This window comes from Amphiura filiformis, chromosome 11, assembly GCF_039555335.1.
Source record: "Amphiura filiformis chromosome 11, Afil_fr2py, whole genome shotgun sequence".
Classification (NCBI taxonomy): Eukaryota; Metazoa; Echinodermata; class Ophiuroidea; order Amphilepidida; family Amphiuridae; genus Amphiura; species Amphiura filiformis.
Window position 1 is genome coordinate 58,354,815 of NC_092638.1, and position 138,115 is coordinate 58,492,929.

At 37.0% G+C, this 138,115-nt stretch overlaps 5 protein-coding genes across 6 annotated transcripts in view; 3 read left to right on the forward strand and 2 right to left on the reverse strand.

Annotated features, from left to right (window-relative positions):
* Positions 1–431: 431 nt before the first annotated feature.
* Positions 432–15,287, reverse strand: LOC140163809 (autocrine proliferation repressor protein A-like). The gene is made up of 15 exons (XM_072187125.1): positions 15,092–15,287; positions 13,596–13,710; positions 11,595–11,660; positions 10,596–10,644; positions 9,662–9,778; positions 8,188–8,283; positions 7,648–7,737; positions 7,338–7,467; positions 5,788–5,905; positions 4,905–4,992; positions 3,780–3,818; positions 2,451–2,539; positions 1,411–1,507; positions 939–1,004; positions 432–679 (listed from the first exon to the last, which is right to left on the reverse strand). The coding sequence occupies exons 1-15, from the start codon at positions 15,285–15,287 to the stop codon at positions 557–559; spliced, it is 1,479 nt and encodes a 492-aa protein (XP_072043226.1). The 3' UTR covers positions 432–556.
* A 43,663-nt stretch (positions 15,288–58,950) lies between these two features.
* Positions 58,951–85,638, forward strand: LOC140165071 (acyl-coenzyme A synthetase ACSM3, mitochondrial-like). 2 transcript variants are annotated; one of them, XM_072188493.1, is made up of 14 exons: positions 58,951–59,324; positions 61,310–61,410; positions 61,967–62,079; positions 63,053–63,171; positions 67,881–67,942; positions 68,496–68,550; positions 70,334–70,455; positions 72,318–72,474; positions 74,188–74,316; positions 77,269–77,343; positions 81,143–81,325; positions 82,641–82,768; positions 83,681–83,900; positions 85,076–85,638. In XM_072188493.1, exons 1-14 carry the CDS (start codon positions 58,956–58,958, stop codon positions 85,202–85,204), a joined length of 1,962 nt encoding a protein of 653 aa, XP_072044594.1. In that variant the 5' UTR covers positions 58,951–58,955; the 3' UTR covers positions 85,205–85,638. The 2 variants fall into 2 exon arrangements, with proteins under 2 accessions (XP_072044594.1, XP_072044595.1); XM_072188494.1 differs by having other exon boundaries at positions 85,487–85,638.
* Positions 85,639–101,551: 15,913 nt separating this feature from the next.
* Positions 101,552–110,497, forward strand: LOC140165074 (N-sulphoglucosamine sulphohydrolase-like). Its single transcript, XM_072188497.1, has 5 exons — positions 101,552–101,690; positions 103,289–103,555; positions 104,205–104,358; positions 105,065–105,294; positions 108,323–110,497. The coding sequence occupies exons 1-5, from the start codon at positions 101,564–101,566 to the stop codon at positions 109,213–109,215; spliced, it is 1,671 nt and encodes a 556-aa protein (XP_072044598.1). The 5' UTR covers positions 101,552–101,563; the 3' UTR covers positions 109,216–110,497.
* Positions 110,498–110,610: 113 nt separating this feature from the next.
* LOC140165073 (N-sulphoglucosamine sulphohydrolase-like) lies at positions 110,611–121,648 on the forward strand. The gene is made up of 5 exons (XM_072188496.1): positions 110,611–111,028; positions 117,912–118,181; positions 119,393–119,543; positions 120,112–120,341; positions 120,560–121,648. Exons 1-5 carry the CDS (start codon positions 110,902–110,904, stop codon positions 121,450–121,452), a joined length of 1,671 nt encoding a protein of 556 aa, XP_072044597.1. The 5' UTR covers positions 110,611–110,901; the 3' UTR covers positions 121,453–121,648.
* Positions 121,649–125,893: 4,245 nt separating this feature from the next.
* The window catches only part of LOC140165072 (uncharacterized), a 15,323-nt gene continuing 3,101 nt past the window's right edge, over positions 125,894–138,115 (reverse strand). The window contains exons 4-11 of the mRNA XM_072188495.1: positions 137,717–137,916; positions 134,941–135,220; positions 134,231–134,434; positions 133,152–133,348; positions 132,391–132,649; positions 130,519–130,587; positions 129,016–129,165; positions 125,894–128,282 (exon numbers count right to left, since the gene is read on the reverse strand). Of these exons, the coding sequence (XP_072044596.1) occupies positions 128,116–128,282; positions 129,016–129,165; positions 130,519–130,587; positions 132,391–132,649; positions 133,152–133,348; positions 134,231–134,434; positions 134,941–135,220; positions 137,717–137,916 (1,526 nt within the window). The 3' untranslated portion in view covers positions 125,894–128,115. The remainder of the gene's footprint in view (positions 128,283–129,015; positions 129,166–130,518; positions 130,588–132,390; positions 132,650–133,151; positions 133,349–134,230; positions 134,435–134,940; positions 135,221–137,716; positions 137,917–138,115) is intronic.

The window sequence follows — 138,115 nt, forward strand, 5'->3', positions numbered from 1 at the left end:
ATGCAAGTATAAAGCTAATTTTGCAATAGAAGCTACTAGCTTTATAGCGCTGGCGGGCAGTTTATAAGACACCTGCTTTGATGCCCACACAAAATAATTCTTTACCAGGCGTGGACGATGTGCAGCGGTACTCATTACAGGTCAAACGGCTGTTATTTTAATAGTGCAAGTGCTATGACATGCCACAGATGGGTGTACCATGCCACAGATGGGTGTACCGTGCCACAGATGGGCGTACCTTATTGACAATTTGACACTGCATTATAAACAACACGATGGACAAAACACGCCACCAAGTGATAAAAGTTTCATCAATAGTAATGATTAACCCCTCCACTTCGGTGCTGACGACTAGGTCCTTATTTTCTTTAAAAATTCAAACATTTCAGAATTGTACATTTATATGACCATATTTGGAATCGGCATGGAAAATACGTTAAAATGAGTACAAACAAGCCTAGTACTGGTTCAGAGGTTTTTGAGACAGCTCTTGATTTTGAAAAAAAAACCAATATATCAAGACTTGATAGCTTTCAAGCCTATGGCACACAAATCATTAAACGATGATCCCTTTACATTCCTCTCCTTGGCAATCAGGAACACACCATGCCCCATTCGGCGTTATATGCATCTCCGTGGTGAAAATGACAGTAGTGTTGTTAGGAGCTGGGTATGAAGCCTGCAATACATAATTTCATAAAACAATAAAAGAACAATGGTAATACTATCTATAATAGAATATTCATTACTTAAAAGAATATATTTATTAATGATTCCTGCTTCATAATCAAATCAATTCTGTTTGCATTATTTTACACATTAAAAAAACCCGTTTGAGCCAATTTGCTGGATATTTTGTAACGTTTTACCGGAAACACTTTTCAAAGCTTTGCTTTAAAAACAATTGGGTAATTATTTTTGTTGCAATGGTTACGTACCTCAATTAAAAATGCTTGCCATCCACTGTAGGGTCTATGAAATGCAACTTTATATTCACTTGCACTCTAAAAATAATATAGGGGAAAATGTGCATCAACATTCTACTTCATATTCAGTGCAGCTGAAATGGGCAAATTCAATCACAAAATACATTATTAAGAATGTTCATGGATAATAAAGGTATTAAATAGTGTACATTTCGAATGAAGCCAACTAAGTCCAATGTACGACGTCATACAGCATCAACTACTGTTAATGAAGATATACGATATGGCGTGAACACGTGTCTTTTATCCACGCGTGGCCGGCTTCATTCCGGTGCAACGCATGTGTGTTCTCAGAAACAAACAAAAAATAACAGCAATAGCAACACTTGATTTGAGCATTATTTGATGGTATAATTCGTATTGCAATCTCACATGCTATACTCATTTTCTCTTATTTGTTATAAAAGTGATGAGTGACACATACCACTTGAGTGACATCAAATGACCGGTAAAGAGATGGGTTGATAGAAATATCATCTGGGTTGCCAGGCTCTCTAGCTACCATAAGCCTCCAATCACGCCTACAATAAACCAAACACATGTCGCCCTTTATTATCGGTATTATAACAAGAGGACGCAGTACCGTAGCCAGCACTGTAGTTGCAAGGAGCAAAGACAAATTGTCGTCCCCGTTTGTCAATTTTCGTCCCATTTTTAATCATTTTAATGACACTATACTTTTTGGCGTCCCCATTTTCATCCCTAAAATTTATGTGGTGGAGCAACTTGCCCCCCCCTGGCTACGCTATTGAAAGAACGGTTTTTTTAGTAATATGTGACTCGATAGAAGAAAAAACCAGGACGATCATGTTATCTAAACATACTAAGGCACCATATCTAAATTGGTTCGATCTTAGGTTCGATACATAGACAATAATAACTGCACACTATCTGTTTTGAGGGCACTGTGGGCATGGTGGGAAATCGGAGGGGCTTGTTTTGGGCCGAGGTACATTACCGATGCCGAATCCACACCCCAAGGATTTCACGCAATGACCAATTGAGATGGTGCCAAGTTATTGTCATTCTTTACCGCAATTTTACAATTTTTTTAATAAAAATGACACATTTTGACTGTTGAAAATGCATCGCAATGTTTATGCGCATTGACGATATGCACATGTACACAGGCTTACTCGCGAGATCTTCTAAATTCCTCAAAGTTTCCTTTTGTCTCATCCTTTTCTCCCTTCCTCCTTTTTACAAGTTTATTTCCTCTTCTCATCCCTTATTTCCTCTTATTGTGTTTTCCTTGCTCACGCTTCTTCCACCTTCTCTTCTTCTCTCTTGCATTTCTTCTTCCCTCCTCTCCATATTATCTTTTGCTCCGACTGCTATTTGACCAAATAAGGTAGGAAACTTTTCCTAATGTTACAAAAAGTGCTGTGTCATAATTGGCTAGAAACCAATCGCTCGTCATTCAGCATGCTCAGCGATGGAGTATGACATAAGATTTTAAAATACCTTCCACGTATTAAGGACCGTGCCTTCCATGCTTTGATTTCTGTCGGGACTTGATTGGTTTTGAAATCGATGATGGCGTGTGAAGCATTCTGAAAGAAAAAATAAGATGTGTCGTCGTTGAATGTGACCTTTAAATACAAGTGGATGCCAAATTCAGAACATCATATTCATAACCGTGATGTCGTGGTTACCGTGGTTCGTTATTCCGAAGGATCGATATTCTGAACGCTTATTTCGTCGAATTTACGGTAAGGATCATTATTTTGAAGCACCGTTATTCCAAAATTTGGCGTAATGACCCAGTAACAATCCTTTAAAATAACGAGCCTTATTTCAAATTCGTAGTAATAATAGTAAAAAAAAAATAATTTAGATGTCATTTTCGAGTGTTCAAAAGTACACAGTATAAAATTGTTATTGATTTATACATTTGAGGTACAAATATCAATTGTTTTACACCGAAACAATACGAGTATCGAATCAAGTAAATTTTCTTCAAAATATGTCTCAGAAATTCATGATTTTATGGCAAATTATTATTTATTTTATGAATTTGCCGTTGCAGGTGACATACCCAGCAAACACAAAACGTTTTCGACATCATTCGCAAAAGGTTATAAAAGGTTGTCAGAAAACGTTTAATTGTCGGGTTATATAAAGGGTATATTAAGAGTATAAAACGTTTTCATACCTTAAAAAACATGTTTTGATAATCTACTGCTCAGCAAACAAACATGTTTTACAGAAAACGTTTAAATGTCGGGTTATATAAATGGTATAAAAACGTTTTAATAACATTCCAAAGACATTCTTGAAAACTTGATACAAAACGTTCTAAACAGAATGTTATTTTGGGGTTGAAAAAATATTTTGCGAAAAATGTTTGCCCAAAATATTTTCAATAACGTTTTAAAAACGTTTTCATGACTTTTATATAACCCGACATTTAAATGTTATTAAAAGGTTTTGAAAAAAACATTTTAAGAACATTTCTATGTTTGCTGGGTTCAAATATTTCAACATAATGTTATTTAAGTATTGACACAATATTTGGCAAAAATGTTTGCAAAAATAGTTTATAATAACATATTTTGAAAACATTTCAAAATATTGTTGTAAAAATTATGTGTTTTCATACAAAACGTTTTAAAACGTTATCATGACCTTTATATAACCCGACATTTTAATGTTATTAAAACGTTTTTACCTAAACCAAAAGCCGTTTTTGTGTTTGCTGGGTAGACATAACTTTGAGACATAGCTGTTTTTGTTACAAGTAAATCGAGGCAAAAATAAATTCATGTTTCAAATTTTGTTTTACATACTAACCTCATATCGCTTCCAGCTTAGTGTTGGTAATTCCCAATTCTGTAATCAAAGTTAAGAACCAAAATGCGTGTAATTTGCATAAACGAATGTATCGCTACTTAGTATCAGATATTTATCTACGTACGAAATTAGTAGCTCTAAAATGTCGGTATCTAAGAGTTGGCAGACGGCCGTATCCGGGTTGTTAAATTTGTGTTACGCATTATGAATTATTTTGAATTGGAGAACAGAGGACCAGCGCCTTTAGCTCTAGACAGCAGCATATTCATTTTAACGGTGCTCAGTGCTATAAGTAATCAAAAGAGGACAGCATACACTACAGGGTTAGCATGGTTAGCTACCCAGATAAACGAGCATAATGTGTATGCGGTTGTCTGACTCGGCAGCGCATCACCGTTAAAAATTGATATGCTGCCCTCTGGAGCTAACGCGCTGACCCCTTGTTCTCTAATTCAAAATAATAATTCATGCGTAGCATGAATTTAACAAAAATATGATTCCAGATTCGGCCGTCTACCAAACGATTTGTACGAACCATAACACGATTCTACAATTCAACTCGTCGAGTGTTTGAGCTACGACTGCGCTAGACTAAGTCCAGTCTAGCGCCGTGTTGAACTGAAGTTCTCTATTATTCCTAAATTTGACATCAAGGATATATCTATATTATCATATTCAATCCAATAGATTCAATCTACTTTGATTTAAAAGTTACAATTCAATTTTGGATTTTCCCGTGCAACAATCTCATATATTGATTTTCAATCTAAGGAATCTAGAGAATACATTTCATATTCTAGTGGCATGTCCGACTAGCGGCATATCCGACTAGCGGCATGTCAGACTAGCGGCATGTCAGACTAGCGGCATTTCAGACTAGCGGCATGTCAGATTAGCGGCATTTCAGACTAGCGGCATTTCAGACTAGCGGCATGTCGATCGGACTCGCGGCATGTCAGACTAGCGGCATGTCGGACAAGCACAGCATGTCAGAATTGTGGCATGTGAGACTAGCAGCGTGTCGGACTCGCGGCATGCCAGATTAGCGGCATGTCGGACTAGCGGCTAGGTCGGACTAACAGCGTGTCGTACACTCGGACTGACGAGTGAACTACCATTGTGTACCTCTTTTACTGCTACCATGAAAGCAGTAATACTTTTCAATAGTGTCCTGTAGTGTAACGTCATAGAATGTTCGACATTCGGTACAATTCTGAAATAAACGTGCAAAATTTAATCACTCAGTATTCATGTGTTTAAGTCTTGTTTCTATATTATAATATAGGCATAATAATTATGGTTGGACGCAGAATGCTCTTTTCCTCTCTCATTTTGTTATTTTGAGGATGCTAAGCTTTCTCAGGAGGAATACGTGGTTGGGCAGGAAGAACCTACGTACTTGTGGTTACATTGGAGGTTTTGCTTTAAACATCTTCAGGGGCCACTGACACAAGCTTTATAAGCCGTTATACATGATGGCCACAAAGTCCCGCATTTTTAGTTTAGTATAATTTTTGTTTCCATGCCATGTGGTACAAACTTTTAACTTCAATGTAGTCTCAAGTGAAGGCTTGGGCTTTTAGTCCATGCCATGTGTTACATTTCTGTCACTAAAGATTGATATTAACCCTAAAATTCTTTTGGATCTCGTCTTTGTCAAATTTGATTTATTGTTGGGGTTAGCCTTTAGAATCCCAGCTGCACATTGGGCTATTCCACTTGAAATACATACACCCTATGGAAGACATGACATTAATCTCCCCGGAAGGACTGTGAATTTCAAATGGAGTCACTCATTCAGCTAGCCCCAAATCCACACTGCCTGTATGGAAGATTAAAGTCATGTCTTCCATAGGGGGTGTATGGATTTCAATGGGAATAGCCCATTCCTATCCAATCCACAGTCAAGAACTTTCCCTTCCCCTTCCCGTCCACTCACCCTTCCCTTCCCTTCCCTCTCCCCCTCCCTCTTTACCCTCCCCTCCCCTATCCTGGGATATAAACGCACCTCATATACGTAGGTCCTTGCATTTGATCGAAGTAGTAATGAGAATCATCGGGTATGAAGAATTGGTCATTGCTGCCACTAACAACGAACTTAGGCATTGTAAGTCTGTCTCGGTATTCTAAGTGATGGAAAAAGAAATTGTACGGCAATAATAATTTAAGAATTAATTAGCTAACAATACATGCTCAAATCGTCATATCATTGGTACCACCAACACACCCCCAACAGACACTCCAACACACCACCGTCCGAATAAGTGTGTAAACCTGGTACATGAATAATGTGCGTTGCGTTTGTGTTTTTAATTGCGCACTTACACACTCTTAGAAACAAACATTATTGACCAAATGAGGTCTCTCTGCCCTGGTTAGAACTGCATATTAAGGGTATTAAGGCATAACGTGATATCCCTGGCATAGTTCTGCCAACCGGCCTTTGTCCCCGTTTTCAAGGTATCTCCGTGATTGACAAAAAATAAAAATAAACCTGTCCATATACCTACACACCTGACGTACGCGAGCACGCCTATCATCCATGTATTCAAATTTACCTTTTCGGTAAATCACATAAGCCTTTGCGAATACACCTGAGAACTCGTCATTTGACGTCACGCCGACTTGCAATGCGCAGTAACGATGTTCGATAAACGATGTGCGCATCGGCGCAGATCGGCGTGACGTCAAATGACGACATCTCAAGTGTACTCGCAAAGCTTATGGGATTTACCGAAAAGGTCAATTCTCCGTGTAAACGTTGACGTATCATGGTCTTCAATAGCTTTTTACGTGCTTATAATGCCACGTGGCGGCTCCAACCAATATAGGTTGGGTGTGTCTCCATTCTTGTCAAATGTATCATGGCCAACGTCCACGGTTGCACAGGCCAATACCAACGCACACTACTCGTTACAAGTTTCACTACTTATTGCACTTGCCATAAAGTACTAGTAACCTTCCTGGTTTTGTGTTCTTATAATGAATACCATGATATGCAAAATCGCTCATATTATTGAAAGCTGTCAAATTAAATCAATGACATTTTAGTAAATAAAATGTGTTACAGGTGTATTTTCAGAGTAGCTATTCCGAAACCCAATAACAGCTTTATAAACCCTAACCGTAAGCTTAACATACCTATAATCTGAGCCATAATCCTAACTTACCTATAATCCTACCTATAATCTGTGCCCTAATCCTAACTTCCCTATAATCCTACCTATAATCTGTACCCTAATCCTAACTTACCTATAATCCTACCTATAATCTGTGCCCTAATCCTAACTTACCTATAATCCTACCTATAATCTGTGCCCTAATCCTATACCTATAATCCTACCTATAATCTATGCCCTAATCCTAACTTACCTTACTTTAGCCATAAACCTAAATAATCCGAACTGACCGTAACCCCCGGCCGTAATCGTATCCCTAGCACTAACCGTAACCCTAATGCTAACCCTAAACCAAACCCTAACCTTAATCCTAACGCTAATTCTAACCTAAAATACCATAAAGCCTAACCATGTTCGGACTAATAGCAGTAAAACATACCAAATGGATCGATAATAGCGGCCAAAAGTTGAGTATTGTCATCATCCAAATTATCTGTTATATCTTCTTCGTAATAATCATTGAATGCCAGTGTCCATCCTCCGAGAGAACGATAGTGATGGTGTAAATTCTGAAAGTAATAATCTAAACATAGTAAACTCAAAAAATATTGAATGGACTTGAGGGAGATACAAGAATACATTGCACGATATAGACAATACTGCACGAGTCGAAGACGAGTGCAATATTTTTTCAGTCATCTTTATTTCACGCTTTTGGTTTCATGCATTAAAATATCAATACAAATTACCTCGACCATATTGAGTAGATCAAAGACTATAGGTGCCATAGCCATAACCCTCTTATCAACAACGCCAGTAAGCCATGTCACCTGACCACGCTGTAAAAAGGAAAGTCATATGAAAAGGTTTGATTACAACAACGATTCTCTTATAAATGCATCTACGCACAGTTTCCACCTCCATACACCCGAGCACACAGATATTTCTAAGCACAGTGAGTCTAGCCTCTACGCAGTCTGTCTTTATACTACACGGTTGAGTGCATAGCATCATAAGAGCTGTACGTGTGAGATCTAGTGGAAAATAGGCCTCTGTGATTGTTTTTTTTGTCAAAACCTCAACTGTTCCCTTCATCCAATCAGAATTTGTTTATATCGAAAGAAACCTAGCACTTCCCCCTAAAAACACTTTTGTTTTCATAAGGTCAACAGATAACGCAATTCATGACGTTTGCCGATCGAGCTGCCATTTTGTGATTCTTACGAATGGACGTCTTCCAAATTGGTATAGGCAGTTAGGGCAAAATACCATGGGCCTGATATAATTACCTTTGATCCTCCGGCAGGTACAAATTTGGTCAAATTCACTGCTGGGTTTATTTTATGCGACCAATCTTTCATTGTATCAAACCCTCTAATTGCAGCCTGTAACAAGTAAAAAATGATAACTGTAATTGTATTTTGTTAAATATTATTAATTTATAATAATAATGATAATAATAATAACAACAACAACAACAACAACAACAACAACAACAACAACAACAACAACAAAACAACAACAACAACAACAACAACAACAACAACATAATAACCACAAAATAGGTAGGGATAATAAACGTACGAACAGGAACACAATTATACGTAAAGGATAAAAGACGTAAGTACAGCAGATGTTAAGGGATAATAAACGTACGAACAGGAACACGATTATACGTAATGGGGTGAGAGACGGAAGTACAGCAAACGTAAATGGATATAAACTTACGAACAGGGACACATACGTAATGGGATAAGACTAAGAGACGCAAGTACAGCAGAGGTATAGGGATAATAAACGTACGAACAGGAACACAATTATACGTAAAGGATAAAAGACGTAAGTACAGCAGATGTTAAGGGATAATAAACGTACGAACAGGAACACGATTATACGTAATGGGGTGAGAGACGGAAGTACAGCAAACGTAAATGGATATAAACTTACGAACAGGGACACATACGTAATGGGATAAGACTAAGAGACGCAAGTACAGCAGAGGTATAGGGATAATAAACGTACGAACAGGAACACAATTATACGTAAAGGATAAGAGACGTATTAAGTGTGCGACAGACGTAAATGGATAATAAACCTACGAACAGGAAGACAATATTATACGTAATGGGGATTAGAACCCGGGGGGGGGGGCACTTCAATATGAAATGAATATAGGTGTAGGGCTGGCACTTTCGCAGTAAGGGGCATTCGGTGAGAGCAAAATGTAAAACATATGGGTGAGAGCATGAATTTTGGCATTCGGTGAGAGCAAAATGTATGGGGTCATTGGGTGAGAACATGACCTTTTGTGCAAATGGAACCTTTAGGTGAGAGCCGCAACAGCGCCACAGAATCCTCGAACATCGAATTTCTAGTTCTAAATGGCTTTAAATGTCTTTGTTTTTTCAAAATAACTAACAAAATTAGTGATATATTCAATTTGCTGTTCAAATTGAGAAATAAGGGTGTTTGGGTGACAGATCAAATGGAAAAATAAGGGGTGACAGAGCATGTGTTCGTAAAACAATATGGGGTCTTTGGGTGACAGCGATGCTGAAAAAGAGGGTCTTAACAGCCCTACATACGCGTCACCTCCAAAGTGGGAGCCCCACCCCCGGGGATTAGAAACGTTAGTACACAAATCGTAAATAGATAACAAACGTAAGAAACTACGATATCAATCCATTTCTAGGACACACAAATACAGCAAAAAGATGTCTAAAAATGATAGAGTAACTCAACAGACACTTTTATAACACTTACCTTGGTCATCGGTAGTTGCAGTAGGTACTCTGGACTGTTAGGATCATCCACGATGAAATGATTCCAGGTATATGCGATAGCTGCATCCTCGCTCCTTGATTTATTCTTAGGGTCTTCCTAAATTCAAAAATTATAACGATTCAAGCGTAATTGTTTCAAATGTGGAAATACGCTTTATAGCTTTAAATCCTGTTTGTATGTTTATGTACAATGGTCGCTTTGGGTGTCTTTAATAAAAGAGCGTATCTTTGGATCTGGTGCGAGTTTCAACTTATAAGCTCGACTCGTTCTAAATTTGACTGGAGAACATAACTATACATTTGGTAAACTTCAACGTTTAATACGGATTGAAACCCTTGCTGCCAACGATTGTCACAGGAACAATTAGCTGAAATGCAATACATTGTTTAACTGTTTAAACATATTCATATCAAAGACCATCAGGCATGTCAGGGGGTCATCTAGTGTCATTTAGTCAAATGTCTTTTAACATAATCACGAACCTTTAATGATCACATGACATTAATGGGCATTCTGGGGTTGGCGCGAAACACCGACTGATGTTATATTCGTGCTTTTTGAAGCATAAGATCTCTAGTTTTAACATTTTGTGCTAAGCCAACGAAAAAAAAACTTGTTCTACGGGCGGACGGACCTTTCAAGTAGGGTCGCTTGGTTGGTTTGTTTGTTGGTTTTTTCAAAAATCACTAAAAAATCTGTAAATATTTTACACTTTTACACTTTGGGGAAATAAATGTCAACAGAACATTTTGTTACTGATATCATAAATTGGGTCGCCATTCATTTGTTGTTTCGTAGAACATGGTTTTCTTTTTTCGTAGAACAGGGGTTTTCTTTTTCGTAGAACAGGGTTTTCTTTTTTCGTAGAACAAGGTTTCTTTTTTCGTAACCCCAGTTGAAAAATAATTCATACCGTAAAAACGATGGGTTGGTTCGGAATCTGCCTCAACGTGCTTCCCACACTATGTATCAAAAAAAAAAGAATCATGATTAGTGATAGCGAATGAAAATTAACGGTGTCATGACTAATCCTAAGATTTCTAGGAATTGTTTTGACTTGTCAAAACCATTATCCTTACGGCTGTATTAATGATCTGCGTGCTGGTCACATTGCATGCGCGTATCGTGGCCGCTCCTACCCCGGGGGGCCAAAGAAAATGTAAATTTTGTCGCCCCTTGCAGCAACAGCCCGAAAATGTTTTTTCCAGCCAGAATGGCTCTCGAGAATCGCTGGCGCTGGAGCAAAAAACAATTTCACAAAATTTTTAAATTAACACCGCTTCGAGCTGTGGCCCTGTTGGCGACCAAAAGGGTATAGTTACATTGGTTTCCATAATATTCCGCCCTTTTAATTAATCATCCTTTTTGCCGCCCATTCTGCCCCAACCTTTTTTCTTTAATAATTCTTCTTGCCGCCCCTTCATCTTCCGCCGCCCCTTTCATTTTTGCTGCCCACTGCTTTTACCCCGGGGGCTCGCGCCCACAAAACCCACCTCAAAAAACGCGCATGCATAGGCTTCAACATAGAAAAAAGTTCAACAGTTGAGATATTTTCTCAAAATATTTTGATCTTGTCGTCTGCATATTTCACATCTGGATGAAGAGGGCTAAACTGTTAAAATGTAAACGAAGCAGCTATTTCTAGTTTGATCAGCTCGTAATCGGCGGGCGAGGGCCTTATAACAATCCGGATTAATATCAATATATTCTCTTTCGAGAAGTGTCTTTTGACAACTTGTCAGAAGTATCAAGAATTATTAATTTAAGTCTTATACTTTGCATACTTGATTTAACACGCAAATATAGACAAAACAAGTCACCTATATTCTTATTGTGGGTCTATTTTTCGGCGTAGTGGTAAACTCCTTACGTTTCCCGCCGATTACAACCTGATCAGATATATAGTACGTACCATCCGACTCCTGCAGCAGCTATAGAGGATAACAAAATTTCTGCATCTTGCAGTGGATCCGGAGGACTTCAACATCAATGTCAAACGAAATAGAAGAAAACATATTTCACATTATAAAAGAAAATAACAACATTTACGATCAATATTAGTGGACCTATTTGAATATATGCATTAACAAATTACAATAAGCCATAATAAACCATAGTTTGCCTTATTTATTAGGCGAAGCAGACCGACCTTGTTCGATACAATCGATTTGATAACAATATAATTGAGCTGTGCTTCCTATCTCTTTAGGTATACTAGTCTCAGAAGCTGAGACTACTAGTCTCAGACTACAGGTGTAGGTCTTTCTGATTAGGGTTTGTATTATTTACACATCATCGAACCCCGGGAACGAACTCGCATTAATTTTGGGGCAAACTGGAATATTTTTGATTAGGTTAGATACGTAATCTCTACTGCAAAATTACACTGGGTAATTTCCGTTGAAATCCATAAACCGTACCCACCCTTAATCTCCCATACAGGCACCAAAGACAAAGACCTTAACCAGTGTGCCACGCTATTCCCCTTTAACTATTTCAAATGGAGTTAGTCATTCAGGTATAAGGAGTGCATGGATATCAAATGATATAGCCCATTATACCAAACCAATAACCCGGGGTCCCCGGCGACACCGCCCCCGGGGGGGGGGGGGCACTTCCATAACGGATATGCATCATGTGCCTCGGGAAAGACCCCCTATTTCAAACCGGCTTGTACCCAATGACCCCCTTTTTTGTGTTATTATCCTACCTAATACCGAATGACCCCCTTTGAAAAAAAATCAGGTACTCAATGACCCCCCTTTTTCTGTTTTCAGCTACCCAATGACTCACTTTTTATTCCCAAAGTTGGGTGGTATTTGTGTTCTCCTCGAGAAATAATGTGGATTTATCAAATTCAATCATCCAGTTGTTTCCAATTGTTAATTGATTCAAGTTCCCAAGGTGGCCAAGTTTCTTTTTTCGCAGTCTTGGCGCACTTATGATGTGTAGTCACCAGCAAACACAAAAACGTTTTAAAAACGTTTTAAATAAGTTATATTTTGGCTTTTGGTTTAGGTAAAAACGTTTTAATAACATTAAAATGTCGGGTTATATAAAGGTCATGATAACGTTATAAAACGTTTTGAATGAAAACACACTACAACAATATTTTTTAAATGTTTTCAAAAAATGTTATTTTAAACTATTTTTGCTAACATTGTTGCCAAATATTTTGTCAATACTTAAATAACATTATGTTAAAATATTTGAACCCAGCAAACACAGAAATGTTCTTAAAATGTTTTTTCAAAACCTTTTAAAAACATTTAAATGTCGGGTTATATAAAGGTCATGAAAACGTTTTTAAAACGTTATTGCAAATATTTTGGGCAAACAGTTTTCGCAAAATATTTTTTCAATTCCCCAAAATAACATTCTGTTTAGAATGTTTTGTATCAAGTTTTCAAGAATGTTTTTGGAATGTTATTAAAACGTTTTATACCCTTTATATAACCCGACATTTAAACGTTTTCTGTAAAACATTTTTGTTTGCTGAGCAGTAGATTATCAAAAATGTTTTGTAAGGTTATAAAACGTTTTATACTCTTAATATACCCTTTATATAACCCGACATTTAAACGTTTTCTGACAACCTTTTATAACCTTTTGCGAATGATGTCGAAAACGTTTTGTGTTTGCTGGGCAATGACACCTTTTTGGCAATCCTGTACCCAATGACCCCAATTTTACAGTTTGTTAACCCAATGACCCCCTTTATTTAAAGTTTCATACCGAATGACCCCATTTTATTCAGGTTGTGTACTGAATGACCCCATATTTTTGTAATTGTACATTTGACCTGAAAGTCCCCTACTTTTAACATGGCCGAGGCACATCCCTGCCATTTCAGATAGGGAGTGCCTCCCCCGGGCATCGCCCTTATGAACTTTCACCCCATGTGTTCTCTTACCTATCAGTATTCTTTCCCCCAGTCATGTACATGAAGCCCAGATCAGGATAGCGAATTTCGTCCGGGATTGTTACAGATAAATAATGCCACCATACCGAACGATCTACCAAAGTTGCTGGAAAAAAATGAACGTTAAAGAAAGAAAATATTGTCTTGTGATTTTGTTGATGATAACTCGATTAATCTACAGACCTACTCCTACTCGTTTTTTTGAACGCGATTCACCACTCTCTTCCACCGAGACTGTTTGATTTTGTTACAAATATTCTTTCCAAATTATTTTCAAACATGTACGGTGACCTTTGTACATGTGTTTTGGCGTAAAACTACTAGGCTTTGCCTCGTTGTTTTACTTAATATAACGATGTCGCCCGTGTTATATGAGACGATAGATGCACGACAGCGGCTAAAAACAATACCTTTATTCTCTAATTTACACACACAATGACATTATGTTGCTGGGTTGTATTCGTATTACGCGGGCTTTGGATGTCGACATTTTCCCATTATGCACTGCGTATTTTGATCTCTCCCACAGCAAACGCTGAAGGCGCATTCGTATTGTAAATCGACCGAATTGCGACCGATTCAGTCAAAAGGTACAACTTGGTTAACCTACTCTACTTGTTCGACACGTTAATCCGGTCTTTGTCGATGATTGACTCAAGAGCTGATTATATTGTCGACACGTTAATCCGGTCTTTGTCGATGATTGACTCAAGAGCTGATTATATCGTCGACACGTTAATCCGGTCTTTGTCGATGATTGACTCAAGAGCTGATTATATTGTCGACACGGTAATCCGGTCTTTGTCGATGATTGACTCAAGAGCTGATTATATCGTCGACACGTTAATCCGGTCTTTGTCGATGATTGACTCAAGAGCTGATTATATTGTCGACACGGTAATCCGGTCTTTGTCGATGATTGACTCAAGAGCTGATTATATTGTCGACACGGTAATCCGGTCTTTGTCGATGATTGACTCAAGAGCTGATTATATCGTCGACACGTTAATCCGGTCTTTGTCGATGATTGACTCAAGAGCTGATTATATTGTCGACACGGTAATCCGGTCTTTGTCGATGATTGACTCAAGAGCTGATTATATTGTCGACACGTTATTCTGGTCTTTGTCGATGATTGACTCAACTATTTTTGAATGTTTATTGCCCCACACTCAAGAATGCTGCACTGATCACCAGTCATGCCTGTGTGTAATCAGATATTGAATATAGTACCGCTCTTTTCAAAGAAACTGATCGTACAGGTGCGAGTGAAACATACAAGGACTCTGCATAATGTAACATTTATATAGAATTACGATTCAGGTCGTTATGCATATTCCTTGATAATATATGATGCGATGCAGAAGTACCGCGTACGTCTAGTGCAGGGCAATACATTCAAAATTGTTTTGACCCATCGTTATGTTAATTTATCCTATTACATCACTACTTCTACAGCGACTTATAATAATAAAATGTAGGCTTACAATCCAACCATGTCTGAGATGTCATATTCAATAGATAGACCGTGTACACCCCGTCCACACGTCTGGTATAGTCTTCCAACACAGTATAATCATAGCTTGGATCAGCTTTATTGATGTAGTCATCTAAAGGAGTAGCACTGAAGACTCCGATGAGACTAGCCAAGATAGCACAACACAAAACTTTATCCGTCTGCATTTTGAGAATGTTTATGGTGTGCTAAAATAGCTAAAAGTTGAAAGAAATCAGCTAAGACTCGACCTTTCCAGCTCTTTCCCATATGTGTGAAACGGCCAGAGTGTTCGGTTTAGTTGAACCGTTGGACTTTTATTTTGTCTTATCTCGTTGTATTTTGGTCTTGATCTCGCGATTCAGCTTTTTATAGTACTATCCAAAGGTCTTCGTACTTTTTCCAATCTCTAAGGGGGTGGTGAGCAGTTTTAGGCTTAAAGCTGTATTTATACTCCATCGCTGAGCGGCGAATGATTGGTATTTAACCAATGAGGTAGCGCACTTTTCCCAGCGCAGCAAAAAAGCTCGCTACCTCATTGGGCAGAAACCAATCGCTCGTCGCTCAACACTTTGATCCCAAATAGCCTCATTTAAGGTGGCACCGTTCATTTACCTATATTTGACGATCGCATCTCAAAAATTGACCTCAAGTCACGCAGTAGGCATAACCTTTTCTACCCAATGCAATTTAAGACGTTCTATGAATGTAAACATAGGGGTTACAGAATGTCCTGATCATAGATGTGTCTGCATAAAGCGGTGATATATCGGGTTGAAGGGTCAGAAAATAGAGAATAGTGAATGTGTTCACCAGTGTGCATGTGCATGGATGGTATGGAGTGCGTCGAATAAATATATGGAAAATCATACGTCATTAAAAGAGACAACGCCATGACTAAAGATCATGTTTCATAATTTTGCATTGACAAGTACTTGGAATGCTAGTAAATTTGTTTTTTAATAGATGCGCTATCTAATCTTGTACATTATGACACCACATTGAATCCAATGTGACCTCAAGAAGTAAAGTTACAAGCAATTGAATAGACGAAGGTCCCGTTTTAAAAGTGACAAACTGGCCTTACAAGCCGCAAAATGATTCCAACAAGCGCAACAATGAGAGTTATGAGACAACACAGTTTCTTCAATGAAGCTTTATTTAAAGCAGTTTTTATTTCAGTTTTTACTTCTTTGAACTTTTCATAACTTTCATTTTATTCGTCAGCTCTTTTGTTTCAGTTTTCTTTTGTTTCTTTTGTTTTAAGTTAAAGACCCGCACAATTTAGCCACTTACCACTCTCAAACCAGATGTCTAGTCCGTGGAGTTTTGTATAGGCCAGTTTGTCACTTTTAAAACTGGACCTTCGTCTAATCAAATGCTTGTAACTTTGCTTCTTGAAGTAACATGGGATTCAATGGGGATTCAACCGGATTAGCTGTTCATCTATATATTGAAATTGTGATTATTTTTCCAAGTGTAAGGATACTTTTTGGCGCAATATAATATACGGTATGTTAATTTGATTTACATGACTTCTTCATTCATTTTATATATTATATAATCTAATAGCACACATTCGATACGACACGTGAAAATATTTTCCTGATGTTACTTTGCAGTGAAGTTCAAGAGACTTTGCACCGATACTATAATTAGGCTCTATATTTGCAAACACTGAACCGTGTTTGTTTGCTTGTCCTTTTTAATCAAACCTATGACAGAACAGATTGAAGGTCACACCCGCTCGCCCATAAACCGCATATCTGTGCAAATTTGGTTTTGTGCCGCTATATAGGCTAGTCAAATTTTTAAAAAATAAGCGCTTAACTCACCACTAATTGCAACCGAACTCATTTAATCACCATTTATTTCAGAAAAGCATATTTAATAACACATCAAAAGTCACCGAAAATCCAAGTTGTACAAAATGGCCGCTTATGCAGGGGGTGAAAGTTGGCAAACATCCACAGTGATGTAGCTGTAAGGGATTGTTCTCCTTCTCGAGTTGTCGGTGCCTAAAGACCACGTGACTTCTCTCTAGTCCGAAGGGTCGCTAGTCCGAAGGTTCTCTAGTCCGAATATAGAATAAGGGTTAGGTTTAGGGTTTAGGGTTAGGGTCATGGTTATGGGTAGGGTTAGGGATAGGCTCAAGCTTAGGGTTAGGGTTAGGGTTTAGGGTTTAGGGTTAGAATTAGGGTTAGCGAGCCTTATTCTATGTTCGGACTGGCGAACCTTTTTCAGAATTCGGACAAGGGAATGGTAAATTACGTGTTCGGACTAGCGAACCTTCGGACTAAGGAGCCTTCGGACTAGGGAACCTTCGGACTAGAGAGTTGTCACCAAAGACCATGGAACAAACGTTTAACAAAATATTCTCAACAGTCACTGTTTCTCAAAATATCAAAATATATCACCAATACTGAGCTTGTTTGTACTCATTTTAATGCATTTGTCATACTGATTCCAAATATGGTTAAGGAAAGGCACAATTCTGAAATGCGTGAATTTTTAAACATTGTTAACGAAAATTTGGCACTTGTCGTCTGCGCAGTCGACACCCGCGTATGGAGACACGTACTGAATAGTATTATAAAATAAAGAGATTTCTATGCAGCTCTATTTACTTGCGAAGATGAATACGTGTTAATGGATATCTACTGGTACCAAATTCAAAGGCTTTTCTTTTTTCTTTCCTGCCGTAACTATGGTAAAATGATTGATGGAAGCACTAAAGAGAAGCTCACTTGTCTACAATGGACAGTCTTCAGTGAAGGGTTGCTTGTTTTCTGTAGACAAGGGGCAGCCTTCAGTGAACGGCTCTTTTCAGAGCCACCAAAACCTTTAAAATTAGCAGATAGGCGAGATCTGCTTGTTCTCTGTTGAAAAGGGGCAGTCTTCAGAGGACGGCTCTTTTTAAAGCCATCAGTAGGCAAGGGGCGGCCTGCATTCTTAGGAACTTTGTCCTGAAGAAGTCAGAGCTACTCCTGACGAAAGCTTGACAGTTCTAAACCTGTACGACGGCGAACCCGCTAAACACGCTTATTATAACTTTTATTACCAGTGTGTGGTTATTTTTTTGAGAAAACTGCAAAATTAGTCACAAAATTTAGTACCACCTTAATGCAAAATATATCGTCAATTGTCGCCGCGCTATGGATGTTTTGTCAATTATCTCCCTCTCTCCTCTCTCTATAACTGCACATCATCCCTTTTCTGACCTTGTTCATATTATTATACATAAATTGACTTCAATATTTCGCTAGAGTCAATATAATGGATACAGGCTGCAGTAAAGTCCTATTTTCTCGATATAAACTACAAAATTGAACAAAACAAAAATCCACATCCAAATCCACATCCATCTCAGTGAAATAAATGTTGCTAGGATACCACCAAGAGAGGTTTTGCTTTATGACTTCAATAGCTATACATTCTATTCGCTTAAATTGCGAGTAAAATTAGGTTTCATTTAAGGGATCTGGAATGAGCGTTTTGAGCGTTTCGACAGTATTTTTTGTGGGGCATGAGAGGACATTAGACATATCGAATTGCATTCTGAATACGAAGAATGCCTTTCTGATATCAACTAATTTTCATTTTTGAAATTCACGATATAATACAAATTTTATGACAAATTATTAAAATTTGATATTTTTCACATTTTTGATATATAACAGTCCTCGAAGTAAATTTTATAAATCTAATGATATATTCTTAAAGTGTATGTAGCTGGGAGGAAAAGCCGACGATCAATTGAAAATTTTGACCTTTCATATTGAAGATATGGATTTTTTTCCCAAAAAGACCTAATTTTTTTTGGTGTTTTGGGGGAAAAATTCATATCTTCAATACGAAAGGTCAAAATGTTCTATTGATCGTCGCCTTTTCATCCCACCTACATACACTTTAAGTATAAATCATCAGATTTATAAAATTTACTTCGAGTACTGTTAAATATCAAAAATAGGTATCATTTTTAATCATTTGCCATAAAATGTGTATTACATTGCGAATTTCAAAAATCAAAATTATTTGATATCAGAAGGACATTCTTCGTATTCAGAATGCAATTCGATATGTCTGATGTGCTCTAATGTCCCACAATAAATACTGTCCAAACGTTTATACTCCAGCCCTTAGTAGGGAAAAAACTAAATTATTTCTTGTAGGTGGCCTGAAAACCCAAATGCGACATATTTAAAAAAAATCAGGATCCCAGCAAACACAAACCGTTTGACTGTCAAAAATGTCGGGATATATAAAGGTTATAAAACGCTTCAATAACATTCAAAAACATTTTAGAAAACTTACTGCAAAACATTCTGACATAAAGTTATTTAAGTGCTGAGAAAATATTTTACAATAACATCTTGACAACAAAATGTTGTATTCTTTTTTCATATAAAATGTATCAGAAAAAAATCTTTAACAACAATTTGTCATCAACTTCTACTTGAAAATATCTTTTTTTTTTAATTTCTCAACAACAAAAAATGTCCAGAAACTGGACAAGTGCTAACCTTAAGTTACTTAGTGCTCGTGATTAATAGTAATTCGTTTTGAATTTGGCAAAGTGACGAATCGAATATTCAGCAAATTGAGTTAATATATGCTTCTGACAATATTTTACGTGACTTTCATTTCCACCAAAAATATTTTTTCCGACATAGATATAGAAATTTGAACTTGGACGAATCGCACCAAACTGCGATTAATGAATTTAGCAAAGAGAGGAATCATAATACTGAATTAGCTGTACAAAATAGGTAGATCCTGGTGTTACAGCTGGAAACAAAACGTATATGAAAAAACATTGAACAAAATGTGTCATAATTTTTGCTTCAAATTGTCATTTTTCTGGATTTCTAATAAAAAATGCGGCAATATTGCTCCCAAAAACAAAATGTGTGGCGAAGGAAACAAACTATTGTGCTCGATATAAACTACAAACAAGGTGTGTTATTATCTGAGAGTTTAAGGGGGTACTACACCCCTCGATAAATGTGTGTATATTTTTGCATTTTTCTCAAAGAACTAATAACACAGTGGTAACAGAAGTTATGTATATTATAGGGGCAAGGAATCCAATTACTACACTGGAATTTCAGTGACCCAAAACAAGCGGTAATAAGGTACAGCTAGGATGTACCTCATTTTCTCTCATAGATACTGAACCACTTGTCTTGAGTCACTGAAATTTAAGCGTAGTAATTGGGTTCCTTGCCCCAATAATATACATAATTTTTTTTATACCAGTGTGTTATCATTTTTTGAGAAAAATGCAAAAATAATCACAAATTTACCACAGGGGTGTAGTACCCCCTTAATGGTATGCACGTCAGCTTTCCACAAGGAAGAAAAAAATCCATCATTGACCAGGATTTGAAAGTGTATTGTTATTAAATCATATTGTTATTAAATCATAAATTGTATGATTTAAATAGACTTATGACTTATGTATGGTATTTGGTTCAACATTACGGAGTTGCCATGGCAATAGATTGTTAGTAACTCTCTTGCTCCTAAAGAAGTGGGTTTTTTTTCAAGGGAAGTATGTTGCTTTGCAGCAATGACAAATATTTTTTCAATTTAATCACGATTCCCGTGTACCGAAAGAAAATGTAATAAAGTATCGGATATTTTGAAAAGGCGATATCGACCCCTTCTTCATTTAGTTTGGCTTTATTTCCATGTTTGAAATTCTGGAGCCAGATGAGATGGGCCCTACTTGTAAATTGGCAATCATCTGTGCTGAAAAATGCTTCAAAATAATCCAGCTTTCCATATTTTAGGGGTACTACACCCTCGATAAATTTGTGTCTATTTTTGCATTTTTCTCAAAAACTAATAAAACAGTGGTAACAAAAGTTATGTATATTATAGGGGCAAGGAATTCAGTTACTACACTGGAATGTCAGTGACCCAAAACAAGCGGTTTGTTATTTATAATAAGAAATAAGGTACCGCTAGGATGTACCTCGTTTCCTATCATATATACTGAACCGCTTGTCTTGAGTCACTGAAATTTCAGTGTAGTAATTGGATTCCTTGCCCCAATATTGTACATAACTTTTGTTACCAGTGTTTTATTATTTTTTTTTAAAATTGCAAAAATAGTCACAAATTTACCACAGGGGTGTAGTACCCCCTTAAGCTAGGAAATAAAGTTATTATTAATATAAGGCGTTTTGGATGGCAGGAGTCATGTTTTTTCTTCAGTTTTAACTTAAAAAATGCAGTGGATTTCTTAATATTGATACATTAATCTTATAGGAAATGAGACATGGACACCGATAATCGCATTTTTATTTCCATAGGTGTTGTGACCAATCAAAACGTAAGTTTTGGGCGCACAACTTCCTCTCCCACCCCACCCCCGAAAAAGTATACTCATATGGCGGAAATGATTACCTTATATCAAGTCTTGGGAGCTTAAAACACATCGAAAACTCCAAATTGCAGTCATAAAATATATAATATTATAAATCACCAAAGCGAATGGTAACGTAGGTACGGTATGTGGAAAAGAACTGTATAAACAATAACAAATTTGTTATGCCCAAAGATTTGCCTTGGGCATGTCGCTTTTTTAATATCAGCAAAAATATCAAATTTTGGAAAACGTCCCAAAATTTAAAACAAACATGAACCTTCCAAAATAGATACATATTCGCATTCGGCGGCCCAGTCCCTACCTGCCGCTGTGATTTGGGGTAACTCGTTGCTTCCCCTCTCCAGATACCTGTACTTTAAGTTTGCCCATACCCCCGGCCTTAAGTAGAAAGGTTACAATTTCGTGAATGTCTTGTTTTGCCTTTAATATTAGCAGGTTATATTAGCCCATCTATAACACTAACAAAGGTGCCAACATCTGAAACTTGATGATTTTTACGATCCTCCGGATGAAAAAAATAATCACTGAAAAGGTTTAAACAATTAATGCTAGGAGGCTCCCACCTAATCCCCATAAGTCAATGTGAAACATATACATAATGTGCATTATATAATACGGAATATATACGTTGTTATTTTGCAAATATTAAATTGTAAATGATTCAATAAATGACAGCTTTGATGAATTTAAAGTAAATGTAATGCATTATACCAGCATTTCAACAAATTTGTTGCCATGACAACAACAGTTCTTTTACGGTTGGTATAAATAATTTATCTATGACATGGCAACCATCATATTAGAGTTCCATAATATGTCAGAATTAGATACAATATAATATATCAAACCATAAAATGTAAGCCTAAAGTATATCCAGAATTGTGTAAGCTTTTGGACAATATTTGCGTATCAAAAACAACAGCCATGGACAAAAAGTAATTTTGGATCGTTTCTTTCAAGCCTATATTTCAGCATTGATGCAAGCTGCTTAGACTTTGTTACAAAATACTGATCATATTTATTAGTGCAAATAGTCATCCACATCCCTTTAAAGAGGTTCTATCTCTGACATAGCACCCGGGCTTTTCCTTAAATCCGTCTCTATTGAGGAAATACAATACAATACAATAGAATACAATACAATATACAATACAATACAATACAAAGAGCATTTGCGCCATTTCTAAAAGGCTCAGAGCGCTTACAAAATAAAAACCTTAATATTACCACTTAAAACTACATTTGAAGGTGCATCTTAAAAATATAAATATACAATATCAAAATATTTTAAAGACAGCACCCTTTTCATGGCATCTCGATAATCTTTATTTCTCCATGCATAGATAAACGGGTTCCAAGTTGAATTAGACACGATTAAAACGTCAGCGAGTAAGTGTAATTCTGCGGGGAATGTTTGGTAACTATTAATTTTAGTAGAGCAAACGGCGTTGAACAAAAACAAAACAGCCCAAAAATGAAAAACAGGTCTTTCGTTAGTTTCAAATCGGTCTTCCTCCGCTCGGCTTGTCGGTTCTCATTGGCAGCATGTTGGGCCACACGACGATTCGAATTCCGCACTGTTATGTAGGCTATATTTTATAAGGTAGCAGATGCAAATTATGTTGAAAGGGAATCCGAGTACAAAAAGGAATAAATAAATTTCGTAATAGAAACTTGACAACAAGCTGATATCGAATCAACAGAATCCTTTTTCGGGGTTGTAGCCATAACCTCCCCAACCAACGAACGGAGGGAGAAGATCAGCACTTCCCCAAAACCAACTGGATGCAATCATCAGTGGAATATAGCGTCTGTTGAAGACATTTCTGAAGATGATTATGAAGATTATCATTCATCCAGGTATAAATAACTATGAAATTATTATAATCTGATCTACTGGACTTACGTTTTCGTGAGTGGCAATATTTCACATCATATCTCGGATGCATCATCAGGCCAACTGTCATGTTAAAGCGGCAAAAGTTCGTTGACCTGTGAAGAGGATGTTACGTCACAGGTCGAAGATGAGCCAAACCTCTAATGGATCTTCTTTATCGCTGAACAATAGGTCCCTGCCACGTTGTGTCGTAGCCCGCCTCCCTTAGCCTTCCCTTATTAAGTGAAGGCTCCTCCCGTTTAACATAAATCGCTTCCTTGACTCCTCTCTCAAACCATCTGCTTTCGCGATCTAATATCTTGACGTCCTTGTTGTCAAATGAATGATTAGTGCTGTCTAAGTGCGTGCAAACCGCAGAGTCTCCGCAGCCGTCTCTTACTGTAGATGGTTGAACCGTGTACAATCAGAAGATAGCAATTAAACGAAATCCATGCTAGTAAAACAATAGAAACACCACACAAACTGGCAATCAATGCTCCAGTCCCAAAACACACTTTGGCATAATCGAGCTCAACCTGTCGGCATCCATTGTGTATTGCCCCAGAGGATGATTTAAGCACTTCCCAGCAAGTCTTGCGGTTAGCACAGCTGTGTGAGTGAACATGACACCACTGTCCGCCCACTGCATACACACGTGCATGGTTAAATTTGAATTTGGACAGATATATTTACAATAAAAACCCCTTCAAAAAGTTGGTCGATTTCACATTTTATGTTATCTACAGAAGGTGTGAATTATCCTTCATGCATACATCACTTTAGATCTGAAATCGACCAAGTAATAATGACACACGGGCAATTCTAAAACAACATCTTTTGCACAGAGTTCAATGGGATTTGAGAAGTAAAGTGGCAGTTGAAACTCTAGTGATAACACTTTTACAGTGCATGATGGGGCTTCCTTAAATCATCCTCTGGTATTGCCCAGGTAAACACTGGACCGAATTTTTCGCTTTCGGTTGGACCATCCAGAAGACACACGAGTTGATGACCCAGCAAACACAAAACGTTTTTGACATCATCTACAAAAGGTTAGAAAAGGTTGCCAGAAAGCGTTTAAATATCGGGTTATACAAAGGGCATATAAAAGGGTATTAAACGTTTTCATAACATTCAAAAACATTTTTTTGATTACCTAGGGCAAATATTCTAATATAATGCTATTTAAGTGTTGACAAAATATTTGGCAAAAAATGTTTGCAAAAATATTTTACAAGAACTTTTTGAAAACATTTTGAAAACATTGTTGTACTGTTTTTTCAAATAAAACGTTTTAAAACGTTTTCATGACCTTTGTTTAACCCGACATTTAATGTTATTAAAACGTTTTTATCTAAAACAAAACCCAAAATATAACCTGTTTAAAACATTTTGAAAACGTTTTTGTGTTTGCCGGGGAGTTTTACGAGGAGGTATCCATACAAGCACAGTTGTGGATTTTGCATTTGAATATAGCGCCACGCCAATCAATATACACTACGGGCATTGAAAGTGAAGCCGTGTGCAGCTACATTAATGGTTGGTTTTATTCAAATAAGTTTAACTCTGGTTTGGTGCAAGCAAATATAACATTTTTTTTAAAATTTAGTCGTCCGTAATCTGCTTTTTTACGTTTTTATTTACAGTGGATTCCTTCTAGATTTCGTACAAATGCGCCACAATCATGAGTTGACTTCATTTGGATTCTACCTGTACATAATGTGCATTAGGGAACAACCCAAAAGTTCGATGAAGCCCTATAAACGAAAGTCCTTTCGTTAGAAGGCTAACCCCCTCCCCCTCCCCTCTAACGTAAGTGTCAAATATCGAAAATTCCAACCCGTAGGCCTATATATAATTCATTGGCACGGGGCCGTCGCTAATATGGTCGATGGGGTTGTGGAGGGGTTTGACATTGCTAGGATATTGATCACGTTTAAGAAACAATAATTCTATTTTATTTTGAAATATTTTTCTTCATAAAATATTAGGAGTTGCTGGATTTTCAAATGAAAAAAGAATCAAAGTGCAGTACAGCTGCTTTAAAAAAAAACTTAGTCCTACAAGTTGCAGGTTGCGAGTACTGCACTCTATATTTATTTGAAATCATTTTGAAGCAACCACTGTAAAATGTCAATATCGTACTTCAGAAAATACTAAAATTTTACAATATTAAATCCTTAAAAAAAGATCAACTTTGACCGATGTTTTAACTACTTCTTTACAAACGTAATCCGACTTTTTGACCCCCTCCCACCCTAACGAAAGGACTTTCGTTTATAGGGCTTCATCGAACTTTTGGGTTGTTCCCTTATATAGTTATACAGAATATAAATTGTTATTTTGAAAATAGTAAATTGTAAATGGTCTAATAAATTGTAAAAGACAGTTTTAATGAATTTATAGTAAAGGTAATGCATTATACTAGAATTCTAACAACATGGTTGCCATAGCAACAGCAGTTCTTTTATGTGTTGACGCTTTTGGCATAAATACTATAATTTGACAAATCCATGGTATGGCAACAATTACATTAGAGTTCCATGATATATATCAGAATTAGATCAAATATAATATATCAAACCATAAAATGCAAAACTAAAATGTATCCAGAATTTTATAATCAGAACAATATTTGCACATCAAAAATAGCAGCCATGGACAATGGTTGGTTCAGTTTCTTTCAATCCTATATCAGTATTGATGCAAGCTGCTGGAATTTTTAGTAACCATGGTAAGAACACTAAATTATATGTTAGTACAAATAGTCTTAGTCTCCACCTCCACCCACCTTGAGGAGGATCCATCTCTGCCGTAGCCACCGGGCTGGTTTGCATGCTCAGAGCCATTTCCATTAAATCCATCTCTATTGCGGCATTAAGTTGCAAAATACTTTTAAAGACAACACCCTTTTCATGGCGTCTCGATAATCTTTATTTCTCCACGCATAAATGAACGGGTTCCAAGTTGAATTAGACACGATCAAAACGTCAGCGAGTAAGTGTAATTCTGCGGGGAATGTTTGGTAACTATAGTCTATTAATTTCAGCAGAGCAAACGGCGTTGAACAAAAACAAAACAGCCCAAAAATGAAAAACAGGTCTTTCGTTAGTTTCAAATCGGTCTTCCTCCGCTCGGCTTGTCGGTTCTCATTGGCAGCATGCTGAGCCACACGACGATTAGAATTCCGTACTGTTATATATATTTTAAGGTAGCAGATGCAAATTATATTAAAAGGGAGTCCGAGTGCAAAAAATGATAAATAAATTGCGTAATAGAAACTTGACAACAAGCTGAGATCAAAACCACAAAATCCTTTTTCGGGGTTGTATCCATACCCTCCCCAACCAAGGAACGGGGGAAGAATAATAGCGCTTCCCCAAAACCAACTGGATAAAATCATCAGTGGAATATAGCGTCTGTTGAAGACATTTCTGTAGATGGCTGAACCGTGTACAATCAGAAGATAGCGGTTAAACGAAATCCATGCTAGTGAAACAATAGAAACGCCACACAAACTAGCGATCAATGCTCCAATCCCAAAACATAGTTTGGCATAATCAAGCGCAACCTGTCGACACTCGTATGCCCAGATAAACACGGGACCAAATATGACGCTCACTAATGTATCAGCAATACTCAAGTTGAAGATAAAATAATTTGTGTACGTTTGTAGTTTTCTGGTAGTTACGATACAAGTAACCACGAGTCCATTGCCAAACACACCTACAACTGAAGTGAATCCAAAACAAATCATAAAAAAGAAAAGAGTTGGTGAAGAAATTGGTAAATCAGTATTACTGTTGACACTGCTACAATTTGAAATCATTTTTAACTTTCCCGCACGAATGCTGAAAAATTCAAGTACAAATACACGGTCGTGTTAGCTTGAGTAGAACTGAACTGTATAACGATGGCATTGTAGAACCTCAAATGGAGCTTGCCCAACAATGATGATCATGATGATTTTGTACATTCAAACATGTAGCTGAATCAACGTGTAGCATGTTGAGGTAACTCGACCTGTATTTTAAAGCTTTTTGAATTATTGATATTACATGTGCGACTGTACATGAATGAATGGATTGAGAGGCTAAGAGGCTGCTCAATCGCTGGAAAAACTACAATTGAACAATAAGCTCAATATAATTTCACCAATCCTACAAACCTAGGCATGATTAGGCACAAAAAAAAATGACCGCCCGCACCTGATTTTCAGGTCGCTCATGCATTTTGCTCCTTTTTAATGAAAATGATATTTTGATTAGATTTTATTTCATTTTTACAGAAAAACAACAAGTTAACTGTTGTACTAACCTTACAAGAGCCATAACCCATCCCCAACACTAACCTAACTGCCCATACTTTTCAAACCGTTTCCCGAATTTACTGCGATCCACTGATGACGATAGCTCCCATCTGACAGCATTAACTGCTATCTACTGAAGACAGCTAACATCTAACTCCATTAATATTGTTATCTAATGAAGATAGCTAACATCTGACAGCATTAATGTTGCTATCTACTGAAGATAGCTCACATCTGACAGCATTAATGTTGCTATCTTCTGAAGAAAGCTAACATCTGACAGCATTAATGTTGTTATCTACTGAAGATAGCTCAAATCTGACAACATTAATGTTGCTATCTTTTGAAGATATCTCACATCTCACAGCATCAATGTTGCTATCTACTAAAGATAGCTCACATCTGACAGCATTAATGTTGCTATCGTCTGAAGATGGCTAACATTTTGACAGCATTAATGTTGCTATCTACTGAAGATAGCTCACATCTGACAGCATTAATGTTGCTATATACTGAAGATTGCTCACATCTGACAGCATTAATGTTGCTATCTACTAAAGATAGCTAACATCTGACAGCATTAATGTTGCTATCTACTGAAGATAGCTCCCATCTGACAGCATTAATGTTGCTATCTTCTGAATATAGCTCACATCTGACAGCATTAATGTTGCTATCTTCTGAATATAGCTCACATCTGCAAGCATTAATGTTGCTATCTACTGAAGATAGCTAACATCTGACAGCATTAATGTTGCTATCTACTGAAGATAGCTAACATCTGACAGCATTAATGTTGTTATTAATGTCATTAATGTTGTACAGGGTGTATACAGTTTGAAAAATGCCGCTAGATTAAAAAGTATGAGGTCTTTGGTCAAAATTCTCTAGTTGATAACTTAATCAACATCTGGACGGTCCTCCTACAGCTGAAAAATCACTGGCGTGTGACCATTAATAAGGATTTGTGGCTACTTTTGTGAGCCGAGTACAAAAAGCTTTTGCGCGAAGTCAATTGGGTTTAAATGCCCGGTGCTTGTTATTGTTGTGCAGCCAAGAGAAACATGCAGGTGTACAGATCGTTTGTCCTCATTGTTAGGGTTCCAATCCTGTGCATGTGTGAGTTACATAACACGTGAATTTGGGTAAATCTTGGTAAGTATCTCCTTACATATGCTAGGTTTTACTTGACAAGGAGAATAGCAACATTAAAATGGATACTCCACATTACACGCCAGAGCAAAGGGCCTTCCTTGTTGCAGTGTACCATCGCACCCAGAGTCCAGCAGAACTGCTTCGGAGATTCCGTCAGCAGTACCCAAATGCACGTCCCCCTTCACGTGGCGCTATTTACAAAAATGTTGCGAAGTATCAGGTAACTGGAACGAGTCGTAATCTGAACAGAGAACATTGTGGTCGCTCCCGAACTGGAAGATCTGGTGCTAATATCCTAGCAGTCTGTAACACTCTGCAGGCGGGGTAAGCAGGAGGTCAAATTAGCTGCCGTCCAAATGGACTTATCATGCTGCAGTTACTGTCCGTTTTCCTATACACAATACACAGTGCTCTCACCATTGACGCGTGACCTCTACAAATGATGTATGTTGGAAGAATGGGCACTTGCCTAGTTAACATCACTGTGTGAAAAATAACCAGCCAATATTTAACTTATTCTCCAAACTTCTAGCAAATATATTTCTCTAACATGACCTAAAATTACAGCTAGCTTTTTAGTCGCACTTTTGTAAAATATGAGTGAGGGCAAGGCATTGCTAGCCAACTCCCCGTGTTAATTGAATGGAGATTTGACGGAAAATATTGGTATCGGACCGCTCACTTCTGAAGGATGCCACAAAAAAACGGTACAAGCTACATTTAAACTATTCTCTGGCAATCATTATGATGAGTTTCTTATCTTATAGCACACACATCTGACAGCATTACTATCTTCTGAAGATAGCTAACATCTGACAGCATTAATGTTGATATCTTCTGAAGATAGGTAACATTTGACAGCATTAATGTTGCTATCTAGATCTACTGAAGATAGCTAACATCTGACAGCATTAATATTGCTGTCTACTGAAGATAGCTAACATCTGACAGTATTAATGTTGATATCTTCTGAAGATAGGTAACATTTGACAGCATTAATGTTGCTATCTTCTGAAGAAAGCTAACATCTGACAGTATTAATGTTGCTATCTTCTGAAGAAAGCTAACATCTGACAGCATTAATGTTGCTATCTTCTGAAGATAGCTCACATCTGACAGCATTGCTATCTACTGAAGAAAGCTAACATCTGACAGCATTAATGTTGTTATCTTCTGAAGAAAGCTAACATCTGACAGCATTGCTATCTACTGAAGATAGCTAACATTTGACAGCATTAATGTGGCTATCTACTGAAGATAGGTAACATTTGACAGCATTAATGTTGTTATCTTCTGAAGATAGCTCACATCTGACAGCATTAATGTTGATATCTTCTGAAGATAGGTAACATTTGACAGCATTAATGTTGCTATCTAGATCTACTGAAGATAGCTAACATCTGACAGCATTAATATTACTGTCTACTGAAGATAGCTAACATATTTTGACAGCATTAATGTTGCTATCTACTGAAGATAGCTCACATCTGACAGCATTAATATTGCTATCTACTGAAGATAGCTAACATCTGACAGCATTAATGTTGCTATCTTCTGAAGAAAGCTAACATCTGACAGTATTAATGTTGCTATCTTCTGAAGAAAGCTAACATCTGACAGCATTAATGTTGTTATCTTCTGAAGATAGCTCACATCTGACACCATTGCTATCTACTGAAGAAAGCTATCATCTGACAGCATTAATTTTGTTATCTTCTGAAGAAAGCTAACATCTGACAGCATTGCTATCTACTGAAGATAGCTAACATTTGACAGCATTAATGTGGCTATCTACTGAAGATAGGTAACATTTGACAGCATTAATGTTGTTATCTTCTGAAGATAGCTCACATCTGACAGCATTAATGTTGGTATCTTCTGAAGATAGGTAACATTTGACAGCATTAATGTTGCTATCTAGATCTACTGAAGATAGCTAACATCTGACAGCATCAATATTGCTGTCTACTGAAGATAGCTAACATCTGACAGTTTTAATGTTGCTATCTTAATAGCTAACATCTGACAGCATTAATGTTGCTATCTACTGAAGATAGCTAACATCTGACAGCATTAATGTTGCTATCTTCTGAAGATAGCTCACATCTGACAGCATTAATGTTGCTATCTACTGAAGATAGCTAACATATTTTGACAGCATTAATGTTGCTATCTACTGAAGATAGCTCACATCTGACAGCATTAATATTGCTATCTACTGAAGATAGCTAACATCTGACAGCATTAATGTTGCTATCTTCTGAAGATAGCTGACATATTTTGACAGCATTAATGTTGCTATCTACTGAAGATAGCTCACATCTGACAGCATTAATATTGCTATCTACTGAAGATAGCTAACATCTGACAGCATTAATGTTGCTATCTTCTGAAGATAGCTGACATATTTTGACAGCATTAATGTTGCTATCTTAATAGCTAACATCTGACAGCATTAATGTTGCTATCTACTGAAGATAGCTAACATCTGACAGCATTAATGTTGCTATCTACTGAAGATAGCTCACATCTGACAGCATTAATATTGCTATCTACTGAAGATAGCTAACATCTGACAGCATTAATGTTGTTATCTTCTGAAGATAGCTCACATCTGACAGCATTAATATTGCTATCTACTGAATATAGGTTAGACGTTCAGAAATAGTCGCACTTTTGTAAAATATGAGTGAGGGCAAGGCATAGCTAGCCAACTCCCCGTGTTAATTGAATGGAGATTTGACGGAAAATATTGGTATCGGACCGCTCACTTCTGAAGGATGCCACAAAAAAACGGTACAAGCTACATTTAAACTATTCTCTGGCAATCATTATGATGAGTTTCTTATCTTATAGCACACACATCTGACAGCATTACTATCTTCTGAAGATAGCTAACATCTGACAGCATTAATGTTGATATCTTCTGAAGATAGGTAACATTTGACAGCATTAATGTTGCTATCTAGATCTACTGAAGATAGCTAACATCTGACAGCATTAATATTGCTGTCTACTGAAGATAGCTAACATCTGACAGTATTAATGTTGATATCTTCTGAAGATAGGTAACATTTGACAGCATTAATGTTGCTATCTTCTGAAGAAAGCTAACATCTGACAGTATTAATGTTGCTATCTTCTGAAGAAAGCTAACATCTGACAGCATTAATGTTGCTATCTTCTGAAGATAGCTCACATCTGACAGCATTGCTATCTACTGAAGAAAGCTAACATCTGACAGCATTAATGTTGTTATCTTCTGAAGAAAGCTAACATCTGACAGCATTGCTATCTACTGAAGATAGCTAACATTTGACAGCATTAATGTGGCTATCTACTGAAGATAGGTAACATTTGACAGCATTAATGTTGTTATCTTCTGAAGATAGCTCACATCTGACAGCATTAATGTTGATATCTTCTGAAGATAGGTAACATTTGACAGCATTAATGTTGCTATCTAGATCTACTGAAGATAGCTAACATCTGACAGCATTGTTCCGTTCGAACAAAACATCAGAAATTCTCACGACCGCAAGGTAAACAAATACTCAAGTTTGATCATGGATCTTCAGGGACAGAGTTATGACGCCAAGTTATTTTGTATTGAAATTGGCAGCAGAGGCCTCATTACTGACGACAATAAGTGCAATATTCAAAACATTTTCACCTCTGTTTCATTGGGTAATAAACCCCACAAAATACTGTGCAAGAAATTTCAAGCCAACCTCAGTAAACGTGCAATACTGGCTTCATATGCAATCTTTTACTCCAAATATGACCAGGACTGGTCAATCTCCTAGGTGCTTTTGTAATCTGTTCATATCTTGAAATGTTTATTGTTTTTAATATATTTTGTTTACTGTCTTTCATCCATTTTTACTCCTGCAGAGATATGGCAACTGAATTCTTTCTGATGCCATACTCTTGTCTGGATTTGTATGTCTACTTTTCGATCTGTTTTGATGTAATTGTATATAATAAAGATTGAAATGAATAAATAAAACTGTCTACTGAAGATAGCTAACATATTTTGACAGCATTAATGTTGCTATCTACTGAAGATAGCTCACATCTGACAGCATTAATATTGCTATCTACTGAAGATAGCTAACATCTGACAGCATTAATGTTGCTATCTTCTGAAGAAAGCTAACATCTGACAGTATTAATGTTGCTATCTTCTGAAGAAAGCTAACATCTGACAGCATTAATGTTGTTATCTTCTGAAGATAGCTCACATCTGACACCATTGCTATCTACTGAAGAAAGCTATCATCTGACAGCATTAATTTTGTTATCTTCTGAAGAAAGCTAACATCTGACAGCATTGCTATCTACTGAAGATAGCTAACATTTGACAGCATTAATGTGGCTATCTACTGAAGATAGGTAACATTTGACAGCATTAATGTTGTTATCTTCTGAAGATAGCTCACATCTGACAGCATTAATGTTGGTATCTTCTGAAGATAGGTAACATTTGACAGCATTAATGTTGCTATCTAGATCTACTGAAGATAGCTAACATCTGACAGCATCAATATTGCTGTCTACTGAAGATAGCTAACATCTGACATTTTTAATGTTGCTATCTTAATAGCTAACATCTGACAGCATTAATGTTGCTATCTACTGAAGATAGCTAACATCTGACAGCATTAATGTTGCTATCTTCTGAAGATAGCTCACATCTGACAGCATTAATGTTGCTATCTACTGAAGATAGCTAACATATTTTGACAGCATTAATGTTGCTATCTACTGAAGATAGCTCACATCTGACAGCATTAATATTGCTATCTACTGAAGATAGCTAACATCTGACAGCATTAATGTTGCTATCTTCTGAAGATAGCTGACATATTTTGACAGCATTAATGTTGCTATCTACTGAAGATAGCTCACATCTGACAGCATTAATATTGCTATCTACTGAAGATAGCTAACATCTGACAGCATTAATGTTGCTATCTTCTGAAGATAGCTGACATATTTTGACAGCATTAATGTTGCTATCTTAATAGCTAACATCTGACAGCATTAATGTTGCTATCTACTGAAGATAGCTAACATCTGACAGCATTAATGTTGCTATCTACTGAAGATAGCTCACATCTGACAGCATTAATATTGCTATCTACTGAAGATAGCTAACATCTGACAGCATTAATGTTGTTATCTTCTGAAGATAGCTCACATCTGACAGCATTAATATTGCTATCTACTGAATATAGCTAACATCTGACAGCATTAATGTTGTTATCTTCTGAAGATAGCTCACATCTGACAGCATTGCTATCTACTGAAGATAGCTAACATCTGACAGCATTAATGTTGCTCTCTTCTGAATATAGCTCACATCTGACAGCATCAATATGTTGCTATCTTCTGAATATAGCTCACATCTGCAAGCGTTAATGTTGCTATCTACTGAAGATAGCTAACATCTGACAGCATTAATGTTGCTATCTACTGAAGATAGCTAACATCTGACAGCATTAATGTTGTTATTAATGTCATTAATGTTGTACAGGGTGTATCAAAATTAAGTATACAGTTTGAAAAATCTTCTGAAGGCACAACTTGTAAATGTACCGACGGAAATATTTTTTTGCCGACGGAAGTTGTGATTTGTTGACCCCGATTTTAAAAACACACAATTTTTATGTAAAATTCGAATTTCATTCACAATTTTTCATCATTTTTTTGATAATTCTTCCCTCTTTTCTGTCATCCTGGGTGAACAATAGCCTATTGTTAACCCATTTTTTTTCACCGACACCTTCCGTCTACCGACGGCCTTACATGAACCGACGGCCATGACGAGCGGGGTGGGGCCGGGGCACCGGCCCACCTGCCCCCCCCCCCCCCCACTCACTGGCTACGCCACTGCTGACAGCATTAATGTTGCTATCTTCTGAATATAGCTCATATCTGACAGCATTAATATTGCTATCTACTGAAGATAGCTAACAGCATCGATGTTGCTATCTAGGCCTACTAAAGATATTTAATGTTGCTAAGTTCTGAAGATAGCTAACATCTGACAGCATTAACATTGCTATCTACCAAAGATAGCTAACATGTATGATTGGTCCTCGTGAATATAGGCCTATGCGAAAATTCACAGTATACAAAGCACGGGGCTATGTCTATTGATGAATACCCAATAAACACACAACGTTTAATAGAATACCAAAAAATGACAAAGATTTTCATGGTGGACATCTTGGATTTTTGCCCTGCACACTTTGTTCTTGGACCCTATAGGCCGAAAATTGTGTCAATTATGTTGAGATAGGTAGGTAGGCCTACAATAGAACACAAAAATCTCAGCCCTGAAAAAAGACCTATTTATAGCCCACTCCTTTTTATTTGTATTGGTAGACATCGTAATTTAGGATTTTTTTGGTCACAACTTTTATCTTCTTCAGGAGACTGACAACCCAAGTTAAATTGCAATAGCAATGTTTTGTAAGAAGTTGTCATTAAAAATAAAATTTAGTCTCCAAACATGGGCGAAAACAAAATTTAGGATCAACAAAAAATGATTTCAGTCAGCAAAAAACACTGTACCGGTAGCCTACCGGTTTGTTTTTTTGTTTTTGTTTTTTTACATAGGCCTACTCACTAATGTCTTTTGTGGCCACCAACCTTAGAGAAGTCCTTCACTTCAACAATTTCGTTGAAATTCATGTTGCCTAAAATCATGTGATAGTCTTGTGATGTAGGCCTAGGCCTATACATTCTTCTGAGCATAGGCTAGGCCTACTTGCCAGCAGAGCCTCTGCCACATGACAAGTTAGCAACTATTTTAAACTGTTGCGATTTGGTACCGTAAAATGGGGTAACTTTGGGCACTTTTCAAAGTTTTTAAATCACTGCTTCCAAACAAAACCATATTTCTAATTAACTCTTTTTTATGACATTAGGCTTCCCTTTTGAAAGTTGAAAAAGATTTTTTAATAATTTTGTAAGGGTGCCCTAGGGGTTCAAAATAGCCTGACCAAAGTTACCCCGCATCTGGGGCAACTTTGGTCAGAGCATTCCATGAAGAAAAAAAATCAAAACAATTGATCTTCGCTGTATGGGCAAGTTGTTGTTTTTTTCTGACATATTTGACCCCTTGCAAAATTAATCAAGCACACATCCTTGCTCACAAATATCGATTTTTATTTTTTCTTAAAAAATGTTAAAAAAATGCTCATTTTTGGTCAAACATCCCGTTATTTTTCGTAAATTTCGAGGAAACTGGACATGAGCGACTTCAAAATATATTTCTTAACAAATTGACTCCAAATAGGGTACCTGCAGGTAATATGGGACCATTAAGGACGTTTAGCTTATGTGCATAAAAACTATAGAAGATAGGCCTATGCCCAAAAGAGATTGTTATGATGAACAACCTGTCCTTTAAGATTAATAAAACAGGCAATGTTATCTTGTTTTTATGTTTGTTTGGACGCTATGACGTCAAAATGACGTCATCGTCAAGTGTCCCATATTACCTGCATGTGCAGGTAATATGGGACACTGTGTAATCTCTATGGTGAAAATCAAAATGTTCAGAAAATCACTCTTTTGTTCTAAAAACATTTTTGTTACATGATTTTGAATGTTAAATGCAAATTTCAACAAGAAAATTCAATTTTCTAAATAGTTTTGCTTTTCGCATTGACAATGCACACAATTTCCTATGTGTCCCATATTACCTGCACCCATTCAGTTGAAAATCAGAGAAAATAATCATTTATAAAAGGAAAGTGCCACTTTTCAGTGGAATTTTACCTGCTGATAAGCTTAGGGGAAAGTGGGGTAATGCCGGACTGTCCCGGGGGGGCCACTGGTCATGCGTGGCCAAAAAATCACGTAAAAAGGGTCTTTTTTCGCGATCAGGCACTGTACGTACGTATCGTGAATAGGGTGTCAAAAACATGGAAATTCGAGAAAAAGGGTATCTTTTTCACAACAGATCTACGTATTTAGGGTCCGTCCAGACTCCAGTCCTTCATAAGTTTCATGTCCTTCATGTTTATCCCTAGACTTGACTGTGTAGTTCTCTGTTTAGTATCTTCTTTAACATGTTTAAGTCCATAAAGATTGCCGACTTCGCCCAGCTGGCCCTGTTAATATTTTTCCATTAACCCATTCAATGCTACACAACCCTACAACATTCAATGGTGATGTACACATGCAGTACATGTACAATGTACATTGTACATGCACAGCACGTGTATACTCTGATTTTAAGAGTTTCAATTCTCCTTTATAAAGTCCGAAGTTTCTCATTTCATTTTAAAATATTTTTACTATTTATTTGAATTTTCTATCTTGTATTAAGGATAAAAATAAAGATTTTCAAGCTAATTTTCATGTTGTATACAATTATTTAACCACAAATATCTACGGTAGAGGATTGATTGATTTGACCTGTGACCTATTATCCACAAAATAAATAAATAAAAACATGCATGTTATTATCGTCAAAAGCATCATATTTTTGTCATAATTTTGTCACAATTAAAGTGATCTTGATTTTATTTAAAAAACAAATTTCAAAAAACAAATTTTAAACTTTTGAATAAATTGTGAAAACATCAAATGAATATTAAAAGGTAAGATGGATATGGTGCGTTTTTGGATTGGTATCAAATTCTGCAGTCATACACGAATCCTACAAGTCTTGGCTGAACTGATTGAGCACCATGCATCTCAGTCGCTATTTACCGACTTATTTTCATCCTAATACTTTATTCAACTTATGAAATAATACCACTATATATTCATCCGATTCCTTCCAGAAGTAGGCCTTAATTGTTGTCATTTTAAGCTTTTAAAATAAATTATTAATATTATGCACTTTTCATCTTTTCGCAATAAGGCCTAGGTCATAAAAAAAAAATCTGACCACTATTTTAAGATTTTTGTCTCACTTTGAAACATGATTTGTAGGTCTATTATAATATTTGGGGGATGGAGAATAAATTGTCGAAACTTTAATAGGGCCTACAAAAATGATATAAAAACATTTCTTGACTTCTTTTTCTCTATTTTCTTTTCTTCATTGTTGTTTTTTCTTAGAGTTTTGTAAATTTTCTTTTCATTTAATTCCCTCTTAGGCTCTCTGATATATAAATCAGCTTAAAATAATGTAACGTTTATTTTGTAATTTTAAAATAGCTCATATTCTGCCCTGGTAGCAGAGCCATTCTGAGTTAGGCCTACTATTAAAGAAATCAATGAAAATGGAGCTTCAAGTAGTATTACTTGCTTAGGGTGTCGAAAATATATGTTTTACTTGCTAAAGGGTAAAAAACGCCAATACTTGTTTAGGGTAGGATATTACACTTGTTATACTTATTTAGGGGTGTATTTTCAGTCGTTGCACATACTTGTTTAGGGTGCTTTTTGAAACTCCATGGCCACGCATGATACCCCCTTGTCAATGACCAGTGGCCCCCCCGGGCGGACTGTGGGGAATCCCGGACACGTCGATTGCAGCTAAACGGAGAAGGGTGGCACTATTATACTACCTTAATAGGGTACATACTGCAGTTACTGTCCGTTTTCCTATACACAATACACAGTGCTCTCACCATTGACGCGTGACCCCTACAAATGATCTACGTTGGAAGAATGGGCACTTGCCTAGTTAACATCACTGTGTGAAAAATAACCAGCCAATATGTTAGCTATTCTCCAAACTTCTAGCAAATATATTTCTCTAACATGACCTAAAATTACAGCTAGGTTAGATGTTCAGAAATAGTCGCACTTTTGTAAAATATGAGTGAGGGCAAGGCATAGCTAGCCAACTCCCCGTGTTAATTGAATGGAGATTTGACCGAAAATATTGGTATCGGACCGCTCACTTCTGAAGGATGCCACAAAAAAACGGTACAAGCTACATTTTAACTATTCTCTGGCAATCATCATGATGAGTTTCTTATATAGTATGCCGAAATTGGGTACTGTAGGTGATTGACAAATGGTCGCACTTTTCTGATAAATAAGTGACAATGAACATGAAATATCAGCGCCCATAAACCCAAGTTAGTAGCTAGTTAGTGGAGGCCGTCACGGGACTGATTATTGATTATTGAAGTGCCTTATTAATAGATACGCACGATTTAGGGCAAGAAAAACAAACCGGGACACTTTTGGAGACATCATCATCATCATCATCATCATCATCATCATCATCATCATCATCATCATCATCATCGACATCATCATCATCATCACTTTCTACATTTTTTCTGAACAACATAGGGCCTACCGTTTTAATAAGATTTTTTTCTTGAAATGCATGTAACTATAATTATTGTTTAGAGCGTGATGAAATAAAACATCACGATTTTCATCACAAAACAAATATAATGCATAAGAAATCGTTTGTTTTAGAGCGTGATGATGAAATAAAACATCACGATTTTCATCCCGAAACAAAGTAATACATTAGAAATCAATTTTTCGTGAGTGATGAAATAAAACATCAAAATTGTCATCACGAAACAAAGTAATACATGAGAAATCGTTTGTTTTAAAGCGTGATGAAATAAAACATCACGATTTTCATCACAAAACAAAGTAATAGGCCTACAAAAGAAATAAATTTTTCAAGAGTGATTGAATAAAACGTCACGATTTTCATCACGGAACAAAGTAATAGATAAGACATCGTTTGTTTGATTGCAATCAACCGCGACAGTTCGTCTCACACACATAACAATGCACTGCGATCAAATAGGTTGATGACAACATTTGATTGAATGGACTGCACTGCGCCATGATTACGTGCACCGGCTCAAATCCTTTGTTTGGAGCCAATCAATAATTTCACGTACAGCCTCTATGCAAATTAGAGTTTACACACGCTGCAGCTGGGGTAATCGACCGAAGCTTGTTGCCGTTAGTGATCGAATGCATGAGCTTATTTGCTTTACTGAATCGATTTACTGGATTAATTTCCTGTTAACTGGGTTTAATGCCACAAAGGTCGAATCGCCTTTGCCATGGACCATGACTGCATCATGATTAGCTACCTCAAGGTGTACCTCACGTGTACTACTACCAGCGCTTTGTGTCTCGTCTTTCTTTGTGAAAATTACGAAAAAACAGAAATTGTCATTTTTGACTTTTTATCTGAACAGTGATTTATTAGCTGGGTGACAGTTAAAGCGACAAGGGACACAGATTAAGTATGGCTGAAAATTATGTTTGATACTTGATTGTTAGCTGGATGTATGAATTCTGGTATCTTAAAAATGGATTAGTAGAACAAGCACTGAAAAAATAAATCGAGACCGTAAGGGGTAATCCCGGACACACATGCGTCTCTATACAGATGGGGTAATGCCGGACACTTGTTATTTCGAAAATATAGACAACAACAACAGCCCCCATAGTTGCATGCTTGAGGTAACAGAAGTACCTAATACATTCAGGGGATTATCGAATGCTGGACGGTTCGCACCCTTTCAATTTCGGACCCGTGCACTTTCGCCCCCTTTCTATTTCGCACCCGTGCACTTTCGCCCCCTTTTTTATACCGCGGGTATTGTGCTGCTGTCATGCTGTTGATTGATGCACGATCGATTGCTTGAACTCCCGGCAATGCGGCGTAGTATGTTTATAGTACTGGGCCGTCGGGCATGCACTTATTAAGTCATGATAAACCCGGGAAGGAAGGAAAGAAAGGATATTTTAAAACAAAATAGAGGAACGATTTTTTTTCTCAGAATATATTACAGGCCAGATATTTTAGCAGCAGGCTTACCCAAAATAATGAAATAATTAGAATTCAATGATAAAAATAGTAATAATAATAAATAGTAATAATAATAAATTTATATTTAATTATTAATTATAATATGTATAAAAACAGGGGAAATTTGTTTCAACTGACGACCAAAGGATGGATCCAAAAGGATCATACAAGTGTCAACAAGCAATGGATAAAATTAAAAACAATGAAAGTATGACACAAAATCCAATGGTGGAGTAACACAAAACATATAAACAAAGTTAATTTAATAATATAATATGATGATAATAATAATATGATAATAATAATAATAATAATAAAAATAATAATAATAATAAAAATAATAATAATAATAATAATAATAACAATGATAATAATATAAACAAAGTTAATTTAAAAATATAATATGATGATAATAATAATAATATGATAATAATAATAATAATAATAATAATAATATTTATTTATTTATTTATTTATTTATTTATTTGGAAAACGCTTTTATAACAGCGGCACCCACCGTCTTGGTGGTGCATCCATATAAACAAAAGTTAACAAGAATTAAAAGATGATACTGAAAGTATTTACAAAAGTTAACAATACAAACAGAAATACTAAAAAGAATACTTAAAATACTAAAGTTAAAATACTAAAAAGAATACTAAGTTGGCTTGCATTCATCGTCCGCCCGTGGGTCAAATGAAGTGTGGAAAAAAGAATGAAGCAAATAAAGCAAATAAAGCCAGCATCAAAAGCCAATTGGCCCCTGGGTGGAAGCTGAGTGCCAGCCACTTAAAACTACATCAACTGGATATATACATTATACAATAGACAAGATTGTAGTCAGTGTGGTGAAGAATTAATTACTTAAGGAAATCATTACGTGCCTTCCATGTTCTTTTCAGTAAAGATTTACATGTGACATCAAAACAAACATTAGCAGTGTGAACTAAGTCACTAGGAAAAGTTGGTATAAATTGGGTGCAGTCACCCCCAAGCAAGATAAATAATTTCTCATCAATGTTGCTTGTAATAAATAATTCCCATACATATAATAGACCATTCCTTTCTAAACTTTCCTTCAATCTTTTGAACTCATTAGAACGAATATCATTGTACACTCGGCAAGAAAATATAAAATGCCTAATATCTTCTATATTACTATGACACAAATCACATAAACCAGAAGTTTTACTATTATGCCAAGAGGCAACTCTACCGTTTAGAGGCAGTGTATTTGATCTTGCCTTAAACTTTAAGCTGGCACCATAAAAGTCCAATTTATCTTGAAGATAATTTTCCAGGTTGGGCTTATTCTTAAAACGTATGTAATCACACAATGAGGATTTATTACAAGCTGTATTGTACCAACTTCTATTGTAATGATCTTGATTTGCATCTTGAAACAATCTAATCCACGATGGTTGATGAATATACGCAGACCGAAAGATTTGGTCAAAACCACTGTCATTTAAAGTCTCTTCAATGCAACCGATCCAATTCCATCTTAAGTGCTTGTTAGAATTGTGAATTGTAAAAATTGCATTGAAAAGAAGTTTAGGCCATCTATGAGAGTCCATATTAATAAGACGATCAAAGTACTTAACTTTACTGATCTTATGTGAATTTTCAATCGTATCCCAGCCTAAGTCTCCTAATAGTGTTACTGAGGGCGTATTTCGTGGGGCCCTAAGAATTGACCTGGCCATTTGAAGCTGAAGATTTTCAAGTCTCTTGTAATCGCTCGTACTGTAAGAGGACACTGAGCATGCGTAATTGATGGCAGGTAGAGCTAGGGTTTTCCATAAAATATTACCATAGTACACTCTGTTGAAGTTATCTTGGCTATTGATAATTGATTTGATGTAGCCAATTAACCTGTTCCCTTTCTTGATCATTTCACTTGCATGAATATGGTCTGAAAGATTTCTTGAAATGTAAAACCCAAGGTACTTATAGTGGTCGACCTCTTGAATACGACTATTACCCAGGTTCCAAATTTTGTTTTCATCCTTACGTTTACCAACAATAACAACATTAGATTTGGAGTGATTGAAATCAAGTTTCCAACGTTCCGAAAAATTACTCGCAATATTAAGCATTTTCTGAAGATCTGTTTCATTATCTGCAATTAGAACTACATCATCAGCCCAGAAAAGACAATTTATTTTGACATTAAAAATACTTATACCAACATTTTCATCGTGATGAAACATTTTTGTCAACTCATTAATGTAAATACAAAATAAAACAGGGGACAAAACACAGCCTTGTTTCAGGCCTTCTTCAATATCAAATAAATCAGTTTCGATATCACCAAGCTTTACATTACACTGAACATTTTTATACAGGTTATCCAGAACATTCCAGACTTTGACCCTTATACCAATATTCCAAGCGATTGAGAGAAGTCCTTCTCTCCAAACAGTGTCAAATGCCTTACGAAAGTCCAGGAAGGCTAGATATGTTGATTTCTTCTCCGCCGAACGTGTGGCAATAATGCTCTTAAGTGAGAAAATATGATCATCGCATCTGTGGTCTTTCCTAAAACCTCCCTGAACTTCCGTAAGGATGTCATTGTTTTCAATAAAAACTGAGATTCTGTCACACACCAAACGGTTGAAAATTTTTGATACGCATGACGTTAAGGTAATGCCTCTATAGTTGTTCAAATCATTTTTGTTACCTTTCATTAAAAATTGGAACAATAATACCTTGATTCCAGTCAACTGGAGAATTTTCAAGGAAGAGAAATCTATTGAACATATCAGTCAAACTGTAAATAAGGTAATCACCACCATTTTTCAGTAATTCGTTTGTTATACAATCTATACCAGGAGCCTTATTGTTCTTAGCTCTACAAATGCTATCTTTAACTTCTTTAAAAGTAAAGTGCATATTATTCAAAACGTTTAATGAATCAATATTACAATCATTGTTAAATTCCTTTCTTACGTTACTGACATGTGTCTTTATTGATATGTCGTTATCATTCAATTCTCTATTCATTTTTCCAAGAGTGTTCCAATAATTCATAACAGAACTTTTTATCACCTTTTTGTCCGTTGTAATTTCGTTGGAATTAGGTATTTTTAAAGAATTAAATTCATCCCTTTTCTTTTTACCCCTTAATTCCTTCCAGAAATCTCTACAAGAGGGACCCCCTGCCTGAGCGATTTTAACACTCCTGTCAAATCTCATTTCAGTAATTTTTTGCTGAATCAGATTTTTTGCATGAGTCTTCTTAAGTTTATAATCTTCCCAAAGGGCGTCTCCTCTTTCTTTGTCTTGCCGTTCATCCTTACACCACTTACGGTGTTCTTTACAAGCCCTTTTCCTTTCTTGAATTGCCATATCAATTGATTTGTCCCACCATTGTTTACCCGTCTTGTTTCCTTGTTTACAACCAATAGTATCAAGTGCAATTGAGATAAGTGTTTCTTTCCATGAATTCCAAAGAGTATTAGCGTCATTGAAATTGGCAGCGTCCCATTGATCAAAATTATTGGAAATTGATTTTTGATATGCTGACCAGTCTTGATCGTGAGAAATATCCCACGTTTGACAGCCCAGGCCTACTCCGGATTCAGATCTATCGCAAGAATTCAATTTTAGGTGCAAAAACAAGACGTTATGATCGCTACCCAAGTGAGAGTTTCTTTCTTCATCCACAGTCATTTTTTCAATGTAATCGTTCAAAACATTTGAACACAGAAAGTAATCAATGCAACTCGAATAGGTGTGTCGAAACCAAGTTATTTTCCCGTGACACTTTCGAGAACAATTAACTATATCCAAAGAAGCATCATTGCAAAAATTAAGAAGACGTTTACCGTTGGAATTCAGAACTGGATCACCACCATATATCTTATCACCTATTCTTCCATTAAAATCACCCATGATGAGTATATGTGGGTTTTCATTGTTACATTCATTCTCCAATTGAATGACCTCTGAAAGTAATTGATTATAAAGATCATTTGTTAGATCTGGATCAGTTCCTTCAACAGGAAAGTATGTAACACAAATATTAGTTAAAATACCTGAAATTTTGACACGTATCCAAAGTCTTTCATAATTGTCAGATGTTGAATTACAAATATTGTCATCAATAACAACTATCTTCTCTGACACTAACATACCTATCCCTCCACCTCCTTTGCCACTTCTATTCTTACCGCACCATTTATAGCCATTTACATTGATACATTCATCATTCTCAAGAAAAGTTTCGTCTATACCAAAGATATCTATGTTTTGTTCTACAATCAACTTTCTAATATCATACAACTTTGGCTTCACACGATTTACATTGTTAAACGCAATATTGACCATAATAGGTGTACCCTTGTTGTTACCCTTTTTACATGACCTATTTTTACGGTTACCACGTCTAACATTTTTGTGGCGCCCTGGCGCCCTCTACGGAGGGGCCACAATATAGGCATGTCTTTGTGAACGGCTTCTAATTTCACTCTTGCTAGATTGCCTTCGCAATTGTTTTGCTAAAATTATGCCCAGCTCAGAAATAAAACCACAATTTGCTTGGATTTTATTTTATTATTGTTTTCTGATATGCACGGGATAAAATGGTGAGCGTATATCCTTTGTTTAAAATACAAAATTAGGATTTATAAAAACACCAAATAAATCCTGACCTTTGTATGCGTTCAACCAGTTTACCGTGTGCCTTAGAACCCGATAGACGGTGACATTTGACCATACACTAGGATCCACAACATGCTCATCTATCATGGGAACAGTTCTTAAACCCTAATACATTTGTACATTCATCCTTTGTACACAAACTCATACTCTGCAACTTGAGGTCAAATTTTGCACTATGATTATGTAATTGAGGTTATTGGACTATGCCATTGGGATGAGACTCTTATGGTCCATAGTGTTAAGATCAATTAACGAGCTTTCTTAAACTGATGGCTTTTGTTTGCTAATTACCATAGAATCTATATAGCGGTTACTCCATGATTGGATTAAGTAAATAACTAAATCCTGTTATCTATCCAGCAATGTTTGCTTATCTTAATTATTGTAACAAACTGTAGTGTACTAAATGGCACAAGACAGAAAAGGCAAACAGATAGAGATTTAAAGTTTTAAATTAGAGAGTTGACAGGAAGTTGTAAGAGTTAAATTGTTATGGATATATGATTGGTGTAAGCGCGAAAATGTTGAATGTCATATCAAAGTCATCCGAGGTGAATTAAGTAATGTCAATCACAAATTGTTACAGGTCATTTGAGGTGGACTAAGTTTATATTTGGATTGTCAGAACACCTTCCCCAATCAAACACATTTCTCTTGCATTTGATCATCTTCTACTCTTCCCTAGAAAAATCATTATAATACCAAATCTACACACCATGGAATTCACCATATCACGTCCAAGTTCACATTGGGCGCCACATTCCTTTTTTAAAGGAATTTTTATTATGCTTACGTGAGTGTTTACGGTTGGATTTTGGAGAACAAATATGATCATTAAGAATACCATTACGTTTTTCATAAGCATCATGAACATTAAAAACACTAGTAATAGCACTATTATTATTACTACACTGATCATTTAGAACATTATAATTATTTGAAACATTGCAATAATAAACATAGTCATAATCTTCACCAACACTGCCGCTCATTTTGTCAGTAACTCTGGCATTGCCAGATGCGGCTTTGTCTTCTTTGCCGACGACCTAATGACAAAGATTCATACCTTGTTTATGGCCATATTGACCACAGGAATAGCATTGTATTGGTTGTTGAAATCTACAGTTATCTTTCTGGTGGTTTTCCTCACCACAGAAGTAGCATCCTCTAGTTGGTCTTGCTTGCCATCTTGCTTGACGGAAGTTCCGCTGAAATCTAGGGTGCCCCGGGGCACAAGAGGGGTGTGGGTGCCCTGGTGCACGAGGGGGGTGTGCGAATGATCGTCGAGGCTGTGGACGCGGGGATTGGGATTAGACTTTCCCGATTTGCGAGGCTTTACAATTGTGTGGACCTTGTTCAAGTTCGTGATAAGAGTTTTTGTGCCTTTGGGGGTAAGATGCAGCCTGCTTCCGTTCAGGTTGTTCATATCTACCTCATCATTAGGTTTAAAGGTCGCGTCATTGTCCACCAACATGCAGTTTGTTTGTCCATTCACAACACGTCTTACCTTCTAACAACAATAATAATAATAACAATGATAATAACCCAGCAAACACAAAAACCCAAAAACGTTTTAAATAAGTTATATTTTGGGTTTTGGTTCAGGTAAAAACGTTTTAATAACATTAAAATGTCGGGTTTTAAAGGTCATGAAATCGTTTTAAACGTTTTGTATGAAAACACACTACAACAATATTTTTTAAATGTTTTCGAAATGTCATTGTAAACTATTTTTGCAAACATTTTTGGCCAAATATTTTGTCAACACTTAAATAACATTATATTAAAATATTTGCACCAGGCAAACACAGAAATGTTCTTAAAATGTTATTTACAAAACGTTTTAATAACATTTAAATGTCGGGTTATATAAAGGTCACAAAAACATTTTAAAAACGTTATTGTAAATATTTTGGGCAAACATTTGTTGCAAAATATTTTTCAACCCCAAAATAACATTATGTTTAGAATGATTTGCACCAAGTTTTCAAAAACGTTTTTATACCATTTATATAACCCGACATTTAAATGTTTTCTGTAAAACATTTGTGTTTGCTGTGCAGTAAATTACGAACAAATGTTTTTTAATGTTATAAAAACGTTTTATACCATTAATGTACCCTTTATATAACCCGACATTTAAAGCTTTTCTGACAACCTTTTATAACCTTTTGCGAATGATGTCGAAAACGTTTTGTGTTTGCTGGGAAGGGGCTGTGCAATAATTATTCCCCGGGGTGTTAATTTCGAACGGCCCGCCAAGAATCGCTTGCCCCGCCGGCCCCCCCCTCTCGGTCTGCCAAAATCGCTTGCCCCCCCCCCTCGGCCCGCCAAAAATCTTTTCCTCCCCCCTTACACATGCCAAATTTTTGGGATCCAATTTTCAAACCTTAAATGGTCTAGATATACAGCCTGTCTCAAAAAAAATTGTGCAAGTGAAAAGCGCCCTCTGTGACAATTAGAAAATACCGTTGTGACATAATACATACATCAACGTCTAGGGCATAGACTTAGGTCTCAAATGCCGTTTAGTCTGTTCAATTTGCTTGTTTTAATCTTGAGATATGCTTACTTAACAACAAAAGGGTAAAATCACAATTGTGCCACTTTTACTAGGGAAGAGGGCTGTACATGTAAATCAATGATAGCATCAAATTTATCAAGAGTTCCTTCGTGAAATCAAAAGAATGCATCAATTACACAACAATACATAATTGTTTTTAACGTTTTATCATGATAAAGGTATAATGGTTCTCTTTTTCCACTTACGACAAATTAAACGATAAATAAATATTTCACATTCTGCTGTAAAATTAAATACATCTGCATGTCAATGATTTTACCATGGTATACTGTTCTCATTTGTCATTCAAGACATGTTAAAAGACAAACAAATATTGCACACTTATAGGTTAATGAACTTTGACAAGTTCATGAAATTAGACAAATTAATGAAATTAGACAAAATAATGCACGCGCGCTAGTGTTGATGCGTCTAATGCGAAGGGGGAGTGCATTAGACGCATCAACATCAGCTATCATTGATTTACGTGTACCAGCCCTATTCCCTAGTAAAAGTGGCACAATTGTGATTTTACGCTTTCGTTGTTAACTAAACATATCTCGAGATTAAAAAGAGCAAATTGAACAGAACAAACGGTATTTGAGAGCTAAGAATGTGCCCTTGACGTTGATGTAAGCATTATGTTACAACGGTATTTTCTAATTGCCAAAGAGGGCGCTTTTCACTTGCACATTTTTTTTGAGACAGGCTGTATGTTGCGAGCGGAGCGAGCAGGATAATTTGCATATTAACGCGTTTCCGTACTGTTTTCCTAAGCATTTTTAGAGTGTTTTATTTAAAAGGCGCCACATGAATGTGTGCCAAAAATCACTTGCCCCCCCCTCGGCTGGCCAAAAATTGCTTGCACCCCCACCCCAATGTTACCCTCCCCCAGGGCTCATAATTATTGCACAGCCCCTAATAATAACAATGATGATAATAATAATAACAGTAATAATAACAATAATAGTTATAATAATAAATTGAATATAGCGTTTCTGTGTTTAGTTGCAATTCATATATTTGTAACTAAGTTCCAAAATAAATACTTTAATGTGTAAGTGTAAGAAAGAAAGAAGAAAGAAAAACAAAGAAAGAAAGAAGAAGAAAGAAAGAGAAAGAAAGAAAGATAAAAAAGAAAAAAAATTAAAAAAAATAAATACAAAGAAATTAAGACGAACTGAACAAATCTAATTGATGGAAATAAATTATTATGTGCAGCAACATCCAAAAACAAGACATGTTTCAAAAGACAAAGCAGCTTTCTTGATAAAAAGAAAAGAAAAAAAGGCACTATAAGAGCTTATAAGAAAGAAAGTCATCCCCTTTACACGATCTTCTTTATTAATATCTAAGAAATAGATGCTATTACATTATTGACATCTTCGAGTTCAAACATCCTGCCTTAAAATTGTCGGTATAAAGTATAAAGCGGATTAAGATACCGCGTAGTGTTAAGGGTAGACGAGATATTGTTGGTCGAAGCAACCTAAAAATCGATTTTTATTATCTAGATCAATATATTATTGAAAAATAACACCGTGATGTTTTGCAAAAGTTCATTCTACAAATCGTATACTTTTCAAACTTGCTTAATTTATTGTTGTTAATGAGTTATGTACGTTTTACAAAAGTGTTGTTGTTTCAGTCCTCTTTACAACGTAACTCAAGAACCGCAGCACCTATACAGTATATCTGTGATATTTTAATTCTTCTACACACTCGTTATGAATTGAGCATTGCAATTTTCGCCAAAACTCACTACCCTTCGTAAGTTGCTGTGAACTACCAAATCACAACAGTTTAAAATAATTTATAACCTTAATGAAGCATCGTCATAATGAATCCGTGATTGACAGGCCGGTAAACAAAATGAATCATGAACATGTAAATGTCAATCATTTACAATGCAGAATTGGATAGCATTTTTTCCACAAATTTGTTTATTTACTTATGTTATTTATTAAAACCATATTTATACAAGGTTACCCTTCAGATAAATCTGATAAATCTGCCCTGTGTATTTGGCAAAGAATAAGGATGCAATTGTAATATTTCTCAATGTGCAATCGTAACATATTGTTCGTAAATAAATATCTTTGTATGCATGTATTTCTTGACAAGTTTATACCGGCACGCGGCCGCGGGGCCCGGGGGCTTGTCAAGCAATCGATCGTACGTCACTAGGGATATGGCACTTTTGCGAGTCTGTTTACGGTACCATTGATTGAACCCACACCATACCCGGCGCTTTCCCGTAAGTCATTCATTACATAATGGGTTGAAGAAGTCACACCTTATGTATACAGTCACGCGGCCGCGTGGCCCGGAGACTTGTCAAGCAATCGATCCGGTACGGGTATGTTCTGTGACGAATATATGCGTGCTACTGCCTAGTCACCGTAGGCTACCATTGTATTGAATGTCACGCCCGGCGCTTTCGCGTACTAGTGGCAGCTAATACTCGCGGTGAAGAAAGGTGGCGAAAGTCAGCACAGCATTATCGCAAAGCTGCTGCCAGGCATTTGTTTTGCTTGTGCGCAGTGTCTTTGAGAAATTTGCTAAATATTTTTTTCCCATTAGTTTCATGTCAAAGAAGATCAATTCGGCAACATAAAGATGGGATAAAATTATAAATTATAAGCCATCAAATTTTGGCCATATCAATATTAGGCCCTATATAAATTTTATAGGCCATAAATAATTTAACACTAAATTATATAGCTATTAATAAAGTACTAATAAGGTAACATAATTCTAATAATAATAATAATAATAATAATAATAATAATAATAATAATAATAATAATAATAATAATAATAATTATATAAAAATAATAAATAGGCCTAAAATAAAATAAAATAGAAATGAAATAAAATAGGCCTAAGTAAAATAAAATAACAAATCAAAAACATAATGAATACCAATCTTCAGTCGAAGCACATTTAATATATTGTAATAAAATAGGCCTATTAAATTCAATCGAACCGGAGAGTCCATCAACATCCCGGGTAAACATACTATTTGCTTTTGTACACGCTGGACTCAGTACCGGTACTGCAAACACAGACAATCAACACTAAACAGTCAACCAATACTATACACATACAACACCCCACTGTACCGCCGGGAGTTGAAGCAATCGATCGTGCATCATCAATCAACAGCAGCACATTTATACCAGCGGTTTAAAAAGGGGGCGAAAGTGCACGGGTGCGAAATTGAAAGGGGGCGAAAGTGCACGGGTCCGAAATTGAAAGGGTGCGAACCGTCCTGTTTCCGGATTATCATCCTACTCCACTTTCCCTCTTAGCAACAATCATGTGTCCGGGATTACCCCGTGTCCGGCATTACCCCATCATTTTTTTCCATTTTGTTTTTTAATTATAACTTATTAACTATAGATGTTGAGTTATTAAAAACTGGTTACTAGTTAGAACATTACTCCTACTTTGCATTGATATGATTTTCACTGATGAACTTTATTTAATCTTGTAGGGGAAGGTGGGGCATAACGGAACACTTAACTTCGAGGATGCTCTGTGACGTCACCATAAGTAATATGACTGTAAAAATTATATGTTTAGTTAAAGATTGTATTAAGCTTTAATATACCATTAACCAATATAACTTGAATCTTACAATTTTTTATAAAAATGAAGAAATATTTTCAAAAAAATAAAACCGTTTTGCCCCACTATCGGGGCAAAACGGAACTATGGGGCAAAACGGCACCCTGGGTGTAAACTTATATCAGCAGTTCCATCGGTAGGCCCTAGGCCTAGTTATATGTATGCCTATATTCAGTTACAATAAAGTGGGCCTACCATCTCTGTGGAGTGAGTGGTTAACGTCTTATAGACCTAGTAGGCCTATAATATGTATGACCAATATTTGATTAGAAAGAAATATTAAGTAGGCCTACCCATCTCTGTGGAGTAAGTTAACTTTTAATCATTAATTCTATCTGTAGGCCTAGTTTAATATGCCTATGTTTCAGCGAAGTGTTTACCATGCTCAAGTAGGCCCCTAGATAACGCCTACATTTCTTTGAGTGAAGACGTATTATATCCAATTGGGGCAAAATGGAACCCATCTGTGGGGCAAAACGCCCGGGGCAAAACGGAACCCTGTTCCGTTATGCCCCACACTAGGGTTTCGTTTTGCCCCATACCTGATTTTTTAGGAATAGGTTGCATGCATAATACATTGTAGCATATAGACCATGCAGTACATACAGCTCAAAGCTAGTACCAATAGTGTTTACAATATACACAATTCTTTGGGAATCCGATATTAATGAAGTAAAATTTCCGCACATTAAACATCTACATATCTTACAGCTTCTTACGTCAGACAGGTTGTAATTTTTTGACTCGATCTTGCTCGGATGTCAATAGATTGTTTCAGATCAAATTTTTGTTGTAAATCTGCGTGGCTATACTTGTGTTCCTCAATATAATTTGCATAGACGACAGTAGGCCCTATTGCCAAGGCCTATTTTTCCCTTAGGTCCGTTTTGCCCCGGGGGTCCGTTATGCCCCACCTCCTACCTGTGTAGCCTTAACGAAAGGTGCCCGGGATTACCCCACTTTCCCCTAACCCATCACCTAAAGATCATAAAAAGTGACAAATGCACCCTCAGTACCAGAGTATTTGGATACACAATCATAAAATGTGGCGTCATTGATTTTATATCAGGCCAAAAAAACGACGTAAATTTTTGGGCAATTTCACTCTTTTTGACATTGATTTCCAAGAGTTTGATACACAGACTCCAAAACTGCATTTCTAGAAGCACAATTGATGTCTCTAAACACTTAACAAATCAACTTAAAGTGTGTACCTTCTCTAAGCTACTTTTTGTTAAAATTAAAACAGGTGTCCCATATTACCTGCTGTCCCATATTACCTGCAGCTACCCTATGACTAAAAACAATATTTCTGTACGAAAATATGACCATTTAAAAAAATTAATTTGACCGACCAAAGTTACCCCGCTGACCGAAGTTACCCAATTTTACGGTAGATCACAGACCCCCCTTCCCTCCCCAGGGGTCTGCCCTCCCCAGGTAGTCGGTCTCACACCACTGTGCGAAACACGTGTACCTGTAATTTTAATACATAAGTGTTTTTTACCGTGCAGAGTGAACTTCATGAAAAGAGAATCCCGATAAGACCGTATTAAACACTATTTTTTGGCATTAATACAAATATAAGCATATTTCTGTGGATTCTTTGGTAAAAACATACAGTTTTTTGCTATTCTGTATGAATTTCATAACATTTTTGTGTCACTGTAGGGAATCGTATACTGAGGTATAGAAACACAAAACCGGAAGTGCTCAAAACAGCTGGCGTGTCAACAAGTTTGTTTACATTTTACAATCTCAATCTCAGTACTACTCTGGGAAAGGTAAAATAACTTGCAAACTGTGCATTGTCATGATTGTGCGGAGATGAAAATAACATTATACTGTTATTTTACACCTCAAGAAGTTGTTAAAATCATTTGATAGCAATATGAGATCGAATTAACTTAACTTAAGTTAAGCTTACCGTCTTCGTTAAAAAATTAAAATTTATATTATAAAACTTGCATGCAATCAAAATTCTGCACCTTGCATTTCCTGGGCCTGACATGTCTGATACCATTATCGGTCGGGTTGTTCTATCTAATGCAGTTATACTCAATCATCATGTCTGTCATTTTTTCACAAGAACTTAAGGTGAACATGGTGAACTCTGTGTATTATGTCGACTATGATTATGTCACTTTAAACGGCGTCCATGAGACTGGCAAGCGAGTCTATATATACAGGCTTCCCGTTAGCGTGGTGGAGTCTTGACCTTGCGTCCAGACGTGTTTTTTTAAAATTTCAGACGGGTAGTTTCCGATGGCCTCTTTAAGTAGGTATGCTAGGTGAATTCAAATTTGCCATCAAACTGCATCATTTTACATATCAAATTAAAGCCATTGAGTAAAGAAAGCCAAAACTGAAAACATTTTTGTCATAGCAGTTTCCGTAACAAAGTTACATCTTGTCAAAGATTGACTTTCATCAAAAAGATTCTGCTAGCAAAATTCCCCAAAAGGGCATTTAGGGGTGTTTCTAGATCTTAGTCTCATGGCGATAGCAGCTTTTTTTAATGGAACTGCTATCAAAATCCCTCGAAAATTCCATGTGCGACTTGATTATCACCATAAAAAATCATATATTTGGGTCAAGTGAAGTATAGAAAACATATTTATGTAGGTTTCCTTCACCGGCCTATTCTCGAAAAAAATTCAAATTTCTATGTAAATATGCATTGTGTTTGGGCCCCGGTCTCGGCGAATTTCGCTGACTAGCAAATGTGTTAACTAAGGTTTGCCTGGGATACCTACTTTAAGTATTTTGCATCCATGCGGCGCACATCGTCATCATCCCTATATCTTTGTGTCAAAAATTGCCGTGATAGTACAGCGACTCCTCTCGTTTTTCAACAGCTACGCATCATAATTTTGTTCGAGATAGGCCGAGCGACTCAGGCTAAGCATACCCCGGGGCACTCACATGTTAAGGTGGTACGGGTATGTGCGGCGGTCAAGGGTCCCTTTTTCAGGCTCTCCGGCAGTTCCTTAAGCCCCACATTTGAATCTAATCCAGTTCTTTGAGCCTCAAACTCTGACAATTGTAGCTCTTTAAGCTCAAATTTGGAAAAAAAATTGGAAATGTTTAGCTCAACAGCCTATAAGTTGGCCCAAATTTCAGCCCCTATTTTGCCCGAAAATCAGTTCTCAGTTCCCAAAGTTCGGCGCTCCGCGCCGCACACCCCTACCAAAATTCAAGTTGAGTGCAGTACACTAATTAGCGGGGCATTGCAGCTTGCTGTGGATATCTTTTACTGCATTTTTTATGTAAAGATTTTGAAATCCAATGTAAAAATTTTGAGAATTACAATTCTACTTTATAGGTATAAAGGAACACGTTTAGCCCAGTCAGTTAAGTTCCAGGTGCAAGCCCTGTAACACAATGCATATGTAAACTTTCTTTATCTGTGTCAATAATAGAATATTGATTTCAACGGAGTATTGAGCTGTATGGAAAAAATATATAATATAGAAACAATTTGACACTGTGCGGCGTATGATTAATTTCAGATGGACGCACAAATATCCATCTGGACGCAAGTTTTTGCAACATCCTTGTTGGCAAACTTGCGTCCACACGGACGCACATTTTTAAATATTTCAGCCTTAAGGGGGTACTACACCCATAGCCAATTTTGTGCCTATTTTTGCATTTTTCTCAAAAATTATAGCGCATTGGTTCCCGTACATAAAACTTGTAAGATCTCTATATGGCAAGGACTACAACTACTGCACTGAAAATTCAGCAACTCACGGCAAACTTAGTTATTGATTTATTGATCAAATATTAGTTTTCCCTCATTTTTGACTGTAACTCCACAACTGTTGTCTGTGTTGGAATAAAATTTTCAGTGCAGTAGTTGTAGTCCTTGCCCCTATACATATCTTACTTGTTACCGATGCTATAATTTGAGAAAAATGCAAAAATAGGCACAAAATTGGGCAGGGGTGTAGTACCCCCTTAAGTAACGGAAACCCTGGTATGATAGTACATGCATGACATGACACATCTGAACTATTGTCTGTCCAAATAACTTAGACAGCCGGTTTTTAGGATATATTTCGAAAAGTTTTCACTTTGGCAAAAAGTCATGAAAGAAAAGTTGCTAAACACGGTCAGACCTAACAGAAATTATTAGTAAAGCGATGAAAAATATTCTTCCTTGTCTACTTTTATTCAATTTTGACCGATTTACAGCAAGATATCTGGGTCCAGCCGAATATTCCTAATGACTTGAAACTTTTGATGGGATAATCTATTTACAGTAAGGGGCGTTTGAACATTGTAGTACTAGTCATGCATATTGATCAGTGATGACACCCTTTTTCTTTGATCCTTTCACTAATTCACAATAATGGCGGTCTACTCAAATGCATTCAACAAAAGCATGTTTGCAATCACCGCAAGAGGTCGTCTCACACGCATAACAAATACACAACGATCAAATAGGTTGATGACAATATTTGATTGAATGGACTGTGGATTTCGGTGAAGGACACCGGTTCAAATCCTTTGTTTGGAACCAATCAATAATTTCATGCACAACCTCTATATAAGTCAAAAAATGTCACAGTTGGTGCATTATAACAAATGATAGGGCAAGTTACTGTGCGTCTGGAGTGTATTGTGAATTATACTCCTCACCAATAACATCAGAACATTCATAGGGCATACAATTTATATTTTCTTGGAATTGGGCCAAGCCAAAAGCATGCACAGAACAAGATTCAAATACCGCGCCGAATTGTTGTAATTGGTTGAGGGACAACTGGGATCACTGAGTTAATACACTAAGAATAAATATACCAATAAGAAACACTGTCTACATTTTATGAACTGAATTATATTTTTCATTTTTATAAAATGTTTTTGGTGAGGAGTATAATTAATTTACTATTCATCCATTCACTATCCAAAATCACAATACCTACAAATCTGTAAAATGAGACCTTCCAAAATAATGGTTCCCAACTTCTACGGGATTATCTTTAAAGTGTTGAGAAAAACCTTCCAATTTCAATAGAATTTCTGGTAAACTCTCACTCAATGCTTTGGAAAGACAAAAATCCCGTTAGGTCTCAGCGAATGTTAACACTTTCCTTTCATGACTTTCCTTGAAAGTGGATATTTTTCAAATAAGTAACAAAAACTGGGTGTCTAAGTTAATTGGACAGACAATAGAGTGGCTTGGGCAATGGCCAAGGCTGATCATTTTTCCGCAAGGCATACTGTTTTTGCAATGTCCGAGCTTCCGTCCTTCCTTCCGTCCGGATGCTATATCTCGGGCATGGATGGGCGGATTGACTTCAGATTTTCAGGATAGGTGGGTCATGGTCAAAAACTCTGGCTACCTTTTTTTTGGTGAGATTCAAGATCATATACTGAGGTTAAAGGTCATTTGAGGTCAGGGGGCCCATTTTCCTTATTTACCTCTTTTCTCGGAGACTAAGGGTCACACGTTCCTCAAACTTGGTGGGTGGGTGCGTCTTGACCTCAGACAGAACAAGTCTGTATTGGTTAGTGGGTCAAGGTCTCCTGAGGTCATACAGGGGTCATTTGAGGTCAAATTAGCAAAAATAGTCATATGGCCATGAAACTTGGTAGGTACGGTCAACATTTAGAGCCAAATTTTTGTAAGGTCATTTTGGGGTCATCTGGGGTCACCCAGGGGTCATCTGATGTCAAATTAGTAAAAACTGTCGTATGGACATGAAACTTGGTGGGTACAATCAACATTTAGAGCCTAATTTTAGGAAGGTCATTTTGGGGTCATCCAGGGTCACCCAGGGGTCATCTGAGGTCAAATTAGTAAAAACGGTCGTATGGGCATGAAATTTGGTGGGTACAGTTAATATTTAGAGCCAAATTTTTGGAATGTCATTTCGGGGTCATCCGAGGTCATCCAGGGGTCATCTGAGGTCAAATTAGTAAAAACTGTCGTATGGGCATGACACTTGGTGCGTACAGTCAACATTTGGAGCCAAATTTTTGGAAGTTCATTTTGGGGTCACCAGGGGTCATCTGAGGTCAAATTAGTAAATTCTATCTGATGGGCATGAAACTTGGTGGGTACAGTCAACATTTAGAGCCAAATTTTAGGAAGGTCATTTTGGGGTCATCCAGGGTCACCCAGGGGTCATCTGAGGTCAAATTAGTAAAAACGGTCGTATGGGCATGAAATTTGGTGGGTACAGTTAATATTTAGAGCCACATTTTTGGAATGTCATTTCGGGGTCATCCGAGGTCATCCAGGGGTCATCTGAGGTCAAATTAGTAAAAACTGTCGTATGGGCATGACACTTGGTGTGTACAGTCAACATTTGGAGCCAAATTTTTGGAAGTTCATTTTGGGGTCACCAGGGGTCATCTGAGGTCAAATTAGTAAAATCTATCTGATGGGCATGAAACTTGGTGGGTACAGTCAACATTTAGAGCCAAATTTTTGGAAGGCCATTTTGGGGTCACCAGGGGTCATCTGAGGTCAAATTAGTAAAAACTGTTGGATGGGCATAAAACATTTGAAGCCAAATTGTTGGAAGATCATTTTGGGATCACCAGGGCCCCAGGGGTCACCCAGGGGTCATCTGAGGTCAAATTGATAAAAACTGTCGTATGGGCAAATTTGGTGGGTACAGTCAACATATAGGCTTGAAGCTTTGTATCAACTTGTGAGTGCCACATCACTCGCTTTGGTGGAGGCATCACGGTTGACGCTTTGCGTCGAAAACCGCGACATCCGAGAACCGCGGTCCATCTAGTTTGTTGGTAGACCAATCTGTGTGATAATGATATATATATAAAAGAGGTATTCATTGTAGAGTACCAGTACATAAATAGGGTAACAATATGTGAAAATTTCATGTAAATCTGCCATTCCGCTCTAAAGATATTGATGGAAAATGTCATTTCAGCTGTATTTTTTAACATCATTGCCATATTGCATTGGTTTTAAAAGCATGCAATCACCACAGCTATTAGTATGTGAAAGTTCTGCATTATCTTTGGATAATTTCTAAAATTATGAATTTCTGCTTAATATACAAGTTTACAAGTATTAATAGGGACTGTTTTTTGTTTGTCATCACACAAAAATTGATGTTCTGCGCCCTTAGTGCTTTGGAGGGCACTTTAAGCTGTCGGTCCCGTGTACATGTATTTCTGACATTAATGCAGTGTGCACGTTAAAGAACGTCACAGGCTATTCGAAAAGAGCAGGGGATCAACCCGGTACTGTTGGCTGTACTGTACAGAGTTATAAAAAAAAAGTACAGCTTGTCTGTACGCAGTGCGATAATACTCATATAGAGGGATGCGGGAGGGATGCACTAATAAGGAAGAAGAAGAAGAACATTAAAAAAATTTAATGGCAGATTGTAAATTTAAAACTGTAAAGTTAAAAATTCAGAAATGTAGAGCGTTTACTCTTTTGTGTCGTTATAATTTCTAATGTTTGTGTTTATTTTTCTTCACAGATCCAAAATGATTAGGTTGTCAAATCTCCACATATGTCGGCATCTATTGTCTTGCCATAAAAGGTCATTGACCTCTATCCCAGCATGCACAGGAAGTAAAGGCTACTGCACTGCATCATGGGAAAATTCTTCATCACCATCTAGTATTTCTGTTTCTCTGAACAAGTGGACAGCACCATCAATATCACACCAATATTTGAACCCAACAAAAAGAAACAGTAGACTTCTGTATTCCCAGCCAAAGAGGGCGTTCCTCTCACAGGTTTCACACACTGGGTTCAATGACTATGAGATAGGAAGGAAGGAGTTCAAGTTAGAAGTGCCAGAGAATTTTAACTTTGCTAATGTTTTGGATGAATGGGCACAGAAAGAAAGGGTATGTGCTCTGCCGGTTTTATTGTCTTACACTATGGAATAAAGTAAGACAGTAGATTCACTGTTTTGTGTGTGTTATATAAAAATTCTCAATGTACTAATGCTCTCCTTAAATCTGATATAGGAGAGTGATTTTTAGCTCTCCTTAGTTGACCATTCTCTCCTTACATTCAATTGTAAATGCTCTAAACAGCTCTCCTTGAAGGCCCCAGAAGAGCTATTTAAGGCTCTCCTGCGAATTCCAAAAGACAGTCCCTGATTTCAATTTTTTTGTAGTCACAATTGAATACATGTACCTGAGTGGAAGAAGGGCCCAACCCAATCAACGCTTTTTTGGGGATATTAACAAAAAAACACAATATTTGGACAAGTTTTAAGTGACAGACTGTTTTCATCTTGAGGGGACCTTTAGTACTGGTACATGAACATACATTATAACATACATGTGAAATGATATAATGGCAACGGTACAGGTCTTTTAAAAACTCCTTTTTGTAAAATGGAGTTGGGCCCTTCTTACACTCAGGTATTCAATTATAAAACATGAATAAATGTATTAAAGAAGTTTGAAATTGCTATCAGTTTTTAAGCTGTAAATTTTGTTTGATAAAGGCTTTGGAACTTTTATTTCTTCTTTTTTTTTTAAATATATATTTTTTTATTTGATTATTTTTTGCAAAAAGAAAGAAAAAAAAAAAGTTGGGGTTGGGGCCTACTTTTAGGGTCAGTCGGGTAACAGTTACGCCAATCAAACCATTTTAGGCCTTTTAAAAACAAACTTTATGGAAGATAAAAAGGGGTTAAAAAGCTCATAATATTCGCTTTAAGTTTAAGCTCAGATTCTGAATACAAAAGAGAATCTTGATAAAGGTTTTATCACAAGCCTCTGAGCTGTTCTTACCATGCCAATCGAATGTAACAAAGGGACACATCATGTCAAAAATTAAGACTGATTTATTCCAGGAGTTTATCATAGTATTTAAATTCAAATGAACCAACAGTACAGTCTCTGTAATAATTGCATTATAAATCATTAAACTACTTGGAATGATACCTTGTGCAGACATATGCCAACTAGTACGGTTTCACCGTATTTTGTACGGTAAAACGTGAAAAATACGGTAGTACGGTCACCCCCCAAAAAATACGGAATTCCAGAATTTTGACCAAAATAATAAAATGTTGTGTCTTAAAAGGATAAACAGCTGCAAGATTAGACTACCGACTGAATTACTGGTATCATTTGACCACTTTCTTGGTCTGTTAAAGTGGTTGCCTACTTCATTTTTCTCTCGACTTTCGATGATGCACAAAATTATTATTTAATAGGCCTACAAGATGCTTTCCGAAATAATTTTCTTCTGACTTGCAGATTTTTCACTATGATGCACATTAATATTTTTTATTAACCACCTAGTGCTATGTCTTCTGAAGGTATTTAGTTAACTATTTAGCTCTTTGGTGCAAAAGAATAAGCATTACAAGGTTTCCCACCTCCTTTTACTTCAGACTTTCGCACCATGCATGCACATTAAAGAAATATTTAATAGGCTTACAAGATGGTTTCCGAAATAATTTTCTTCTGACTTGCAGATTTTTCATGCACATTAATATTTTTTATTAACCACCTAATGCTATGTCTTCTGAAGGAATTTAGTTAACTGTTTAGCTCTATTGGTGCAAAAGAATAAGCCTTCAAGAAGGTTGTGCCACAACCAATTAAAACCTTTAGAATTTTGATATTTTGCTTAGGTGTCATTTCATGGAATAATATTGCAAATCATCCTCAGCCCCATCTTTCCTGTTGAGAACAGTCCAAGATGGGGCAAGTTTTGTGATGATAACTTGATCATGGAATTCAGTCAATGTCTCATGAAAAATGGTGTAATGGCAAAGTATTGCATAAAAGTAAGTTTGCCTCCTGAAAACACATTGCTTGTAATATACTTACTTCAAGTTCATTTATTACTCTTTTTTCCATGGCAGGTTGGAGACAGAACTGAACGTATTCCTGCTCTTTGGTGGATTGACGATGACGGCAATGAAATCAAATGGAGTTTTCAAGATCTGGAAAATCAATCCAAAAAGTAAGCTCATGAGAAATCAAACTCTACTGCTTTATCTCTCATGTAGTGTGAGTGTTCATTTTACTGGGGCAGCTTCAAAGCCTATATGCGAGGGCTGGTGTACAGTATGTGTGCATTTAAAATACATTTATGTGAAATATATCGTTATGAATTCAGCAGAGTGACGAATCAAGAATTTTGAGCATACCTCTAACTATGTTTTATGTGATCTTTCATTTCCAACAAAAAGCGCTCTGCCTCATTGCCTTAACACCAATGGCTATCGCTCAGCGATGTAGTATTCACTCGGTCGGACATCCGGGATCATTGTCCCCTTCGTCCCCTTTGCACAAGCGCGCGCATAGCAACCAGCTCGAGAAAGGGGAACTGCACATGCGCACACTGGTTTTACAAGGCTATTTCCCCTTTGTGACGTCAGCCCGACCAAGAGAATAAATTCAGCTTTAGTCATAGTCACGATTAAGCTAATCATGAAAACCGCACAGTGTGGAATATTTTGAATTCCAACCGAATTTCCATATAATTTAAAAATTTTTAAATTGGTCTTCCAATATAGGGTAGCTAATATTTTGGAGCAGCACTGCGGTGTGAAACAGGGTGATGTTGTTATGGTGATATTACCCAGAGTTCCAGAGTGGTGGCTGATGAATATTGCATGTTTAAGAACAGGTGAGAGTAAAAAGATGTATAAAATAATTTAGGGAAAAGCTTTGTGCACTGCTGGTCCATGCACACTGCTAAACCTCATAGCCATTTCACCCGAGGGGATCACTCATATATGAAAGTTGTAAGCATCCGCGTGAAAGAAAACGCGGATTTAGGGCTGTTTTGAAAAGCAAAATGAAGATCCGCGGGGATCCGCGATTAGGGTCTTGCAACACTCATTTTACTAAAAGAAGGGGTGTTTTTTTTAAGGACAATCCTCGTTTAGGGTAGTTTTTTTAAATTACCCAATTAACAGACATTAGTGGTGACATATTTATCAAGTTATTCAGCACAACAAAGTGCTTTCTGAGCAATTTTACTAACCAGATTAAAAAAAAAAATTGGAGCCACGACTTCAACAGCGCCAATTTTAAGCTTACCGATATCATCACTATCACTGAATGAATAGGGGCAAATTTCAAACCATTTCAACAGCGCCAATTTTAAGCTTACCGATATTATCACTATCACTGAATGAATAGGGGCAAATTTCAAACCAATTCCTCACTTATGGTGTTTTTATATTGTCTGTCCTTGTTTAGGGGTAAATTTCAAACAAATTCCTCGCTTAGGGTATTTTTATTTGAGTAAAATCCTTGTTTAGGGTTAGTTTGACAAATTTTCGACATCCTAGCTTAGGGTCATTTTTGAAAGTCAATTCACGCGGATGCTTACAACTTTTATACATGAGTGGCCCCCGGGACCATTTCAATGCACCCTGCTCTGGTTATTCCCTCCAAGTCCCCCATAGAATGTGTGCCACCCTTTCTTTGGCCTAGACTTGACAAAGCCATGGACCAATGCTATTTTGTCTTTAGTCCATGATCCTATACCTACCTCTTAAAAAAGTGGGCAACAAATGGGGCATCTCCAACCAATGCTAAAACCAGATTTTAATCATGTTATATCCTGGCATTTTTTATATTTTCATTTAAAGGAGCCATCATGATACCAGGTACCACCATGCTAACAGCAAGAGATATAGAAGAAAGAGTGCAGGCTTCTAAAACGTCTGTAATCATAACTGATGACAAGATTGCACCTCATGTGGATAAGGTAAGACCCAATATTACAACAGTTACAACAGATTTTAGGTCTCTGTCTCCCATGAGCCTTTTAATGACAACAAATAATCAGTCATCCTGCAAGTGAAGAGACTTGTCTGTAAATTTTAAGCTTTTACGATGGGAGTTCATATAACAATAAGTTCCGGATCTGCCGTTGGACAAGTTTGTTTAGAGCCATCACTTATTTACTTTTCTCTGTTGACAAGAGGATGTCTTCAGTGAACGGCTCTTTTTAGAGCCACCAAAAATGTATGCAAGGTCTGCATGTTCTCTATTGACAGGGGGCAATCTTCAGTAAATACCTCTTTCAGAGCCATTAGTAGGCAAGGGGCAGTCTACATGTCTTACATATATGGTCGAATCCAACCAAAAGTGTCCACGGGCAAAAAATAAAAGTCCGAAATAAAATGTCTCCACAATTTTTTCCTTTTGCCCATTGATTGATGACATATTGGCCTTATAGGAACCAAAAGTGCCATTACTAATCTTGAAAAATAAATCCAGGACGTGTGATAGTAAATGTGATATCAAAACCCAATGTTACCTACGAATACCACTAGGATGCTTTCACTATCGCAATACTAATCAACCTAAAACAAATGGAATATTCCCATTAACGCTTTTTTCGTGTAATGTAGACCACAGGGTGTCAGGAAAATGCTAGCTCAACCAGAAAATATTTGTTTTATTTTTATAACGCGATCAATATGATCTTAGTCAATTTATGCTAGTTTATTTTTGAAAATGAAGTTTAGGTCAGTTTCTGTATTTTATTTATCAAATGAGTATGAATCAATTTACACATTGTATTAGAACGAGTAGGATATATGTTTTCAAGAATATTAGGAATTATACGCATACACCTAACGCTTTATACAATGAAAAGGTGAAGAAACCCTGGTATTCGTAGGTAACATGAGCAATTTAACAATATCTATATTGAGTTTAGAGGTTTAAATTTTGCTATTATGGTAATGAATTAATAAAATGGTAGTTTTAGATCTCTTTCAGATGGTAATACGTCCAAATGAATAAATGCTATTACCTTAGATCAAAAATTTTTTGATGCTTTTAGCAAGATTTTGAATACTTCATTTTGATAAACAAGTAGTTAATCAGCAATTTTACATAATAAATAATTGTTGAATGAATCCGTATATGGGTAATAATAGTGTCCTGGGGTACCGCTTAAAGTTTTTGACAATTAATTTCCATTGGTAGAGACACTTCATTACACATGTCATGTATTATGCTGTATTCGTAAGTAACATTTCAGTATTTGTAGGTAAGAATTAGACTTTTGGTGGATATCGCAATCAAAACTTCATTTTATAAAGCACTTTGAATGTATTATTTTCTTTATGTGCGTTTATTGATACTTTAGACCCTATCATGTATTAATAATGTCGGTTCACAGCGGTTGAAAGAGGATTGAAGTAAGAAACAAAGGCACTCAAGTGACTTTAATTTGCTTAATTGCACACAAATCGCTTAAAACCGTTATTGCAGACTTGTGAAGTCCATCTTGGAGTAGGGGGGTCACATCATTATTTTATCTACAATATAAATGTTTGGCATTAAGTTTTTCAGAAGCATCTTGCAAAATGATGAAGATGGTTCAAATTAAAAAAAGCGTTTTCGAGTTACACCAATAAAAAAAAAAAAAAAAATGGCTGTTTTTCAGCATGATTTTGATAAAACGCATGTTTTCGACAATATGGCATGTTTGAAGACTAAAAAATCAAAATTATATGCTTCCTATGTCCGATTTTCACTTAAAGTTGCTGTATAACTGAGTCTTTCAACATAGATATGTCAAGAGGTACATCATTTGCTTCAGTTTTTGAAAAAGATTACTCCAAATATGGACTAAAACACCAAAATCAAGGATCGTTGCACTCTCATTTTAACCCCTTGCAGAATAAAATTGCAGATTTACGACAATCTCAGATTAAAAATATGAATTGTGAATGGCTGCATTTACACTAAGCCAACTCTAACCCTTGGGTTGAAACACAAAAACAACAACAAAAGCTTCATGTGCATCAAAATATTGTGAGAAATTGCCTCCAAAGTGGGAAAAATCTAGAAAATCAAGGAAATTGCCGCTCAATGTAAAAAAGTGCTACAGAATGAAACAGCAAGTTACGGACACCCTCGGAATAAAAATATCAACTTTGTACATCCATATTCAAGGTAAAACAACTCTAGGACTTCAAGTTGGACCACTGCAGTAGATAAAAACAACAAGTTGGTCATAATATGTTGATAACTACACTCCAGAAATGGAAAAATATGAAAACTTCACAAGTAAGGTCAACAATTTCTATGGGAAAATACACAGGAAAATGGCCAAAAACAAATGTTTCAATATATTGCCATTTTTAACCCAACATCCTAGAAATTTCTTGTTTACGTCAAAAGAAAGATATTTTGTGGAGATTCAGGAAAAAGGAGTCTCAATTTGATTGCACATGTGGCACACAGTAGGGTAACTCATCATCTACAGTCATCATATCAAAATTTCACCCTTGGACAGCGTTTCCTATGGGAAAATACACACGTTGGGCAAAAAACATCAAATTTTCAAATTTATCGTGAAAAAAACAAGTTGTGCCAAAATAAAGATACATTTCTCATGGTTCAGAAAAAGTAACTTTAAAATTCACTACATCGGGTCGAAAAACTCACTTTCTAAAGGCAATTTCTTAATTTCTTCTGCGGATCCAGACACTGGTCTTTGCTGATAAATAATCTGGTGCTTTCACAGAGCCGCCGTGTAAAATTCAAAAGGTCAATAGACCTAAAAATATTTTTTGTAACTACACATATACTAAATAAATATTTGAAAATGTTTAGGTCTCTATGAAGAAAACAATTTGATATTTTTTATGCTCAAAACATGCCATTGTTCATTTATGGGTCGTATGCAGACACCTAATGAGCTAATGTGTGACCCCCCTACTTGGAGTCAGTTACTTCTTGTGGCCTTTCGTTTGAGGGCAACTACAATTAGCTTTATGCCAGGGTCCATCAATGTGTTGTCTAGATCATGAGACAATGAGAACAGTCGTTTTTTCCATGGTATTCAGTAGGTAACCTTAGCGAAAACGTCAAAAGTTACCTTCGAATAAATCAATTTGGACACAAATTACTCAGAAACCAGAAGGTCGGTAAACATTTAAAATGAAGCACACATGACAGTTGACAAATCCAAGTATTTATCCCCTTCTAATCTTCTTTGAATCTGATTTTTCTATCAAATGAGCAGACCGTCGTCTATTTCAGTACATATTTTTCACCAATTAAGCCGTATTCAGTTTTGCATGGTGGGCATGCATGTGAATTCGCAACTTTCATTGACATATGATTTGATAGCAAACATACATGCCTCTGTTATGTACCAATATGGGCATTGGCATGAATGGCGGTGTTTCACAATACTGTCATGATGTCAAATTGTATTCAGTAGGTAACATTCGGTTACCGAAATTTACCTCTAATACTTGCTTTTATTGTTGACATCTCAGAAATATTTAAACGCAGGCTATTGAAACTTGGTAGAAATAAAGAGTGTATTACCCTGCACCTATTGCTTAACTATTGTTTACTATTCTCTCACTTTGTGGAAATGGCACAGCTTTTAACATGTATTCGGAGGTAATGCATATTTTTTACCAAACCTACCTTTGAGCCATTTAGAATTTCTGGCAGCTAAACACAATAATAAAGATGTCCGAATGCAATGCATTTCAGTATTGGACATATCAAAGCTTGTATCAATTATGCATTTATTAGTGATTTCCATTTTTAAAGATATATCTAGTGCTATGAAAAATTGTATTCAGTAGGTAATGTAAAAAAATACCACACAAAAAATTATCACAAAAAATTCATAATTATGTACAAATATGTGAAAAATTGAACAGGCAATCTTTGAATACACACCTTTCAGGAAATCAATTTAGATTCAATCCAATGACTTCTTTTCATAACTGATTTAGAAATATATAAAAATACTTTAAGAAATATTTTGAAAAAATGGGTAAAAATAGCATGTTTTGGGGTCTCTGTGTCTAAGTTTTTCACAGAAGGGGTCTTATTATATATATGGCGCTGAGCGTATGATCAAGGCGAATAAACACAATACAAAAACGAATGCCAATTGATTAATACTTTTAAGTTATGGCCCTGAACATGCCGTGTACACTTTTCGTTGGATTCGACCATATGTTTAGGTGATTTGTCAATCAAATCAAAGCTACTCCTGACAAAAACTTGACAGTTTCAAACTTGTCTCCGGTGATCCCATTAAAAATTACTAATAGATTTATATGCATTAGTAGTAGGTCTACCATCCATCAAAAGTGAGGTCAAAACTGTTGAACAATGCTCGCATTTGATTCGCATAATCCAAGGGCCAAGAACATATTCCAGAATATACGATTCTCTACTAGAAATACCATCCAAAAAGGACATTGTCAACAATTGTCAACAATTAAAGACTGCAAATAAACATATGTTTGCAGATTATGACCTTAATCTCCCACACAGGTGGTGGAGACTCCCTGTGTGGAAAATTTATGTCATATCTTCCATAGGGGGTGTATGGATTTCCACTGGAATAGCCCAGTATTGCTCACAAATGTTGTAGTGTCTTTCATAGTTTGATGTCATATCATTTTATTCAATTTGCAGGTTGCAGAAAATTGTCAGACTTTGTCTTCTAAATTACTGGTGTCACAATCAGGGGCCTCTAGGTAAGCTATTTGATTAATTCAGTGCCACCAGTGTCTTACTATTATAATAGTCCGTCAACCCAGAGGTACAAGTAAATAGACCTCGGAAACTGGAGGTATGAGAATAATTATTTCAATGCAATGCGCATGTAAATGCTTCTTTAGCACACCATCTGCTGCGCGATTTGTACTTACTGAGCGCAGTATACGAATATCCTTTTTTAGGGCCACCATAGACAATTTTTTAGACATACTAAAGATAATCCAGCCAAGCCTTTTCTCGGACCAGCAGTAGTATTTATCTCTGCTAGTCAGTCATCCACCCATCAATGAGATGATCAAAGTATGGGTAGACTCAGAGATGCTCTTACTTTTGATGCATTCCCCCCCCCCTCAACCATGACAAACTGGACTTGTACTGGGCACAGCTGACTCATTTAATAATATTTGTGCCTTAATAGCATACTGTGTTCATTCATTTCAATTTTTTGCTTTGCTGTAGCGTATACATGTAATTTGAACTTATTTTGTTGTAATACTTGCACTAAATTGTAGAATTTTGTTTGAATTTCAGAGACGGCTGGGAAAATTACATGAATTTATTTGACATTGCCTGTGAGACTCACATTGTAAGTATTAATCCCATGAGAGCACCTGTCGATTGGCCAAAATGAAAATTGTGTCCAATTTTGAACCAATCAAGGATGGTATTGCTAAGATCATCTGCAAATGCAAGTTTTACCATAAGTAGTCTAAAGCCTAGTCATAAATGGCAATTGAAATGAACATTTCTAGTTATCAACCAATCAGAAATGCTGTTAGAGAAGAAATCTGTCATTGCTGAACTACATTTTTGCCCATACTCTTTCATTTTCTATTTTATGACTGCCAATGTTTCTCACCTCACCTCACCTAGGCTGTTTCATCCTCTGTAGTATGAAGCCCTCTTCAAGAATCTTCCATTTCTGTCTGTCTTGCGCATCCCTTGCCCATGTGGTGCCTCTATATGCTGTTAAGTCATCTCGCCATCTTCGCCTTTGCCTTCCTCTTCTACGCTTTCCTGTTCTTGGTTGCCACTCGGTGACTCTTTTTGTCCATCTGTTGTCGTTTTTTCTTGCCACATGTCCTGCCCACCTCCATTTTGCTTCACCGATCCTTTCCATGATGTCTTTGACTCCATGTCACTGTTTCTGATTTTGTCGCAGATAGTTATGTTCAGCATACGTTTTCCATGGCTCGTTGTGTCGTGGGTGAGTTTATGTTCCAGATCTTTAGTTGCCGACCAGGTTTCAGCGCCGTAGGTCATGCATGGTGGGTAACAGACATTGATCATACATGCGCCTCCTCAATGTCATTGGTAGCTTTTTATCACAAAGGATGTCTTTGTACCTGCCAAAACAACACCAGCCAGCCTTGATTCTCAGTAAGACTTCCTCTCTTGTGTTGTCCTCCATTTTGACTGTCTTGCCCAGATACTTGTAACTATCTACTTTCTCAATCGGTTCATTGTCAATTTCAATGGACTCTGTAGTGTCAAAGTTGGTCATGTATTTCGTTTTCCCTTTGTGTATTTTTAATCCAATTTTCCTGCTCTCAGTGTTCAAACTATTTAGCTGAACTTCCAAGTCTTTGACTGATGGTGATGTAAGGGCTACATCATCTGCAAACCTCAGGTCAGTTAACCATTCTCCATCGATGTATGTTGATACCTCTTTTGTCTAAATCTAGTTGTTTGAAAATTTGTTCCATGGCAGCTGTGAATATTTTTGGAGAGATTGTGTCCCCTTGCCGTACTCCCCTCTTTATGTGGATAGGCTTGGAGACATCCTTATCTATGTGGATTGTAGCTGTGGCATTTGTGTAAATGTCCTCCAGAATCTTAACATACCCTTCGTTGACTCCAATCCTTCTTAAGGCTGCAAATAAGTCACTGTGTTCCACCGAATCAAAAGCTTTCTCGTAATCTATATAGCCAATACAAAGCTTCAGCTGATACTCATTTGCTTTCTCAATCAATGTTTCTACAATAGGATATTATTGTGTCAAGAGAGACAAATTTAAGAATTCTTTCCATCTCAATTTCACCCAACAATATTTTCCAAGGAGGAAGTCTGCCTCTTATACCATATCCATGGTAATGCTGGTTTCATACTTTCTGCCGCTTGCCGCTGAGCGGCTTGACGCTTCATCATGCCACTTGCGGAGCGACACACCGCTGAGTGGCAGCGGCATGACTTTGAAAGCCACTGATACCGCTAACCGTTGTCGTTGGTCACCGATAGCGTTTCTGGTGCGACCAAGCAGTGAAGCAAACTCATTTTCAAAGCGGCAAGAGGCAGGAAAGTATGAAACCAGCATTACACCCCTCATACCAATATCAGTGTGTATTTTGTTTATTGTATATTGATATAGTGTGCAGACACCAAAAGTAGCGATGCCGTCCAAGTCTATTTCACAAGCGGTACCACAGGAAAACCAAAGATGGCTGAACATACACATGCTAGCTATGGATTAGGCCATACCATCACAGGAAAGTAAGTAGTAGGAAATACCCATATAATTGATTCAGCGAAAGTGAGTGCGTGCAAAAAGATGGCTGAACATACACATGCTAGCTATGGGTTAGGCCAATGAAAGTCAATTCCTTGTTTCCTGTTACACAATTTTTCATGACTGTGTAGGTGACCATTTCATTTTTCATTATTCATTATTTCATACTATTTCATTATTGCATCTGTTACAGGTGTAAACCAATAACTACCTATGTATACATGTATGATGTGATAAATCACAGTTTGTACTTTACAGATGTAGTTTACAACCACATGAAGGTGATTGTACAACTATTATCAAAAGTTTCACAATATTTTTTACGGGATGAGATTAGAGCAGATCAAAAAGTGCGGGACAGAGAAGTGAGTAGGTATTCATTATTAATTCATTATTAACCATATACCATGCTCCTACTGCAAAGAAAATCCCTGAAAATCAACAGAAAGAGATTTATGATATATTTAAAACCACAATTATTTATTGGTATGTTAAAGTTTGTTAGAAATCAACATTTTATTCAAAATAATGAAATATTTGGCCAGCAATTGGTTTTGAGCGGAGTAGGGTAACGGGAAACTAGGAATCCACTTTCATTAGCCTTAGGCCATACCATCACCATGATCACAGGAAAGTAAGCTGTAGGATTAATTGATTGCAATCAAATGTTTTGGTTGATTGATATGATTGATTGATTGATTGATTGATTGATTGATTGATTGATTGTTGATTAAAATCAATCAATCTCAATGATCAGTCGATAATACAGAATAACAAAAACAAAACAAAAAAAGCTGAATTAACAAATTATAGAACAATCATTACAGAGTGGTTATTGAAATTTAATGTGTAGTCAGTGTCCTCATGGCTGTGAACTCCTTTTCTTCCTAAAGATTTTCAAGAGATGTAAGCTTTTTATAAGTGTACATTCATCTATAAATTTCCTCTCAACAGCGATACACGAGTTAGATTTGTAGATGGGAAACACTGGAAATTATTTGATTAAAAAGAAGCAAGATTCAACTCCAAGATTTGAACTATATCTTTTAAGGTTGGTCTGAACCCTGGAATTATGGAAACTTTCGGGCCTCATAACTGCTAAAGTGTTGGTGTAAAGTATATAAAAGTATACATATTTAGAATGGCAAAGACTTGATAAGTTCATCTGTGATGTCAAATTTGGGCCAAAATGCTCATTTTTGGCCCAAAATCCCAAAAAAACGGTTTTATGACCCACTTTTTTTTTAAGTTAAAAAAAATTCTTGGGCCAAATTTTTTTTTATTAATTTTTAAAAACTAGACAAAAATATCTAGGGACCCTTTTTTTATTTTTTTGAATTTTGACCAACTTCACCAAAAATATTTGAAATTTGGTCGAAAATCGTGCTTTTTTATGATTTTTTTGAAAATTCAGCATTTTTTTACCATTTTTGGTGCAAATTTCTTGAAGTTGGTCGAAATTTAAAAACTGAAAAATGGTCCTAGATATTTTTGTCTAGTTTTTAAAAATTAATAAAAAAATTTTGGCCCAAGAATTTTATTTTTACGTTGCACGAAAAAAAAGTGGGCCAAAAACCGTTTTTTGGGATTTTTTGGGAAATTTGACCTCACAGATGAACTTATCAAGTCTTTGCCATTCTAAATATGTATACTTTTATATACTTTAGACCAACAATTTAGCTGTTATGAGGCCCGCAAGTTTCCATAATTCCAGGGTTCAGACCAACCTTAATATACTTGTATATATTTGCTAGATCTGACATTTTCATTTAGAACATATTATATTCTGACACTACCTTGACTAAAGTAACTGATATGTTTTGATTGATTTGTTTGTTTATACTAGGTACTGGTTAGATCTGACATCACTTGATGTACATTGGACCATGTCTGACACCGGCTGGGCTAAGGCTGCCTGGGGTAACTTCTTTGCCCCATGGACTCAGGGTGCCTGCATCTTTGTACATAATGCAGCAAAGTTTGATGTAATTAAAACATTAGAGGTATGAGTACTGTTATCTTAACCCTACCACACTAAATCTCACTAACTCCACAAGGAAACCAATGCATCTCATGTGATGCCTATCACCCTAAGCTATATCACATGGCCATATACACATGGGTACACATTTTATGACAAATGATTAAAATGGATATTTTGATATTTTTAAATATCAAAATATCCAGTAAACTTTATAAATCTAAGGATATGTACTTATGTATGTAGCTGGGATTAAAGGCCGATGATCAATTAAAATTTTGACCTTTCGTATTGAAGATATGGATTTCCCCAAAAAAAAAAAAATAGGTCTTTTGGGAAAATTGTATCGCTTCAATATGACAGGTCAAAATTTCAATTGATCGTCGTATTTTCATCCCAGCTACATACACTTTAAGTGCATATCATTGCATGTAGAAAGGACTGTTAAATATCAAAATTTGAAAAAATATAAAATTTTAATAATTTGTCATAAAATTTGTATTATATTGTGAATTTCAAAAAAAAAATCTTAATTATTTGATATCAGAAAGACATTCCTCATATTCAGAATTCAATTTGATATGTCTGATGTGCCCTCATGTCCCACAAAAAATACTGTCGAAACGTTCATACTAGATCCCTTAAATGTCATAAAAAATTGTGTATGAGGACGTTGACCAGAATACATTTCATATAACAGTGGAAACCCAGCAACCTTGGATGTCCTTAGTTCTTTCGCCACCAGCATATTACAAACATTGTTAAAATGACCATATCTTGTTTGGTAAAGGGTTTGGGTTGGATTGTAGAACTTCTAGTAGGTCTGCAGTTTAGGTAGGTCTTTACAATATACTCTGGCAAGGCTAGTTAAACGGTCATAAATTTTTGCCTTATTAATAGAAGTGAAAATCCTGCTGTGAATGCCTAACCACAAATCCCCAAGCATCCCCCTTGGGTCGATCCTTCATGTAATTATTTCGTGTAAGCTAATCCTAACCCTAATCCTAACCCTAATCCTAACCCTAATCCTAACCCTAACCCTAATCCTAACCCTAAACTAACCCTAACCTTAACCCTAACCCTAATTTCGTGTAAAATTACATGAAGGAATAACCCCCCTTGCGGCAATGGCCAATTAACAGTTACCCTCTAGTTGACATTATGTTTCACTACCTGAAAAGAACTGATCAAAAATTTAATTCCCTTCTGAGGCTAGTATCTGTCAATGAATTAAACACCAGGTTGTCATATAGCTAGAGGCCGTATATGACACACATGGGTCAATGAGTTACATAAAAAGGATCTTGTGTGGTAAATCTCAGGAAGTGAGTTTTGCCTGAGGCAATTTGTGGTTAAATGCTGATCCCTCACTATATGTGACATGATCAAGGTGAATGAGTCACATATCGACCCTGGTCGAAAATGAGATTTTCACATGTTACATCAATTTATAAATCGCTGAAAACAATATAAAACAAAAGAATTGTAACACTTTCTTTGTTAATATCTTAAAATCAATATAAGAGACAACCGACTCATTTCCCTTGATCGTGTCACATATGAGTTATTACTGTCGATTTGGTTGAAAAAGGAAGTGAGACATGATCAATTCTGTTCAGGCAGTGAAACCTAATGATGCAAATCTGACCAAATAGAGACTGGTGAGCAATTTGTAATTTTTGTTTGGATATAGTACACAGAGTGTAACTGATACACATATATATTTTCTATTTAGATTCTACAGAAGTATCCAATCACTACATTTTGTGGTCCACCCACTGCCTACAGGATGATGGTACAAGAAGACTTATCCAAGTATGATCTCAAGTCAATTAGGCATACACTAAGTGCTGGAGAACCTTTAGTAAGTTCCTATACATACAATAAGACTTATCTGAGTATGATCTCAAGTCAATTAGGCATACACTAAGTGCTGGAGAGCCTCTAGTAAGTTCCTATACATACAATAAGACTTATCCAAGTATGATCTCAAGTCAATTAGGCATACACTAAGTGCTGGAGAGCCTCTAGTAAGTTCCTATACATACAATAAGACTTATCCAAGTATGATCTTAAGTCAATTAGGCATACACTAAGTGCTGGAGAGCCTCTAGTAAGTTCCTATACATACAATAAGACTTATCTGAGTATGATCTCAAGTCAATTAGGCATACACTAAGTGCTGGAGAGCCTCTAGTAAGTTCCTATACATACAATAAGACTTATCTGAGTATGATCTCAAGTCAATTAGGCATACACTAAGTGCTGGATAACCTCTAGTAAGTTCATATATATACAACAAGACTTATCTGAGTATGATCTCAAGTCAATTAGGCATACACTAAGTGCTGGAGAGCCTCTAGTAAGTTCCTATACATACAATAAGACTTATCTGAGTATGATCTCAAGTCAATTAGGCATACACTAAGTGCTGGAGAACCTCTAGTAAGTTCATATATATACAACAAGACTTATCCAAGTATGATCTCAAGTCAATTAGGCATACACTAAGTGCTGGAGAGCCTCTAGTAAGTTCCTCATACATCAAGACTTATCTGAGTATGATCTCAAGTCAATTAGGCATACACTAAGTGCTGGAGAGCCTCTAGTAAGTTCCTATACATACAATAAGACTTATCTGAGTATGATCTCAAGTCAATTAGGCATACACTAAGTGCTGGAGAGCCTCTAGTAAGTTCCTATACATACAATAAGACTTATCCAAGTATGATCTCAAGTCAATTAGGCATACACTAAGTGCTGGAGAACCTCTAGTAAGTTCCTATACATACATCAAGACTTATCCAAGTATGATCTTAAGTCAATTAGGCATACACTAAGTGCTGGAGAACCTCTAGTAAGTTCCTCATACAACAAGACTTATCCAAGTATGATCTCAAGTCAATTAGGCATACACTATGTGCTGGAGAGCCTCTAGTAAGTTCCTCATACATCAAGACTTATCTGAGTATGATCTCAAGTTAATTAGGCATACACTAAGTGCTGGAGAACCTCTAGTAAGTTCCTATACATACAACAAGACTTATCCACCCACTGCCTACAGGATGATGGTACAAGAAGACTTATCCAAGTATGATCTCAAGTCAATTAGGCATACACTAAGTGCTGGAGAGCCTCTAGTAAGTTCCTATACATACAATAAGACTTATCTGAGTATGATCTCAAGTCAATTAGGCATACACTAAGTGCTGGAGAGCCTCTAGTAAGTTCCTATACATACAATAAGACTTATCCAAGTATGATCTCAAGTCAATTAGGCATACACTAAGTGCTGGAGAACCTCTAGTAAGTTCCTATACATACATCAAGACTTATCCAAGTATGATCTTAAGTCAATTAGGCATACACTAAGTGCTGGAGAACCTGTAGTAAGTTCCTCATACAACAAGACTTATCCAAGTATGATCTCAAGTCAATTAGGCATACACTAAGTGCTGGAGAGCCTCTAGTAAGTTCCTCATACATCAAGACTTATCTGAGTATGATCTCAAGTCAATTAGGCATACACTAAGTGCTGGAGAGCCTCTAGTAAGTTCCTATACATACAATAAGACTTATCCAAGTATGATCTCAAGTCAATTAGGCATACACAAAGTGTTGGAGAACCTCTAGTAAGTTCCTATACATACAATAAGACTTATCCAAGTATGATCTCAAGTCAATTAGGCATACACTAAGTGCTGGAGAGCCTCTAGTAAGTTCCTATACATACAACAAGACTTATCCAAGTATGATCTCAAGTCAATTAGGCATACACTAAGTGCTGGAGAACCTCTAGTAAGTTCCTATACATACAATAAGACTTATCTGAGTATGATCTTAAGTCAATTAAGCATACACTAAGTGCTGGAGAACCTCTAGTAAGTTCCTATACATACAATAAGACTTATTTGAGTATGATCTCAAGTCAATTAGGCATACACTAAGTGCTGGAGAGCCTCTAGTAAGTTCCTCATACATCAAGACTTATCTGAGTATGATCTCAAGTCAATTAGGCATACTCTAAGTGCTGGAGAGCCTCTAGTAAGTTCCTATACATACAATAAGACTTATCCAAGTATGATCTCAAGTCAATTAGGCATACACAAAGTGTTGGAGAACCTCTAGTAAGTTCCTATACATACAATAAGACTTATCCAAGTATGATCTCAAGTCAATTAGGCATACACTAAGTGCTGGAGAGCCTCTAGTAAGTTCCTATACATACAATAAGACTTATCCAAGTATGATCTCAAGTCAATTAGGCATACACTAAGTGCTGGAGAGCCTCTAGTAAGTTCCTATACATACAACAAGACTTATCCAAGTATGATCTCAAGTCAATTAGGCATACACTAAGTGCTGGAGAGCCTCTAGTAAGTTCCTATACATACAATAAGTCTTATCTGAGTATGATCTCAAGTCAATTAGGCATGCACTAAGTGCTGGAGAACCTGTAGTAAGTTCCTATACATACAATAAGACTTATCTGAGTATGATCTCAAGTCAATTAGGCATGCACTAAGTGCTGGAGAACCTGTAGTAAGTTCCTATACATACAAGAAGACTTGTCCAAGTATGATCTCAAATCAGGCAATAGTACAGTAAGTGCTGGAGAACCTCCAGTAAGTTCCTAATCCTATTATACATGTTATTTATTTAGTATCAGATGATGGAACAGTTTACATGATTGTTTTAAGTTTGTTTTATAGTTCCATGTGTTGTTATGTTGTTTGTTCTTATTTTGCCCGATACAATCACATTTTTTATCTGAAATATTCAAGTTAGCCATTTTTGAAACTATTTTATAATTTAGAATCCTGAAGTGGTAGAAGATTGGAAGAGGAGAACAGGGTGTCTTATACGTGAGGGATACGGACAAACAGAAACAGTAAGTGAAATAACAACAACTTTATCTTATTTGTTTGGAAAACAAATTAAAATGTTTTAAATCCCATAACCCTTTGCGGGTAGAGCTGAGATTTGCACCGTGTTTAGCTAATACTGTTTAAAACCCGTGAAGTGTGCATCGGCATCATAACATCACAGGGATGTGAGTGGGTGCTAAAGAGAAGGGATGCTGATTTTGCTGAATAACATCATTAATTGGCTTGCAATATATTTAATCAATTAACAAACAATCAGCAATGAAGCTTGGTTGAATTGTTTTTGGTATTATTTTGTTTTATATGTACATGTACGTTACTGGATTGGTAATGTACATTTAAAAGCCTTAACCCACTGAGAATTACTGCCTCTCTGACAGCATTTCTGATTGCAATTACCTGATATATTCTGCTGAGTGACCAATTAGATAACAGCTTCTAAGGGCGAGTTTCCCGACAGGAGTCTTATTAAGCCGTAGTCTTAAGGTGGCCTTGAGGCTACTAAGCCTAGCCCGCTCTCGAAGCCCGAGTCTTAACTCTAGCCGGATTTCTTCAACGGAAATTCAACCTAGTCTTAGTGGCCTTGCAGGCTTAACGCTTGACAACCTCGTCCCTTTCAACCAGCGACTTAATTGTATAGGCTATTGGAGGTAGATGTACATAAGCTGTGGTCCTCACGGTTTACCGTACTAACAAGGTTGCCGTCTCATTATCGCAATGTTCCCGGCGCAAAGACTAGCCTGGACCCGTGGTCTTATGCTTGGGCTTATACCGTACACAACTTGACGCAAGAATATTGTACCTGTTTTTGTGTCTTTTATGTATTATTTTATTTCCACTTGACTTTATATGAGTCCAACTTGTATGAATGATACGCCTATGCTTTATACTCGTGATTTTTTCTTTGCATCCCAAAAAGGGTAAAATTTTAAGCCTAATGGAAAGGAATCTGTGATTCCCCGGCCCTAAAAAGGAAAGCAACTAACGTGCTATCTACTGCTGATATCAGTAGTCTTCTCAGATCTCACATGAAGTTATCTGTTGGTACAATATTTATAATTATTTAAGTAGAAGATATAGCAATATTATATGCATCTTATCCGTAAATTCAGTTGTAATACTGCATGCATTATTGTTCGTGTCAAATATTTACTATATCTTTACCAATTTTGTCCTTATATTGTATTAAATTGATGTCCAACCTGGTATAATATAGGCACTCCAAAATAATATTGTAATAGGCCTACTTATAAAAAGTACGAGTATCAAACTATTAAGGCTTGGATAGGGACAGATGGTATCATATACAGGGTGTATCAAAATGATTGGTACCGGGCTATGTGACATTTTCAAAAATATATAAAAAATATAAAATTGAAATTTAATATAGTTTTTGTACTATAAATAGAAAGGGGCATATGTTAACTTATTGATCTATTAATCTGAAGTTGATAGGTTCATGCATCTGGGAGCTATTGTCATTTAAATGAAGATCGACGTAATCATGGTTTGACACAAGATGAATAGGTTTACTGCTTGAACCATTTATTGCATACTCTTCAATATCTCACCTCAGTATACATAACATAAAATTGCTTTACACATGCTTTTAGAAAGATAGATCCTGAAGTCCCTGCCTTACGACTCTGGCAGTGTGAGGTGAAGCCCTATCTTGAAAGAACTTAACAACTGGGATGGGTCCGTTCTGTAACTGGCCATATCAAATTTTGAAGCATTGCTAATTATAACATGTATGCATTGGATACGCCTTGCTCTTAGAAACTGTCTCCTAAATCTTCTCTGCACTTCTCCATATCTTCGTGTCGACCAGTGATTCTTAACTATGAATGCACACTGAAGTGTGGAATACTGTGGAGCCATTCCAATAACTTGTACCAGGTCTAAACTAACCTACATTGTCTACAGTCTATAGCCATTCTGCCACACCATCTACTAATAGTAATCTCAAAAATACAATTTAAATTACCGCCCATGATGGTGTTGATACGCAAGCTTCTTTCACCCCACCTAAATTATTCAAGTCCATAATATTACTCTCAAGCGATCAATGTTGATTTATATTACATTAATATATATTATGAATGAAGAAATAGGCAGGAAAATATCAAACATTTCCATGATTTTCAACATATCATCCTCACAAGGTATTTGCTGTAAAGAGCTTTGAAAAAATGGTGCTACTGACTGATCGCAGCATTACGATGAAAAGTGTAAAAACACCTACTTTCATTTAGAATCATGTAACTTCTTAATAGAATGTGCTATATTTATGATCTAAAATTCTTAGAGAAGATAAAGCTACGATAATTACAAATATTTAAACAATTAACCCCAAACTGGCACAAAAAATAGTAAAAAAAATCGGCAAAAATGAGAAGTCTTCGGTACCAATCATTTTGATACACTCTGTAGGTCTTCATGATGATGATGATGATGATGATGATGATGATGATGATGATGATGAAAGAATTACAACAAAATTATATTCGTTGTTAAAAAAATCATCATTCAAATTGAGTAGGTCTTGTGATAGCAACAGCTACTTAAAAAAAAATTCAACTAACTCAAATGAACACTAAAATAAAATGCTGAAATGTTCAACTAAATCGAATAATTACTTACCCACAGTGGCGTAACTACACATTTTCATTTGGGGGTGGGGTGGGGGAAAGCGGGGGCAAACATAATAAATGAGGGGAAGGCATCGTTCATGCTGTTTGGGTTTTTAAGGGGTGGAGTGGGTCTGAGGAGTTATGGGGTCTGCTTGGAATGTGTCCCCGGAACATTGGCGTAGATTTCTTTTTGACATGGGGGGGGGATTGAAAAAACAATTATGGTACAAATGCCATATTTAAGCTATTAAAGCTGGTGACATATAGGCCAATGGTACAAAAGTGGGATAAATGCAATTTATTTAACCTTAAAAATTGAGTTTTTAAGGTTAAAATGACCAAATATGAGATTAATTAATAACTCTCAGAAGTAGGCCTAATTTACCTTTTTCATGGGTTACGCGACTGCTTACTCATGTTAACTGAAAGACAGTCAAAAATATGAAAGATAAACTTTGCGTTACAATTTAAATAATTTGTAAATTGAAATAGACCAAGGTTTACGACCTAAGACCTGCTCTGAGGCAGGGCCAAGAAAAGCCGCTGTAAGCCTGGTCTAACAGGCTTGCGTAGACTACGGCTACAGAAGACTGATTTCGAGAAATGCAAATTTTATTGAAGCCTGGGACTAATCCTACAAGCCTGGCCCACGGGCTAACGAAGTCTCGAGGCTATGGTAGCCGTGCTTCGGGAAATACGTTTTCAGTTAAGCCTGGTCTTACGACCTCTTAAGCCTTGAGGCTAGACAAGCCAATTGCTAAGCCACCCGTCGAGAAATTCGCCCTAAATATTTTAGCTCAATTCTCTTCAGCCCTGCCACCATTCTTACCACATTGCTGATTGGCTTGATAAATCATAATAGTCTTTTTCTAACCAATCAACAGGTCATATGCACTTAGCACTTGTTATTTCTTAAATGAAGTAACAAGTGGTGCATAATATTTTACGAATGAATGGAAATGATTCCGGACAAACGATTTTTGGTTTTCTGGAACGAATGTAAAATTTCATCAGTAAAATTCTGAGAATATGTTTATTTCTGTACCTTTACTTACACACAGAACTATTCATCCACAAATGTGAGGTTATTTCATTCAGTGATGAAAATAGAGTGCACAAGTATTTTTAATTTCTATCATGTCAATATCAAACCTATCTTTCAATTTTTCAGACTCTTCTAGTCGGGTCATTCCTGTGTATCAAACACTGTTCTGGTTCCATGGGTAAACCGGCTCCAGGTTATGATATTCATATAATAGATGGAGAAGGAAAAGAAGTAGGGGTTGACCAAGAAGGTTATATTGCAGTCAAAGTAAAACCTGAAAGACCAGTGGGACTATTCACCAAATATGTGGTAAGTGCAACATGTGGCTATTACATATGAAATCCATACACCCCCTATGGGACACATGACCTTAATCTTTTGCACAGGGGGTGTGAATTTCAATTGGAATGGGTATAACTTGATTTGAAATTTACACCCCCTGTGTGAAATATTAAGGTTATGTCTTCCATAGGGGAGTATGGGTTTCAACTGGAATAGCTCATTGTATTAAAAGGAAAGATTTGTTTTCTTGTCATATGGAGAAGAAAATTGTGTAGGCCAGTCAGACCCTTGCGAAAAATTCCATATGCCCCTAGCTGGCATACAGTTTTGTTAATATAAGGTGACCCCACTCAATTTCTTTTGCCACAGATAGGTGCATCTATCCATTTCTCTTTGTATCAATTGCCAGCTTGACGGGTCATGCATATTCATTATTACACAGAAAAGAGATCCAACATACAGCGTGTTTGGTTTTGTCTTTGAGGAACATTTCATTTGTCATATTTTCAAATTTGCACTGTATATTTTAATTTAAGCCTCTTCATAATATCTATCATCTTTTAAGAAATTTGTTTGCAATTAACATAAATTTCCATATAGAAATTGAGGGTTTCAAAAGGCTCATCATCAGACAAGTTTAAAACTGTTAAAATACATTCAATTGTATTAGGAATGCACCCACATGTATTAGAAATACACCCAAATGTATTAGAATTACACCCATGTGTAATAGAAATACACCCAATTATAGTAGAAATACTCCCAAATGTATTGGAATTACACCCACATGTATAAGACATTTAGAATTGCTCCCAATTGAATTAGGAATACACCTAAATGTATTTGAAATATACCCAATGTATTAGAAATACATCAAAATGTATTAGAAATATACAGCCAAGTGTATTAGGAATATACCCAAAGATATTAGGAATACACCCAAATGTATTATAAATCTGATTCAGGGCAAAACTATAGTGCATCGTGCATGTAGACTGCCCTTGTCTACATAGTATCATAATTGCTCCTTATATTCTAAAGAGATTGTGGCTCTGAAAAGAGCTGTTATAATAGCTGCCCCTTTCCAGCTGATTATTTGGTGGCTCTGAAAAGAGCTGTTTAATCAGACTGCCCCTTAGCAATGTTTACCCAGAGGTGACATTAAATGATTTTGCAATTCTGTATTACAATCAGTCAATTTGAAGATTTTTTGAGACAAAATTGGGAAAAAATGCTTCAATTGGCACACTCAATTTCCAGAGATAGAAAACCCTGCCCCTATACCTGTTGTAAAAATCCTATCTTGCAATATATATTTCTTTTCTTTAAATTCTGTCTCAAGAATGATCCACAGAGAACAGCTGCATCCTTTATTGGTGATTATTATCTGACTGGAGACAAGGCTACCATGGATAGTGATGGGTATCTATGGTTCGTTGCCAGAGGGGATGATGTTATTACATCAGCAGGGTAAGTCAAGTGTACCAGTTCCATGGAGAGAACATTGGGCTATTCCCAGGCAGGGGAGATGTAATATCGCCATTGGATTAACTAATGAAGAAAGAAGCGGCCTATATGGTTCACCCTACATGTAGGAGGGCGTAAGACAATGTGAGAAACAATTAATAAATGCAAGGATAGGAAATAAAGCCCAAGAAGTTGTTATTTAAATGACGTTTTTGGGTTTTAGCAAACTGACATGAAAATTTTGAGAGAAAAAAATCAAGGTCTGAATGTAGACAGTTACTAGGTAGGTCCTAGATAATTTTTACTGGTCCAAACTTGGTGTTAAATTGTCTCATAGATCTAATACATGTTAATCGGTTTGAAGATTTGAATGTTACACTGGTCCACATTTTGTGACACTTTCAGACTCTAGTATTCGACTATGGTGCAAGAGTTTGCAGATTCAAACCCTGGTGGTGGTTTAGTACGCTCTTGTGGAAAAATTTAGCAAATTCCAGGGGATAAAGATGTTACTGCTAATTGTCTGATTGTAACCCGTATGAAACTCGGGGAGCTGATCCTGGTTTGCGAAGGTCAATTGTGGAATGTCTAGGGTGTGAACTTCTAAGCAGCAAAGTCCCTGAATTGTTATTTAATTGTTTATGGAATGATGTGTGGCCATAATGGTCAGCGACAACCTGTAAAGTGTGCTGAGGCTTGTGGAACAATGTCTAGGTGCTATGCCTGTATGTTTATACACACTATAAATCATTGCTCTTTTCTTCCTTTTTTATACACACAAAAAAAATCACTAAGTTGTATAGTAATTCTAACACTGATTGTACCAATGTGATGGAAATTACGGAAATCTTTAAGAATTATGATAGTGTTGTACGAATATGGCCTTGATAGATAGTATTATTTGTTAATCTCCAGATATCGCATTGGACCATTTGAAGTGGAGAGCGCCCTCATAGAGCACCCAGCAGTAGCAGAGTCAGCTGTCGTCAGCTCACCAGATAGTGTTAGAGGAGAGGTGGTTAAGGCTTTCATTGTGTTGACAAAAGATTACCAAGATCATGATCAAACTGAACTGACTACACAGTTACAGGAACATGTAAAACATATCACAGCTCCGTACAAGTATCCACGAAAGGTAAGAAATGATTTTGTGTTCAACAACTCTTCCTATACTTTTGTACAGGGGCCAACCATTGTTAATCCGTGATGATTCCACAGTTTGCAGTATAGCGTATACGCGAACGCAAGCGCGAATATGCGTTACGTGTGAGTGTGTAGAATTTGTCATGCCTGGAACCTGTGTGCGTATACACGCTTACAAGTTGAATTTAATATTTTGGAGTTAGCAGCTAAATATTATCGTTTTTTTTATTACTAAGTAATATCCATCACCGATCTTTTATTAAGGCTGAGTGGCAATGATTAACTGACATTCCTCATGAAATAATCATGCGAATTATACGATCTTAGCGTGTTTTCATTGTTGGAAGGGATTCAATCATATTTCACCGTTGTTCATCACCGTTTAACAACTCGCTTCCTGCGCATCTGCATCATTGTTAAACGGTGATGAACAACAGTGAAACATGATTGAATTCCAAAATAAAATTTCATTAGCCATGGGTATCTTGGGAGGTGGTCTTGATTTTGGTGTAATTCTAATGCATTTGAGTGTATTCCTAATACTTTTTTGTATATTCCTAATATTTGTAGGTGTATAATGCCCTCTTACCTCACTTATCACACTGATCACCATTTAATAATAATTTGTTGTCCTCTGGTGCTAAAGCATTATTGCAGCATCTACTGTTGATTGGTTCCCTAATTCAAGAGAATTTGTGCATAACATGAATTTGATGATTTTGGCAGTGTGCCAAACTCATTATTACAGTAGCGTAGCCAGGGGTAGGTAGGGCAGAGCTCCCCCGCCTTTTTCACACAAAAATGAAAGAGAAAATCGGGAAGGCAAAGGAGACAAAACGAAGAAAGGAGACGAAACGAGGAAAGGAGTCTGTTCCCTAACAAAATCCCCTCCCCCGATCATGGGCCAAAATAGTATAAAATACCACTCTTTTGTGTGGGCAGGTAAAGGAGACAAAACGAGGAAAGGAGACTGTTTCCCAACAAAATTCCCTTCCCCGATCATGGGCCAAAATAGTATAAAATACCACTCTTTTGTGTGATACTCACAAAACTTTGCATGCACAGCATCTCTACTTTGCCCCCCCCCCCCAAAAAAAGCAACTTGGCTATGCCACTGCATAACAATATAATAAGCACTAAAACCTTGCAATCTATATTTTTATACAGATTGAATTTGTGGATTCTCTGCCTAAGACAATCAGTGGTAAAATCCGTCGAGTTGAGCTGAGACACAGAGAATGGGCAGTTTTATGGGAAGCACAGCATTCATCTTTTTACAACCCAAGAGATGTGTAGCATCTTACATGCCAGGTCTGTGGCTGGTGAAATTTGCATGTTTTTAATCACCATTTCAAACACTGTTCCAATTTCAGATTGAGTTTGTGGATTCTCTGCCTAAGACTATCAGTGGTAAAATCCGTCGAGTTGAGCTGAGGCACAGAGAATGGGCCGTGTTATGGGAAGCACAGCATTCATCTTTTTACAACCCAAGAGATGTGTAGCATCTTACACGCCAGGTCTGTGGCTGGTGAAATTTGCATGTTTTTAATCACCATTTCAAAACTGTTCCAATTTCAGATTGATTTTGTGGAGTCATTGCCTAAGACTATCAGTGGCAAAATCAGGAGGGTTGAGCTGAGAAATAGAGAATGGGAAGGACATGCATGATGTAAATGGACCAAAGGGTAAAATACTTACACTTTTACTGGGAAAACAGTTAATTTTTTTTTTTTAAATATTAAAAAAATATCATCATACAGCTAACCTCCATTAATTAATTGATGAATGAACCAAATACATATCATCATCATCATCATCATCGTCAACATCATCATCATCGTTGGTGTCGGCATAATCATCATCATCATCATCATCATCATCATCATCATCATCACATCGTCGTCGTCGTCGTCGTCGTCGTCGTCGTCGTCGTCGTCATCGGTCGGCTGCAAAGCAGTCGGTCAAAAGCTTCCTCCAATAAGATCTCTCCGGGCTGCATTTTTTATCTCAGCTGGGTAAAGAGTTATTCGCTGTCGTAGTGCATGTTAGTAACCATTAGTTACTGCTCCAAGCCTGGGCTCATACACCTGTTCCGAATTTTGATATTCCATAGGCTTTGTGTTGTGATCATTTCGATCAGTGGTTCGTAACAAAGAAAGCATGATCCAGTTGACCTAGCAACGGTCATTTTCTAACGTGCACTATAACAGCGAATAGCCCTGTTGATGAAGTTTGCATATGTACTGGTGGTACAGTACTCTCTCTGTCTTCCCTGCCTCCTTTTGCCATGTTTGTTTGTTGTGGGTCATATAGAGCATATAATTATATAGCTAATCTGATGGTTTCCCGGACGAACCATTGATCGAAATGATCACAACACAAAGCCTATGGCATATTAAAATTCGGAACAGGTGTATGAGTCCAGACTTGGAGCAGTAGTTTAGTTTAGTTTAATACCTTTATTGCACAAATATATATCAAAAAGCGGTGTGTGGTGCAAAAGGGCAACCCCGAACAGGCACGCAGGCCCACTGGATGGGGGCCCTTATACACACACCAAAAAGAAAGAACTAAAATTACACAGTACATAATTATAAACATGTTTACAAATACAATATAATACTAAAATTGAGTTGCCAAAAGACATCGCAAAATTCAATAAACATTAGTGAAATTGCACAAGGTAGGTAAACTGATAAGTTCACAATCTGCAAATGTTCCCCCGCACAAATCCAAGAACACCTCGGCACAAAGATCCCCTAAACACCACAACGACGCTCCGCACCACACCGTAGCACTATATCAAACTGACTGATAAACTCTCACACTCCTCGTCTGATTCCTGCTGGAACTTGACGTTGGTGGCATCAATTTGAGAAAGTACCACAGTGCAGCACGAAATGCCACTAAGGCATGGCTAAGACCTCCATACCGAAGCATTTCTGGACCTGTACAGAAGAAACATTTGTAAATTGTGAATTATGAACAATCCCGATGAAATTATTTATGCATACTGACAGGTGAATTTGAGATGTAGTAATTAAGGAGCTCGGATTTAAAATATTTGAAAATTTGAACGTTCCTGACGTCAGCAGGGAGGTTGTTCCAGGAGTTGTACACACGGTTAAAAAATGTCTGCTTGAAAATATTGGTATTGCACTTATTTGGGATAATTGTAGGTGAGTCAGAGGATCTTAAAGAAATAGATCCAGTGCCATGGAAATTCACTCTATCTTGCAATGAGATAAAAGACATGCCATGTAAACCCTTGAAGAGCAGGATGTTATCTTTAAACTTGCGACGGTCCTCAAGACTAGAAAGGTTGAGATCATAGGGGGCAGAACTTTGAAGGATGAATCTGGTGGCACGCCTTTGAACTCTTTCAATGGCAGTAATGAGACCCTTGGTAGATGGATTCCAAATTTCTGACCCGTATTCCAAAATAGGTCTGACATGAGCCAAATAAAGAATTTTACGAGTAAGGGGTCTTTTATCTCATTGCAAGTGTGACGGATCAAGCCCAAAATACGGTTAGCTTTGCAAATCATATGATTAATATGCATTTTCCAATTCAAATTATTAGTGACCATGATACCAAGATCATTTTGACTAGTAACAGAAAGTAAATTGTGGTTACCTAGTTTATAATCAACAGGATCAACATGGTGATGTTTACGAGTTTTGACCTGAAGCACCACACATTTTTTTGCATTAAAATCAATATCCCATGTTTTACTCCAGTTATTCAGAGCATTGAGGTCATTTTGCAGAGCCACTTGATCATCAATGGAAGAAATTGTTCTATATAATTTTGCATCATCCGCAAAGAGAGCAATGCGTGTATCAGGTGAGACACAGGATGGCATGTCATTGATGAAGATAACAAAAAGTAAGGGCCCTAGGATAGAGCCCTGTGGGACACCGGATGTGACTGGTAATAAGTCAGAATGAGCACCATTGATGACCACTCTCTGCAATCTGCCCTCCAAATAGTTGTTGAACCAGGCAAGGAGTGAGCCACCGATGCCTGCATACCTGAGCTTCTCAATAAGCTTGGAATGGTTGACCGAGTCAAATGCCTTTGAGAAGTCCAGGTACACAACATCGGTGTCACACCCCCTGTCATAGATAGAACCAAGATTATGGGTAAAATCAACAAGTTGTGTAACACAAGACCGATTTGGCATAAAGCCATGCTGCCCAATGGTTACTAACGTGCACTACGACAGCGAATTTCATCTGTCATTGTTGAACGAAGGGTGAAAGTGGCTGCTGATTGGTCATCTGGTACACAGTCACATTGGATACTATTATCATGGTGGTGGATCCCCAGCATTATTCTGTAACAGTTGGTGGCATAGCTATTAATGTAATACTGCAGATTCTGTTTTTCACAGCCATCATCATGCATAGAATAACTATGTTATAGTTATGTATTATGATAAGATCAGTATTGTACTTTATTATGTTTTTAGAATCTTGCATCCTACCATAAAACCTTGTCTACAATCATACGTACATGTATATATGTATACATCTCGTATATATGTGACCAGCTCCAACAAAACCCGGAACAAGTCGCCAGACATATTTTTGAGTTATAGGCCTTTAAAGATGACATTCACATGAAAAATAAAATGAAATTTTGTAATTCTTAATTTCATGGTAATTGATTCTGGGACTAAGTGGACTTTCAAATCCTTGAAAGTACTTATTAAAAAGATTTATTTAATCAATAAATATCAGTTGAACTATGATAATCTTTATCCAATCCTGTGCAAGGCAGGAAACTAATTGGCCCATTCCTCAGAATAGCAATTTGGTAATAATATTAAGGTATCATTTACAAAATTATCCATGGCTTTGAAAAGTATTGAATCTGCTATTTATATAATATGGGTATAATTTTAAACCTTATTGTCTAGTGCTTACATTTTTAATCAAATCACGAAATTATGTCAATAATGCAACTTGTTCCTGGTTTTGTCAGACCAGGTCACATATATGGAGAGGTAATTGTGGTACAATATGGGTATATGGATATTGGCAAATGCAAATTTGCTGTGGGGTCAAATTATGCATAATGGATGTAAAAAATTGTTTTAGCAAGAATGTATATATCTTGATGTCTGCTCTTTCAGGTGCTATATCATCGTTGGGCAGGAAAAACCTATGTGCCATTGGCCCCTGAACATATTTAAAGGAAAACCTTCTGTGTAACCTGTTGGCAGTTTTGTTTATAACATATTCAAGGGCCACAAAGTTTTTTCTGCCGAATGATGGAAGATGTGCTTTGGTGACCTCTGTAGATGTATCACTTCAGAAAATATTCCATTTTCCATAAATGCAACATTTTACCTCTTACTTTTGAGGTGCAATTGTTTCAAATTTGCCAAAAAATACAGAATTGTGATTTGGGTGTCATTGTACTCCTTATGATAAGGATATAAGCCAAATCAGCATTGAAATTTGCAATGCATTGTGGGACAATGTTTCTGTTTTGAGACACATTGAACTCGGACCTATCAGGTATTTTTTGGGGGGGCATACAAAATATTGTTTAAATTATTTTACTAGAAAAAAAATGAGAAAAAAACAATGGTATATCACAAATTAATTATTTGAATTTTTTTAATGTTGACCTTATTTATAAATAAATGAATGAATAATATTTAAAGCATTTTCCCTGCTAAGTCAGAGTTCAACACGTCACAAAGACTGCCAAAACCGTCCCACAATGCTTTAGGAATTTGTAATGTGGATGTCGCTTATTGCAATGATCATCATTGTATATTTTTTGTATACTTTGTTTTCTTGAAAGCATAACCATTGTATCTTATAATTTATAGTTATTATGCAAATTGAACCTAGTAATGATATATATCTTGTAAACTGTATCTTTTTACTTCTTATATCCTTCAAGTCTTAATCATGAAGTTTAAGAAATACAATGTATAAGCAAACATTTATATTGTTATGAATTAGGCAGTGATGAGAATTTTAGAACATGTGTACATGTAGTCAGTCATTTGAAATGTATATTATAGAAGTGAATGTGAATTAATTATTTACAATACTTTTTTGTTCTAAAACAAGGACATAGCCATGAAAACGGGTATTTACAGCTTTATGACATCCAAAGTCCCAACCCTAGTCTTGATTCAAGCCCGTATCTCCACCCAGGGCCACATAGTATACAAATATTGACTGCTATGAGGGGTATGGTTAAGATTATAGGCCCAAGGTGATCTCAAAACCATGCTATGACCCGAGGCGCAGCCGAGGGTCATAGCATGGTTTTGAGATCACCGCGGACCTATAATTTAACCATGTCCCGAATATAGCAGTCAATATTTGTTTTATATACCGAATGGATACGTGGATGTTGCGATTGCGTAGTTTGATCGGGACGCACGTGACCGGTCCATAGTTCATTTCCATGGACTGGTCCATAGTTCATTTTGAGGGCATAGTTAATTCAATGACTGCACATTCAACCAATCAGATGAGAGGAATCTATATATGAGGTATATAATGTATGTTACTGCCCCGGTTACTGTGCTGTGCTGTGCTGTGCGTTATTGTGTGGAAGTAACAGCCAATGATGATGATAGATTCTCTAGCGATGGGCATGCTCAAATATAAATATAAATTTGTATGCGGGGTTGCATACATTTTATAGCACTCATCATTCACTCTTAGAAAAAGGGGTTCTTGGCTGTCTTGTATGTAGAACCCTCAAAGAGTAAAGGGTTCCGAACCAAAAATGGTTCTTTCTGGCCTTTCCAGAACCCGTTTCAGGTCTAAAAATGGTTCTTTCTCTTTGTAGAACCATTTAAGGTTCTACATACTGGATAGCTCAAAAACCATTTTAGGTTCTACTTAGAACCGTTTTTTTTCTAAGAGTGTTGATTTTAGGGTCTTTGTACAGAAATTGCTGATTTTCCGATGGGTATGGACTGTAAACTTGACCGATAAGTTAATAGTCATTTTCTGTCATATTTTGGAAACAAATCCTGTGGAAATTATATGTTTTTAAGATTTTAGATTTTAAAGCAAATAAAAAAACACACAAAAACAAAAACACAATTTTGGTCCGTATTTTATGTATAATTTTCTAGGATTTTCCAGTCTCTAAAAAGGGAACATCACTATATAGTCTATAGCACAAACACCAGGGTTCGTACCCGCAACCGTCTGATTACGAGTCTGATCCAATACCGCAAGTGCCCTCACAAACCAAACATGATTATAGTGTATTTTGTAAATTTTATGTACTAATTGAAATAAGTAATTGTATTTACAAACATTGTATTTTTTAAATATGTATTATGTACAAATTATATTCAACCATGATCAGCATGCATGTCTATGACTGTCATATATTTGGGCATATGAAACAAGAGGTAAAACTTTATGTGCCTTTATTTAATATGAGTCATGAGTCTATACGTCATATTTACTATTTTCCATTATATTTTCTTACATCAAATTGTATTATTTTTGCCTTAAATGATGATAGAACAATTTCTTCATGATAAAATAAATACATTTTCTAGAAATATACTGCTTTTGTGTGTTATCAAATGTGTTCTTTTGTGTCTTATGCGTGGTCTTATGTAGTACATGTATTTCGACCCATCACAGCCGGTTTCTGTCATTCCTAACACTATTTTTTCATTATTCAGATAAAAATCACAGTGCTTCCATAGGCCTTACACCTTTTTTTTTTAAATCCTGGTGTTAAAATTAGGCCTGAAATTGAGCTTTTTATTTGTTTTAATGTAAGATTGACAGGCCTGAAATTAGCCCATGAGCAATTTTTGGTAAACTTTTTAGCTTTTCAAACTAATATAGTTCGCTAGTGAAAGATTTTTCCCAATTCTATAATGCACATCCCTGGGTGTACATCGAATGGATCTATAGATTTGTAAGAATTTCCGTTTCATTTCGTTTTTCACTTCCGACTGCCAAAATGTCAAACTCGGTATTTAATATTGCTAGTGCAACCCAGGGGCTATTTTAACGTGCCTCCTGACACGTTTGTGCAGTGAGATTTAAAATCCGTGCAGTGAGAATTACAATGCTTAAAATATTTTTATTCATTCAAGTTTCAACCAACAAATATTTGCCCCCCCCCCTCTTTACACATGCAAGATTTTTTGGGAACCCAAATTTAAAACCTTAAAATGTCTTATCATAATGAATTTTGCATTTGAATATCGAGGGCTTAGAGCCAGAACGACCTATGTCCAAAATGGCATTTTGAGAGAAACGAGTTTGAAAGTTTGATCACAGCTGAAAAATCAGAAAATCTAGCATAAACAATAATCTTCCAGATATTGTTACCAGTACTGTTTCAAAGTTAATGCTAGGGTCTCATACTAAAGACGGCGATTGGCTGTACCACTGACAGGCTATGTTAACACATTTATTTACAGTGACAAAAGCATAGATTAATAAATAACCAAAAGTACCAAAATCTGAATTTTGATGATTTTTACGATCGTCCGGATCAGCAAATCACTGAATGGGCCTTTAGTGATCCCCTGGTGGGTCACAAAATGGCCGAAATTGGACATCGCCAGTTCTGGCATAAAATTTTAGCTAATTTAGGTGTTTGGAAATATTCGCACTTTTGTGTTTTAGTCAAGATATGTAAGGGGCTGTGCAATAATTATGAGCCCTGGGGAGGGTAAAATTGGGGGGGCAAGAAATTTTGGCGAGCCGAAAGGGTGGGGAAGCAATTTTGGCAAGCCGAGAGGGGGGGCAAGCGATTTTTGGCACGCATTCATGGGGCGCCTTTTTAATAAAACGCTCTAAAAAGGCTTAGGAAAACAGTACGGAAACGCTTAATTATGCAAATTTTCCTGCTCGCTGCGCTCGCAACATACATCTAGACCATTTAAGGTTTGCAATTTGGGATCCCAAAAATTTGGCATGTTCAGGGGGGGGGCAAAGAAGCCATTTTGGCGGGCCGAGAGGGGGGGGCAAGCCATTTTTGATGAGCCGTTTGGAAATTTTACCCCCCGGGGGCTCATAATTATTGCACAGCCCCTAAACGACAGATAACACCAACAACTATGAAGAAATTATTTCCAAACCGTGTTAAGTCTGCAACCATTATGCTCCTCATTTTCAAGAATGCTGGTTAACAATAAGCAGACTATTGTCTCATTTCGTAGACAAAAGACCACACAGTATTGTTACCTTTCGTTTGCTTTATAAGCGTTTATGAAACTATAATACCAGCTCATTTCTCATTGCACAGGTAAAACAGACACATGTGTAGTGTGGATTTAACCAGAGAAGATCTGATTTAATCAGTTGAGCTGTTTTCAATGAGTGTTATCTTGGTTATAGCTTTTAATGGGGGTTAAGTCCTGCAAAGGTCGTGGTGAATTCTACTGTAGACATGACTGCATCATGAAATCAATTAAAAGAACATTTTAAGACCGATATTCAACTTTCAACCAAAATTAATTAGTGGTAGGCCATATTTGTCCAAAATTTCTCGCACTCCGCGAGCAGTTGTTTAAAAATGGGGGTGGGGGTATGTATCCTTAGACCTGGGCGCCACAACCCCTAGCGTATGGATGGCGGAAAGCTTCAAAATACGCCTAAGAATACGCCTAAGAATACGCCTAACCTTAGACGTCTAAGATGCAATCTTAGACGTCTAAGATGCATTCTTAGGCGTCTAAGATGCATTCTTAGGCGTCTAAGATGCATTCTTAGGCGTCTAAGATGCAATCTTAGGCGTCTAAGAAATTCGCGGTAGACTTAAATCAACGAATCACAGGACTAGAAATCCCAAACAACCAATCATCTTAGGCGTATTCAATTATTGACCAATGAAATCTTAGACGCCTAAGATTTTACACGCCTAAGAATTCTTACACGTCTAAGATTGACCATTTGACCGTGACTAGTGGTGGACGGTATCGCAAATTCGATCAAAACGTACAACGGACGCTGTGCGTTAGAGAATATTTCGAACAATGGCTGGGTGGTGTGTTTTTAATAAACTCATTTTCTCTCCTTAGCCACCCGGGTCAATCCCAAAGAGAAAGGGGTGATGGGGTGGGAGGGGGATAGGGTACATGTTCTCCCACCTTTCGGCACAATGGCCCATTGTTTTGTTCTTTTCAGCCACTTTTTGACAATTCAGGCGGAACAATGTATTTTACATAATAGGCTTTTTTTTCATTTGAACATAATCTAGCAGTTGATGTTGTTGTTGCAAACTGATAAAACTTAAATTTGTTTTAAATATTTTGTTTTTCTGATGACTTGCAGGTAATGTCAGATTTTTATTTGTGTGGCTATAGTGTAAATGATGATGATGATAATGATGATGATGATGATGTGTTGTTGTTGTTGTTGTTGTTGTTGTTGTTGTTGTTGTTGTTGTTGTTGTTGTTGTTGTTGTTGTTGATGATGATGATGATGATGATGATGATGATGATGATGATGATGATGATGATGATGGATAATACAAATGATGTCAGATGATTATTAGAGTCGTGGTGGTGATGATGATGGCAGTGATGAGGGATTAAATTTAGTATGAAATTTTCACCTCCCCCGCACCCACCCAGTCAATGTTGTTTTGATACTGAGATAGGAACGGACTAGTATTGGCTCCAACATTGATTAGGGGGAGGGGGTTGCAAGCAATATGAAACATTGATGTTTGCCACTCATGTTACTTGTGATGTTTAAACAAAGAGCACGTGTCGATGGTGTCAACCTGCTCACTTTTCATGTATGTTTTTTCTTAACACGTATGCTATGACTGAGCCAAAATACACAGTTAAGAGACCTCGATACCTCCATTCAACAAGAAAGTTAACCTGACGGTGTAGGGTATGATGCGTTTATATCCAATACGTTCAGAGGTCAAGTTATTATTGCACACACATTATAAGGTCAACCAACTATGTCTTTATAATTCGAACAGCGTGTGACATATTTTCGCCAACTTCGGGCCCCCAGGCCAAGGCCAAATCGTGTTTTATAATTGAAGAGATCAGATATGCATAATTTCAGTCTGCAAAGTGCAAGAAGACAAGAGGTCAAATTTTCTATGTTAAAAATAGAATCATGGAGGTATATAAATATATGCTAGGCATGTTTGTTCCTCTTTGTTGTTTGTGTATTAATTTTTATCATCATCATCATCATCATCATCATCATCATCATCATCATCATATCATCATCGTCGTCGTCGTCGTCGCCGTCATCATGCTCATCAACATTAATACCTGACTACTACTAGCCACACCAAAACAGCACACCAAACCAACCAAACCAACGAAAATAAAATCAAACCAATTAATCAATTTTGCTGCAAGCCCTCAGAGAAAATCACATTTGGTGATACCGTCCATCACTAAAATATCAATCTTAGACGTGTAAGAATTCTTAGGCGTGTAAAATCTTAGGCGTCTAAGATTTCATTGGTCAATAATTGAATACGCCTAAGATGATTGGTTGTTTGGGATTTCTGGTCCTGTGATTCGTTGATTTAAGTCTACCGCGAATTTCTTAGACGCCTAAGATTGCATCTTAGACGCCTAAGAATGCATCTTAGACGTCTAAGATTGCATCTTAGACGTCTAAGGTTAGGCGTATTCTTAGGCGTATTCTTAGGCGTGTTTTGAAGGTTTCCGCCATCCATACTAGCGCCACTGCCCGCGTCTAAGATATTCTCGGATTGGGGGTGGGGGCAGGGGCGCCAATTTTGTTTCTTGTCCCGGGCGCTACCAACCCTAGTTACGCCACTGCTATCATAGGGCATTTTATTACAAAGAATGTCACATATCATGCTGGAGATAACCACTTTTGGCTTGGAAAAAATTGTGTTAAGCTGGACATAGCCACTTTGGGCACAAAAAACTGGACATAGCCACTTTGGGCACAAAATATAACAACCGCTTTTGGACATAAACACTATTGGCATTGCTATGGCGCCCTCTTTTCTTCACTATTGAACTTAGTCACTCATACCAAAGAAAGAGTACATGCACATAAACATACATAATAGTGGACTTAATTCATTTTGGCCAGAAGTGGACATAAGTGGTTCTGGCACTAAGCCCTAGATATGTTCCTAACGTTTTCATACGCCTTTTAGGGTGTTATGGTGCCCAAAACATCTGTCAGAAATCGTTTGCCCCCTCCCCCTTTGGCCTGTCAAAAATCTTTTCCGCCCCCCCCTCTATAATTCACCACCGCGAGGTACACAGTTATTGCACCATCCCTAAAACAAAACATACACTCTACATTTCTAGGATTTAAAATAAGAGGTTGTGATTAGGGACCAATTGGGTATTAGATTTAAAATTAAATCTTACAGATTAAAATTAAATCTTTACTTAAGATTTTAAAATTCAAATCTATAAGATTTTAAATCTAAAATTGATTGGTCCCTAATTGCAAACATTAAGTATTTATTTTTAAATCTTTGTACTTTAGAGTGTAATATTTTATCTTTAGTCAACACATCACTACGTATCTTTTACGATACAAGACATTGTTCAGTCATTTAAAAATAGAATTGCTTTATAAAAGAAAACATCCTCCTCTTTCAGGTTAAAGTATTGATGCGTCTCTGTTCTGTTCTGTCAAAACCTCGTATGTGATTTTGACTATACCTCACAGGAAAAAACCTACATCTTCTTATTCTTAAACTAAATGGTCACACACAATGTTTAGATTGTACCGTAGACATTCCCTCATTTCAAATCTTTAGTTTTGGTTTCTCTTTTGTTCAGAAACCAAAAATCAAGGGATTAAAAAGTAGAGCTGATCTGGTCTGCAATCATAACGCTATTATGCTGGGAGGACACAGTATAGGGTATATAACCAGAAGTATACAATAGCCTATTGTGCTAACATAATTATTATCATGATTGATATCGGAAATCTATCCGCGGACGACAGTTGATGCTCTCTGTCGAAGGTAGGTGGCATATTACACTCACGAGTTCTAGGCCTAGAAATCATATACATGCGCGTATATTGAAGGATGGGGCGGGGTGGGGGATTTGTTTGTTTGTATGAAACATAAACGATGCATGGAGATGATTTGATTATGAATTAGTTTATTATCCCCGGGAAGCACAACCCATACCTCTTTAAGAGGGGGCTCCCCTCCCTATACAGGGTGTAACAATAAAATTTATACAGTTGCATTTTGACTTCACAGGAAAAAATTAAAAGCGTTATGGCACAAATGTTATATGCAATACAATCAGTAATATCTTGGCTAAAAGAAGACGTTTAGTTGGTTTCTTTACTAGCTTGGATTTAAAAGTTATGTCCGATTAATTAAATCGTCCAGAAAACATGTTGGGCCACTTTTGCCATGTTTGCGCATATCAAGTTTGAACCGCATAGTTATGGTTATCGTGCATTAAACATCAAAGAACTGACACTTAATAATAATATAATAATTCTTTAAAATCTATAAATGAAGTCATGAAATTTCTTTCAAAATATCTTATAAATAAAGTAATTTATCATATCCCTGAGATATCATTGGTAAAACTGAGAACAGTTTTTGCATCCGTAAGTACAAAACAATAAAATTTAGAAATTAAGTTCAGCTGGGCTTCTAGCTGTTCTGGGACGACCACTATTGGCAGCATTTCTGTTAACAAATTCTACATACTTCTCATACTCATCATAGTAACGTAATTGTATGCCTTGATTGAAGATGTGAGTTTGGAAAATGAGCTATAAACAATCTTATGGTGTCGATCTGCTTGACTCCATGTTCTACCGAAGAATGTCACAACCATAAAAATACACACTTTCAACGTGAATTGGGGTTGAAGTTGTTGAGCTGCAGCCATGATTTCTAGTAAATGAGGTTGTTATGTCAGTGCTTAGTTGTGACTTTCAAAAACTCAAGGAGATATTCTATTATGAAATCATTTCTACACTTCGAATACCCCATTGTTTAAAACTACCTATCATAAGAGCATCGTCCAACTGGTCCATGGTTCAACTCTATTCAGTCACTTTTGTAACACTTAGACAAAAGTGGCCCAAGCGGTTTTAAGACTAGGTTACACACTTGGCCATATCTTCACTTGTATACCGTCGATTTTATTGGAACAAAGCTTAGCTGGTGGCTAAAGAAATGATCTTGATAGACATATAAATATCAAACCAAAAAATAAGCCGCATACTTGTGTCATTCTATTTTCAAATTTGTACAAATTTTATTGTTACACCCTGTATAACCACCTCTTCCCCCTCCTCCTCCCCTACATTCGATATCTTCATCTCGAGCTCCCTCCCCTTCTCATTCACTTCCAATGCTCTCTCTCATCTGTTTCTCTCTCTCCCGGCCCATATCCCCTTGCCCTCCAACCCCCCCCCCCCCACACACACACACACACACCACAATCTCTTCTCCCCTCTATCTTCTACTTTTTGCAGTAAAAATTGCTTCAGTAAAAGTCATTAGGTTATTAGAGGTCATATGCATGTGACGTATCATCCCGTAAATATGGCGGACTACTCAAATACATTCAACAAAAGCATGATTGCAATCTACCGTGACAGTTCGTCTCACACACATAACCATGCACTACGATCAAATAGGTTGATGACAACATTTGATTGAATGGACTGCACTCCGCCATAACTACGGGGAAGGACACCGGCTCAAATCCTTTGTTTGGAGCCAATCGATAATTTCATGCAAGGCCTCTATGGCCTTCCATCGATTCTGGTACATGGGATTAAGGACATGAATCGATTTTGTTTATAGCACCTATACAATTAAATAGTGGCCCCTTTTGTAATGTCGAATGCAAATATTTCGATGGTCTATATTTTTCCACAGGTGAATTAGCCTAGGCTTATTCGGTTTTGTAAACCACGTCTTTCAATGTAGATTACCATGCTCGATTCCTCTCCTCGTGAATATTGCACTGCGAAATTTAAACATTTCTTTTGTATACTTAGAGTAGGTAACTTCAAATCAAATAATTTTACGATTCACACCACTCAACCGAAACTGACTGACACAAATGTTCAGTTTTAAACAAAAGGTAGAAACAATGAGTTCGATATCTTATGATTCAAGTGGTTAGGCAGGACAATAGGAAACCACGTGACCAAAACCAAAACTAAAACTAAACATTTGAAATGAGGCATTGTTCTTAAATTCAACACTCCATATTAAATGGAAGACATAATATTAATCTCCCACACAGGGGGTGTAGATTTCAAATGGAGTCACCCATTCAGGGGCATTCAGGAGCTTTCAGACGGTATTCAGGTAACCCCATTTGAAATTCACACTCCCTGTGTGTAAGATTGTGACATTAGGGTTTTTAATTTGTTCGTTAAAACGAACAAATTATTTCTTTCCTCAAAACTCAGTGTTTAGCATTGTATTACGACCCACACAGGGGTGTAGATTTCAAATGGAGTCACCCATTCAGGGGCATTCAGGAGCTTTCATGCGGTATTCGGGTAACCCCATTTGAAACTCACACTCCCTGTCTGTGAGATTGTGACATTAGGTTTTTTAAAACGAACAAATTATTTCTTTCCTCAACGTAGTATTATGATTTTATAAACGTGTTTTGGTTTTGGTCAAAATGCTTTTACTATTTAAATGTCGTGTTATATGAAAGTTCTAAAAACATTTTTGAAACGTTTTCATATTCAAGTATATTTATTAAAACAACATAGTGTGACCCGAAGGTCAAATTACATGTCAATGTACAGAGTAAAAGCAATTATTAAAATTGATATAAATATGAGTGAAAAAATTATAATATAAAATAACATAAAATGGCAGACACAAGTAAATAAGATAAATTCTCACTATTATTGCACAGTAAATAAATATAAAAGCTGAAATGTGCGTGCATGCAGGAAAACCCGAATAAAAACGGCGCGCTACTTGTTTAATAGCTTTTAATACATCAACGAAATAGGGGATGGGGCTGTTTTTGAAGCGGGATGTTCTGAAACGCAGCTGGGAGTAGTGATGGGCATTGCGGAGTTTGCGAGCATGACTCGCCTGTCTGGTAGGGGGGAGAAGATCATTGGTACGCGATGAGTTGGCAAGCCCTTCGGCAAACCTGCGACAATGGTTCTCTCTCCTATCAAACAGGGACTCAAGCTCGCAAGTCCGCAAGGCCTCAGCATAGGAGGTGAAATTTTGGCCCAGCGTAATCCTGCATGCACGACGTTGTAGCCTTTCCAGGGCACTACTCTGACCAGCAGAGAGTGAGGAGTGCCAGGCTACATCAGCATATTCTAAAAGAGGCCGAATGTAGCCTTTGTATACGGTGACCAACTCATCTTCATTAAAGCCAAATTTTTTCAGCATGCGCAGCATGTATAGTTTTCGGTTTGCTTTTGATGTGATCTGGGAGATGTTTTTATTCCAACGGAGATCATTTTGGATCCACACGCCTAAGATTTTAGTTTCATCAACAAAGTTCAGGGGGATGCCAGAAATGTTTAAATCAGAATGAGCAGGAGGGTCTGTTTTGAAGCAGATCTGGATGGCTTGACACTTGGAGGGATTTAAGCTAAGCTTGTTGGTGTTAGTCCAGTCATTGAACTTGGTATGAAAAAGATATGAAAAAAACCACTAATAAAACAGCATTTAAAAAAACAATGTCAATGTGTTATTGTAAAATAGTTTTAGGAAAACATTTTTAGCCAAATATTTTGTCAACACTGAAATAAAATATTATGTTTCAGCAGTGCTGTATTGTTTCAATGTAGTCTCCTTCGCAGCCAGTTTGGTTACGGTCCCCTCCACACAAACAGTCTGCCAATGGCCACTTATAACGCCGTTTCTGATTGGCTACACAAAAGTAGCTGCAGAGCTGTACATACGGGAACTTGATTGACCTCAGTCAGCTGGCGAGATGGCGGGTCAAAATTAATTAAGTAGCCGTCTAGCCGATCGACCAATTGAAAGCTTTGTTTGACGTCAAGCTGGATGACGTCGTCAGAAAACCGTTAGCCAATTAAAAAGGACCAGTTCGTCATCATTGGCAGACTGTTTGTGTGGAGGGAGCGGAACCAAACTGGCTGCCGTGGAGACTAGTTTCAATGCTGTATTATGTTTTGCTGTAATTGTTCAAACGTGTTTTTGAATGTTGTTAAAACGTTTTATGTCCCAGTATAAAAACGGCTCATGGCACATTTTCCATTTTGAAAAAAGGTGACTTTTGCAATCTTGAATTCATAGGGAAATATATCTGATATATGAATATGTGTTTTCTTTTGCTTCTAGCAATAAAATTGGAGTGTTTACAACAACTTAATAACTTCAGTGGCAGGTAAATAGAGGGCAGTATGGCACTTTCACCTGAAAATCAAAATTTTTGCAAAACTGTGCCATGGGCCGTTCTTATACCGAGAGCTACCGAGACACTCATTAGTTTATTATTTATTATTATAACCCGATATTTAAACTTTTCTGTCAACGTTCCGTGTTTGCTAGCCTTTGCTGGGCTGGATACGTTTAGTGTTACTTTAAATAATGCGTGAGTCATGGTAAATTAACTCGGGTTAAACTAAAAATAGCAATTTTATTTTCTATACTTAGTATATAGGCACATGTAGGCACATTATGCACATGTACACGGTGGTATCCTTAAAATGGCTTCCCACTATTGTGGCTACACTGGTAAAATTTGTATTGTATTAATTGTTTACGGCTTGTTGGTGATTGTTCAAGGCGAAAGAAACACGGATTTAAAAAAGCGAAATGTTCTTATATTCGTTGGTAAGTAATTTAAAAAAAGCTATGTTTAAGATAGAGATTTAATAATATCACCACGGCGACAACTATAACTGGAATCTGGAATAACTTGGTAACACACAACGATATAGCAAAGTTGTTACAACTTAAGCCACAATGCACAATCTTAGTGTTGGTGAATTATTTTAAAACCCTTATTTTTGGCATTATTTATCATGTTTACAGTTATTCTAACTTAGAGACCAGTCGAGTGCAGATCGTCGGAACACGCTTTTCAATACGGAATAAAATGCTAACCTCATCGTGATATCCTCCAAGCAGCAAAGTTCATTTCCCATTGAAAAAGCGTTATCCGACGGATCTGCAGTTGACCACTCTGCTTATTACTATACACCTTGGATTCAGTCGAATGCGTTGTATTTTTAGGACAACAGAGCAAGTTAATGTCGTATTAGTCCAAAAAGTAAGGATTTATGGTATTTTAGGTAAGGTTTAGGCCCGGAGGGGGTTCTCTCTGGTTGAAGGTCACGGTTTTGGGGTACCTTTTCAGCAATTTTGGTATATCGATGGGTGGGTTTTCAGTGGAGACCAATGCGCCCAATTGGGCATATTTGGGAAAATGTGCCCATAAAAGCGCCCAATTAGGGCAAATTTGGGAGCTTTTTTGGGCGTTTTTTTTGTGTGTGAAAAATTGGTATAGTGATGGGTGGCAAAAACAGCAAAAAGTAGGTATAGAGAAAGTCAGCATCCGAAAGTCTGCGTGGCACATCCCCGTAATTTTTTTTTCGAAGAACCCCCCCCCCCCGGGGTTTAGGGTTAAACCTAGAAATATAGTTAGTGTTATAGAGTAATGTATCGGGTGCGTACCGCACATGCCTACACCCTGCGCGGAACCTTTACAATGTGGGGTATAAACCTTGTACCCCACAGTGTAAAAGTACCTCAACGGACCCCATGGCATGACTGAAAGCCTCAAAATGGCATAGAGATACTCCATAGCGGGTGTATGTGGGCCTTGTGTGAAAATATGCACAAAAATTGTTCTCCACAAGGAAACTTCGTGTGTGCTTGCTAATAAATACCCCACAAGAATACTATCGTAAGTATATTAGGACCCCACAAGGATGTTTCAGGACGTACCCAGAAGGAGCTTTCCAGAAGGGAATCTGGTAGGCGGCCTACGTAGCCTACATGCACTAACAAACAGTACCCCATATATATTCAGGTAGGCTATCCCATATATCCTGGGGTGAGTAAGGGTTAGGGGCTATGCAATTATTATAAAGGGGGTGGTAAATTTTCCAAACAAAGTGCCAAAAACTACGTGCACACTCCCATCTCGGTCTGCCAAAAATGTCCCCCCCCCCCTTCGGCCTGCCTAAAAATTCTTTTCCCCCACCTCCTTGTATATGCCCGGTGTATATGCCGAATTTTGGGGTCCCAATTTCTAAATCAAAATATAATGCGACCGTATGGAACATAACGTTTCTGTACTGTTTTCCTGAGCATAAGGTGTCCTGCATATATGTGTGCCATAAATGTGTTTGAACCCATGCACCCCCCCCGTACATCAATGAATGTTTGCTCGTCAAAAACATCTTGCATACTACTCTCCTTTACAGCTGATGACTTGGGATTTGAAACGCAAGTTTACAACAACACCGTGTGTAAAACTCCAAACTTAGACGCATTAGCCAGTCGCAGTTTGATCATTCGTAATGCGTACGTTGCAGTCAGCAGTTGCTCACCAAGTAGGGCGGCCATTTTGACCGGTCTTCCTCCTCATCAGAGTGGTCAGTTTGGATTAGAAGGATCAGAAAACAATTTCAAATCATACGACATAGTGCAGAGCCTGCCTGCAATATTAAGAACCGGTGGAATTAAAACAGGTTAGTAATCGGATCAGTATACAGGGCAGAGCAGCACACTAAACTGACTTCAGAAGAACCAAAGACAAACCAAACAGTCTTTTAGGGCTACCTTTATCCTAAAAAGAGAAATGACTTATATTGTAAATGAAAAAAAAGAAAGCAAGAAACAACAAATTAAGAAAGTAAGAAACATAATAAAACAAAAAGGCATAAATAACCAAGAAAAAATAAGTAATCGCAAGTAAAGCAAAAGAAGTCCCATTCGGCACCCATTTTACCCACAAATTAATGACACTATTAACAAAATCCATTGCCCATAAACCCACCGGTAAAGCCCATTCTATAAATAAAGTTATTTTATAAAGTTATCATTGAGGAATGTTTGATATTCAAGCATTGTATGTGTACTCCTTTCAATCTTTATAGTAGCCAAACCTTCTCCGTGGACAGAGTAAAAAACGGGTACATTTCTTTAAAAGAGTATATCTTCAAAAGTTGTGAGCCGATTGATATAATTAATTTGGTTTATTAAAGCTAACAACTTAAGGGTTTTTTACATACCAAAATATATTTGATCAATTTTTCAGAAATAGGAGAAAAAGAGGGCGCAATGAGCGGCCTCTTTTTTTTTGGGACACCCTGTATTAACCATTGTTCTTTGTGGCAGGTATAATTGGCAAGAAGCACATAGGTCCTGATACAGTGTACCAATTTGACTATGAGAAGACTGAAAAGACGAATGGTGGAGTGCTTCAAGTTGGACGCAATGTTACGTTCATGAAGGAAAAAGTACAAGAGTTCTTCAATCTCCATGGGAACAGGTAAAACTGACTCTTAGACACTGATATGTCTCTTTCGATATGAGCGATATATCACAATACTGAGGCTCCGGAAGAATTATGGAGGAGGCATCGATATGAAGCCTCATCCGCGGCGCGAAACGGTGAGGGGTGGGTGTGGGAGAGGAAGCTTTTACAGTTCAGTTATGAATTTTTTACTTTAAATTATACTTTCAAATTATGAAGTTTACTAAAACATTATCAAGTTTAGGCTGAACTTTACTTAAAAATATTAAGGGATCCAATGTCACTTGGGCCCACCAAAATCATTGGAGGTTGGCCTCAGCCCCGTCCGGTTCCGTCCGGAGCCACTGATATATGATTCGTCTCTATGGCCAATGTATTGAATGTTACGTCGAAATATCGAAAGATCATTTCTACCATCTACACCCCAATTATGGAATTTTCTTCCTGCCCAAATTCCAGCCATTAGATCGAGGACCAGCTTCAGCCGGGAGGTTATTCGCTTTCTGGGTGCTTCCTCGTCAGCAGCTTCTAAATGATTTTTTGTCTCTGCTGTTAATGCCCAGTTATGCCATGTCGTAAAAAATATCGATTTGGTTAGCGAATAATATTCAAACCAGGATCAACTCTGTAGGTCACATTCCATGGCACACCTATGTCAAGTCCCTAAACAGTTAATAGCACCCTCATTAAGTTGTGATTTCACCATGTCATTTTTTCCTAGTCAATTCTTACTTTATATGGGTATGAGCGACCCTCATCGTATTGGAGGCAAAACAGGTGAATTTGGTGAGAAGTGGGGTGATGGATCTCCAGGTATGGGTATTATTCCTGATTGGCAGCCTGTATGGTATCAGCCGGAGGATGTCATTGTACCACCATATCTACCAGATACACCAGCTACTAGAGCAGATATTGCTGCCCAGTATACCTCAATCAGTAGAATGGACGCAGGTATTAATTATATTTAAACGTTCATCGATATTTTTTCAATAAGATCCATGGTTGATTTGTAACCCGGGGGTTGTAAGCAGAATGTTGACGGTATAAAATGTTTGAATGAAATTGCTACACAAAAACAGCCAATGAAAGTCCAGACAGCTATTTTTTGTCCAGAAATATCTATAAAATGTCCAGGACACCAAGTAATGTCTTGATATATACCGGGGATATATCCACATATCAACAAAGTCAATCATAGGTAGCAGTATTGTCCACAGGTCACAGTGTCGACTTCCTATACGATAAATATAAATTTAATACTCCGTTGGTGAGCGACGGGCGACTGGTATTTCACCGAACGCAAGAAAAGGAGTTCTATCTGATTGGCTAGCAATCGATCGCTTAGGTCGCTTAGTAGTCAACTACAAACTCAAAACTGAGCATCGTATTCAATTCGATTGAAATCGATATTCTATTATTGCCGTAGATAAAGAGAGTGATAGTGTGTCAATAATGTACATTGTATTGCAGCTGGATTTTACATGCATTCTTTTATATAAATTTTTTCTCAAAGAGTTGAATATGATCAAAATTTTTACTCAGGATTTCAAATTTTTACCCGCAAATTGCAGTTAAACATATCCACAGCAAAATACCGGTCCTCACTAATTAGTGTATTTAATTTCCAGTTAGTGTATTTAAGATAAAACCTGACAACAAATAAAATTTTCTTGCAATAGAAATATCATATGGGATACTGATATGGTAGGCCCCAACCGCCACAACGTGGAGCTGCTACGCGTAGCTGACTTTTTGCTCCGTGGAGCCAAATTGACCAATCATGATCATGTTAGAGTTTTCATTACTCGGAGGTAAAACTGACTAATTAAGTACGACTTACTCATTACGTGAAGCGAATTTATTCATTAAGAATTTGCCAGACGAGCGTCACGTAGTTGCAAGATATCCTCGGTCACGAAAGTTATGATTCAAAAAGTAGTTTATGAAAAGTACGAACTGACTTATTATTAAGATGGACATGCACTCATAAGAAACTCATACAGTATTGTACATAACTATATAGCTAGGCAGAGTGGTGGTAAACTATGCACACAGTTCTGCGATCTGCAGTGTATCGCCGGGAGCTAATTTGTATAACTTGCGCGGTGTCCCTGCGGAATTCGACCTTCAGCAAACTGCAAACCAGTTCGGATTTACTTTATATACTAGTAGTAGGCCATACATACTGTAGTTACTGTCCGTTTTCCTATACACAATACTCAGTGCGCTCACCATTGACGCGTGACCTCTACAAATAGTGTATGTTAGAAGTATAGGCCATTGCCTAGTTGACGTCACTGTGTAAAAAATAGCCGGCCAATATTTAAAGTATTCTCTGAAATTCTAGAAAATATAGTTTTGTAACATGTCCTAAATTTTTAGCTAATTTAGGTGTTTGGAAATATTGGTACTTTAGTGTTTTAGGAAGGATATGTAAACGACAGATAACACCAAAAAATATGAAGAAATTATTTCTAAACCGTGTTAAGTCATTAAGCTTCTCATTTTCAAGAACGCTGGTTAACAATAAGCAGACTATTGTCTCATTTCGTAAACAAAAGCCCACAGTATTGTTACCTTGCGTTCGCTTTATAATCGTTCACCCAAATGAAACTATAATACCAGCTCATTGCTCATTGCACAGGTAAAACAGACACAAGTGCAGTGTGTATTTAACCAGAGAAGATCTGATGTAACATAGTTGAGCTGTTTTCATTGAGTGTTATCTTGGTTTAATAGCTTTTAGTCCTTCAAAGGTCGTGGTGAGTTCTACTGTAGACATGACTGCATCATGATTATTTTAAAGTCAACAACATTCAACAATATGATCACCGTGATAGTATGAGAGTATCAGTACCGTGGGTGTCAGTGATCCTGGCCTGACACAGTAGACAAACAAACAAACAAACACGCCACACACATGACACATGCATGCAAGGTAACATTGACTATACACTAATCAAACAATGGTATTGATCCCGTACAACTGGTCGTGGTTTATTTACAATCGATTCATTTAAAATCCCCATAGTAAACATTAATTTTGGCAAGAGTTTTCTCTCTCTGGAACGAGGATGCATCCACTGGCTCCGCGTTATGAAAAGATCTAACATGATTGGTCAATTTAGCTCCGCGAAGCGAAAAGTAAGCTACGCGTAGCAGCTCCACGTTGTGGCGGTTACGGCCAGCTATATATTGATCATGCGAAAATCGTAAAACATAGAATAGAAACAGTGTGGCCGGCTCTCAAAATCTCAAATTGTATGCTAGCCTGAGTCGCACGGGCTATCTCGAACAAATTCACCATGCGTAGTTGTTGAAAAACGTGAGGATTCATCGTACTATCACGGCAATTTTTAACACGAAGATATAGGGATGATGACGGTGTGCAGGTGTCCATTGTTATATCATAAATACAATGGTTATCTTCCTTTAACCCTAGAACTACGAAGGGGTGGGGGCATGTACCAAGCCTTCCTAAGATGTTTTATCTGTCAAAGGACCCAAGCTAATTGAAATCGTAAACACATCCTTTGCGCTCATTTTGGTAATAAAATTTTACCCCAGCACCTTACCCGGGAGTCGGACCGGCCATCAAAGATCAAATGTTGCCTATGCTTTTGAACATAGCCAGAATTTCCAAAATTGCATGGGCGCCCTCACATTATGACGTCATAGCAACATTATGTGGGGAATGTTTGTACTTATTTTGGTATCACTACATAGAAGAGGCCCGGCCCATAGCTATACATTAGTAGTACCAAATTTTACAGTATATGACGTTTATAATTTTGAAGTTCGCAGTTAGTGTTATTAAATATGGCTCAGTAGTTCTAGGGTTCTTCCGTATCATTGGAAGACAATTGCCGTTTACTAAAATATCTCTGTAATGTTTTCTGTAAACTTACTCTTGTAAATATGATACACTTATATGATACACTCATCGCTTTTTCATTTTTTTTTATTTCGTTCAATACAGTAATCGGCATGGTAATGACAGAACTTACCAAATTTGGTTATCTAGATGACACCCTAATTATGTTTACATCCGATAATGGAATACCGTTTCCAAATGCAAAAACAAACTTATACGAGCCAGGCATGGGCACTCCGATGCTTATATCGTCCCCTGTAGATACCCACAGATGGGGGCTAATAAGCGTAGCGATGACGTCAACTTTAGATATTACACCAACCGTTTTAGATTGGTTTCAGTTAGATTATCCTAATTATGATATTGTCGGAAAGAAAGTTAACCTAACTGGCAGATCTATGTTGCGTTTAGTGGAAGATGAACCGACTGTAGGCTGGGATGACGCTTATGCAAGTCACGTGGAACATGAAGCTACTATGTATTATCCAATGAGAGTCCTGCGTTCTAAACACGGTGGCAGCAAAATGCGTCTCATTCATAACCTCAATAATCGTGCTCCATACCCAATAGCCGGTGATATTTACCCATCCCCTACCTACCAAGACCTTTTAAATCGCACTCATCAAGGCGAACCAACTCATTGGTTTAAAGAACTTGGCGACTACTACTATCGCGCGGAATTTGAACTTTATGATTTGGATAACGACGTGCTGGAGACTACGAACGTAGCAGACGACACACAATTTGAAGATGTTTTCAACGAAATGAAGGACAAATTGAAGGATTGGCAGAACCAAACTGGAGATCCATGGATTTGTTATCCACACGGCATACGATATAAAGGTGGATGTGGGTCGTTGTACAATACAAAACCTGGCATGAAATTCGGATTTGTGAAAGACACTCCGCATATACAGGATCAAGGGTCTAATCACAAAATCCACAAGCATGACAAGCGCAACAAAATACAGAATAAGATTTCAAATAACATCCTTTGAACTTGGTTGACATATCATCTTGAAAAAACAAATAAATAAGATTAAGATTAATTTTTCCATCTTAGGGTAGCCACAGTCCATTATAGGACATATGCTCGAACAATCATATCATTGGAGAGCTTTAGGGTACTATTGTACAGGACAAAAATATTCTAATAGTAATAGGCGCCCTTTTCTAAGAGTGTAACGTTATTTATATAGAACCCATATTGATTAAGTAAAATTTACCTCAGAACTATGTAATATATTACCAAATTATGTAAATTTTAATCAAATTAATTTAAAAATTTCATAATTTGGTAAATATTACGCCAAAATAGTTTATAAACATACTCAAAAAATTACAATAACGTGCCACTATCATGACTATGAAATCAGGTTTGGAAAAAAATATATATTTTAAAATATCGTACAGGGTGAGTAAAAAATGCAATAGAGCAAAGAATCGATATTTATGTAAGAACCAAGTTGAACTCTATTGAAAGTTTTTATAAATGCCACACTCAATACTCATCTTCTGTGAAAAAATGAAGTGACTCTCTACTACCGTTTAATTTTTATTGAGTCCTTTTGCTGCGATACCCAATTCCATTATTTGGCCACGAGGTACCATGTATTTGAATGAGAACACACAATGCACGATAAAGGCACCAGCTCCGAAACTGACTTTAATAAGGTTGATTTTTGCGTTACTTTAATTTCTTTTCTTTTTTCTGTTCAAACAAACTTTCTAACATTACTTTAAGTCCTTCATACCTCACTCGACTCCAACTCCAACTGGATATTTTGTAAAGTACTCCACTTCAATTTGCGCGCATTTCATTTCGACATTTGAAACACCCGCCTACAAATGTATATGTTTTTGATAGAGAATAAACATTCAGTAAAGGGAAAATAAAAATAACAACAAATAATGTTTTTCTCCTTAAATAAGGCCAAGGACAATAACACTTTGGGTGCTCCATTTTATTTCAATGCCAATGAGGTTAAGAAAATGGCAGTTGTTCCAAATCTACCTTACACAGAGTGGGCTGACATTCACATTTTAAATGTACGTACGCAACTACGGAACTGCCCTGCATTTAAATGTCGGGTTATATAAAAGTCATGAAAACGTTTTCATCACAAAAAACACCACAGAAATATCTTAGTCAAATTTTTCAAAAATGTTATCAAAATAGTTTTGGGAAAACATATCTGCCTAATATTTTGTGATATTAAGTTAAAAAAATTTTGAAGTTTTTTTATATGTTATCAAAACGTTTTATACACTTTCAATAACCTTTACATGAGATTTTTCAGCTGATCTGCTGATTAAACTTAGCTATTTTGAATGCGCGAATGTACGTGTTTTTATTTATTTTCAGTCCAATTTTGGGTTGTTTTTACCAATTTCGCGCTGTTATTCAGCTTTTTTGTGTAACTTCAGTTTTTTTTTTCAGTGAAGCCAATCTCATGCCTCCCTTTAATTACACATGTATATTACCCGACGTGTAAACGTTTTCTAAACGTCCCGTATTTGCTGGGAAGGCTTTAATATGCTGCATGGGTAAGTTTAGTGTTACTTTAAATAATGCGAGTCATTAACTCGGGTTAAGCTAAATATAGCAATTTTATTTTTCATATTTACGTGACGCTTAACGGCATTATGCACATTACACGACACCAGTGGCATAAATCCTTAAAATGGCTTCCCACTATTGTGGCTACACTGGTAAATTTTGTGTTGTATTAATCGTGTACGGCTTGTTGGTGCTTGTTCAAGGCGAAAGAAACAAGGATTTAAAAAAGCGAAATGTTCTTATATTCGTTGGTAAGTTGTGAAAAAAGCTATGTTTTAAGACAAGAAAAATAGCGGTTTAACATGTTTAATAATATCACCACGGCGTTAACTGGAATAACTTCATGAACTTGGTAACACGTACCACTAGATTTAGCAACGTTGTTACAACTTAAGTCACAATGTACGATCTTTTAAAATAAGCTTGGTCAATTATTTTAAAACCCTTAATATTTTTGGCATTGTAATGTTTACACATGTCCTAACTTACACCTAATTGGATTGAGTCAAATCATAGAATGGTCAAATTCATTGTATTTTTAGGACTTGGCAAAGAATAACCAAATTAAAATTTGACCGAAATAGGCTTTAATGACGTTGTGATTATGTTATGACGTTGTGTGGAACTGAATATTTTGGCTGTATTGCTATACTTTTAGTGGACAACGCTCTTTATTTTTCGTAACTAATTGAACCAACTGGTGTACTACCTCTGGCTAGTTACGTGCATGATCACCTTTAAGGCACAGGTAACGGAATGAACAAAACACGAAAAATAAAGAGCGATAAACCCGCGCACACTTTCAAGCACAGCGAGTCTAGACTCTACGCAAACTGTGTTTTACTACACGTTGAGAGCATAGCATCATACGAACTGTGTGAGATATAGTGGAAAATAGAAATCTGTGATTGGTTTTTGTCAAAACCTCAAGTGTAACGGAACCACAGGTAACGGAATGAACAAAACACGAAAAATAAAGAGCGATAAACCCGCGCACACAGAAACTTTCAAGCACAGCGAGTCTAGACTCTACGCAAACTGTGTTTTACTACACGTTGAGAGCATAGCATCATACGAACTGTGTGAGATATAGTGGAAAATAGAAATCTGTGATTGGTTTTTGTCAAAACCTCAAGTGTTCCCTTCATCGAATTAGAATTTTAATATCGAACGAAAGCTAACACTTCACCCTAAAAACACCTTTTCTCATTAGGTCAACAGATAACGCAATATATTCTTTATAGCAAGGCGAATGTGGTAAATCTGTTGAAAACGACCCAGCAAACATTTTTGACCAAAAACATATAATCATATTCCTGAATAACTAGATTGTGGTACAGGTCACAAGGCGTGGCTTTTTTACTTCCGCAAATGGCCATGGATATATATCATCTCTTCTCAACTTGGGTTTTGACATTTACCCCTTGCAGTCTCATCCCCGGATATCGAAGTTCCCTGATGTTGCAGTCTTTTAGGACGTCAACATCAAATATTATTGACATCAACACCGCCTGGGTTGAAGGAAAAATCCCTGAAGACTGGAGTAAAAGTCTAATAACCCCTGTGTACAAAAAGGGCGACAAACTGGACCCAGTCAACTACAGAGCTATTACCCTCCTGTCAATCCCGGGAAAAGTATTCTGTACGATAGTTCTTAACCGAATACAACAAAGTGTAGATAACCATCTGAGAGAGGAACAATGTGGGTTCAGGAGTTCCAGAGGCACCTCAGATGCGGTATTTACAGTACGCCAAATCTTTGAAAAGGCTAAAGAAAGACGCATTCCAATACCCTGGAACTTTGTAGATTTCAAAGCAGCATTTGGAAGGAGGCCCTTTGGAAATGTCTGCGATCAGTAGGAGTAGACACCAAACTGGTGAACCTCATTGCAAAAATGTATGAGCAAACCAAATGCTCAGTCGTGGTAAATGGAAAGATCACCGATTGGTTTGAAGTCCTAGTTGGTGTTAGACAGGGATGTCTTCTCTCACCATACCTCTTCAATCTATACCTGGAGTTTTTCATGAAGGACATCCAAAATCTAGGCTTAGGTGTGCAGATGGATGGCATGTGCATTAACAACATCCGATATGCAGATGACACCACACACATGGATATGGACTTTAAGAACCTGCAAATCTCCACTAATGAATTGGAAAAGCATGCAGCTGGGGGAATAAAAATTAATCCAACAAAATGCAAGATCATGTCTGACGATCCAAGAGATATCATGCTGAACCAAATGTCTATTGACAAAGTAAATAACTTCGTCTTTCTGGGTAGTAGTGTGCCTTCAGTAGAAGAGGATATTAAACGTCGCACAAAGTTGGCAGCCTGGGCATTTGGTAGATTGAAAAAATACCATCTGGTCTAACCATGACATCACCAGATTGCTGAAAGTAAGGATCTACCATTCGCTCATCCTCCCTATTACCACATATGGGTCAGAATCCTGGGCGTTACGTGAATCCGATCGACACAGATTGGACAGAATCTCAACATCACTAGCTCCATCAACGATGTTATCTGCCGGATACGTTTGAAATGGGCTGGGCATATCTTCAGGATGCCTCAACATCGGCTTCCCCACCAAACCTACATTAATGACTTCAGCAAGAAAAGACCACGTCGTCCACCAAGGGACTTGGGAATGACCCCGCATGAAGCAAAGACACAAGCAACAGACAGAACTGAATGGAGGCGGTTTACTCGGCAGAGGGCAAAGGGCCACAATGGCCTGTGCAGATACGTCAATCAGATACGGTATCACCCATGACATGAGCAACGGCGGCATCATGATTTTTCCGGCCTAGAGGGGGGTGGGGCCAATGGGGAGGAAGTCAAAAAACGTAGTCAGCCAGTAACGTAGTGTGTGTCATCGATTGAGGGAGTACAGTGCCTTATTGAAGGGACACAACCGCCATGGGAACAGGCCCATTTGTCCCGTAGGTGATGTCAAAAGTCCGATGGTTTAATATTAGTCCGAAAATTAGTTGGGTAATTATAGACCAAAATGTCATTATGCCAAATCGAATGGTTCAATAATCCCAAAGATGAATGCCAAAGAGGTGAAAGTGTTCAATAATCCGAAGGTTCGATATTCCGAATGTTCAGTAATCCGCTGGTTCTTTAGTCTAAAGTGTTAATAGTCTGAAACTGAAAAAGAAAAGGAAGGAGCGGCTAATTTTTCTGAACAGTGCTGAAGGGTCAAGTGTCAAAGTGTTAAAGTAAGGGTTAAGTCATTCTAGCTTAAGTTTAGGGTTATAGGGTTTGGATTAAGACTAGACTTAGCGTTTAACGTTAGTGTTGGGGTATAGTGTTATACAGTTGGGGTAAGGGTTAGGATTAGGGCAATTATTAGGGTTCAAAACGACCCTTATTAGGCTTTTGGACTAATAACGTTTCGGACTAGCTACCTTTTGGATCACCGAACCCCTATGTTTTCCGGACGAATGACCTTTTGGACTATAATTGACATCTACATCTACAAAATACTCTATAACGATGCTAAAAGCAATATCTAATTGAGATAGGAACGATGGATGGCCTTGGATGAACAAAACACATAAAAATGGATTGAGTTACTTCATGATCATGATGATGAGAAGTATGTGATCTGAAATAGCTGCTTTAAAGTTTTCAGTGCTAGTTATGTTGAGAATATTTGAAGGGAGGTCGTTCCAGTCCTGTATTGTGCGAGGATAAAAACTGTATACGTTGCTGTTGGTTTTAAGAACTCTGAATTTGGCAGGATGGTAATGCCTTGTAATTTTAATTGCTTGACGATTATTGTAGTCCGGTATGGGTATGGCAATGGTTTCATTTTGTATCTTAAACATGGTGGTTAAACGAGATTGCGATCTACGTTGTTCCAGTGTTGGCCATTTTAATTGTTTGAGAATTTCTGCCATGGACCCCTGGCTCTGCTGTAGTTCTTGGGGACAAGCCGAGAAGTCCTGTGCTGAATCAACTCCAATCTTTGGACGTCTGTTGTTGTATGTGGGTCCCACACAGCACAGGCAAACTCTAAATGAGGTCTTACCGGGGCGCAGTAGAGTTGCTCCTTAACTTTCTGCGGGCATAGCCAAAGCTTCCTACGAACAAACCAGAGAGCCTTCTTTGCTTTGGCAATGATATTATTAAGGTGGAACGATTAAGGTTGTACGATTTGATTAGTGGGTGCGTTTTGGTTGTAATCTAGACAGTTTTGCATTTGGCGGTATTAAATTTCATTTGCCATTTTTCGGCCCAGTAACAAAGAGAGGTAAGACCCTCCTGAAGAATTTCTGTATCTTGGGGTGCTTGAATAACTCTGCATAAGAGACAATCGTCTGCAAATTATCTTATCCTGGTAAAACTGTAAATTTGGTCTGCTATGTCATTAATGTAAACTAGAAACATGAGGGGGCCTATAACAGTTCCTTGGGGGACTCCAGATTTAACCTGTGCTGCGTCTGAGATTTCACCGTCTACGAATACTCTCTGCGTTCTCGATGTTAACCATTTTTCAACCCAGTGTTTTAAAAAGGGGACCTCGTATTCCGCAGAAATTCAATTTTTGCAGCAATCGCCGATGAGGAACAACATCAAAGGCTTTTTGAAAATCCGATATTTGAACATCAGTCTGCCAATGATCAGTGGACTTCGGTTGTATATATAAATGCGCATATATAAATGCGCACGTGACCAGATGGCCAGTGCCATGTTCGTGTTACCTCACTGTCAATCACTGAAATTGCGACCACAGTTCCAGGTGGTGGCCGCATTGCATTCTCTAAATTCAGTAAATTTTCATCGTCAACCGTGCAATTGAATGGGATTATTTTGAAATTTTAAAACGCTTGAAATATCACAAACAAATAGGCCTATGTTGATAAATAATATAAATACAAGCTAAAACCGTTGGGGTTCGATAATGAACCCCACAAAATTAACCGACTATATAGAGCGTATGCAATAAACCCAAGCGGAACGAGAGTTGCTAAGTAACCGCTACCCGAACCATAAACACATGCATGATCAGACAACAAGTGTTCAATTTCCCCATAGCTTCCCACGTTGTACACATGTCAGTCGAATTTGGCGGTGTTGGTTTGTTTGTCCTCCAAGTTATAGCATTGTTCACTTTGTGTTGAACATTGTACGTGGGCCTCACTGTAATAACTCAAAGATAACTGTGATCATCATTTCAAGAGGTCACTCTCCCGATTAAGCTAAACAACCTATGTGGAGGAATTTTATGCATGAGCAATCACATCAACGACGTAGTAATGAATACCCTCTATTGGAAAATGCCATACGGCCGGGCGGTTTCACAAGTTGCCGACTCGATCATGTCATCCGCCGCCTGCACAGTTCTGACCTTAAAGCCAATCATGTCCCCTTTCATACTTTCATGCCGTTGCGACAAGAGGCATGACTTATCAGCCATTCCCATATCAAAATATAATAGGTATCGGGATAGTATCTGATACTAATACCGGAATAGTACCCGCTACCTAGTGGGATATCAGTATCGGTATAGTATCCGGATATGTTTCACATGCAAATTTTTTGTCCATATATGGACATATAGTATCGGGATAGTATCCGATACTGTTACTGGGAGACACTGATAAATAGTATCGGAATAGTGTCCGATACTAGTATCGGAATAGTGTCCGATACTAGTATCGGGATAGTACCTGATACTAGTATCGGGATAGTGTCTGATACTATTTGTTTCGCATGTAAATTGTTTTGCCCAAATATGGTCATAGAGATATGTCCAGAGATTTACATGGTATATGGACAAGGTCAATGGAAAATTTCAAATGATTATAGTTGTACATATATTAAATGTGAAATGTGTAGCAATTGATTATTGTACATACATGCTGCATTGAAATTTGTGGCAAAAAGCAATTGAAAATGTACACTATGAATGCTCAATTGCATGCTAAAAACATATAATATACACATTCACATTTTAATATTGCATGCATTGAGCACCATTTTGTCTTGGGTGCAGAATTCAACATACTCCGTGGTTTGATATAGCCTACATTGTACGATGTTCTTAAGCTTATACTAAATTTAGATAAAATATAAAGTTCTCTTCAAAAACTGTCACCCAATACAACGATACCTGTATTGTGAAGCCCAGAAATAGAACACACTGTACATTCCGTGTACAACAGTATATATTATCCTTTGAATTAGAGGAACTCATTCCTTGCCTGTATAGCAATTTGGCTCCAACCGATATGGCAGTTATTCTAATTAGTCATGTGACATGGATTGGCGCCAGCTGAAAGCGGGTACTATTCCGATACTATATAGTATCAGATACTAGTATCGGAATAGTATCGGAATAGTACCACTATACCGATACTAGTATCCAACTAGTATCTGCTAGCAGATACTTTCGGATAGCTCCAGAATACCTACCGGATACTATCCCGTATAGTAGCCGCAACTATACCGATACCTTTTCTTTTTGCTATGGGTTCACAAGTCTTGATTGTGTCTGTTTGTCTACAATGCGCGTGTGTCACGCCGCTCGGCGGCAAGCAGCATGATAGTATGAAACCAGCACTACGTCATAGATATGGCCAATTGGCACGCCCATTTAGCACGGAAATTATGAAATATAAGTTTGTAAATCAGTTATATCTAGCTTTTCCGTAGTTAATTTTTTTTTTTTCCGTGATGGAAAACGTTAATAAAGAGTTTATCTTTCGGGTCAAGTTATTTTACCCTTTGCAATCAATGCCACTATTTTGCAAAAGCAATTTTCCTTGCGACCTGTCATTTTCCCCTATACTTTTGCACGGCGAGTTTATGTACATCCGGGTACCTTATATCGTTTAATACGGTATGGCGACTTGTAGATGTCACGTGCGCATTTATATATGCGCATTTATATATACAACCGAAGTCCACTGATGATTATCTAGGTTGTGAGCGAGATCTTCTGTCGTAATGATGAGCTGAGATTCGCAAGAATGCCCGGATCTAAAACCATTTTGGAAATAGGATTACGCTAATGACCCTTCGGATTAATGACATTGTGTTTCATTTTCGAACTAATGACCCTTCAACTAAAGAACCGTCGGATTATTGACCCTTCGTAACTTTACACTTCTTTACAGCTGATGACTTGGGGTTTGAAACTCAAGTTTACAACAACACCGTGTGTAAAACGCCAAACTTAGACGCATTGGCCAGTCGTAGTTTGATCATTCGTAATGCGTACGTTGCAGTCAGCAGTTGCTCACCAAGTAGGGCGGCCATTTTGACCGGTCTTCCTCCTCATCAGAGTGGTCAGTATGGCTTAGAAGGCAGAGGGGAAAACAATTTCAACTCATACGACGTGGTCAAGAGTCTGCCTGCAATTTTGAGAACCGGTGGAATTAAAACAGGTTAGTTATAGGAGCAGTTTAAAAAGACATGTAGAATGTTTGCGATATAATGAAAGGTCATCGACATTTTAATAGGCAAATATCCCATCAAATTTGGTTTAAAACGAAAAGAGAATGTCCTAAACAAAATTAAGGACCATTTGACAAGTATTCACTAATCCGTAGATGACCGTGCTCCTCCTTAGAGCCGTGCATGGAAAATAGAACAGCAGTATTATTAGAACCTTCGTTTTTGTGGGAGAACATGCATGGCCTAATAATACTTTGGGCCTAACTTTAGGGTTCTTGTCGTTGATACATAAGGTCCACGGCCCGGGTTCAATTCCCGGCGGTGACAACGTGCTGGGGTATTGACTAGCAGTCCCAGAACAACGCCAAATGTGGATTAAAAGACCTTTGACCTTGGATGTACAACACCGGGGTACAACAGCATGTTATGATCTAATGGGAAACTGTGCACATCAACAAACGCCATTTCTATCAAAAAGGCAACAGCCGATATAATTTGAAACCACATAAATTACTAGAGTTGGTTCTTCTCTTGGATTTGGACCAAGCTTTAGAATATCGAATGTTGCGTTTTGAAATAAAACAAACCAGAAATTTATCAACCATTGTAAAAGATATGGCACATGTACCGAATACATGTACATACATTGGCTGACCTTGTGGATTTCCTGGCCCAGCCATGCTAACCACATAAGGAAATTATACGATTAACCTAGTGCAGCTATTGTCATAGCAGGGTATTATTATGTAATACTCCTGATCCATATTTGGCGTTCTCTTGGACTGACTAGGGGTAGTCTGAATTTAATTGTCAACACCTGTAGATTTAATCCGACTTCCGTTCTCCTCATGGTCCGTTAGAGTTGGGTAAGTGAACCATGAGAGTGTACCGTCCTTCGGAGGGGACGAATACACAGTCAATCCTATGAACAGACAGCGATACAATGGTATATATATATCACATTCAGTTGCGAAATGGTCTATATAGATATAAATGTTTTGATGATGAGTTATGCACTTTCCAAGAGTTGAGTCCCCAAGGCAGAGGGCCGCTCAGGGTGGGAGATGAGAAATGTAGTGGATCTGCGTTTTGCTTTTTGCTTGTTTTTCCCACAACACGAACCTCACCTTTGCGTACTCGATGTCCCTCGGCCTTCTTATCCCTAATGAAGTGTGATCTTTCTTTTTTCTCTTTGTGACAGGTATAATTGGAAAGAAGCACGTAGGTCCTGATACTGTGTACCAATTTGATTACGAGAAAACTGAAAAGACAAATGGCTTGCTTCAAGTTGGACGCAATGTTACGTTTATGAAGAAAAAGGTACAAAAGTTCTTCAATCTCCATGGAAACAGGTAAAACTACATCTCATGCACCGATATATCTCCAGTAAACACAAAACGTTTTTTACATTATTTACAAATGGTTAGAAAAGACTGTCAGAAAACCTTTAAATGTCGGGTTATATAAAGGGTATACAATGGGTATAAAACGTTTTATTAACATTGAAATTCTAACAACGTTTTTTTAGAGTTGACGAAACATTCGGCAAATAATCGCGAATCGACGAGGGGTGGTGCGAGAGGGGAAGCTTTTAAAATTATGAATTATACTTTCAAATAATGAATTTTACTTTCCGACGATGTTGTACTCGGACGACGGTGTTCTAGGAATCTGGTTTTGCTATCAAGTATACTCCCAATTCCAAAAAAAAAACCACAGCACTAATTTTTGTGCATTAAAAAAGTATTATCCTTTTAGTTTTATTGCCAGTTAGAACTCCCTAAAGGATAAGGATGTAGCTATGTTCTATTTGGCAAAACAGGAGTATTTTTAATCCAAAAAAGTAATGCTGTATTTTTTTGGAATTGGAAGTATAGTTGATGGCAAAATCATTCGTTTCTTGATGTCATTTTTTCCCAGTCAATTCTTACTTTATATGGGCATGAGCGACCCTCATCGTATTGGAGGCAAAACAGGTGAATTTGGTGAGAAGTGGGGTGATGGATCTCCAGGTATGGGTATTATTCCTGATTGGCAGCCTGTATGGTATCAGCCGGAGGATGTCATTGTACCACCATATCTACCAGATACACCAGCTACTAGAGCAGATATTGCTGCCCAGTATACCTCAATCAGTAGAATGGACGCAGGTATCAATTATATTTAAACGTTCATCGATATTTTTTCTATTATAAGATCTATAAGATAATGTTCTTTCTTTAACGTATCATTAGAAGACAATGACCCTTTACGAAAATATCCCTGTAATTATTTCTGTAAAATTACTCTAGTAAATATACGTATATTATTGCTTTGGGGTATATGGTACACTCATCGCTTTTTTATTTGTTTATTTCGTTCAATACAGTAATCGGCATGGTAATGACAGAACTTACCAAATTTGGTTATCTAGATGACACCCTAATTGTGTTTACATCCGATAATGGAATCCCGTTTCCAAATGCAAAAACAAACTTATACGAGCCAGGGATGGGCACTCCGATGCTTATATCGTCCCCTACAGATACCCACAGATGGGGGCTAATAAGCGATGCGTTGACGTCAACATTAGATATTACACCAACCATTTTAGATTGGTTTCAGTTAGATTTTCCTGATTATGATATTCTCGGAAAGAAAGTTAACCTTACAGGTAAATCTATGTTGCGTTTAGTTGAAGATGAACCGACTGAAGGCTGGGATGATGCTTATGCCAGTCACGTGGAACATGAAGCTACTATGTATTATCCAATGAGAGTCCTGCGTTCTAAACACGGCGGCAGCAAAATGCGTCTCATTCATAACCTCAATAATCGTGCTCCATACCCAATAGCCGGTGATATTTACCCATCCCCTACCTACCAAGACCTTTTAAATCGCACTCATCGAGGCGTACAAACTCATTGGTTTAAAGAACTTGGCGACTACTACTATCGCGCGGAATTTGAACTTTATGATTTGGATAACGACGTGCTGGAGACTACGAACGTAGCAGACGACACACAATTTGAAGATGTTTTCAACGAAATGAAGGACAAATTGAAAGATTGGCAGAACCAAACTGGAGATCCATGGATTTGTTATCCACACGGCATACGATATAAAGGTGGATGTGGGTCGTTGTACAATACAAAACCTGGCATGAAATTCGGATTTGTGAAAGACACTCCGCATATACAGGATCAAGGGTCTAATCACAAAATCCACAAGCATGACAAGCGCAACAAAATACAGAATAAGATTTCAAATACCATCCTTTGAACTTGGTTGGTGCTTAACGTTAATCATAAAACGTTGCTTGTACACTATTATATTCGACCTTCATCTTGAAAAAACAAATAAATAAGATTAAGATTAATTTTTCCATCTTAGGGTAGCCACAGTCCATTATAGGACATATTGCTCGGACAATCATATCATTGGAGAACTTTAGGGTGCTATTGTACAGGACAAAAAAGAGTGTCCCAGCTAACACACTACGTTTTCACGACATTCGCTGACGTTGGACTTAGGTTGTCATTTACGTTGTAAATACGTAAATCTGTGAACTCGTATTCGTGTAGTGACAACGTTATTTTCGACGTTGATTTTTGGACGTTGATATAACATCATTATGACGTTGCAATGACGTTGTTTCGACGTTGATGCAATGTTTGACCAGACCTGGTGACAACGTTTGAATAATATGTTCAGAAAACGTTACACAAATACGTATCTGAAAAATAGTTTAGATATTGACACCATGGAATGTAAATTCTTCCATTCCAAGGAGTTTGTTGTCCAGCCAAAATTTTCTCATCGTGTCGTTTGACGATCGCCTTTAGGCGTGAAACTCAAAGTAACGACTTTTATTCCTGAAGTTCTAAACTTTAAATTTTTATACGCTCTCCCTTTTTGGGATTGAGCATCATTGTTGCCGGATGTTAATATAATGTCTTTTAAGACATTAAAATGACGTTGTCTCGACGTATAAAGCACGTGGTTAAAACGTGGTTTAAAAGTCATGAACTGACCCCGATACAACGTAATCTACGGACGTCGTAATTACGTTAATTTGTGAACTCGTATTCGTGTTGTGATTTTCGGACGTTGATATGACGTCATAGTGACGTAACCCAACTTGACGTCGAAACAACGTCATAATGACGTTACATTAACGTTCGGGAATAACGTTTTCACGACACGAATACGAGTTCACAGATTTACGTACTTACAACGTCCATATATTACGTTTGTACGACTTTATATAACTTTTAGACAACGTTGTAACAACGAAAAATTGTTAGCTGGGGTAATGTTATTTATATAGAACCCCATATTGATTAAGTAAAATTTACCTCAGAACTATGTAATATTACTAAATTATGTAAATTTTAATCAAATTAATTAAAAAAATTCATAATTTGGTAAATATTACGCCTAAATAGTTTATAAACATATTAAAAAAATTACAATAACGTGCCACTATCATGAGTATGAAATCAGGTTTGGAAAAAATATATATTTTAAAATATCGTACAGGGTGAGTAAAAAATGCAATAGAGCAAAGAATCGATATTTATGTAAGAACCAAGTTGAACTCTATTGAAAATTTTTATAAATGCCACACTCAATACTCATCTTCTGTGAAAAAATGAAGTGACTCGCTACTACCGTTTAATTTTTATTGAGTCCTTTTGCTGCGATACCCAATTCCATTATTTGTCCACGAGGTACCATGTATTTGAATGAGAACACAAAATGCACGATAAAGGCACCAGCTCTGAAACTGACTTTAATAAGGTTGATTTTTGCGTTACTTTAATTTCTTTCTTTTTTTCTGTTCAAACAAACTTTCTAACGTTACTTTAAGTCCTTCATACCTCACTCGACTGCAACTCCAGTTTTTTTAACCCCAATATGTCCAACTTACTGGATATTTTGTAATTCACTCCACTTCAATTTGCGCGCATTTCATTTCGACATTTGAAACACCCGCCTACAAATGTATATGTTTTTGATAGAGAATAAACATTCAGTAAAGGGAAAATAAAAAAACCAACAAATAATGTTTTTCTCCTTAAATAAGGCCAACGACAATAACACTTTGGGTGCTCCATTTTATATCAATGCCAATGACGTTAAGAAAATGGCAGTTGTTCCAAATACCTTACACAGAGTGGGCTGACATTCAAATTTTAGATGTCTCTTGGAAAAACATTAAAATTGGGTATCGCTATAAAATGTGGCATAAAAACAAAACGGTAAATGCTAATTCCTTGATTTTTTCACACAAGCTCAGTAATGGATATGTTATTTATAAAATGTTTTAAAACCGAAAAGGTTCAACTCGGTTCTTAAATAAAAATGGATTCCTTTCTCTTTTTTGACTCACCCTGTACATTCCCAGCAAACGTTTGGTCAAAATGTTTTAATTACAGGGCAATTCCGTAATTTCGTCACACACTTTCAAAAATTGTGAAAATTTTAAAATCGTCCACTGAAAATAACATAATTTTTGTCTCCTATCGAATTGATTTCTTGGTGATTGACTTGTTGATTGTGTTGCCAGTTGATTTTTTTCCTGTTGGATATTTTGATGGATTTTTCACAGGATGTAGCAGTTCATCAAAAATGTGAGAAAGCTGATATGACCTTCATCTCTGTTCATGGTGGCGCCCTTCTCTTGTTGCAGATCATGTTGCAGAGAGGAACCATGTCATCGGTTGGGGGGAGGCAGAGGTCATAGGCACGGAGCAAGACAGATATAAACGTTGGGCCAAGGAGGCTATAGAGATCAGGAAGAGAAGGGGCGCCACCATGAACAGAGATGAAGGTCAATATCAGCTTTCTCACATTTTTGATGAACTGCTACATCCTGTGAAAAATCCATCAAAACATCCAACAGGAAAAAAATCAACTGGCAACACAGTCAACAAGTCAATCACCAAGAAATCAATAGGTAATTGGATGACCAGTTCACAGTCACACCACTCTTCGCCATACATACATTCTCCCAGCCACATTTCCCTAACACAATATGAAAAAAAAAAAAAAAATTCCCGGCGGTGACAACGTGCTGGGGTATTGACTAGGGGTAGTCTGAATTTAATTGTCAACACCTGTAGATTTAATCCGACTTCCGCTCTCCTCATGGTCCGTTAGAGTTGGGTTAGTGAACCATAAGAGTGTACCGTCCTTCGGAGGGGACGAATACACAGTCAATCCTATGAACAGACAGCGATACAATGGTATATATATATCACATTCAGTTGCGAAATGGTCTATATAGATATAAATGTTTTGATGATGATAAACATTAACGTTCGGGAATAACGTTTTCACGACACGAATACGAGTTCACAGATTTACGTACTTACAACGTCCATATATTACGTTTGTACGACTTTATATAACTTTTAGACAACGTTGTAACAACGAAAAATTGTTAGCTGGGGTCACGGCTGTTTGATGTATATATTTATTGGCTTCATTATTAACTAAATGCAAACTATAGATGGCGCTATTTATCCTAAATCATATTTTTTTTATTTGCAAGGGTTAGGTGATTAATACCGCCATTAAAACAGTTGGAATAGGTGAAACAGGCAACAAGAAAATTTTATAAACATATTTTATCAAACAATAAAAGGAATTATTTGTATTAAAAGCTTGAAAGTGTAATTTCCAGTAACTAAATAGCGCCACCAATTTTGGCATTAATACATACATTTTATATCCAAAAAAGCTTTAAAAATACTATAAAAGAAAATAATTTTGTAAAAGAGGGGAAATTAAAGTTGAGAACGACTCAAAAGCATTTGTATACATTAGCACGATATCACTTTAAGGTGTTTAAGCCTAAAATTTGGTTATACATGATGTTTTGTTTGAAAAACTAATAAATGATCCCATCAAACAACTGTGGGGTAATGTTATTTATATAGAACCCCATATTGATTAAGTAAAATTTACCTCAGAACTATGTAATATTACTAAATAATGTAAATTTTAATCAAATTAATTTGAAAAATTCATAATTTGGTAAATATTACGCCTAAATAGTTTATAAACATATTAAAAAAATTACAATAACGTGCCACTATCATGAGTATGAAATCAGGTTTGGAAAAAATATATATTTTAAAATATCGTACAGGGTGAGTAAAAAATGCAATAGAGCAAAGAATCGATATTTATGTAAGAACCAAGTTGAACTCTATTGAAAGTTTTTATAAATGCCACACTCAATACTCATCTTCTGTGAAAAAATGAAGTGACTCGCTACTACCGTTTAATTTTTATTGAGTCCTTTTGCTGCGATACCCAATTCCATTATTTGTCCACGAGGTACCATGTATTTGAATGAGAACACAAAATGCACGATAAAGGCACCAGCTCTGAAACTGACTTTAATAATGTTGATTTTTGCGTTACTTTAATTTCTTTCTTTTTTTCTGTTCAAACAAACTTTCTAACGTTACTTTAAGTCCTTCATACCTCACTCGACTCCAACTCCAGTTTTTTTAACCCCAATATGTCCAACTTACTGGATATTTTGTAATTCACTCCACTTCAATTTGCGCGCATTTCATTTCGACATTTGAAACACCCGCCTACAAATGTATATGTTTTTGATAGAGAATAAACATTCAGTAAAGGGAAAATAAAAAAACCAACAAATAATGTTTTTCTCCTTAAATAAGGCCAACGACAATAACACTTTGGGTGCTCCATTTTATATCAATGCCAATGACGTTAAGAAAATGGCAGTTGTTCCAAATCTACCTTACACAGAGTGGGCTGACATTCAAATTTTAGATGTCTCTTGGAAAAACATTAAAATTGGGTATCGCTATAAAATGTGGCATAAAAACAAAACGGTAAATGCTAATTCCTTGATTTTTTTCACACAAGCTCAGTAATGGATATGTTATTTATAAAATGTTTTAAAACCGAAAAGGTTCAACTCGGTTCTTAAATAAAAATGGATTCCTTTCTCTTTTTTGACTCACCCGGTACATTCCCAGCAAAAGTTTGGTCAAAATGTTTTAATTACAGGGCAATTCCGTAATTTCGTCACACACTTTCAAAAATTGTGAAAATTTTAAAATCGTCCACTGAAAATAACATAATTTTTGTCTCCTATCGAATTGATTTCTTGGTGATTGACTTGTTGATTGTGTTGCCAGTTGATTTTTTTCCTGTTGGATATTTTGATGGATTTTTCACAGGATGTAGCAGTTCATCAAAAATGTGAGAAAGCTGATATGACCTTCATCTCTGTTCATGGTGGCGCCCCTTCTCTTGTTGCAGATCATGTTGCAGAGAGGAACCATGTCATCGGTTGGGGGGAGGCAGAGGTCATAGGCACGGAGCAAGACAGATATAAACGTTGGGCCAAGGAGGCTATAGAGATCAGGAAGAGAAGGGGCGCCACCATGAACAGAGATGAAGGTCAATATCAGCTTTCTCACATTTTTGATGAACTGCTACATCCTGTGAAAAATCCATCAAAACACCCAACAGGAAAAAAATCAACTGGCAACACAGTCAACAAGTCAATCACCAAGAAATCAATAGGTAATTGGATGACCAGTTCACAGTCACACCACTCTTCGCCATACATACATTCTCCCAGCCACATTTCCCTAACACAATATGAAATTTAAAAAATTTATTTTGTCAGAGGCGCCGGCGGGGTTCGAACCCACGCTGCACTCAGCCGCTATAATGTACTCCTATACGATATTGACATAACACCAGCGCCTTAGACCGCTCGGCTATCAGGCTTGATGGTGTCATGATGAAAATTTTAAAATATAATCGCAACTTCATTACTTCAACATACCAAGTGACAAGCAAAGACAGAAAACGTACCATATTTTGGAATTTTATTTGTTTAAAAACATTAATGTGTATTAATAGCGCTCAATTGTTGATAACTACGTGTTTTAAATGAGGCTATACACGCACAATAGTCGGGGCAATAGTATATCGATTTTGATTCACACGTGCGCTACGAACTCGCCGTATACTAAAAGCATAGATTATCAATGTGGCGTGGCCTACCATTTTTCTTGTACATGTAGCTTCTTTTATACACGTCGATGTTTTCATCAATTATACAATTAACCCACATTAGACCCATAATTTTATTTCAGGAAATAAAAGATTAGATTACCATAAAAACGAAACAGTAATCATTTGTTGGGTCTAATGTCATTTATACATGGAATTTTCAACGTTTTTTCTATCGCCATTCTCGCTCAATTAGAAAAATATTTTGGCGTATATAAAATTGAAATAAAATTCTCTGCCTCTTAAACGACATCAAATGTGCCACAATTGGGTATCACGAATCGTTATATATGATGTGCAGTAATATTCATATTTTCTTTTATACAGAGGATGCTTCAGTTTTGACAGGAAAAATATTTTCTTGAAAACCCTCTCACTCGGTTATTTTAAAAAGGTAACCACGCTTCCCTAGAATGTGCAATAAATTAGCATTAAAAATGTTCTTATTCTAACAGCAAGCGTTTCTAGAATGCAGTATGGCGAAATGTGGTGTAGTTCACAGTAGCAGTCTTCATTCAGTGTTGATAAAGATAACCGAGTGGTTATCGAAACGTACACAGTAAGTGCAATTTATTGGATCAGAAATAAGAACCTTTTGATTGACTGTTTCTTAGGCTTGTTTTTTAATATACAACCTTTTTGTGTATTTAATATCAAATATGAGAATTAAAATATGGAAAAAAAATTGCGAACCTATTTTTTCCAATTTTAGGGTCGGTCGAAAAGTGCAAAAATCTTTTTCTTTTTAGGCCTAAGGTTAATTATTTTGTGAAAGTTCATTGGGAAATTTACGTATAAAAGGCTATGCTTTTCTTGTTCATAATCATGACAACAGTTTGCAGTTGGGACGAGCTGGCGATCCGTCTAGGGAGTCCCGCAGTTGGGACGAGCTCCGTTTAGGAAGGCTCGATTACGTGACGTGTTACGAACTACATAGCTGGCGCCACCTAGGAAGATGAATTTACGATCTTGCCCGTTGATGTTTTCTGTGCGCTGGTTCTTGCTATCACCAATCACTAGGACACGAGCACCTGGAAACAAAGCATCATTAAAGAGAAAAACTTGATAAATAGTCTGAAAGTTGAGCTATTTTATAACAACGAAAGTTCATTTTGTGTTGGTTGACATTATTATTTTTACCGTATTTTTATTATTGGTCTTATTTCGTACTGAAAAACAGTTGATCATTAAATTTCTTGTCAGATTAAATATTTTTTGTAGTTATGGTTGCTTAATATGGGTTGCTAAATAAAAAAGAAATGAATTTGCCGTTTCAGATGACAAGGATGCGCTAAGAAAAATGACCGCGCACGGGCGCTTTGAGCACTGTTGAGACAACATTTTTTAGCCTTATCTATTTGAAGACATGAGCGCAAGAAGACCGTAAGTCCACTTGGCCCCTCAACATGTATACACTAAAGTTACGTATAGTGTCTTAGGGTTTTATAATGTTTAATACATGTTCCAGGGTGAAAGCATCATGAAAGGTTGTGAAAGATTTATTTTGGCCCTTGAACATGTATAAAACATTACCAAACTATACGAAACTATACGCAACTTTAGTGTATACATTTTGAGGGGCCAAGTGGACTTACGGTCTTCTTGCGCTCAGGTCTTCAATTTTTTAGCCTGATCAATTTGCTTTCAAGCATCCGATATGTTGTGATTAGATGGAGTACTCATATAGTACGTCTATTATAGGTTTTAATGTTCTCAAACCCGGGGCTCAAAAATGTGGTACAGATATGGGGCAAGTTAACATACCTCTAGTTCCAGTAATGATGTCACAAGTATAAATTGGATCCCATTCTGGATGCACATAACGTCTGCCGCTTACAGCAACCTCACCAGTAGCTGCGTTTAAGGAATGAAGGAGTCGGAGCCGACCATCTTTACGAACCTTCGCGGTGTAAACTACAGGAAGAAACAAAACAAAATAAGCTATTGTAATGGATTCTGGATAACTTTTGCAATTTGCAGGAACCTCACCGGTAAGAAATAAATTCAAAATCAGAATCTCTTAGTTGTGCACATAGAGGCCGGTTCAAGAGTACAGATCCGTCGGAACATCATCCAAGCAGCAAAGTTCATTTCCCATTGAAAAAGCGTTATCCGACGGATCTGTAGTCGACCATTCTGCATAGTACCCTGGGTATCATGAATCGTGTTTTTAGCTCTAATACTTTGCATCGCACCTGATCCGATTACGCAATCACGTTAAACTACATATAGGCACGAAATGCGTTGGCCGGGCAACGGTCACGCACGTGGCTTGCTATACCCGTTCTGCTGGTTGGCACCCGAGTGGTCAGTGGATCAATTCCCTCGCGGGAAAAAACTCGGGGAAAAACAACTTTTATATTCATCTTCTTTATTCCTTCCTTCGTGCAAAAAACAGAGAGTGTGGTTGGGGCTAATTAAAACTACAAAACAATACAAGTAAGCCTCTACTAGCCTAATGCTGGTTTTATACATTCCTGCCGGTTTGCCGCTCTGAAGATGATTTTGCTTCACTGCGCAGTCACACCAGAAACGCTAGTGGTGACTAGCGCAAGCCGACGATCACTCCACCGCGCGGCCGCGTAGTAGTCAACTCGGAGCGGTGCCGCTCTGACGTATGAGAACAAAATTCAATTTTGGAGCGGTGCTGAGCGGCAAGAGTGGCTTTCAGAGTCATGCCGAAAGTATGAAACCAGCATAACGCTACTACCACGAAGCGACTGCAATACCATGCATCCCATGCATGTGACCCAATTGCGTAATCATGCCAAACTACATAATTATAGGCACGAAACAGTTGGCCGGGCGACGGTCACACGCGCATGGCTTGCTATACCCTTTTTCTCTTCATCATACTTCATCATACTCCAATGCAACAATTGCAATGCCAAGAAGACTTACCTGCGCATCGGGGGTTGTAAGGGTATTTAAATGAGTTTACCTGGACAATTGTGCATGAAAACTTGCATTTACACACTATTTGGGCCCATAATCAAGTTCGGTGTCAAACAGGCCAAAGAGATGCACACTATATACATGTACAGTATCGGACCAGACAGGTAAACTATATTTTTAATTTTTAATTCCCAGCCCATTCAAGTCTGCACCCTTTACCCGCCTATACACCATTGGATTTATATATAGGTTCATAGTATTCTTTTGTACAAAACACTCTTTTCATGGTCGAAATGAGAGATAACAAGCAAGCAATCATTTTCTGTATGGCCTCGGTTAAAACATGTGAATTTACTTCTTTAGTTAACTTACCATAGTCAGAATTACAGTAGTCCGTCTCCCAGTCTTCTGGTAGGTCCTCTGCACACACTGGACAACGTGCTGAATATAATAAAGGTAAGTATTGAAATATCGAGAGCTATATCAAGAACCACTGAACCAATACTAGGCTTGTTTGTACTCATTTTGATGCATTTTTCATACCGATTCCACTAGGTCATGAAAATTTACAGACAATACAAAGCTTGCACCAAAATCGACCCAAAACTTTTGAAGACAGTATATTAGGATCGGGAGCGCTAGTTCAAATCGTTTGTTTGAAATCAACCAATAATGAGAAAGCATGTAGGAATATATTTTAATACGAACAAGGCATAGTGGTTACCATTCCGTTACAACTGAAACGAGTGTTGTAGTGTGTAAGGTATGGCTTAGTGGTAGTGTTCAGTTTTGTAATATTTTCGACATTTTATAAAGTCTAATGAACTAATGTTGCTATTTTTAAGGTTTAAACCCCCGATACTGTTAAAAAAATATCGTGATTAACGCAGGCGACCCTTCTGGTATGTATAATATATTGCAAATTGTTAGATGAAAGACCTTATAAATAATTATTAAAATCACGGACAGTAAGAGCCACAATATTATGTATCTACATTCCAAACGGAACCGCTTTATAGAAACATATCACCCTTTTTTAGCAATCGCTAGGCGATCTGTTTAAAAAAGCGCGAACGTAAATGTGACGTGTCATGTCAAAAGCAGACACTTTTGGGCAGGTTATCAATTTTGAGGTTTTTACATATCTTAAATATAGAGATATGTTGCTCCACAACGCCGTTTTCCCCCAATGAAATCGGACATTCCTAAGCGAAGATATTGAGTTCGTAAGTTGTGGTATTATAAAATTGGAAATTGAGATATAGGCCTTTAAAAATATTATTGACAGTGTTGAGAGTAGTAATTGCTTTGAAAAATATCTCAAAAAATACAAGATGCCAGTTATATTCCGGTCTGAAACAATCACACAATATCTTAAACATGAATAACATCACAAATTCGCAACAAACCCAAATTGTGAAAAAAATTACCCTGGGCAGACTTTTGGTTATTTCTCCATTTACGGTCCTGCCCAAAAGTGTCTGCTTTTGACATGACACGTCACAAATGCCTATAAACTTGGGACACTTAAACTAATGTTTGAATTGGTGTCACACCTATTGTCATAATACAATAATTAACCCCTCCCCCCCAAAGGCTTTCATTTTGACCCTTATTTGTTATTTATAACTGAGATTTCAAATGAATTTATCAAAAAAACTTTTCGGAGATTGCTAATTTAATGCTCTCAACCTTAAACGCGTCAACACGACAGGTTTGAGATGGTGGGGAGAAATAACTGGCAGTTTTGCCTTTTCAAATTTTTGAATCGGTCTCGGTGTTGATTTCCGCTCTTGACAACACCCTTTTCCCGTGTCTTGTATCCTATCGACACTTTAAGAAATTTTCGTTTGTTTTGTGAGGTGTCATGCCAAATTATCACGGTTCGCAGGGCGTGGCTCGTAGTGGACATCTGATGTTCAACAAAATTCATTTTTTAAGAATCGAGAAATCAAAACCAAGAACTTGAAGGTACCCAATGTGTATAAGTTTATTATAGGTTTTGGAAATGAATTATGTGTTTACGTTTGATTTGGCAAATGGCTGTACCGACAGTATCGACATCACGTGACTGTCATCAGAAATGCACAAAGTTACACAATAAATTCGGTCTAAGTTAAAAAGCCGAACTAAAATGAAATGTCAAACATATTGATTTAAACATAGGTTTAAGATTTAAACGATACTTGATGTACTCAAAAATCTAGACTTTGCCTATCACTAATTATAAAGCTCACAGTATACCTTTGCAATTTGCAAATGGTGTACATCCAATTAAGTGGTGTGGATTTAGCGATTTGTCAGTCGCAGACTCGACACCTTCTACATCGAAAGGCAGTTGTGGGTAGACTGGAACAGGGGCGTCTCCCTTGCCGAATTCCATACAAAGATAGGTCATCTGTGTGCAGGTTGCATTGGTACCATCAAGTGCATACTCGATGTCTGGAAAGGTGGCCTCAAATCCTCCAAACCACGGTGGCCTCCTTATTGTTTTACTCAGAACCTGTTAAAAGAATGCAACATTTGAATGTGTTAAAAAGTGGGAAGGGAAGTGGTACTTCGCCTCGTCATTAAATGTAGTTCTAGTTTGTCTTTTATTGTAGCTACGTTTTTGTGTGTGTACTTTAATTAAAATCAAGCTACGTTATAATCTGCTTAAAGTGGAAGCCCCACTTTTGGTTCAAGATCCTTAGGGAATTAGACAAGGTTAAAATTTATCCATGTAAATTCTGTTCTGTCTGTCAGTAGAGTAACAGGTGTAAGTCAGTTCTTCTGTGGAGAAATGGCTAGGCGGGGCTTCCTGTTTAACCACGTTGTCAAAAACTAACTTCCGTCTAATTCCGCTGGGCATAAGTACAGACGTTATGGAAGTTAAACGTTAAAAGAGCAATCCGGGAGAGCAATCAGTGTGTGGAATTATGTTTGTGAAATTATGCGCAACTTAATTTGGCATAATTTGCATACATTACTGATTAGTAATCGGTGATTAATACATGCTTTCTTGCCTGTTCTTTATAGCCCATTCGTTCTCCAGAGCCATCATCATTGGCGCTGACCCATATACCGACTTTACATAGTCCCTTGCCTTCAACTCCCTGACCTCTTTCATTTATCTTCACGTTAAGATTAACAACCAAGTCATTGGCCGCATTCTCAAAGATGGTGCCTGGAGTTTCTGGAGTTACCTTCCATACAGGCACATCTATAAGAAATATTTATATATAACATGACAACATGGTTATGACTGATTGACTGTTTATAGGGTCGGTCAGGGCTGATCCCTGGGAACGTTCGGTTTCTGAAATGCACCCAAAAAAAGTTCACACCAAAAAGATAATTAGTTAGAAACTGATTGGTTAATTACATGATATACACGTACGAGTAACCAATCAAAATAGAGCTTTAGATCTCTCGGCAATAGGCCTTTTTAAACCAATCAAAATAGTTCTTTGAGGCCGATAGTACGGCCGGTAGTGCTCATGGTTGGCAACCCTCCCATGTCGATGGTTGGGATAAATACTATTGACCCATTATATGTGATGCGATCAAGCAAAATCAGTCGGAACTCGGAAATATTGATTTTGAGATATAGCCAAGCAACGAAAACATTTCCTTTTGTTTTGGAAACTCTTTAATTGCTCATATCTTTGGAACTGGTTGTTCAATTTCAATGGGGTTTTCTGCAAAATCCAGCTTTGTAAATGTTTCTTACTATCCTATAAGAAACTGTATATTTAATATTTCCAAGTTCCGACTGATTTTGCTTGATCGCGTCACATATGTTCGTGTAATAATAGTTCACTGACCTTCTGCGGTCTTACAGGTGCGTAAAGAAATTCATCGGATCCGAGCTTTATGTATTTATTCGCTTTTATTTTCTTATGTACATATGAAATTAATAATAATTAATAATAATGGAGCACATAAACATGGTGAATTTTTAAAGTTATTAAGCAGGTGCTTTAAACATTTTATTCTATATTCTATATATTCTCAATCTATACTCAAGCAGTCATTTCTCGCACCTACACTACATGTCCGAATACACTTACTCCATGGATAGATATGTCCGAATTATACTTACAGTATGGACAGAAATCGCAGCATTCATCAGGATCCGTGATGGGTTCGTCACAGAACGTAGGTTGGCAACTCTTAATGTCACATTTCACAGTTGAGTTATCACAAGAACATGTCGTACATTCGTCTATTACCAGCGCGTCGCCATGGAGTAGTATGGTCCCCCTGTAGCTACATGCTAAGAGATCCTTACTAGCTGCCGTTCTAGCTGCAATGACAAACAGCAAATATATAAGATTATAAAATACGTTTATTTCAAATACTGCAATTATACTTTTAACATGTATAAAGACAAAAATTTTAATACCACCATTACCAACTGAAAAAAATCGAATTTACAATAGAATGAATGGATTGACACATAGTCTAGTGTGGTATTAGGGGTATCTACGTCATCAATTTTAATTTTCATTTTCACATTTGTTCAAATTTAAGTAGCACCATAAAAAACATAATAATATAATAATGTGGAATCGACACCAGAATTCAGAATTATGGAAACTTGAAAGTCCCGGATTTTGAGAAAATCGTTTCAAATGAATTTTTGGACCCAGAATGTTCTAAAAACCATAATCTTTACACAAAATTATATATTTTATCATGTATTTATATAAAAGGAAATCTGATGTTACTCATTGTAATTCGTCCTTTGCCGGTACATCACTTTTTAAAGGGATTTCTTATTAGTTGTGGATTAGTCTGTATTAATTATACCTTTACAATAATAATCTGGAAATGATGAGCAGGCAATTAAGTGTTCTGGGTTTGGTGAGCTATCAGTCTTAGACTCGACACCCTCTACTTCAAATGGTAGGTGAGGATAGGTTAAAACAGGTGCATCTCCCTTGCCGAATGCCACACATAGATGGGTCAGCTGAGCGCAGTTTATATTGGTACCACGAAGAGTGTACGAAATGTGCTTAATAATGAATTCAAATCCTCCAGAATGTGCCGACCTCACTAAGTCTGTTCCAGCCTGTTCCTGTGTTAAAACCTATCAAAGAAGAAACTTATAGTGCTAACATTTTGAATATTACGCTATTCTGGCAGAACTTTAGTCACCAGCTTCTTTTGTTATGCATAGTCGCGCTAAAGGTCGATCGACACATGCTGAAATCACCACAGAGATACACCTTTTTGCTATGAAATTAATTTTCTCGATCAAATATAAAGCAACATTTTTTTCTTCAGTAATGTCAGTTAAAAACATAGTGCTTGGATATACATTTAAAAACAAATCCTGGTGTTAAAATTAGTGTAAGATTTTTGATTTTGATTTCCTAAATCTGTAAGGTGTGGGTCTATATATTATAGTTTTGTTAGAATTTTATCTTTTTTCACTTGCGACTGCCAAAATGTTCAACCCAGTACGTCATTTCTATTATAACCAGCAGAACCAATTGATAATTCGATTGTGGCTTGCAAAATCATCAATCCATGGGTACATTCGCGCAGGGCCGTTCCTAGGGATTTTGCCGCCCTAGGCAAAGCCTTCCCTGCCGCCCCACCAAAGCATACCACCAAAAGTGTTAAGGGGGTCCGATAAGGAGGGTTACCCCTTGAAAACTCATCAGTTTTGACCTATTTGTATACTGCCTTCGACCGTTTTCCTAAGTGGCGTAGATTTATTTTTGGATTTGGGTTGGAAAAAATTTCTTTTAGTATAGTGAATTCAGCACCTTTTGGCGATATAATAAGTTTACGGTACAAATGCGAATAAACAAACGGTATAAATGGAATTTAAAAATTGCACTTTTGGGAGTAAAATGGCCAAATATGAGGTTAATTTGTCAAAACCCACATATAGGCGTCAACATGGGGGGGGGGGTGATTGTATGGACCATCCTCCCGGGATCTACGCCTATGATTTTCCTTCTTTTATGCATTTTCTCCCACTTTTTGTTCTTCTTCGGCACTTTGTGTTTTCTGTTTCTTTTCTTCTCTCTTCTATTCTTCCTTCTGTTTTTCTTTATTCCTTCTGTTTTTTCACCGCCCATTTTCATCTTACTTTTTTTCCGCCCGTTTTTTCTTTCTTTTTCTCCGCCCCATTTATTCTTTCCTTTTCTCTGCCCCGTTTCTTTTCTTTTTTTACGTCCCCCCTTTTCGCCCTGTTTTCTGTTTCTCTTTTCGCCCCCTTTTTATTTTTCCTCCCATTTTTTCTTTTTATATGCCTTAATTTTCCCCCCTTTCTTTCTCCATTCCCGTTTTTTCTTTTTTGCGCCCCTTTTTTTGCGCCCCTCTGCGTTTGCCGCCCTAGGCGGCCGCCTTACCTGGCCTAATGGTCGGAACGGCCCTGCATGATTCGCGAGTTGATTTTGACAAAATTGGTAGTCGGAATTGAAAAACGGTGCAATCAAAACCGAAATTCTGACAAAAATATCATATATAGCTCACGTGTGTTAGAAAGTTGGGAAAATCGTTCATTAGCGAACTATATTATTTTGAAAAGCTAATCCAAAAGAAAATTCGCGTGCCAAGTTGAGGTTGAAGCCTATCAAAATCGAAAATCTTACACTAAATGACTGAATTTCACGCCTAAGTTTAACACTGGGATTTGGAAAAAATATAGTATCTAGCATTGTAATTTTCATGACATTTACTGAAAAAATGAACATTATTGCTTTTTATTTGGCCGAGAAAATTAATTCTACATTGAAGAGGTGCAACCCAAAATTTTGCTCATTTCAACACCAAATTCGATCGTTTGTATTGCTTCATTAAATGACTGAGTGAGCCTTGTATAACAATAGAAATCGGTTGACTACAGGCTGAGTAAAAAAAAAGTAAACTCATGTTTGAGGGGTTGTAACTCGAGATCTGTAAGGAATCTGCTAAAATGAAAATACCACTGGAAAGAGCAAATTCTACACGTCTAAAAAAAAGAATTGTTGCAATTGCTCACAGCAAACTCAAGTTATACCCATTTCAATACAACCACCTATTGTTGTAGCTGCACACGGTTTCACTTCCCAAGTAGGAGCCTACCTATTATAATGATTGGTAAGTCGCGATATTCAAATGCAAATAATGTTTTGTGGCAGGTGTGGTATAGGTCAATAATTCTTACATGTTAAAGGGCTCTTTTCAAAATGAATTTTACCTCATTGCACTACATTATAATAAAACGGGCCAAATGACAACATGGCACCACAATTTACCGCACGGGAGTGCACGTTTCTGTCGACGAAGTATCATGAAACTAAGAGTCCCACTGAAGTTCATCGTCTTTTTCGTCTGCAAGTTCCTACAGCTAACCCAGAACATGATCATGTCAGAAATTAATAGTTTGTTCTGGGTCTGATTATTCGGACTACAGCTAACCGGGTTTCATGTAAGGGAGCAGTATATAAGAAGCTCAATGTTTATTAACCTTCAGGTGTTCTGGGCCTTGTGTGAAACCAGGTTTGTAAAAAAAAACATTTTGAAGAAAACTAAAAGGGTTTTTGTATTTGCTGATATGCACAAGACCAGTTCCACATATCTTCCTTACCTGCTCCACATAACCGAATCGTTCTCCAGAGCCATCATTAAAGCTGCTGCCCCACGCACTGACCTTCCAAAGTCCCTCGCCTTCAACTCCTTGTCCCCTGGTATTGATCTTTACCTTCAGATTAAACAAGAGGGACTCCACCGCATTTTGATGAATGACTAGCAAAGTTGATGGAATATTGATATTCCATACGGGAACATCTGAGGAGGTAATAACAAATTAATGATATACGTTTCTGAAGCGTTGTCTTAATATAAACAGTTACACCAGCTTGTGACAAATTCTACATATAGCTCCATACTCCGGGGATTCACTTCAATATAAAATATATGTACAGGCTGAGTCAAAAAGAAGTAAACTCATATTTGAGGGGCTGTAACTATAGAGCTTTTTTTTTTT

Excerpts from the sequence above, each read along its gene's own strand:
- LOC140163809 (XM_072187125.1), bottom strand. The coding sequence starts at position 15,287 with ATGCAGACGGATAAAGTTTTGTGTTGTGCTATCTTGGCTAGTCTCATC. Across the intron at positions 10,645-11,594 it reads GCTGCTGCAGGAGTCGGATG|TGTGGGAAGCACGTTGAGGC; the intron begins GTACGTACTATA and ends TTTGATACATAG. Across the intron at positions 7,738-8,187 it reads TACCTGCCGGAGGATCAAAG|CGTGGTCAGGTGACATGGCT; the intron begins GTAATTATATCA and ends TCCTTTTTACAG.
- LOC140165071 (XM_072188493.1), top strand. The coding sequence starts at position 58,956 with ATGATTAGGTTGTCAAATCTCCACATATGTCGGCATCTATTGTCTTGC. Across the intron at positions 68,551-70,333 it reads TTGCCTGTGAGACTCACATT|TGTGCAGACACCAAAAGTAG; the intron begins GTAAGTATTAAT and ends ATATTGATATAG. Across the intron at positions 72,475-74,187 it reads ATGTAATTAAAACATTAGAG|ATTCTACAGAAGTATCCAAT; the intron begins GTATGAGTACTG and ends TTTTCTATTTAG.
- LOC140165074 (XM_072188497.1), top strand. The coding sequence starts at position 101,564 with ATGGCTTCCCACTATTGTGGCTACACTGGTAAAATTTGTATTGTATTA. Across the intron at positions 103,556-104,204 it reads AACCGGTGGAATTAAAACAG|GTATAATTGGCAAGAAGCAC; the intron begins GTTAGTAATCGG and ends TCTTTGTGGCAG. Across the intron at positions 105,295-108,322 it reads AATCAGTAGAATGGACGCAG|TAATCGGCATGGTAATGACA; the intron begins GTATTAATTATA and ends CGTTCAATACAG.
- LOC140165073 (XM_072188496.1), top strand. The coding sequence starts at position 110,902 with ATGGCTTCCCACTATTGTGGCTACACTGGTAAATTTTGTGTTGTATTA. Across the intron at positions 111,029-117,911 it reads AAATGTTCTTATATTCGTTG|CTGATGACTTGGGGTTTGAA; the intron begins GTAAGTTGTGAA and ends ACTTCTTTACAG. Across the intron at positions 120,342-120,559 it reads AATCAGTAGAATGGACGCAG|TAATCGGCATGGTAATGACA; the intron begins GTATCAATTATA and ends CGTTCAATACAG.